The 122,050-nt window shown below is 35.7% G+C and overlaps 1 protein-coding gene across 1 annotated transcript; it reads left to right on the plus strand.

Annotated features, from left to right (window-relative positions):
* Window positions 1-19,829: 19,829 nt before the first annotated feature.
* Window positions 19,830-117,091, plus strand: LOC149805105 (uncharacterized). The gene is made up of 23 exons (XM_089947392.1): window positions 19,830-19,976; window positions 23,491-23,573; window positions 26,349-26,503; window positions 29,798-29,928; window positions 38,551-38,686; window positions 39,634-39,788; window positions 47,257-47,366; window positions 60,528-60,684; window positions 65,511-65,695; window positions 67,024-67,134; window positions 69,846-69,917; window positions 74,607-74,657; window positions 76,067-76,131; window positions 78,028-78,174; window positions 82,009-82,213; window positions 88,324-88,370; window positions 88,841-88,882; window positions 89,375-89,561; window positions 90,829-90,964; window positions 92,718-92,824; window positions 104,754-104,878; window positions 108,011-108,127; window positions 112,115-117,091. Exons 1-23 carry the CDS (start codon window positions 19,898-19,900, stop codon window positions 112,275-112,277), a joined length of 2,766 nt encoding a protein of 921 aa, XP_089803518.1. The 5' UTR covers window positions 19,830-19,897; the 3' UTR covers window positions 112,278-117,091.
* The last annotated feature ends 4,959 nt before the right edge of the window (window positions 117,092-122,050 follow it).

The following is a 122,050-nucleotide window of genomic DNA, read 5'->3' on the forward strand; positions in this document are numbered from 1 at the left end:
TCTTTAAACTTCACCGTGTATTTGTAAGCCGTGGTTCTAAATTTTCTAGAGGAACGCTTTTCCGTCTCTCGAATGGAATAGTATTTTTCAGGGCTGACTAAGGGTGGTGAACTTGGTTTAGAGGTTTCAAATTCTGGTTCAGTCATGTCCTCTTCAAAATCACTGGCATGAATTTGTGCCAAGATTTCAGCCCTGGTTCGAGGCGATAGATCACGTTTCTGCCTCTTACTTTCTTCTTCTTTCTTCTCGAATGAATTAGATCGTTTCATCTTGAAAGCAAAAAGTCAAATGACTCAAGTTCAAACACCATGAGCTTCTTTATAGTCATAGCAGACCAGCGTATATAAAAGGGTGTGTGTCTTGTCCTTTCACTATTCATTTCACTCTCAAGCCGAGCACAACGATGGAAGAGACTAACCAGATGGAACGTTTCGTCAGAGCTTTGCGAGGGGTCATTAGAAAATTCTCTTCAGACCAGCCTACGGACTACTCTCCTTCCTTTAGAGATAAAAGTCAAGATACTTGCTATATCTGTCAGAAGAAAGGGCATTGGTCTTCAGAGTGTCCAGACCGTCAAAAAAGAACAAAAACAGGGACTAAAAAAGACAAAAGTCAAGATACCTGTTATTATTGTAAAGAAAAAGGACATTGGTCTCCAGATTGCCCAAAAAAGAAACAAGAGGAGTCAGAAGAAAAAAAGGATTCTTCAGAAGAAGAGAGGGATTCTTCGGAAGAAGAGAGGGATTCTTCAGAGGAAAAAGAGGAAGAAAGAAGACAATTCTATTTACAAGAGGCAAAGAAACAGGAGAAGAAAAGAATAAGGGAAGAAAATGAGGAAAAGACGGTGAAGAAATTCAAAAAACAGAGAGACTAAACAAGGAGAAAGAAGAAGTCAATGAACTTTTTATTAAAGTGTTGTGTTGTGAATTGTGAATTGGATTGTAAAAAATGGATAAAAGAATAAATTGATGATATAAGGTAAGTGTCTTTGAGTTTTGATTTTAAAATAAGAACGTACACTCACGCACTCATACACAGACACGTACTATAAGGTAAAATGGGTGGGTTATTTTTTGAGTTATTGGCAAATTGAAATTGTATTTCTTTTCGAGAAATGTGGGTGGCCCTGAAAAGGGCCTTTTTTCTTCACGGTGAAGGGGTGAGTTTAAGCAATCAACTTTAACTGCCTTATGCCTTTGCCACGGCCAAGGCCTACTTCTGGACTGCGTAATGTTGATGATGATGATAATGATTGGGTTGAAATCACTAAGGGTGGTACGGTAGGCTTAGTCACAGGGTTGACGTGTTTAGCTCGGGAAGGTCGTATTCTCTTCGGTCGTGATAAAGAAGTCTGATACATTTGTTTCAGACTTCTTAACTCCGCTAAAATGTCCAACAGTACCGTGAAAGTTTGATTCTCACCCTCTTGTTTCTTTGCTGCTACTTCTTCTTGCTGTTGCTGCTGTTGTTTTTTTCTTACCTCTTCTTCTTGTTGCTGTTGCTGTAGGAGAAAAGCCTGTTCCGCTTCCTTTTGTCGTTGTATAAATTTCTCCAATTCTTCTTTCTGTCTCTGTCTAAAATTCTCCACTTGCGGTAATGAAGAAGGTAACGAAGGTTCCGGAACAAATTCTTGCGAGGTAAGAAAATCCACAAAATCCCAATTTACCTCTTCTGAAAGTAAGTCCGGGTTCCCTTGGGCGGTCTCCGCTGCTGGTGCACCCCATTGGATCGTTTTCTGAGTTTCCGTCATGTTGAATCACTGTCGCATAGATTGACTGCACACAAGCGCTAGCAGATCTATATTGACTACGTGACGTCACAGACTGCTCTCTTCGGATTGGATGCGGCTGGCTGAATTTTGTAACACGTGTTCGGATTGGTGAATGAACTCAATCCGTTTCAATCCTACCTGTACCTATAAATAAGCGCCGTTGACTGCATTGATTCACCTGTTCTCGTCGCTTCAAGATGTGGACCACAGTTGAGTCATCCACCCTTGTGTCTTACATGATGTTTCGGACAGACTTGCTCATGTATGTCCGATCGAAGTGGACCGTTGTCCACAGGACAAACACCAGCCTGTGGATACGTAGGATCTACGTTGAAAGACAAGGATGCCTAAAAAGAGTGCTGATTTACGGACCAACAGTGAGACGTAGCCTAAGGACAAGAAGAAGACCAATGCGGTGCCATTTATGTTAATGAATAGATTAACATAAAACCCAAAGGCCCTTTTCAGGGCCAGCCATATTTCTCGAAAAGAAATAGCCTTTCCATTGCCTACCCTTTTTTTATTTTATTTTTTTTATAAAAAAAATAGAGACCCTCCCTGTTTCAATTTTACATAGACCCTATATAGTCCCAGGGGTTTTTGACCATGTTAAATTTACATAGACCCTATATTGTCCCAGGGTTTATGGCCATGTTAATTCCCATAGACCCTATATTGTCCCACGATTTTTGTCCATGTTAATTCCCATAGACCCTATATTGTCCCACGATTTTTCTCCATGTTAATTTCCCTTGACGCTATATGTTCCCACGATTTTTCTCCATGTTAATTTCCCTTGACGCTATATGTTCCCACGATTTTTCTCCATGTTAAATTTCCCTTGACGCTATATGTTCCCAAGGGGGTCTGTAATGCTAATTCCCATTGACGCTATAATATCCCCCTTCACTACTACGATGAGCTCTTTAGACGATTAGGCCAGTCGGGGCCCCGAATTCAAAGTGAAAATAATTTATATTTTCGTTTTCGGACTAGAATTTACTGCAAAGATTTATAGAGGTTTAAAGAACTATATTTGGAAAATATGGTTTATTCAATTAACTAAAGCTACAAGAAATACGTGAGGCTGAATCATGGCAATCGTTTCGAGCTGACAAAGTGTGGTTCGTTGCTAACGTTAAAAGTCGGATATACAGTATTTTCATTAAACATCTGTACAATTATGTAGTAAATACAGTCTGCGATTTTCTATGCAGCACTAAGTTTTTTAGTTTTAATTCCTTTAAAATAATATATCGATGTGTAATTAACATTTTATGAAGGTATCATTGGTGCTACAAAAGGGTATTTGTGGGAGCATAAAATATTATCTTACAATGACCAACTATGTCATTTCTGCTACAATTACTCACTCAACAAAAGAAATGTTGTCAATGTATTGATCCCTTTGTATTGAAAAAAACTTATACCCAGCGGTATGAGGTAAATGGAAACGTGATATCAACTTTCATTTGTGTTTTGATGGGGGGGGGGGGGAAACACTTATTTTGTTGGTACATAAGTGTAAAAGTTACATCTCATAACTGCTTTTATTTTAAAGTCTTTGAGAAAACTATACCTGCAACTTTTCTTTTAGCCAAGATGTGAATTAGACAAGTCATGTTATGTAGTTTTTTATATATAGAAAAACAGAAGAATCCATTATTCATTATTGCACGATTGCTTTGTAGTTGCAAACTTTTGGCTACAATTGTTCAGGTGGCTGAACGATAAATGCTCACACCTTGTACATATTTACTTCAGGAAATATACTGTTAGGGAGATATAAATAAATAAATTATTAAACTATTAATGTTTATTTTAGCCTTTTGAAGAACTTTGTATTTAAATTATATATTCACACTAAATTAATTAATTTTGAAACGTTTGTAAACGAAATGTGTGTGTATCTTTATGTGTGTGTATGGATTATTAACGTAGCTTTAAAAAAAAATTCAGTCATGTCGCTACGATGTCTGCAGTATCACAGTTTACATTGATGTCTATAACTGGGGAATCATGCCGCAGACATGTAGCATCATGTCCCACTCAGTCACATTATCCTGACACCAGGCCGGCTAGTCCTAACACTAACCTCTTAATGTTAAGTGCCAAGCGAGGCAGGTGTTAGTACCATTTATGTAAGTCTTTGGTATAACTCGGCCGGGGTTCAAACCCGCGACCTCTCACATCCGAAGCAGACGCTCTAACCACTTTCGTCGCCGGAATGATCCAAAATAAACAGTAACTATCTGCAATAAAGAGTACTGAGAGTTGTTCGCTGGACCATCCAGTCACGTTATGTTGACACCAGTCTGACCAGTCCAAACACTAACCTCTTGCTTAGCGCCAAGCGATGCAGTTGTATATATACAATTTAGAAAAGCATACAACCTTTAAAAATTGTGTCATTTATAAATGTTAAGCTGATCAATATATAATTCATATATAAATTTTATGAATTATTTGTTAGCTACTTAAATGTGCAAAACATATCACAATAATGAGAGAATGCCGTCAGTGTTGAGTGATATCTTTCAGCGACTGCTGTATTTGACACACCCTCTCTTTGCTTAGCAGACTAGAATGGGCCTTGAATGCTGAAGGAACAACCTTATTATTCGAGTCTTTTTAAACACTGTTGAGTAAGGCTTCGAAATGATTTTTCCATATGTTGCACATGCTATCTTGGCCATTGTCCCCATCAACACAAATTGTAGCCTATTTGAAGCTGTAATAGTTTATATATATATATATATATATATATATATATATATATATATATATATATATATATATATATATATGTATATGTATATGTATATATATATATATATATATATATATATATATATATATATATATATATATATATATATATATATATATATAAGTCCTTCCAGAATTCACGCTGGTCTAAACTGCCAGTAGCTTCTCGTGGGTCGGTGGTTCTTTCCAGGATTTTCCCGGGTTCTTCCTCCACCATTTATATCCTGGCCGCCAAGAATAGCCAGCCTATATTGTGCTGAAAAATGGCGTTAAACGTATGGGGTCTGTCTTCCAATCCGAAGATATTTCCTGTGACGTCACATTCCCTATAAAGATCCGCTAGCGTCTGTGCACAGTGAATCAATGCGACAGAGTTTTCAAACATGACGGAAACTAAGAAGACGATGAATTGGAGTGTACCGGCCGTGGAGACGAGAAGTGATTTCAACATAGACCTACTTCCAGAGGAAGCCGATTTTAATTGGGATTTAGTGGATTTTCTCTCTTCTTCGCAAGAATTTGTTCCGGTACCAGTACCTTCGCCACCTTCTCCTTCTTTACCAAACGTCGTGGATTTTAAACAGAGACAGAAAGAAGAATTCGAGAAATTTTAACAACAGCAAAACGAAGCAGAACAAGCTTTTCTCCTTCAACAGCAACAGCGAGAAGTAGAAGAGGCAAGAAGGAAAGGACAGGAAGTAGAAGCAGCAGAGAAAAGAAACGTCTAAGAGAGAAAGAGGACAGTGAAAGTCAAACGGTGACGGTACTCTCAGACATTTTGGCAGAGTTAAGGAATCTCAAACAAATATATCAGACTTCTTTAATACAAACCAAGAGAAAAAGACCTTCCCAAACCAAACAGCCCAACCCTGTTACTACGCCTGCGATGCCACCACTAGTGATTTCAACCAAATCATTCACAGGAGCAAGTCCAGAAGTAGGCATTGGCCCTGACAAAGGCTTAAGGCAGCTAAAGCTGATTACGTCCCATTCCTGAGTTAGTTTTTTAAAACACGCAATGGTCCTTTTCAGGGACACTCACCTCTCTCGAAAAGAGATAGCGTTCATTTTGCCAAAATCAATTAAAACTCAAAATCCCTTTTGGCCCATGATGTACGTTTGTGAGTGAGTGAGTACGTGAGTGTAGGTTCTTATTATGATTATAAAAATCAAAACCAAGAGACACTTTTCTGTCTGGTCTATTCTGGTACAAATTTTACAATCCAATTGACAACACAACACTTTAAAAAGTTCATGGACTTCTTATGTGTCTTTGTTCACTCTGTTTTTTGAACTTTTTCACTTTCACAGGTTTTTCCTCGCCTTCTTCCTCACTTTCTTCCTTTGGGGAGGGTACCTCTTCTTCCTGTTCGGAACCCTTCTCTCTTCCTCTTTCTCTTGTTGACTTTTTAGGCATTCTGAAGACCAATGTCCGTTCTATTGACAATGATAACAGGTATCTTGACTTTTGTCTCTTCTGTCAGCTGTCTTGCTTTGTTGACGGTCTGGACACTCTGTAGCCCAATGCCCTTTCTTCTTACAGATATAGCAAGTATCTTGACTTTTATCTCGAAAGGAGGGGAGTAGTTCGTCGGCTTGTCTGAAGAAAACTTTTGTATGACACCTCGCAAAGCTCTGATCAGAAGTTCGATCTGTGTGGGCTCTTCCATCGTTCTGGTCGGTTTCAGAGTGAAATGAATACTAGGATGGACGACACTGGCCCTTTATATAGGGAAGACGCTGGTTTGACATGGATATAATGTAGTCATTTGACGTTCTGCAGCCAAGATGAAACGATCGCATCATTTCTTGGAGAAAGGGAAAAGAAAGTAAGAGGCAATAACGTGATTTATCGCCTCGCACATTAGCCGAAGTCTTGGCTCAAATTCATGCCAGCTATTTTGAAGATGACATGAGTGAGCCAGAATCCAGACCCAGAGAGTCTACACCCAACCAAAGTCCACCAGTAAACCCTGAACAGTACTATCACATTCGAGAGACGGAAAAACGCTCCTCTAGAAAATTTAGAACGACAGCCTATACGTATGCGGTGAAGTTAAAAGATTTCAAGTCCGACGTAACGCTGGAGAAAGCAGAGGGGTTCCTCACCGAGGTTTGGGATTCTTTGTTAACCACACTGAAACGACAATGTGAAGCCAAAGAAGACGATCACTTGAGACTTTACATTCATCACTACAGTCTGAAGTCTCCCCTTTGGATCGAGTTTAGCAACCCGGCAGAACTGTCACCTTCCAAAGTCATCAACAAGATTCAACACGTGCAACAATCCAAAGACAAGTTTCACATCACCGATGGAAAAACGACACTGTTCATGACGTTTCTCTTCCCAAAGGGACCGGACAACGCAGAAAAGTGTTATTGGTGGACGACCTTAGTAGCATCAAGCTTTGCCTCGTCCAAATTAACAACACTCAAGACCAGATGTTTTTCCAGTGCCATCGTGGTAGGACGAACGTATGGCGACAAGAACGACAAGGTAGAATGAAAAAAAGCCTAGCAAACTATTCAAAAATCGAACCGTGCCGAACAACGAAGAGAAGCAGAACTCCTGTTACAGCAAGCGGGTTATCCAATGACACGCCCTCAAGAAGTGCGCGGACCTTTGTTGTTTCGAGGCAAAGATTTCAAAGACGGAAAATGCATTCACGTCTATTATCGCGATGAACACTTTGATGCCATCATCAGTATCCCCGCATTCCTGGGATACGGTTATTACTGTGAGAAATGTGACTATGGGTATAACAATTGAGAGTAACACAAGCATTGCGGATCGAAAAGCGAGGAATGTTTGGCCTCTAAACCCTTTCTTGACGAAGGACAAAAACGAATGCATTGCCTGGCTGGTCAGCACATTTTTGTCAGCCCTGCCTGTTACCAACAGCATCTGAAGACGCAAGGTTCACAGCAGAAATGTGCTTGTCAACTCCTGAGATTGTGCCCTACTTGTGGACAAGGCATACATACCAATAGTGCCAAGTTACACGTTTGTCGATGAAAGAAACGATTTCACATTTGTCGCCAAACTGTAGACTTAGAGCACGAATGCTACATTTAAAAATACCATTCCAAACAAGAGGAAGAAGAAAGGCAATTTCATCTTTTTCGATTTCAAATGCATGCAAGAGACCGGCATTCACATTCCTAATTTCGGTGTGGCTCTATAAAGACCCTATAGCTAGTCATTGCCCTCACTGCAGCAATATTTCTGGGGGAGGTGAACAAATCTTTAGGAGACCTAACACGTTGTCGACGAGACATGGAGCCAAGAGGACATCGAACGTTACGGAGATTGTCATCACCATTCCAAGGTAATGGCTCACAGTTTCTCGGCATATGATGGACAGTTTCTTCTCAGATACTATACGGAGGAAAGTACCGAACGTGCTAGAGTCGCTTTGAACGGATCCAAAACCATTTCCATGCAAGTCGGACAAATGCAGTTTAAATATTCGATGAATTACTTGGCCATACCGTTGAGCTGAATGCCTAAAACGTTTGGAATGACAGAAATGGTCAGAGGCTTTTTTCTGCACTTTCTTAATACCGAAGATAATCAACACGTCGTTCTACCCCATTTGCCTGAGGCTCACTACTACGAGCCCGGCAATATGCAAACCGAACAACGAGAACCTTTCTACGCTTTGTATCATGCTCATGCCTCGGACCCCTTCGACTTTCAGGAAGAAATATTAAAGTATTTTCGTTCCGACGTGGATATGTTACGATGTTCCTGTGGAAAATTTTGATAACTGTTCATGGAGCACGAAGGGATCGATCATTTGAAAGAAACCTGCACCATTGCCAAAGCGTGTTCCTTTTGTACCGCCAACGATTCATGCCCGAAAACACACTAGCTGTCATCAGTCCTCAAACGACGAACTTCATCAAACGTCAATACTTGGTCAAAGACCTTCGTTGGCTACATTACTTGTGCGACAAGGAAGACAAATCAACCCGACATGGCCGCAAGGGGGGTGGGGATCGAAAGGACCATTGTATTCGGTGGGTGGCGGGGACTTAGAAAACCCCAAGATCGTATTCGAGTTTAACGGATGCTTATTTCACAGATGTACCATCTGCTACCCTCAACGTGGCACTAAAAATCAGTTTTTACAACGTATCATGGAAGATTTGTACCAGACCACTTGTCAGCGGCACTTGAAGTTAGAACAGCAAGGATACCAATTGGTGGAAATGTGGGAACACGAGTACGATCACCGTTTGAAAACCGATCCCGAGTTTAAATGCAACATGGAAAGTTACAAGATGGTGGACCCACTGAAACCGAGGAACAGTTTGCACGGAGGACGGACAAATGTCCCCGTTTGCTTTACAAAGCCGACGAGGAGACAGGAGAAGAAATCAAATACTTGGAAGTGTGTTCGCTGTAACCTTACGTGTGCAACTACTGTCGCTTTCCTACTCGGCACCAGCAATTGCCGACGAAACACATCGACCTTCACAGCATTCGACATTACGAAGGATTGATCAAGTGCAAAAGTCTTGCCTCCCACGGACTTTTACCATCTCGTTTTACCTCACCACTGCCAAGGAAAGCTGATGTTTCCCTTGTGCCGAACTTGTGCCGAAACGTGCAACTAATAACAACCTTGTCAGCACACCCAGGAAGGACGCGCCTTGACAGGAACGTGAGTCAACGTAGAATTGATTAAAGCTCTGGACCTGTGATACCTATTGTTTGAAGTGTACGAAATTGAACACTTTCCCAAGACAAAACAGTATCACAAGGGCGACCAAACTCAGAAAGGCATTTCCACAGACTACGTGAATGCCTTTTTAAAAGTGAAACAAGAAGTCAGCAGCTATTCTTCCTGGTGTCACACTCCCGAAAACCAAGATAAATTCAAAGAGAAATATTGGGAGCAGGAAGGCACCATTTTAGATCACACAGAGAAAAACGAAGAAAGGCGATCGTTTGACAAAGTGCTGTTGGATTGCTTATGGGGCAAAATGGCACAACGACCGTGTTTACCCAAGACGGAGTATTTGACAAAACCTTACCGCTACTTCCAGATGATTCACGATAAAACCAAATATATGAAACATGTGGACGTTCTTCGTGAGGATTTGATCCTGGTCAATTACGAAGAAGAACTGGACGTTGTAGAAGCCTATGAATTCGGAAATGTCATCATTGTGGCTTACGTGACAGCGCATGCTAACTTAAAATTGTAAGAAGTTTTAGAACTGGTAGGAGATAGTGTGCTGTATTTTTACACGGACAGATGCATCTACATCGATCGCCTGGGTCACTGTTCCCCTAAAATCGAAGGAGACCATTTAGGAGCCTAAAGATTACGGCTACGAATAAGGGGACAAACAAGGAGAAGTTCACATGGAGTGTAAAGTGAAAGGACTGACTCTCAATTATCGCACCAGTCTAGTGGTGAACTTTGGGGTCTTGAAAGAAGCCTTGCCGTCTGGATAGGATGGAAACTTTAATGTGACCACCTACGAACCACACAAGATTGTACGTTTACCAACACACCAAATCGTCAGTCGACGTTTGGAAAAAGTGTATCAAATCGTGTACCAGAAGCGAGTCAGGCTTCCCAACCACTTCATTTTGACGTACGGACACGTCGATATTGGTCAGCATAGAAAAAGGGACAACGTCCAAGACCGATGCTTCATTGTAACTTCCAAGACCAAGAGAGAAAGAAGAATACTTTTAAACAGACATCAGTCAAGTTCGGTGATTCTAAAGTGGAATGAGATGCTGTTCATGGGAACTTTGCTATGACTGTTACTACTACTACTACTATTACTACTACTACTACTAGCACTACACCAACCAAAGAAAGTGATGATAGGCGTTTCAAACCTGACGGATGCGACAGCGATGCCGCTCGTTACAGAATACTTTATCACTTTAATGATTTTCATTGTCAATGTCATCCTCCACGAGAAACCACGCAGCTACCACCGTACGGATGTCATGTAACCCTAAGTAAACTCCTGCGGATTTCACCGTGCCCTCATCGAAATGAACATGTGAAAGACGAATATTCGTTCCCTGTACGTTTGCCTGAATACTTCAACTTTGAAAGTCGATTCCAAACGTTCCAAGTTAAATGGCCAAAATATATGGGAGGGCCTACCCCCGAAGAACTGGTAGAGCCTGATTTATCTACTTTGGTTAAGGGGATAAAGTCAAGTGCTTCAGTTGCGGTGTGTCACTTCACGAGTGGGAGCAGAAAGATTCGGCTTACCTGGAACATGCTAGATGGTCTCAACATTGTCACTACCTACCTTAAGTGGGACCCTAGTCATTGAAGTGGCATGCCATGTCGTTTAATATACCAGCTATGAGTCAAACGTTGGACAACACAGAGACAAGTATTTAAACCCCATTTGAAGAGTGATATTCAAGGTTTACCAAATGAACTGCAAGCAAATATCCACAACAAAATCTCAATTGGTGACTGTAAAACATTTGTATCGAGAAATTCACAAAGGGAAAGTGAAAAAGTCAACAAACTCGTCAGATTTCTCTGGATCAAGTCTGCGTTCATCCGATTATTCCGCTTTAGACCGTTTACATTAGAAGATTTTATTGACATTTTGGACAGTTACCCTGAATGGCAGTGGTCAGAAAATATTCACTATGTCCATTACTTCCGGTCTTGGAGAAGATTTTAAATAAAATAATACTGACTGACATGATCATGGATGCTTTACAAGAGAACATTCGTGGTTTGCCTGTGGAGTTGAAAGAACGCATTTACCTGGAGGTAGCGGTTCTCTAGAAGGTGTCATCATTCGTATCCTCTTAAAATGGGATCCAAATGCCCCCCAAGTCCTCCCCAAGAAAAAAGCCATTCCCTAAAAAAGCCAAACGGACCCAGAAGAAGAAAAAGAGCAACGGTGTCAAGGCCAGGTCACAGCCCCAGAAAAAGAAAAGTCCCCAGAAAAAGAAACGCCCACAGAAAGCAGCTTCTACCAGCAAGAGAGACACTTCGGCCAGGACGCAACCTTACATTCGCAAACCACTACCGGCAACAAAGGTGACAGCGTCTCCATTAGCCTCAGGTTCTTCCACTTCTCCGTTATTAGTGATGCTGCCAAATCCAATTTGACACCCGTTCTTCCTCATTTGATGAAACAATGGAAGCCCGCATCTCCAAGAACTTCTCCTCCAGCGATGACACCTTCCTCCTCTTTAGCTGCAGTGGCAGCTGCTTAGAAAGTACCCGCTTCCAAAATCAAAGTCCAAGAGAGACCGGGTATGTTACAGTGAGTTTACGGGATTTGTCCAAGCAAGAACTGTCCCAGTTTAGTCCGTTGCGAACGCCTCACTACGTGTGATGCCTGTCATCAAGTTGATACAACGTAATCTTTGGCGACGTATTCCAGTATAAAAAGACCTACGGTAAAGAATGAGAATCAGTGTTTTTTATACTCCTGAATGTCCAAAGATGTCCCCTCAAAGAAGTGCACACCGTCACCATTGTCGTTCTTCTGTCCAAAAAAGGAAAAGAAAAAAGACAATGCCAGTCTCGTAATCTGAACAAACACTTAGACAAGCATCGACGTCAATCCCAGGAATGACACAGTCGTCCAAAGAAAAAGAGGAGCAACCAAAATGGAGGATTATTTGGCGATTTTGGAAAACACATCGTCACCTTTTTGACGAAGCGATAGTCAAACAAAAGATAAAAGTAAGTGTGCCAAGTCATCGACGTCAGTGTATTTGTGGTGTGTGCCCTGGAACTGACAAACAAATTAGTCACACAATCCAACCCAACCCCCAGAAAACATTTCTCTTCTGCCCCAAAAGGAAAGAAAAGGAAAGGACTTCCTCCTTGTTTAGCCAAACATTGGGACGTGTTATCCGTCCTGTCCAAAGCCTTTGAATCCATGCCAAAACCAATCACTCAAACTGCCTCCAAAGATGTAATCGATACCATGTGTGAATGTTGTTTGAATGTCTTGAAAGTCACGATATCTTTGTCTAAACATCAGAAAAAATGCTTAGCAAAGCATCTGCACGTTCTTCGCCAAACGGTCGAAAGGAAAATACCCATTCGTCAAAAGAAAAAGATGTTGATGCAACGCGGATGATTTTTTCCTTTGTTAGGACTTCTTACCGAAGCAATATTAGGACCTATGTTGGGACTCATGGGAAGAGTTTTACCCATGCTTCCAGGAAGAAAAAGGGACCTCTGGAGTCAAAAGATCTCAGGCGTGACCACTGAAATCCAATGGAAGGTCGAAAACTGATTTTAGTGCTTTACAAACGAGGATGGAATATCATCGTTGGCAAGAACAATGTACCCCACATTTGCCTCACAATCATCATTTTACCGAGATGTCCCAATTACAAAACGAACTGCAATCGTTGAAGGATCGCAAAGATTTGTCCGAAACAGAAAAATTACAAAGGTATGGTCAACTGCTGCAACGACGCAACTCTTTCACCAGAAAGCTGTAGACGAAACAGATCAGCCGACTCTGTAATATTTTAAGACTCTGATGAAGAGCTCACCACTACTACCTCCAGTGACCAAAACAGAAAAAGAAGAAGAAGAAGAATTTCAAACTCAGCCAGAAAAATTACTCAAGTTAACAATGCCACCAGAGAAAGTAAACCTAGATCCAGAATTTGATAGACTAAAAAGATGATGGCCAACCCTTCTTCATCAGAAGAGAAAAGGAAAGAAGTGAAGACCGAAGTGAAACAAGAACAAATTACCCCTATTCAGACATCCTCCTCCTCGACACCTATCGCTCGCCAGACATGCAAAGTATTACAAGCCAAGAAAATACCACACGAATAAAACAGTAGCATCAGTGAATAGTGGCTGACTTCTTTACAAAAATGGAGAAAGTGTTAGTCAACATTTACTACGATCCATCCCATCCTATGGGATACGGAGGAGTTCAGAAATTGAAGTGTGCTGCCAAAACTCGTCTGAAAAGTCTCCGTTTAACTCAAGTACAACGATGGTGACAAGAATTAAGCATGTACACTTTACACAAACCCATTCGACGAAAATTTTCCAGAAGTCGCACCTGAGTGGAGGGCATCGATTATCAATGGCAAGCCGATTTAGCCGATGTCTCTCATTTGGCCACCTACAATCGTGGCTACAGATATTTGTTTTGTATCATCGACGTCTTTTCCAAATTTTCCTCGGTCGTGCCATTGATTTTCAAATCGAGCAGTGAATTAGTGCAAGCCCTAAAACTGCTGTTGAAAATGAAAGTGTTCGTCGCCCTCTTCGATGGCAAACCGATAAAGACATCGAATTTCTGAACCAAGCTTTCCAAAAAGAATTAAAGAAAAATGACATCCATTTTTCTACCACCGAGAATCCCGAAACTAAAGGCAGCATCGTGGAACGTTTTCAACGCACCTTGAAAAAACGCATGTGGAAATATTTTACGCATCCACACACTCTTAAGTACATCGACGTCTTACCGCACTTGGCTCAAGCGTACAAGAAGTCTTACCATCGAAGCATCGGACGTACCCACCAAGAAGTGACTCCCGACAACGAAGTGACTGTTTTTGAACGCCTGTCTGGTACGTTCCCGACGGTGAAAGTCCTCAAGACAAGTAGAGTGTTGGTAACAGGAGGTTGGGTGCGCATTGGCAAAACCAAACGCACTTTCGACAAAGGTTACTTACCAAACTAGACCATTGAATTGTTTCGTGTCACTGGACGAGTGCGTGACCGTCATCCAGCTGTCTATAAAGTGTTAAAAGGAACGTTTTACTTGCCCGAGTTACAACGCGTAAGCAAAAACGAAGACGAAGTGTACGACATCGAAAGCATTCTCAAACGAAGAACCCGAAAAGTGGGAAAACGCCGTGTCAAGGAAGTCAAAGTGCGTTGGAAAGGATATCCTCCCAGTTTTGATTCTTGGATCGACCCTTCGCAAGCCATCGACTATAAAAAGAAATGACCATCATGCCCTTCCACACATCCTCAGCTACCACTATCACCGAAGTGACCACTCCTTCACCTTCTTCTTCTCTGCAAGATCTACAAAAGCAGCCTTTGTGGGTGTGGTGTGGAGAACGTGTGCCTAAAACTCAAATCGTCTTTTTCTGACAAATCTTTGTGGTGTATTGTGTCATCGGTGCAGCCATCGCCAATTTGGGTTTGCAACAAGGAGACAAACAATTAGGGACAATGTTACTGAGCAGTTGTATCGGTTACCTTCTTCCCAATCCTTAACTGAAATACTCCTCCAACAGGAACATTGGGGAACTTGTGTCCAACGTCAGTCACCTTTCCAACAATAACCACAATCACCACAATAATCCTCTTTTAGACACTCCTCTGACCTCCATTGACCCATCGGACAGCAGCAGAACTCTGGAATTATGACTAACAACAAACAATTTTACTTAACGTAACCTACTGACAGTTCCATGGAGGTGTTTCCCAGCAATACTTTGTGATGTTACACGGCCAAATTACCTCAGGCCATCCAATTAGATCACGAAGCCCATTGGGAAGTGGCTTTAGTGGAAATCATTCAGACTACACAAATCCTAAATGTTCTTCCAAACAAAATAAAATTTACGGCCGAAGTTCATAACGAGCAAGTACAAACGTACTTGAATATGAATGTAGATTATAAAATGAGAACACAGAAATCAAAGACTCAAAAGTGGACCTATAACTTGATAGTTCCGCCAGGCTATTATTTTAGCGGTCAACATTTGGTGAGCACGATTGCTACCAGGTTTAATGCACAGTTTCTTAAAACTTTGAAGAGTGACACAAAAAAGTGTCACCATTGAGTTCTATAAAGTGGCTTGTCGCCTACTGATGAAATTTTCGGAGGGTAGAGTGATGTCCATTTTATTTTGTACTGAATTGTTTGACATTTTGGGCGGGGAAATTGAGATAAGGGTGGCAATGATAAAGAACAAAGAATTACCAGTCATTTCCGACAACGATTCTTTTACCAAGTTATTTCGTTCCCCGGTAGAACAGAACCACGGACTGAACTTTATCTTTGTGTATTCCGATATAGTGGAGTACAACGTGGTGGGATACACCTTCGTACTGCGTGTCATTCCTTACAAAGTAGATTCTGCCACGAACGCTGACGAGGAAGGTAGAAACACCTATCACGTTCACCGCGAATTTGTACATCCTCACTATTTGCCGGTGAGGAGATTTGGGACAAAATATTTCATTCACCAAAAGGAAAGTCACGGTGAAACTCCATTTTCGAAAGCGATTCTCTAACGACTTGTAAGTCATGTGTACTGTGTACCGAGGCATCGCTCGACAGCGAGGACATGATTGAGGAGATATGCTGAAATCGGTCTTTCGTTCAGTGGCTCCTGTTTTGAAACCGATTTTGACACGAGGATTGCACGCCTTAAAAGATGCCGCATATCTGCAAGGCAAAGAATTTCACCAAAATGTCATCATCGACAAACAAAACCCCAAAGAAGCTTTCTTGAGAGCAGGCAAATATGTCTTGCTTCAAATAGGCAAAGATATTTTGAGCCGACGAGAAACTCCTATAAATTTATCGACGCTACTGAGTCAGGCATTCCTGCTTCCCTGACTCCACAGCAAGGACACAGCAAGGACAATGCAGAAAGAGACGACAAACATAGTCAGACGTCTTCACACTCATAGAGCTAGAAAGATAAAGAAAAGAAGAACCGTCCGAGTCTTTGACTTTTTTGATTATTAAATCATAGAGACAAAAACAACATGATGCACCGTGAGTCTTGTGCATGTTCCAAGTCGGAACTGGATCTGTTTGACATGCCACCCACCATGATGACGATGCAAGAATCCCAATGGGTAGAATTTCATCCCTCTCCTCTGTCAAGGACTCAGGATCAGCTCCCATCGAGTTTGAAATCAAAGGGCAGCCCGAAGATTACATTGATTTGAATAACAGTTACTTGTACATGAAAGTGAAGGTGATCGACACAACGACGGACGGTCCCGATCTAAAGGATAGGGAAATTGTAGCTCCCGTCAACAATTTCATGCATTCCTTGTTCAGTGGAGTGGATTTGTACTTGAACAACAAACTGGTCAGTGGACACTTACCCTTACCTATCTACCTTAAAAATCTCTTGACGCGTGGAAATGAAGCCAAGAACACCTATCTAGATGCTCTCGTGGTACGGAAACCTTACACGCCTGGCTTTGTAATATAAAAAACCGAAGTGGATTCAAAGAAAGATCACAATAAGGGATTTATAGAACGAAGAAACAAAATTGCACTAAGTCGAAATTTAGAATTGGTGGATCGCTTACAAAATTCTTGAACTCCAAATGCACCTGAAGTATGCCAGGCGCACTTTAGACTAGCTGGCTATGGATGCCATAGCTAAAAGTGAGAAGGTAGAGAAGGAGGAAGAGGAGAAAAATAAAGAAGAGGAGACGGAAAAGAAGTGAGGGATCCTAACTCACCTCATGCTGACACTTATGTGTGAGGTCAAGCCTGAGGTGAGGACGTCTCCACAGGTAATATCAGCACCACCACAACCACGTCAGTTACAGCCACTGCCACAACCACATATCTACCACCAGTAGCAAGAGTCGTGAACCCACAAATGGAAAACTGGGAGGAGGAGTTGCTAGAGCAACCACATCAACATCAACATCATCCCTGAGTCTGGTGTAGGAGAAAACAGAGTGAAGTCTTCAGGGTCCCGCAAAATGAAGCTTTGGAAGATGAGGCCACTCAAACTACATCCGCACTCCCAGAAGCTACATTCAGTTGGGACAATGACTGGAACCGGCGTTGTGTCTGTGGTGCTCGGCCTGGGAGGTGACACCATTAACCAGGTGCATCTTTAGTTTCAAAAAAGCTCAGGGTTACCCAAATCTCTAGAAAAGAGACTATTGAAGTTTCTAACTCGAGTGAGTGTTAAGTAGTGTGATTATAAGCACTCACTCCTTTACTGATGTGATTGTGTGTGTGTGTGTGTGTGTGTGTGTGTGTGTGTGTGTGCACTCGCGTACATTTCTGTGGATAATAGAGTGTGTGTTTGTATGAGTGCGCGTACGTTTGTGTGGAAAGTTGATCTGGAACATGAATGGAGGTATCCAGTTACCAAGGCTTTGTGACAAGTCAAGTTACCAGCCTAAAAGTAACCAGGGATCTAGTGAAAGGCATGATAGAGGAGGAAGTAGAAAAGTTAAGAGGCTTCATTCAGCCTATGTGAGAGTGGGAACATTGAAGCAGGCCATTGATATAGTAATCAGAATGAGGTGCTTTTTACAAGACATACCGAATTTCAGAGAGTAGTCTTTTGTAAAGAGGGGGCTAGGTCAATTAAAGAATGGAGAATAAATGATGAGAAAAGTGCTGAAAGAAAAGGTGAAAAAGATTAAAGATAACTGGGCTAAAGAGAGATTGGACAAAGAAAACAAAAAGAAAAAAGAGGACTTTGAAAAAATTAGCCAAAACTGGATGCAGGTGCAGGAAAATGTTAGATCGATGGGACATCCTGACTGGATACCAGAATATCAAAAGAAGAAGAAGAAAGGAATCATTGATAGTGTGAGGAGATGGTGGAAGAAGTGGAGAAAATAAAAGAAGAACCCAAAAGGCCCTTTTCAGGGCCACTCATATGCCTCGAAAAGATTTGCTTTCTTGCCTAAAACAAAATTTCTTAGTCGGTAGTATAGTTGTTTGTGTGATAGATTGATGTTCATCAATCTATGTCTGTATGTTGTATGTGTTATTTATGTCTATTTCCCGTCATTCCCGTTCCCGCCAAGCGTTCTAGGTGTTTAACCGCTGTTTGGTCCGATTTAGGTCAGCTTCTTGCTACATTGTTTCCAATCTCCAGTTCCGTGAGGTCACCTCATATGTTCCATTCATATTGTCCCTATACAACAACTCCACTTTCCCTTGTCCGTATACAGTCCCAATATTCACCATGTTCAATTCCCTTTGTCCGTATATCGTCCCGGGGGGGGGGGGGGGGGGGGGCTGAAAAATCTTGTCCGCATATTGTCCTACGACTTTTTGACTGTTATCGTTGAATTATTGTCTTTTGTGTAAAATCTCGAACCAGTAAACCAACTTATTTTCATTTTAACCTACTAAACATTTCCAAATATTTAATTTAAAACACATATTAAATCCATTAAATATTTATTTGTAAATTATTTATATTAATACATATAATAACACTTCCATATACCAATGATCTCAAAGTAATTTCAAGTGAGCATTATATTTTGTGTTCTAGAATGGGATTAAATTCAGGAAATTGGCAAATGACGTCAAAAGTGCTTTAATTATAGCGGCGTTGGTCAAACAGATTTGGCCAATTCATGGTCAGATGATCCCACTATTAGTGTTACAGTTAAATTAATTAAGGACGCAATGGTCATACTCATACAAAGTAATAAACAAACGGCGATAATTTAAGTTACGATGGTATATTTGGGTAAATTGAGATGTCAACTTCAACAGATGAGTAAGTGCCAGGGTTGTTTGATGGCTTCGAGCGCCAAGAAATGTATATCCACCAGTCACAGTCAGCTACCGAATTTATGTGCCAGCATTTATGGACCATGTTAATTTCTGCTGTATTATATATATATATATATATATATATATATATATATATATATATATATATATATATATATATATATATATATATACGTATTGTATCACTATTACGCGACTTATTTACGTTGTATGCATTGCTACTTGTGTTATTTGCTGATCATACCTAAGTTATTATTATTATTATTATTATTAAGATTCTAAATAAATATATAAAGAAAATTGCTCCACGCAGGTTCTAGGGTTACCCTTGAATTAGATTGTGTGATTACATTGTAATATATACTTGTATCTCATCCAATCGAAAAATGCAGTAATAGTAACAGTAGTGTCATCATGTATATCACTTCCGATGTATATGATGTTCTTTTGTTACGCACTAAAACGTTTTATTGTACCGCATGATCTATGGACATGATCATGGGCCAGCGGCCTATATATTACAAATAATCACTATTATTATTATGAGTAGTAGTAGTAGTAGTAGTATTGTTATCATCATCATAGTCATCTTCACTATTCTGCGTTTAAACTCTTTCACTAACTTCAAAGTGGTTTCTTAACTTTTCTTGTTTCTTTCTTCTTCTTGTTTGTTAATTACCTTTTTTTTTTTTTTATTTTTTTAATGTTTATATCTATTTTTCCCCCGGAATACATTGTCTGTTTTCGCGACTGCTTAGTGCGTGTGTTCATTTGGAACTACTTTTCTAGCAGACAGCCACATCCGTTTGGAAAATGTACACGTACGAAACGTAAAAAAGAAAGAGGGTGAAAGAAAAAAACATAACAATGCATGAAGAATTAAGAGCAGCTGTTGAAGGTGGAAGAACTGATATAGTGCGAAGTGTTTTATCAACACTGCAAGAAAGTAAGCATCCCGCTTAGTGGTCGTATTTAGAGCCTAGGTACATTGGCATACGTATCATAACCAGTGTCACTTGTTTTCGCTGTTTCTGAGAATACTTGCAATTACAGTACGGTCGCGGTCAAACAGTGATAGAACACGATATTCTTTGTTTTGATGATCGTAAGTGAAAATATAAAATCTCATGGTAAATTATCTTATTTTAAACTAGTAATTACCTTGTCTTACACAGTGTATCCCCTAGGGGTGCAAGACTGAGAGTCAAAAATCTCCTTGGTGTCAAAACTGGGGCTCAGACTGAGTAAAAAACAAACTTTGGTATCAAAACTGGGGGTCAGATTAAAAATTTGGGGGTTTCTGAAGCGCAAATGAGGGTAAAGGGAAACACTGCTTACAATGACCGAATTTAAGCATTGTTCCGTGTTTTATAAATTATAGACGGTAGTCTAGACCAACAAGTCGGTCTCCGCCTTTTTTTTTCCTGACAGCGGAGACCAGTGTTGTCGGTCCGTATTCCATGCTTACGTTTTGCGCTGTTTTAACCTCCCCATCAGTTCTGACTATCGGACGCTCCCGGTTACTTTATTTTGTAAAGGATATCAATACAAAGGTTATTTTATTGCAAAGCAAGCTGACATTGGAAGTTGACTATGGATTCTGTGAAGTGAGCCAATTATTTTTTTTTGAATATACAAAGATGGCTGAGATATGGAAGCATACTTGGGTTCCTTTTCAACTGTATTCGTGGGAATTTTGAAAATAAATTGAAACAATGGAACAAATTTTAAAGTGACACAATATAGTGCTTTGAGCACAGATGTCGATGACCCAGCATCACCCAGAGTATTTGGAGAAAATAAAATCATGTGATGAATTCGTTAAGGCCAGAAGAGAACTATACTGTATGCCAGTATCTCACAAATAAAAATCATTATTTTAAAACACATTCACTTGAGTGCAAGTGACAATCTTTTCGCCAGCACAGGTTACATAAGTATCATTAATATTTACCCGCAGACATCAGTGCACCTTTGTATTAATTATTACTAAAGATGCCAAGCACATATAAGCCCTGGTGGTAAATAAACTCAACTGGCAGCCAGCAGTAAACTTCTTTGAACTTGCCAACAGGACATCAAAGACAAAGGTTATTTTTATTACAAAGCAAGCAGACGTTGGAAGCCGACTTTGGACTCGGAAGCCGATTTTTTTTAAAAGGATATCAATACAAAGGTTATTTTATTGCAAAGCAAGCTGACCTCAGATGCCGACTACTGGATTCTTTTAAGTGTGCCGATTTATTTTTTTAGCTTTGAATATACAAAGACGGTCGAGATATGGAAGCTAACTTTGGTTCCTTTTCAACAGTATTCACAAAAAGTTTGACAATGAAGTAAAACAATGGAACAGTTTTTAAAGTTGCACAATATAGTGCTTCATGCGCGAACATCGATGACCCAGCATCATCCAGAAGATGTGGAGAAAATAAAATCACGTGATGAATTCGTGATGGCCAGAAGAGAAACAGATAATTTCGCCGACAATATGATCATTAACATGGATGAAACTCTAGTGTACTTTGATCGCATTCCTGGATGGACTGATGATAAGATGGGCATCAAAAGGGTGAGAATTAGCAAGACTAGTGCAGATTTGAAAAAAATCTTCCTTTTGTTCTTGCAGTTTCCACTTCAGGTGGTGTGTTGCCTCCAACAATTTTTCACGGTATGAGAAAGTTAAAAAAGTATTCATGTACCAAAATAATAGACCGTACATGTGCAGGAGAAGGGTTGTGTTGATGAGATGCTGCTGCAGTGGATTAAAGAGTTTTATCTCAAGTACAGTTTTATATTTAAAAAAAAAATTTCAGTTGGAGTGCAATTTCCGACATGAAATTTTCGAATGATTTAATGGGTGTCCCACAACTTACGACTCGAAAAAAATCATGTGTCCCAGAACATACAGTGCACAAAAAATTACTTTTAAAATTAATTTATGGTGTCCCAACATATGCGGTAAATACGGTATCACTCTGACAGTTTACAATAAACATTGCTACATTTTTAAATGATGTATATATTTCAATTAAGTAGTTAAAAAATATAGTAGGAGAGTGTTTGTCATCAAATTTTATTTCTTATTTAATTTTGTTCAGGTTAAGATTGTACAGATACAGCAACCAGTTATGATGTCATCACATCATTGATAATGTTTTTTTTTAATCTGTCAACAACACTAGTAAGGTGGAAAGAATTGTTTGCTGTTGCATAGATTCAGGATTATTATACAGTCCTACCCACTTATATCGACATCACTTATGTCGACAAGCCGCCTATTTTGACAAAAAACAAAGTACCGGTCCCTTGGTCTACTATTACTACCAAATTGTCATGCTTATGTCGACATCGAGATAAAACATAAATGTACATGTTGACAGAAGCCCTTGGTCCCAGCTTGAACAAATCCTTTGTTATCTTATCATTTATGTCGACAAGCTGCCAGTTCCAACCCATACTTTGTTCAACAATTAGTTGATCTTGCTGACAAGCTTCAATTTTCCCACCTAATCATTTATGTCGGCAAGCGGCCAGTTCGACCTGTGCTTTATTTAACAATTAATTGATCTTGACATCATCCTGTGTCAACAATATTTCCTCGGGCGATGTCAACATAAACGGGTAGGACTGTATACAGAAGGGCCATGTAAATTTAGTGACATCTGGAAGCATTTCATTCCAGTTTCATTTATCATTCTTCATTATGCTTTTGCAGTTGTGCTCCATTTTCTTTAAAATACAGCCATCATTTTCTTTGCATTCATTTTGCATTGTGTTCGCAGTCATTATAAATTTCATTTTTGTTTCACCAGTAAAATTTCTCATTTTAGGGTGTGTATTTAATACTATGACACAACCACCCATCTGCTTCATGAATCAAAATTGAAATGTGTGTTAAGTACAATCACGTGCTCTGTACTTTATTTGCGGTTTTCAAGGATGTTTTTAAGGATCTTGGGAGCTTATAATAGTTCCTTGTTGCAGTTTGAAATGTTTAAAACTTAACCATGTAGATTTTCTACTTTAGCACTTCACTCCAGAAAACTGGATTTCGTTTATTATTCCTAACATATCTGGCTCAGGCCCCATTCCCAGTTATTACAAAATTTGCAGATTCTTTACTTTAGATGCTGAGTTACATCTCCACTCACAGGTGATGCTCGATTTACACAAGTTTGCTTTCATTTTAATGCCATTTATGATGAAGAAATAACATTCAGATATGCGCCAATTTACTTGTTTTTACACCATTGCTGGCACCATTTACTATGACTTGCACACAGCTTGCTTATGTGCATTTACATTATTTTTTATTTACACCAGAACCTCAGGAACACATCTATGGTGCAAATTGAACATCACCTGTACTACTAACATAGCATACCTATTTTCTTGACCTGTGAAATCATCCTTACTCATAAATGTAATTCATAACTTATTTCATGCTTTCTTTCTTTTAGGTAATGAGAATGAGGCAGTTTTGAATCAGCTTCTTAAAGAAACCTCTAGTGATGGAGAGACATTATTGCATATGGCAACAAGGGTATAATTTTCTTAGCTAATATATGGCTAATTTTGAAAAGATTAGGCAGATAATTTTTATTGCACCTGACCTAAAGGCCAAGTGAGTTTATGATATGGCCCATCATCAGTCATATGTCACCCATCAGCAATTGCTATTTGCAACTTCTTCTCTAACATACCAATTTCAACCAAACTTGGTAAATGCAGCATTTCAAATTTTTATTGTTGATGCTGATCTGTCATTAACTATGGCAGTTCTTACTAGAATTTCAGTTTGTTTTGGTACAAATTATTCTGATCTACCATTAAGTATGGCCACTGTTACAGATGCTAAAGAATAGAAAAACAACTTTTCCAAAAGTACTAGATAGAAATTGACCAAACTTAACAGAAAGCATCCTGGCATGAAGCCCTTAAAAATCTGTGTATGTATAATGCCATTCTGTCATTGTATATGGCTTCTGTTACTAAAATTAGAAAAACCATTAACTGTAAAATAACTGCTTAACAGAATTTAACCAAATTTTAGTGAAAGTGTCCTAGCTTGAATGTCTTTCAGATTTATCAAAAAGATGCTGATCTTCGATCAGATATGATTGACATCACTAAAAGTCAAATAACATTTGGAAAACTTGATATTAAAAGAATGTTGTACAGAATTTGAGCAACTTTGGGGATCTTTTAGTATTGGACAAATGATGATCATGTGCAGTCTTATATTGATAAGATACAAAGACTATGAAAACGTTAAAAGTGTTTGTTTTAATAAAATTTGGAATCAGATGCAGTGGAGAAATTTCAGCAGAGAGCATACTGTTAACTGAGATTTCATGGGCAAATGCAATTCACTGTTAGGCGAATGTTAGTGGTTACTTACTCGAAACTTTTTATTGTTTATAGCAAGAATTAATAGCAAGAATTAACATTGATGAAGGAGATTGTTTGTTTCAACAAAACTAAGTTTATATTAAAGGAACGTTTCTTTCCTTAAACTTGTAGCAAGAAATGTATTTAGTACTGTATTAATTACAGTGTCATTTTAAGAGATTTTTGTCTGGTTACTGCGAACAGCATTATTTTCATAGCTGAGTCATTTGAATTAGATTTCAGATGACCTGCAGGTCCTGTAATCAGTCACCACACTTAACAGGTACTGTAATCAATCACCACAATGCACCTAAGACATTTTGCTCCTGGGAGTGAAGAATCTCACACCTTTGTTTGAGTAAAATCTCAATGGTACAAAGTCTGGCAAACATTATGATAAAGAAAAGCAGGTACAAATTAAAAAATTGAAAACATATTAGGATGTAAAAACTGTTTGAATTCAATGTTCAAAACATATAAAGCCTGACACACAGAGCCAGTATAATTTAAGATTGGGTCCCTCCTGTATTCTAAGTGCAATACCAATCAGGCTTGTGGGAAGAAAATATAATTTGCATGAGAAAACTTTGCACTAATGAAATGCCAGGTTTTATTCTGAAATTAATTTAAAGGCTAGTAAATTATTGATATTTATCCCCAAGTAGGCTCATTACCCCTATGAAGATCATCTGCTTATCTTACTTTGATTTGTAACCGTAAACTTTGTGCAAATCAAAGCCTGTAACATATAAGTGGGGAACACATTGCCTGGGTTACCTAGAATTAGTGCTCACTTGGTTTCATCATTTATGTGATTTCTACTGGCTGTTGGACAAACATACACTTTCTAAAGCCGCTTAGTGCAGATAGTGTTAATAGCTGAAATATACCAATTTTACAAATTAGAAGGTAAAGAAAATTGAGGGAAAAAATTGTACATTTACTTGTTCTGTCTGCGCATTAAAGGAACCAACAAGAACTAATCTACCGGGTCCAGGGTCCGGCAGTCATTACAACCAGTACAATGAATCATGATTGTCAGATCACATTAAAACTAACACGTGTGCACAACAAGCTATTAATTGATTGCCTTATTGTTGTAATCTGGCAAACTTTTGCCAAATGCAGGATGATTTTAGAAGGATTTTTTTGTATAAGCAATAAAGAGATCAAAGGTGGTCTGTCATGACTTTTGAGTTTTTCTAATTAAAACTCTTTCATCCTTTGGTGGAAGTGAGATAAAAATGTGAAACTGACAAAAAGATCTGATTTTGTTTGTTTCTTTTCGCATTTAAAGCATAGCAATTGCAACATCGTGTGACAACTAATAGTTTTAAAAAAATAGGGCCCTTTGGGCACATGAAATTGGAGTCAGGGCTTGCGTAATTTGAGTCAGGACTTGTCATTTTTTTAAGTCATCTGTCCTGGGCCTGTGTCTAAAACTTTTCTTTGAACACTGGAATTTGTCAGGAGTCCAGATTTTTCCTACATATGTTTTTATTTAAAATCCTTTCCATAAAATTGTTTCACACGGAGCAATTTTTACAGGTCTCAAGTTGCCAGACAAGGAAATTGTATAATATAACTGTTACCTCTTAGATAGTGCTAAAATGATTTTAAAAGAGTACTGAAGTCAATCTGGATAAGTTTTACAAGGCGAGAAACTCTATACCATTTGATAATTCACACTGATCAGTATTTTCCATAAGCAGATTGCAGTTACATTATGACCTCTTCTGTAAAAATGTTTGGTATATTTTGTTGGAGGGAAGGGGACCTCAATCAGAAACAGTCGTAAAAATTTTAATACACAGTACAGGTTATTCATGCTTGGATCAATATCTGTATTGTATAAATTGAATTCTGATGTGTCAGACAATGTTATAACATATATTCATGTATTAATTTGTAAAACAATTTGTTTTAGTTGGGTCAGAGGGACATAGTCAGGACACTTCTGGCTGCTGGAGCTGATCCAAGTGTCCTAAATAGTGATGGCCTGACAGCATTTGAGCTAGCTGAGCCTGCCCAGATCATTCAAGTGTACAAGGAAATGTTACTACAAGCTATAGCCCAGTCCAAGTAAATGTCAGAATATAGTAGCACCTACTGTAATGAATACCTTTATATAAAGGATATATGCTTTTTGAATGCTTTATTTAAAAGCTCATATGTTATGAACACTTTATATCATATCGTGAACACTGCTACATAGCAAACACATGCTATGAACACCTTTATAAGAGCACATTATGAATACATTCATATAAAAGACACATGGCATGAACACTATACAGAGGACGTATGTAATGAACACCTTTATATTAAGAACATGTAATAAACAATATAGAAAGAACAAGTCATGAACACTTTATATAAAAGACACCAGACATAAACACTTTATACAAAGGTCATATGTCATGAACACCTTTGTATAATGAGCACATGATAAACACCTTTATATAAGGATAGCATGACATGAACACTTTATAAAAGAAACTTGTCATGAACACCTTTATGTAAAGAACACAGTCTGTTAACACTTTATTTAAGGACAGTCGAACATCTTTCTATAAAGGACATGTAGCAAGAGCACATTATACAAAGGACATGTCATATTACATAAAGAAGATGCATACAAATGAAAGAACGTGATAAATCTATGAAAATCCTAATATTGTATACCAACATGTCCAATCTTAGTGCATATGACAACTGAGTCAGACATTGTCATAAGAAGATATCTAATAATATTTTCATAGATGATTTTAATTTGCACCTGTTGATTTGCTTACAGCCTTGGAAATTAAATTTGTACTCTTGCACTTTTGCAAATGTGATCATTATGTTGTATGTATGAACTTACCAAAAGTTTAGCGTATAAGAAAAAAAAACCAGTTGAATTATGTTAGACCTTATTTACTGAGTCAGTTTTTTAGTATTAGCCAGTGTACTACATAAAGTCAGTGTTTTTGGAAGGAGGATTGACAAGGATACTGAAAGTACCAAACCAATAGAATTTTATAAACTTTTACTTAGGTATGCATGTCATTCATATTTGTCCACTTAAAGGGAACTTTTTTGTCAGTAGTGACCAGCAGTTCATTGCTAATTTTCAAGACTGTATTTATTATAAACACTGTTTGATTTTTGACTGACTATTAGAAAGTTATCTCCATTCCAATAAACTCTGATTAGATAATTCATTTGTTATTCTTAAGAAAACTATCATTATGTATGGCAATCATGTAAAATTTCATAATAATCATGAGTTTTTGTTTACCATTTGATGATCAAATAATTATACATATTTTGTTGACATGATTTCTTGATGATACCTGGGCTGTTTTTCAAATAATCTGTTGTCTGAAAAAGAGAATGAATGGCAGAGAATTGAATTTTGATCAAGCTTGATAACAAAGATCAAAATCAATTAATTGGGCATTACGATGAAAGCATTGCTTAACCAAGGTAGTACTTAACAAAACTGATTAATGACAACAGCACTAAATATGAACATATGTGCACTTAAAAAATATTCAGTGAGCTGCATAAGATTCCTGCTAATACAAACACCTATCTTTTCAAAATAAAATTCTTCTATACCTTTATTGCTCTTTATAGACAGGTTTCATGTTACATATGTAATACTAAAACATATGGATTTATTAAGGTTAAGTTATGACTTCTTACGTAAGTAATTGATAAAATAATAATTAGCACACTTCAACATCACAACATTTACATATGGAAGATGAATGTTGAAAATATTGTCACAAATAGTTGCATGTGGCAAAATGCAAAAAAAATTATAAATTCTGGATTTTGTTAACTTTTATATCTGACATGACTTAATAAATATTGAAACTTAAGTGATTTAATAGCATATAGCAGATGAAAAGAAAAACTTGAATGTAGACTAACAAAAGGCTTTAATTCTATTACTGATTGGAATACTGTATTTGGCCTTAAATTTTTTTTTTATAATGCACATTAGATTTTATATAAGAAGTAATGTAACACTGAACATTTTTTTTAATGATTATCCACTTTATAGTGACACACATAACATGCATATCCCCGGATGTGGGAATAGCCCTCAACTAACAGTTTCCACAAAGAACTTCTGCTACAACAAAATTGGAGATATTTCTTATGTAAGTTGTCACAATTACATCTTTAGTAATCACCTTTATATATAGAATACAGGCCATGAATACCTTTGTAGAAAGAACACATTATGAACAGCTTTTCCAAATAATAATAATAATAATAGTTTATTTGAAGAGGGTAATATCAAGGACACATGCCAAGAACACCAATATATAAAGAACATGCCATGAACACCTTTATATGAAGAACACCTATCATGAACACCATATAAAGTAACCTGGCATGAACACTATATAAAATACGCGTCATGAACACCTTTATATAAAGGACAAATTGTCAATGCTTTATATAAAGGACACATTATGCACACCTCTATAGACAGAACACATGTCATGAAGACCTTCATATAAAAGACACATGAACAGTTTATACAAAGGACACATGTCATGAACACTGATATAAAGAATACCTTTATATGAAGGACACATGACATGTACACTCTATACAAAGGAATATGTCATGAACACCTTTATATAAAGAACACATTTTGTGAACATTTGATAAGGACACATGAACACCTTTATATAAGGGACACATGCCTATGAAGGGATGTCAGAGATCTCTGAATAATCTTGATACTGTAGTGCAACATTTTCAGTCTTATTGCATATGACATCTTATCTTGTCACAAGTTGTCGTCTGAGGATTTTTTCATAGATGATTTTATTCTGCACGTTTTGATCTGCTTACAGTTTTGGAAATTCACTTTGTATTCTTGCAGTCTGATTTGCAGTCCAATCACTCACTATGAAAATTCAGGTAAACACATTAAAACAGAACTTCGAAAAAATGAGCCACTGGTAATGTATATTTTATACCAAGCCTTAATCTTGAATTGTGGTAGCAAAACTGTGTTTATGCACTAGAATCATCCCCTTGTTGAAACAACATGAACTCGTGCATTCCTGACACCATAGTAAATAGCAAGATAGAAATGTGGCATTAAAGTATAGATGTCATTCTAATACAACAATTTACTCCATTGCCAATCATACAGATTTGTTTTGTGCTACCTACTGCCCAGGATGTTAAATATTTCCATTGTCTTGTTGACAAAGTAACAATACCATGTGTATACAATATTCACAAATATTAGAAAATTTATGAATAAGCATTATTTAACTATATATACTTAACATGTTTATGACAGGGTCGTTTTGTTTTGATTTTTTATTACTGAATTAAAAGTGAATGTTTTTTCAGCATACAGTATGTGCAGCTTATGTTGAATGCTGGAATGAGTGTGAACTTCGTAGATACAGCAGAGACAAACAATACTCCTCTACATTGGGCTGCCAGTTATGCCAATGCTGCCACCATCGATTGTTTGTGTGGTTGGTTTCCTCATTCTGTTTCTGTTTCATCTAAGTCAAAGTTACTCTTTCTCTTATTCTCTCTGACTCAGGGGACAACAATCCATATAGCCTTGATAACCAAATATTGTTGTGCAAGTAAAATTATGTATGTGAGTAGTTCAGATTTCACATAGGAAAAGAATAAACATTCAGATTTCAAGATCTTTTACCACACATCATGTTGTTGTGTTATGGAAGTCATGGTGCTCAATAGCAGAGTGCCAGACTCAAAATACAAAGGTTACTAGTCTGAATCCTACTTAAACCAACATGGGTCAGCTGCCATTGTATGGACAAGGCACTTTACTCCCATTGCCTCAGTACTAAATAGTCATTGATGTGCTGAAGTGCCATTAACCTCATATCAACCAACTTTGTCAGGTTGGTAGGTCAGAATTGGAGTTGTAGCCCCTCCTTTCTCTCCTCCCCTCTCTCTCATTCTTTATTATTACCCAGCAATATTTATGTTTCTGCCATACCAGTGAAGTGGGCATATAATGTTACCCATGTTTGCTTGTCAGGGTTCTCATGCTACAGCAGGGTTCATAGGGTCTTTGAAGGTCTTTAACAGTTTGGGAAAAATGAGGTAGCATTTTCAAGGCCTTGAAAGTTTGAGAAAATCAAGCAGATTACGCACCCTGAGGTATTTACAAGTCTTTGAAAATTGAAATAAACTCAAACATTTTAATTTCTTTCCATAATCACATATAAAATTGTCCAAGGTTGTTAGATTCGGATGTAGTTGAGTTTTCCTGGTTTCTTTCTTTTGATGACCCATTCAGTTTCATTTCATCATTAAACAATATTGTAGTATTTTGCATTCATTGTTTTCTCATATAACGTAACTTGTATAAAAAATGTTTGCGAAAATAGGTCTTGGAAATCTATGTTTGTGGTCTTTGAAAGTTTGGGAAATAATACCAGTAGATTTGTTCGGAACTTAGAAAGCCCTGGGTTTTGCTAATATTGATCAAATTCAGGGGAAAGCTGATATTTTTCAGCTACAACTTGAACACCAAAAATACATAAATTGAGTCATAACTGAACAGATTGGTAGTTAAATTTATTAAGTTTATACTGGAATATTTGGAGGTTGCAGAACTCTTCAATCATTGAGGTGCAGTGGCTGCCAGGGCACATGAATGCAGGAATTGCATACATTTTTTTTAATTAAGTTGTGTACTTGGAGAGCACTGATGCACAATAACTCTTGAAAAATTAGTTTAAAATTGCATGTATAAAAATGATTCTGTACAGTATGAATTTTTTTATTGACCTCTTAACTCTTAAAGTACTTGTTGTATCATAAGGTATTGTAGTACTTGTCATGACATCTGTCTCCTTAGGTGGATAACTATTTTCAAATATGGGTTCTTTGGCTTGACATGAATGGATGTTAAACTCAATGTGATTGGCATGTTGGGCCCTGGAAGAAGCATTTTGTCTTAGTCTGAACATTGCATCAAGGAAGTTTTACAAATGTGTGTTTAAAATATGGGATACTTTGATACATAGAACACCAAAGTTGCTGATTCCCAACACAGTTCATCATCAGATGATGATTTTGTTTGGCAGATAATGGCTGATGATATTGACAGTGACAATGATTTTTATCCGATGTATATACTGGACAGAAACAGGTGACATGCAGGTCACCCCTCTTTCAGTGTTTGTTTCAAAATTAAATATAGAAAAGGCAGAATACCTAGCATAATTAAAATGTGGACAATTGAAATGTTCAATTTCTTTTCTGTTCTCAAACAGTTTAGCCCAGTGGGATCTTGTGCTACAAAACTGTATTGCCCTGTAAGGTTTATGATAAAGAATCGAAAATGAAATTAAAAAGTGTGTGTGTGTGTGTGATTTAGATTTTACGTAGTTTTAACAATTTTTCAGTCATATCACTACGATGTCTGCAGTGTGGCAATTTATAGTGATGTCTAACACTGGGGCATCATGACGCAGACATGTAGCATGATGTCCCACCCAGTCATATTATCCTGACACCAGGCGACCATTCCTAACACTAACCTCTTAATGCTGAGCACCAAGCGAGGCAGCTGTTAGTACCATGTTTTGTAAGTCTTTGGTATGACTTGGCTGGGGCTCAAACCCATGACCTCCCGCATCCGAGGTGGACACTCTAACCACTAGGCCACCGGAGCGGTGTAATTAAAAAGTAAAGATCTTTATTTGGTCAAAATGTCTCTCTCTTGAAATGGACACTATGGCATTGATGGACTTGAAACACTAATATAGCATTATGGAGCAGATAAGAAATCTAACATAAATCTCAGCAAAGCAGAGATTCAGGAAAGTGAAACTTTGGTAGTGCTTGCTGCTAGTGAAATTTTATTTTGGAGCAAAAGTGTGCAAAAGACGATACCTATAAGCTAAGGTAAATTGTATGTGACAACCATAAATAACAGTTCCCAACCTGTGCATGCTTAATAAGCTAGCTCTCTTTATGCCCCTTCAGACAGCAGACTGTGGAGGAGGGCCCACAGCAAAGTACAATATTCATACACAGATATGGCACACATAAGGCTCAGAAACAATCAATTGATTAATGCCTATACAACTAGAGGTGACATATTTAAAAGGCTTTGATTTCAATAGAGCTGTAACAGAGTGGAGGTGGAAGAAAGATGGATATTGATATGTTGATAAATTCTTCTCTTTCCTTTTTTTTGACAAGAGGGTGCTCCTTGCTCTAGATAAAATCCTTGCATCACTCTCCTGTTTGGACCATTTGGGTGCTTGCCCTAAACATATTTGTATAGTCAATCAGAGCAATTGAATTGGTCAAATAAACTTGTTAATTGACTTAATAAGTTTTGACCACTCCAGTGGCCTAGTGGTTAGGGCATCCTCCTTGGATGCAGGAATCTGCTGGTTTGAACCCTGGCTGTATCATGCCAAAGAGTGTTTAAAAAAATGTTTCTAACAACTGCCTTGCTAGGCGCTCAGCATTAAGATTTTAGTATTAGGACGGGTCAACCTGGTGTCAGGATAATGTGACTGGGTGGGACATCATGATGCATGTCTGCGGCATGATGCCCCAGTGCTGGACATCACTATAAGCTGCCACACTGCAGACATTGTAGCATAATGACTGAGAAATTGTTAAAGCTACATTAAAAATCCAAATCACACACACACACACACACTCTTAATAAATTTCAGTGTTTTTCAAAACTGATCACTTCTATTTCAGCACTTTGGGATAGCAGACAGCATGCAAGATTTACTTACTTTCATCAAAAACTATGCACCTCTGAAACCAAAGATTTGACAATGTAGATACTTGTTTGCTTGAATTGTGAGTTCTTGCTCAACTTTTGTTCAAATAAATTTAGGAGTGAAATGTAATCCTGTGTATTTATAGCCAAATACGGTTTGGATCTGTTTTCCATTTTAATAGCACTTTTCTTTACTCAAAAATCCTCTGTTTCTGAATACAATAATTTTACTTTTATGTAAATTAATGCACATTCCACAATTTTCACAAAATGTCTCCACAGTTGTAATCTGCCTTTGCAAAGAACTAATTGTATTGGCAATGTTTGTGACATTGTCAGCATACAACGGTGCTATAATGTTAGATATTTCTTGTGTGATAAAGATATTATTTAGACAATTTTGTTGGAGGTCTAATGTTAAATTTTTTGTAAATAGATTGAAGAAGAGGTCTTTATATACAGTATTGTCTGGTGCCAGTATTACAGAGAAAAAATTCTGTTTATTGCCCTTTGCATCTCTATTTATTGCCCTTTCATCTGCACATATGAATGTAGATTTTTGTACACTAAGTCTAGAACTTTAAACAACTTACCATCAATTCCTTTGTTGACTAAGCAAAAAAAAGTCAGCAATTTTACATGATCAGTAGAATCAAGCTTTGGAAAAGGGTACAAAAAGACAATAAAAACAACCTCCATTTTCCCTCACATATTCAGAACCATTGCTTGAAGTGAAAAAATAGGTTGCTGAGTAGGTTTGCAGACTCCCACCTGAACTTCTTCGATTTTTTTAAAGCTTTGCGCCATTGAAGGAGGCATTGGTTTAAAATACTGGTAACAATTTTATTCAAGATATCAATGAGAGAGATACCCCTATAATTGTTACAGTAACCTGAATAACCTTTTTCTGTAGAGCAATGCCTGATGTCAGAAATTTAGTTGACTAATATGACCAAATAAGAACATATGTTTTTTTTATGATTTTGGCTATTATTCCATCCAGTTCACTAGACTTTTCTGATTTTAGAGTTTGGATTTTTTTTGAGAACTTTAGCTTAAGAGACTTTCAGAAATATCATCTGAAGTTTCAGTCATGTAATCAAATCTGTGATTAATTTCTGAGTGATTGCATTACAGCAACAATCTGAAGAATTCCTACCATTGATGACACAAGGTCATGCTGTTACTACATGCTTGCATGCATGTGTTTGTGGTGATCATTAGTAATGTCCCCTACTTGGAGCATAAATATCTTAAGAATTAAAACATTTTGGCAGTATCACACTGCTTTCATCAGTTACTGATGTTGATCATTTGACTCATAATGGTCATGTGATACGAGGAGACTGGTGTAAACTGTTGGTAATTTAAGTCCTTCATCCCTGTTTAATGTTGGCCTCCGCTGTTGTGTTTGAGTCGCCTCCCTTGCCTTCCTTTTCCATGTGCTGTCCCCAGAATGTAATGACCTTGGTCTTGTTGGGAATAATGGAATATCCCATGTTGCTGCAGTATTCATGTATTACAGATGAATCTCTACTAATGTGTTCCTTAGTCCTTGTTTCTAACACTCTGCTTGTTTCACCGATGTAATCATTATCACAATCACAACATTTGATATGATAAACCACACATTTTTTCAGATTTTCTGTTTTGTCCTTCACATACGTGAGTTGTTCCCTTATATATCACAAAGCATACAACTTTTGGTACATGGTCATATAATTATTTCTGATATTAATGGATCATATCAAAATATAAACATCTACTGTGTTTAAAAGAGCACGAGTTCAAAATAAAAACATTCTTGTATTTGGTAGGGGTCATAAGTCATCCTTCAAAAAGTGAATTTCACCCTAGATATAATTAAAAAACTGGAAAAAAAATGGAAATTTTGGTTTCATAGTGTGGGAGCCCTGGTCTTTCATGTCACATCATGTTGAATGGTAGCTTCATTTCCTCATTGATTTTTAAAAGACTGGTATAGGGTTTTATATTAAGAAGACTTAGGTCTATTTTTTACATAAAAAATTCAGCAATGGCTTCTCTTTGACTTTAAACTTTGCCCTTCTATTGCATCACATTAGTTGAGGCATCTGTGTCTGGTTGACACATATACAGCTGTTAGTGACAAAGTACATATAATTACCTTGATATCTTCATGGTCTTGAATAATGTTCATCTAAATACCTGTTAACACATCTATTAATACCCAGTATGTAACTAAGGCCCTGAGATATCATTATATCTGAGTCCTTGGTTACAGGTATTTTGCCTTGGAAAGGGGAGGAATAAAGATCCATGCGTCAAAGTCAAGGTTACTTATTCTAGTACAGTGAATTGGTTCTGCATTTTTTTCTTGGCAGATTTGATCTTCTGTTATTAGTTCTTAGTTACTCTCAACCTCTAGTCATACACACATGTAATTCAAAGAGAGTCCATGTAAGTCGAAGAGAGTGACAGTTTAAGTGAGATTTGCAATACTGGTGAATGAGCTGACATGGTATGTTTCCCCCCCCCCCAACTCAGATATGGTTGAACTTTATATATATATATATACACACCTCTCCCTCAATAACTCACGCACATTGGGGTCCAAAAACATCTACTGCACTATAAGTAAGGTGCAAGTTATCGAGGGACCTATAGAAAAAAGCCAAAACCAATAAAGGGATCAACGTAATGGCAAATGGGGGGGGGGTGTTGGCAGGATATAGTGTTGAATACTGAATTTATAATTGAGCTGAGATTAAATGTGAATAAATATCTCTTCATAACGGTGTACTTTGTTTATTTTTTCCTCACAGAGCAACATTAATTTCAGGATAAATTGCACTATATTGAGGAGATCATCGAATACATTATTCCACTTGGTTTCCGTTCACATTACATGTGTACCAATTCAAACATTGTGTACTACATCACTAATTTGTGTGTTGAATTGGATATATTCTAGTTTTATTGTTTGATCCAACTTAGATGGGGTTTTTTAATACAACAGATCAACACTTTTCGAGGAACATTGTCGATCAAACGAACAATCATTACCAACATGAATTGAATGGGTCTACAAATTTAAAACGACATAAATTTGAACACGATAGTACTTGCTGTTTGTGACTCGCTTGACAAATATAACTTCACATTTTTAAAAAAAATCAGTTAATTTTTTTTTTGGTGTTACTCCTTGATTTCTCTGCCACCAAGCAAATTCCCACAGATTTTTCAAATGTATGATCTTTACATAATCAACATTTTGGGTCTCCAACCACCATATGACAATATTAAAAGATTTGGTCTTCTGTGTATTGTTCACAAATGATTATCTCTCTGAGCTGGTTTGGATAATTACATATGGCTTCCTGATTTGCTGAGTGTATCTCTCCCGACAATGAATTTTGTTTAATTCCATGTCGGCGCTGGAATCTCCAAAGCCATCCTTGGCTTGCCCTAAAATGAGATTCATTGTCCATAATTTTTGCCATTTTCTCTGCTTGGGCCTTGAGAATTGTTCTAGAGATGGGAACACCATGTTCACATTGCTGTGTGTACCATGTGTTCACAGCATCATCTAATTTGGTATTTTGTGCAGTCCGTGCTTATTTTTGTTTGATCCCATCATCTGAATCAACATTATATAAGTAATCCCAAAGTTTCTGCTCACCATTAAGCCAACCTTGAAGTGTTGACTCAGCAATTTTTAGGTCACTGCAAACTTTGGCTCTCGCTTCACTATTATGAACCTTATCTATAATGCACAGCTTTTCAGTCACTGGGTACACCTGTCGTTTGATTCCTTCACTATCCATGGTCACATTTACAAATGATTAAGACACATTACTGATTGGTAATATATACTTTAATGATGCCAAGTACATAAAAATGTGAAACCATTTTTGATTGGTCAAATAAAATGAATTTTGATAACAGTAGTGACCACAAGAACTTATGCTCAGATTTACATGCCTTTGAATTTTTTTCTTTTTACCTCCCTTGCTTGAGTTAATACAAATGACATATTCAAAGTGATAAAACAACACTGGTCTCTTTTAATTGATTTTTTAATGCAACAAACACTTTCCCAAATTGTTGGTCAAAACAAAGCTGGCATATAATTAGGTTCTCACAGAAGTACTCACGGGTTTTGATGTGACGGTCGATTGACTCTTCATGTTTTCATAGAATGGAATATGTTGTGATTATAATGTTTACAATGAAATGGAATTAAAGGATTAGAATGTGACTTTCACATAGCATGACATTTAATTGTTGTTTATTTCATTCTCTGTTGCCACCTGTTAGCATTTACCAGAAGTTTTCATTGATCGATATTTCACCAGACTGTTTATTTACAGTGTATTGACAACTATTTATCATTAAAAAATACTTACATAATATATGATATCTTACTTAGAACTTGCAAATTTCACAATATGGATTGTATCTTTATGGGCATTAATCGCCATTTTCGATGATATAACAAGCGATGTATCAAGGTTTCATTTACCAATTCTTATCATAATTTTTTCACATTCAGTATATTTTAAAGATACATAAAATATATTTTCTTTGGAAATAAAATTGGGAGCCACATCAGACACCGCATTATAAGTGGGATCGTGAGTTATCCAGGGAGTGGTGTGTGTGTGTGTATATATATATATATATATATATATATATATATATATATATATATATATATATATATATATATACATACATACATACATACATATATATATATATATATATATATATATATATATATATATATATATATATATATATATATATACATTCAATATTGATAACATTGGCATGGAAATGTCTAAAAACATAAAATGAATTAGTAAATCAATATTTATTATTGACTCGGTTCCTTAAAAAGTTTAAAAAATTGCATTAAACAAATTATTCAGTATTCTCTTGTTTTCAAAACCATGTTAATTGTGTAAATACTCACAAGATCCTTTGTGTAAATGGTCCAGATTCCATTTACTGTCTAATTAAGCTTATTCCCTTTCATCCTCTGAGGTATATTTTGTTGTATTACATATATAAAATTGAGATACTTCTATCTTTTATGTGATCAAGACATCATTTACATCAGTTACACAAGTTAGTGATTGTATTTTCAAATAATTATTAAGACATGACAACAATTTGATATTTCAGACTTGCCTTACCTACATGTTGCCACAACATCTTAAATATATTTTTTTATCTATCAGACCAAACTTTTGTCAGTTAATTACATCAGAAATCTGTCAGATAATTATACTTGACAAGATATAATTACCTGGAATCATCACATTCATGCTAAAAAATTAGATTTCTAATTTCTATTTTCTAATCTCTGCAGCCCATGGTTCAGTCGTGAATGTAGCCAACGCTGCTGGCCACATGCCACTGCATGATGCTGTGCGGGCAGGCAATGCAGAGGGAGTGTCTATTCTGGTTAAATATGGTGCAGATGTCATGCGGCCAATTGATCAGGGGTCAGTATTTTTGTGTCTGAATTGAACCTGATGTGTGAATAATGTCTCAGGAATTCAGTGTAGGTAAAATTAATTTTTTTAATTGCATTGGTAAAATATTTTGTAAAGTATAATTAAATGAATTACGCATATAATGTTTTATATATAAGTAAATTAATTTCAGATATCATCAGAACAAGTTACCATCATTATATACATATTTTTACTTGCCTTGGTGAGAGAAAGTTTAGAAAAAAAATTATTGCTATTGTCTATGCAGTTTTCTTCTTACATACTTTTGTGAATATTCAGGAAATGTAGTAATAAATAAGGACACATAACCTACAAGAAACAAAAGAGACATAATTTTGTATGCTCATAGACAACCTGTTTTGTTATTATGGAAGGTGACAGATGGATACAGCAGTTATTATATTGTCAGAGAAAAGCCTATTATACAGTTGCTCTTCATTATTACATTGTCCATGTACTATATTGCTTTGTTTAGTAGTACAACCACCTTATAATGAAGTATCTTATACATATAATTTTACTAACGCATAATAAAATGGGATCCAGAACTATACCCACCTTTTAAATGGAACCTGGTTAAAATCAAGGGTCCTATTTTGAGAGGGTACAGTACTTGCACATAAATATCATTTCTAGAGACCATTAAGTACTGCCTCAGTATGATATTCAAGCTTTTATCTGTATCTGATAATAGAACACAATACATTGTACACATTGCTTTATTAGACAGTTGTTTTACAGTTTATATTTATCTGATAATGTACCACTCTAAACTATCCCCCAGAATTAATTATGATTTTGTGAAATTTTGTCAGCTGAATTCAGGGGAATATTTAGTTAATAATTTTGTAATAATTCTGCAAAATCCGGAGTGGTTGCCATCACTGAGTATGGGAAATAAGAATGAAAACATGTTGATTTGAACTTGTTTGCAGGAATGATACTGGCAGTACAGCTCTTGATTTGGCAGGAGACAATAAGGAAGTCATCGCAGTATTGAATAATACACAAAACACAGACACTGGCCAGCAGCAGCATTCAGAAAATGCAGATGGGGTCACAGAAAAGAAACCAAAGAGTCCACTTTTAGGTATATCTACAAATCATATAATTTACAAAGTATAACATTTTGTTCAAGCTCATAGCAAAATAAAGGTAAAATATGCATATTTTTCAATGGGACATCATGAAAATTTGATGCCATTATGTAGAATTGGCAGAATTAATAAAATATAAGTAAATCAAAATATTATGATTTATATTGTGTAATGGTGTAATTGTTTAGGAAGTCTTTGATATAAATCCATTTTGATGTGGAATGAAACATGATTTGCAAATGCATCTCAAAAGTAGTTTGACATTTAGATGAAAATGATTTCCTGACAGATGAATCACGTGCTAAGAAAACTTAACTTTGAAAGGTCTTTTGTTGTGTCTATCTTGTTTATGTTGTAATCAGATTTAATGATGTTACAGTTTGGTCAGGACATAAATGCATTCTTTCTGGCAGGGTATGATGTGGTGTTAAGTCCTTAAGGAGTTATGGTATATGCAGTATTGACTTGTCACCCTCCTTTTCTTTAAATAGTCATATTTATATCTTTTTGAATCCATCTTCAAATAATGGTTAAAGAAATGTCATCAGTAATACAGATATTCTCGATTTTGCTAAATTATTATATTTTTTTGTGTGAAAATTCTGTTTTCTAAATTATATTGTTGAAATTCCAGGAAAAAATAAATGGGATTGAATTTTAAGCAGGAATAAGGTACTAAAGTTCTAATGTGATAGACTGATACAAAGAATATAATTTCTTCTTTGAATACATTCTCTGATTACATTAAGATTCGGAATATAAGCCTGTTACCGCCTAATTCCAGCCCTACTAAAATACAAAAACAAATGTTCTTGTCTGTGTATATCATGTAATCAGAGGACAGTAACTCGTGTCCATTACCTCCCCTTGCCACCACTAGTTGTTGCCAGTTTTTAAGATTCATTTCTGTACAAAACAATGTACAGAATAGGACTCCTGTTAAGTCAAAGTGTTTGTGAAATTCCAACAACCAGTGCAACCATTCTCCTGGCTAAACAGCCATCTGCCCAGATGCAACAGAATCACCTGGCTGAGTTTGCATTTCCTATTTTTACTGCCTACCTGCAGGATATTAGCAGTGGTTTATTTAGGGATGACGGCATTGCATTATTATTGCCTCAGGGCATGGTTTATTTAGGGATGATGGCATTGCATTATTATTGCCTCAGGGCATGGTTTATTTAGGGATGATGGCATTGCATTATTATTGCCTCAGGGCATGGTTTATCTAAGGATGATAGCATTGCATTATCATTACCTCAGAGCATGGTTTATTTAGAGATGATGACATTACATTATCATTGCCTCAGGGCATGGTTTATTTAGGGATGATGGCATTGCATTATCATTGCCTTAGGGCATGGTTTATCTAGGGATGATAGCATTGCATTATTCTTGCCTCAGGGCATGGTTTATCTAGGGATGATAGCATTGCATTATCATTACCTCAGGACATGGTTAATTTCCAGATGGAAGCAGATGAGTGAGTGTGAAGATACTTCTGAGCAACAGCCCTTCTCTGATCTGACTATCAAGAGGACAGAGTTTAGTAAAGCTGCCATCAAGGAAATATACTCAGTATTGCCATCTTTAAAATGCCATCCACACCCTACCACCAAACATCACTGTAAAGTCAGTGTTGGTTGAAATTAATGATAAGGAAGAGTCTCCTACCTTCTGTCTGTTTCCTTAGTCAACAAAACTCAAGAAGATTGACAGTCAGCTGTCCAAATGTATCTGTGACATGGGAATGCTAAAGCTTTCTTTTCGGAAAACCAGATACCAGCCATGTTTTTGTTGTACTGGTACTGGACACATTACACCACCTACCATACAGAACTCAATGCAATGAATATGAATGTAACGGCATTAGTAATATGGTGGATAAGACTGTGTTTCCTGCCACATTAAACCTGGTTCAGAACATTTCTGCCACATCTTTGATGCTGGATTAGGCCTCATTGCAGATTTTCTGGCTGGCAGAAATGACTGCCAACGTACAAGCCCAGGAGTCAACAGCCTGAATTGCTCAGGTCATTAAAAGGGCAGCTCACCCTACAATAGCTAATGTGGCTGAGCAATTCAGGCTGTTGACATTGACTTTCTGGTGGAGTGAACTATAAAAGGGGAGCATTGAGACAGCACAGTCACTCATAAAAGCTGCATATCAAGGTGGCCCAGCAGAACCAGATCTGCTGCTGCATTTAGAAATCCAATGATGATGAATTACAAGAACTCTTGCACTGAAATGCTCAGGTTTGATGATCTGTAGCATGTGAACATGAGGGCAGTGTACAAGATTGAGCCTAGTTAGAAACTCCTCTTTTATAGTTCACTCCACCAGAAAGTCAATGTCACAAATGAGGTACATTCATTCCTGTGTCAGTGGAACCATCACAGTTGGCATACAATAGGAATTCCTTTGGAGAAACCCCAGCCAGAAATGATATGTACAGATTCCAGAACATATGGTTGGGGAGCACACTTGCTGTTGGGCTTCAGTATGGTCAGCAGCAGATAGGAACCAAGAGAACAGCCTCATTGCATCAACCTTCTCGAAATCTGTCCACCTTTGTCTCACTTGTCCCGGATTCTTGGGCTGTAGATACACTGTCAGTCAATTGTTTGGGATTATTGGCCTTTGCTTACCCATCACCCCATTAATACAGAAAATACAGTGGTCAGTATTGCAAGATAATTCTGATAACTCCTCTCAGATGTGACAAGTGCTGGGTCCATGATCTAATTGTGCTAGCAACTGATTTACTGAGGAACATTATGGTCAAACTCAATCTTTTTAAATAAACTAGATTGCAGTTGTTTCTCCCCTGCCCAGACTGTCTTCTCCTTCATGCTTGGCACTTCTCAGGACAGCCTTGCAAAAGAAAGAACTTGGACCCTCGATTGTGGAAGGCTTATGTGGAAAGTGGCATATTTTCAGGTTCAAGGTCTGGTGTATAGTGTATAGCCAATAATATCGTCCCTTTGAGTGCTTTGATCCCTCAACTGGTAGACTTTTTCTCTGGCTCTGCACTGAGAAAATGTTGGTTCCAATTACCATCAAAAACTACCACTCTCTGATATCTAATTCATTCAGGCACCACACCAGGAAATGTCGGTCATGATAAAAATCTACCAGACCTATTTGCCAATTTGATTTGAATAGACCAGAATCCTTTACCATGTTTTCAAACTGCAGTCTGCTCAGGATTTCACCTCATAGAAGTCAGAGTCATTTGCTGGCATTTTGCTGAAGATCAAATCATAGAAAACCTGCTTCCTGATAGCATTAGCTTTAGCTTGCAGAGTGAGTTATATGCACTCTGAATCAAACTGAACTATCTTCAGTTCAGATTGGATGGTTTGGTCATACTCGTGATACAAGCCAGCTTCATGGTCAAAATCTGGTTACTGTCAGAGGGAAATCAGAGATTCATCATATGCTCACTTAAGTCAGTAGATGAGTCTAGGGCAGCGGCCATGCAAATACACCCCATGAAGGTGGGCAAGCAGGATATCATCTCTAAAGTCCTGTTTTTGTGGCTTTAGTGTATTGTTCACTTGGCACGCTCTGAATTCTTAATAGATCAAAGTTACCTCTTGAGGATTTCAGCTTATGAAATTAGAGCAATCCCTGTGAGCCTCACATTCAAACACGATGTTTTGACTCAGGACATCACAGAAATTGTTTTTGGGCACGAAGAGTCAACCATCTTGAGTTTTTGTCTCAGGGAGATAGCTGTGCAAGACAAAATAAGAATCTGGTGGGTCTATGCCTGAAGCACAAATGACCACAAGACCTAATTAAACCAACATAGCTTTGTAGTTTCCTGACCAACTCACTATGTTAGCATCCTCACTGGTAGTTCACTCAGTTTATAACTGGCAGCACCAGGTAATGGCAAGAGGAGATAATGGGCAAGAGTTACTTCTCCTGGTCTGTGATATACACAGAAAAGGCAAATTTTCATCTTTTAGAAGGGCTAGATTCAAGAAGTAACAGACTTATATTCTTAATGTTAATGTGATCAGAGAAACAATTTTCTATAATATTTGCTATCACAATATAAACAGCAGAATGTACATGACAAGAAACACATTTTAATGTGATCAGGGAAACAATTTTCTATAATATTTGCTATCACAATATAAACAACAGAATGTACATGACAAGAAACACATTGATTACACTGTAAATAAGTGAAAAATGACTTTTCTCATATAAAAAATGGCTTTTATCTTGTACTGTATACACATCCTGAAACAAGTCTTCATTCCATTTGCATTATGATGGCATTTTATTTTTATTCCATGTGCTCATTTCATCAGTGATCTCATCTAATTTTTGTTTATGGTCCCACCAGTGCTTTCAGAATTTGTTTTGAACACTTTCATCCATTGTTTCCTTTTTGTTTTCACTTGTATGAATTTGATATAAATTTACTGAAGTTGGCTTTTCCATTTTAAAGATAGCGATTTTAAGGGTAGAGAACAATAGCTTTTGTAGTTTGTTTTATTAAAAGTGTGATTTTATGAAATTGCAAATGTATAAAGAGTGAAAGATGGCTTTGAATTTACAACCAAATAAAACCATCAACAATCAGGGAAATATATAGTTATAGGGTGTTTGTCATCAGATTTTATTTCTTAGTCCATTTCATTCTGATAAAGATTATAGAGACACAGTCACCTGTGTTGATGTCCTTACATCATTGGCAGTAGTATTATGTCTATTTCGACAATAGCAATGTCATGGCTTTTAAGTTGTAACAAATTGTCAAAGTAAATAATCAAAGTCATGAATTATCATGCCATGGAAGTTTATTGATAGCTTGAAAAAAAAATTGTCTTTTTCAAACCCATTCATGAAATGCATTGACATTTAATTCATTGTTCATTTATCATTCATTGTGCGTTTTTATATTAGTACTTGGTTGTTTTCAAAATGTGTTTGTCATTTTGTATGTATTTGTTCCACATTTCCTTTAATTTGTCTTCATTCTGCATTTGTTTTAATTCATTCTGCATTCCATTTCCTGATTTGCATGACATTTGCATTTCAATGAAAGTTTGCTAAAGAAAAATGATGGGAGATTCAGATCATCCATTAAATAAAAAATTCAGTAATGTGCATTAGCAGCATCTTGATTTTCACTATTTCTTATCAATATCCATGTTCATGTGTCCATCCCAAGCTAGACTGTTAAAACAGTTGCACTAAAATCATTTAGTGTATACAAATGAAATTTAGCATGGATGTTTCCATATAAAAGTAGATTACTGTAACCTTAAATTCAGACTTCAGTTATTTTTATGAAGTTTTGTGTTTGGCTTTGTCTTAGGCATTATTGGTCAGAATAGTCACATAGTTTTGTGTATGAATTCTACATTCTTTATGAATTGATGAGTTCTACATTCTTAGCAGAAGTATATCAGTGGAACCTAAATTTCATGCCGCAGTGAGATTGGTTAAGATTTATATAGAGGTAAGTTTCTCTTAGACATTTGACTGTAAAGCCATGCAGAAATGGGGGTTGCAGGGCATTCTTGTTCAGTGAACACATTTGTGATTTGGTTAATTTGTTATTTTGCAAAATTATTCCTTGACTATAGCAAATGAAATTTTATATGCATGCTTACTTTCATATGTAGTGTTCCAATATGATATTTCAGTAAATTTGCAGTATATGTTGGTGCCATTTGAATACTTTTGCAAGTTTTGTCATATTTATGTACACATTTTGTTGATAAAACTGTTCTTGCTGTACTGGAAAAATGTGTCCTACAAACAGTTGATTCAGTAAAATTATCTTTATTTCAGATAAAAATGTAGTAGCAAATTATATTGGATGATCACACATACAAATTTTTCTTGATTAAAATAGCAGAATAATTACTACATAGAATAATTACTACGTAGCATGCATCTTAATCTTATTATATAATTCTTCCAGGGATTAGTTTCAGACAATTTTTGTATTGATTCCTCTTAGGTTTCAAATTCAACTTATAAATTTTGGTGCCTTATTTATTTATTTATTTATTTATTTATTTATTTATTTATTATTTTTTCACTTTAGCAAAGAGTAGAGATACTGTATCAGTATCCATGGCAAAGCTTGCTATTGTTTCTACTCTTCCACTTATTGGAGGATTAAATTTGTAGGCTGGATATGTCATTGGTGTCAATGTGTGTAAAGTCCTGCTTTTATCCACTGGCCAAATTTTGAATACATTTTTTGGAAAATTTTCCAGAAAGGAGTATTTGGGGAATTGAGTTTTCAATTGCTTTTCCTCTTACACTACTTTGAGTATTTTAATGAAACTTTGTAGGCGTAATATGGATGCTTAATACTGTCTAACTTCTCTCTCAGATTGGAGTTGCAATAGCTTGGTTGATAGAGCAATATACTCAATCCAAGGGTCATGGAGTTGATACCCATTCAGGCCAGCATGGAGTTGATACCCATTCAGGCTAGCCTGAGCAGGCTCTGACCTTGGGAAGGACTCCTTGTTCCCAATTTCTCAGCATGATATGGCCAGTAATATGTTACAAGTGTCATTAAAACCAACATTTTGGGGAAATTTCATGAACAATTTTCAAATAATGGGGGTGTTAGGAGAATACGGGTGTAGGAAGAATCTTGTCATCATTTCTTTTCCAATGCTGCTTGAAGGATTTCATTCAAACTTTATAGAGTAAGTAAGTATTTTGTATAGAAATGCAATAAAGTTTTCAGTATTTTCTTACACTCCTTTATCAGTACTTTTCATTTTAAAAACAATTTGTAATATATATTTTGAGAAGTAAAGTTTATAAAGACAGTTGTCATTGCATTGTCCATGCTAACTAGAAGGGTTTTATTGGCTTATTTTAGGTAAGAAAAGTAGTGTAGATCATATTAACTTTTATTTTTCTTCATTTCCTTTTTGGGCTGTCTTCATGAAAATGTGTCACAAATGAATGTTCTTTGAGGTCTAGTTTTAGTAAAATTCTAGTCATCACATTAAAAAAGAATGATTTTATTGAAACTCTTTTGGCATTAAAAAAATTGTTTATATGTGTGTGTAGTAAAGTTTTATTTTTTCTCTACATTTTGTGATTAATTTTTTGAAAATGTGTCCATTTAAATATGGAAATTTTGCGATGTTAAATTTAAGTGTTTTAAAAATTATAATTCAGGTGGAAAATTGTCATTAATTCTACTCAACTATATAAAAGAGTTTTTACTATCACCTTGTATGTTATATGAGTGGTTGTTATAGATGTCCAATTATGAACAGTTAAAATGCAAGCAGTGCAACACTTATACATGTCTGTGAATACATCTTTATCTATTTTTTAATTTATTTATTTATTAACTGGTTACTTACTCTTAGAATTTCCCCATTCTGCAAAATATAATTAATTGTTTTATGTCACTTGCTATTAAACTATAAACTTTGTAAATTATGTTTTAGGTTCGAAACTACAGATTTCTAATGGAGTTGCAGTAAATCAGAATCGTGAGATTGATTCAAGTATGGTCAATGGCCCCACTGTCCCACAACTCTCTTCACCTGTTTTCAAGGTAAAAATTAACTCAAGCATCTAAAATAAAGTGTTTGTATAGGGCAAGTTCAAAATTTCTTCTAACAGCTCCAAAATTATAGCTATATTGTACACCTCCCAAAACTCCTTTTGAGAGAGAACAATCTAAGATTATATCAGCTTGACAAAGTGACATGAGTGGATCTTTTTCATTACATTTGTGTTATGTATTTATCAGCAATTATACAAATACCCCAAAGATTTAATTTTCTACAGCTGCATTTTTTCTTAAATTTGCAGTTTTTAAATATAGGTCAATCTTGTCATATCAAATGTAGTATATTATGGAAATAGAACCACAGAGTGAAGGTTGAAAATTTTATAGTACTGCTGGCCCATACAGTGAAACTTCAGAAACTGTATGTACTGCTGGCCTACATAACTTCAAAAACTCATAGTACTTCTGGCCCATATAGTGAAATTTCACAAACTTGTAGTGCTGTTGGCCAATACACTGAAAATTTAGAAAATCATCATACTGCTGGCCCATATAGCGGAACTTTAAAAACTCACAGTACCTTTGGCCCACATAGTGAAACTTTAAAAACTCATAGTACTGCTGGCCTACATAGTGAAACTTTTAAAACTCATTATACTCATGGCCAATACAGTGAAAGTTAAAAAAACTCAACACTGGTGGTTGAAAGTTAGAATTTTCTGTTTGTTCACTTTTTCCAAGTCTCAGCAAGGGATGGTTATGTGTCATAACTGAGCAAGTCCTTTGGGTGATCTTTGTTTACTGAGGGATTGATGTTAGAGTTATCAAACTTTATACAATTTAGAACACTATTTGTTCCTCTTAAATTTACATAATTGCTGTTTAAATACAGTGGAATTTTTCACAAGAATAAACATTGCCTGCAATTCCTGGATATAACAAACTGCCATCTCAGAGCTAAAACAGATGCAAAGAGAGAAAATGCCTGGTCTGTATCAAGAGTACCTGTCTGTGCGTGACAGGTTGGGTTCTTTTTTACCCAGAGTCATTAGTTTACTCTATTAGCTTATGGTTTGATTCTGCATTTGGCTTGTGTAGTCCATTGATCATCAGTTATCCACAATTGCCTTTTTGAACTTTTCAAAAGCAATAGGACCTATTTCAGCTGAGCTCAGCAGAGAGCATCCTGGTGTAAAGACCTTTCAGATTTGTACCAACAGTCAATTTTATTAGTACAAATCAAATATGGCCACTATTAATAGAGATAATTAAACCTTTAAACAACTTCTTGGAAACCCCAGAACAGAATCTGACCAAAATTTGACAGAAAGCATCCTACAATTTGTGAAAATTATGCAGGGCTGCTATCAAATATGGCCATCGTTACCAACAAAGAAAAACTTTTACACAGTTTCTCTCAAAAACAGCTGTCAAATTCAGAATTTCACCAAATTTGACACAAAGTGTCCCAACATGTGGTCCTTTAAACTTGTACAATTAATGCCAGTCCTCTCTCAGATATGGCTGCTGTTAACATACAAAACTGGACCTTTCTCAAAAAAGACATTGAACAAACTTTGACCAAATTTGACAGAATTCATCCATGTATTAGAGGCTGTTGTACAAATCCTGCTAGTATGCTTAGAAGTTAAACAGCTGTTACTAAAAGAATAAAACAACTTTTAATAACATTTTTTTATTTAAAAAAAAAGAATTTAAGTAAAGGACTTGTTGAATAAGGGCTTTTTTCTATCCTCTTCCCCCACCCCCAAGCCTGATCCATAGCTCTACTGGTCATAGACCAAAAGAGATTTTGGGATGGATTGTTATCCATCATCTGTTGTCCATCATGTGATGTCCATCAGTCAGTTGCCCTAAGTTTGTTATATGCTACTCCTCCTAAACTACTTGGAGGATTGCCATGAAACTTCACAAACACACACACACAGACACACACACACATACATATCTTGATGTCTAGCTGGTCCCAGATGAAAATAGTGCATCTCAAAATCCAATATGGCTACCACAGCATCCATCTTAACAATCTTGTTATTGTCACTACTCCTCAGTGGAAAGTCATAACATGGGGTTTTCACCAAAAGACTTCTTATGATGTATAGTTGGTCCTAAATTCAAATGGTCCTGCTCAGATATTAAATGTCTTCAAAATCTTGTTATCACCATTACTCAATCGACGGTCATATCAACATGGAATTTTCAGTGAAAGGCTTCATGTGATATCTGGTTTGTCCTATAAAAAAAAAGGTGCCAATCGTACATCTAATTCAACTGCCATAGAAGCAAATTTGAAAATCTTATAACTTACGAATATAAGAGATTTTGAATTGAAAAAGAAGAATTGGTCTTGAATTCCTTTTCTAATTTTCATATTACCTGTGGAAGGGTGTTGTTATTTGATTCTTCTGTCAAATACATTATCTAGGGGTGAGACGATTCATTGATATGTCAATGTATCAATACTTTTGCTAAAATGATACATATATTGATACAAGAGGCAGAGAATCGATACAAAATGATACTTACCGTATGCATGTTATGTTTAGTCTTCAGCAGTGATGAATAACTTGTATTAGTTGCCTTGTTATTCTATCAAATTATAATCCATCTAGAACAGCATTTGCAGTCACATGGATTCATGTTCATTAGTAAAAAATGAAAAAGATTCCTTGAGAATACCCCCTTGCCGTCAACAAGTTAACACAAAGTGAACATGGTTCGTAATCTGCCCCTCCCCCATTTCATGCTAATTATCTTAACCCAGAAGTATGGTCAGCATATACAATACATTCCAAAAGTATTCCACGTATATAATGAAGTACTTTACTCATCATTTAATAACCACTTTCACGTGAAGTTTATACTTTGAATTGTATCTTGACTCCTTTGGTTGATGTGAAAGCCACACTTTCAGTGTGTTGCACGTTGAATATGTTACATTGAATTCTCATTTATGGTTATTGCTTGTTCTTTGCTCAAGGTTAAACAATAACCACCAATCAGAAATCACTGTAGCTTGATCTCTGCATGACAAACAGAACATATTGGCAGAGCAAAAGAGAGACTTCACAGGGAAAGTCATTAGATATGTCAGGTACCTAAGTGGAGATGCTGTCATGGTGTGCCATTGCGTGAATCATGCAAAATTTGTATGAATTGTACGCTTGGAGAACAGCGAAACATGGAAACTCCTGCAAATTCATTGAAAGTCCCACATATGAAAATGTGCTCAGCAAAGTATAAAGTTTTTATTTAACCATTCTTCTCAAGACATCTGTTTTTCGGGTAGCAGCTGTTTCATGTCTGGGTTTTTCAAGCATGACATAAATGGTTCTGAAACTAAATTTGATTAGAACAACATGCCCAGGAATAAAAGTTATGGCGTAATTTGAACAATTCTTGAAGAAAGTTTTGCAAATAAATGCTTCCTAGAAAACCCAAAATGTCTGATTCCCAACATGGTTCATTACGATTTCATTCAGCAAATACTTGTTGATGATAGTGATGATGACAATAATTTTTAAAGTTAGGGCTGGGGCCCCGAGTGGCCGAGTGGTCTGAAGCGCTCACCGTTCCAGATCACTGCCATCTCACCTCTGTCATCGTATGTTCAAGTCCAAGGCTTGGCTAGCGTGGGTACATGGGAAAGCCTGCCAGTAGCTTCTCGTGGGTCGGTGGTTCTTTCCTGGGTTATCCAGGGTTCTTCCTCCACCAGTTATACTGGCCGCCATATATGGCCTATCTTGTGCTGAAAAATGGCGTTAAACCCTAGAACAACAATAAAGTTAGGGCTAGTTTAGATATTAATTAAGCTGATAAACAAACTCTTGTACATTCACAGGGATGTGTTTTGATAGCTGATTGACCATTTACCCTTGCCTGAGTAAGTTCGCAGCAGTATCACTGCCCTATTCCCGCATGTTATCCCTCGATGATAAAACATACAAACTGTTTCAAAGTTTTAACAATAGTATGTAAATAGCAATTAGTGTTTTAAGATCAGAATCAGTGATTTGGATATTTTAACTGCCTCTTGTACACTACTTCATCATAAAATTAGTTTGAAACTGTAAGTGAACAAGTAACAGGTAAATAATGTTTTTGCTTTCGCTGTGTTTGGGAAGTACCAGTGTATTAGATTGTCTGTTTTCACAAATCATTGGGCAGATGCATTCAGAAAAATATACGATTCCGAGCAAGCAAAGTCTAGGTATTATGTTAATTAAGATTTAACTTTAAAATGCATATACGTAGGTCAGAAATGTATGGAACAATGCTATGTTGTGGAATTCTTGAGAACAGAGAACTTTTGTACAGTCAAAGTTGTTTTCTGACTTCAATCGTATTTGTGAAAATATGGGGAAAAAACAGCGAAGCAGATACTATTTAACTAATGCCTAAAATTACTACAAGTACATAGACAAATGAATAAACCATAAATTTGCAATCCTATCAATGGACCATTGTAAGGAAGCAAAGTGAGTGATTACACATTACAGAAACCACTCCTACTGAAAATAGATGCACTCAGAGACTCACGTTTGTGTTGGTTCAGTTGGAAAGAAGGGTCTAGTTCATAAACCAACTATAAATGAGCCATGTCTGTAATTTTATGCATTTTATTGTGTTATGTATGAATAGTTACAGTAAAGTTTTATCCACAACAAAGAAAAGAGGAAAAACGGTATGATTTGCAGACAGGTGTGCTTTATCCCTCATGTACATGGTACAGGGATTTTTTACAAATTGATAAAGGTTGGTTAATTAAGCATTTTTATTAACTTGCATTTACAATAATATAATCTGGGTACTCAGTTAAAATTTGTTACAGTGTAGTTTCTATTCTCTTTTATCACATGACCAAAATAACTCAGATAATTTTCAACTTCAAAATAAAGTATTGCTTGAATCCAGTGTTAAATGCAAATATGCATACTGATAAATAGAGGGCATAATTCAGATAAGAGAACACACTATATATATATATATATGTTGTTGTGGGGTTTAACGCCATTTTTCAGCACACGATAGGCCATATATGGCGGCCAGTATTAATGGTGGAGGAAGAACCTGGGAAAACCCCAGAAAGAACCACCGACCCACGAGAAGCTACTGGCATGCTTTCTCACATATCTACATTGGCTGAATCTGAGACTCAAACCGCGCAGACAGAGGTGAGATGGCAGTGATCCGTATCGGCAAACACTTTAGACCACTCGGGGGCCCCCTATATATATATATATATATATATATATATATATATATATATATATATATATATATATATATATATATATATATATATATTGCGTCTGTTGCTTCGCTCTCACTTCTCCCTGTTATGTCCAAAAGGAGAAGTCACTTCTCCCTAAAATTCAAGTCTAGCTTGACTCCTGAAGTATATCAGATTATTGGGGCTGGGAAAGTGTTAATGGAGACACCAGTGGGTCATTTTGAGCCTGAAATGGTGTTAAATATGAGAAAGGTGTACATGCTGGATACACAAAAAATACACAAAAAATAGCATGACTGTTTCAGTGGTATTTCAAAATTAAATGTACAAAATACAAAATACTGAGCCTAATTAAATTACAGACAATTAAAAAATATAATGCACTTTTCATTTTTTTTAGTAATCACATTTGCCCTGCGGATCATATGCTACAAAACCATATAAATGTATCAATATCAGGGTTAAGATAAATTGAATTAAATAAGGGTTAAACAATGCAGTTAAGAAGTAAATGTATTTATTTTAATACCTCTGTCTGCACAGGCATTGATGGACTAAATACATGTACCCTTATACAACATTATGGAACAGATAAGAAATTAGGTGTAGTAGTCAGCAAACTACTGACTTAACAAAGGAAGTTTATCTTGGTGAAAAATCCTATTTTGCAGCAGACGTATCCAAAAGATAATATATGTGATCTCTGGAATATTGTAAATAACAGTCACAAAAATCAGTTTCCTAAAAGATTCAAGCTGACAAATTTAGCTATGTATATGCCCCTTCTGAAAGAACAATATTGATACGATGAAAAGGGGCATAGTATGCTCAGAAATAATTAACAGATTATTGCTTATAACACTAGAGGTAACATCTGTCAAAGATGTTGATTTCTGTAGAGCTATAAGAAAATAGAGCAGGAAGAAAGAGAGACAAATATTGAGCCCCTATTAAATGGTCTAAAATGTTGGATAGAACTCACTCCAACCAGCAGGCAGTCTGTTTGAAAGTATTGTTGATATCTGCTCATCTATGAGAATTTCATATAAATATATGATGACTTTATGCCTGTCTGTAGTCTGCATACTGGAAATACATTCAAGAATGTCAACATATGTGAAAAGGCACCACCTACCTTCCAAAGATGGAAAGACCATCAAGTTCATATGTGCATTGATATGTATCACATTGCAGGCTGAGTATCATGAATCGTATCAATATGAGACACACATGTATCATTTCACCCCTAACATTATCCAGTCACATTAACACGGGATAAAATTCTTCTACCACACAAATCCAGTCATCTTGACAAGATGCAAAAGTTGGGTTTCACATGATGTATCATATAAAGGGAAGTAACTGTTTAAATTACCTTCCTTTGCAGCCCCTCCCCCATTTTGTCACCATTATATTACATGTTTTCTTGAAGCATGCATTCATTACTCTAGCTCAGTTAAGTGTGCTTCCTGAATCTGTTGCTATTACCCAGTGTTTCAAGTCATCCAGTTATAGACTTTGATGATTTGGCCAGTTTTAGTGATGATATACTGTGTATATGCATAATTTTTGCAAATTAAGGGTATATTGATTCACATTTTTTCTAGTTATTGTGGTCAGCCAATGTGGTGATGCAAATAAGCTGTCCAGTAACTTCCCTTAGGGTTTTCCTAGGCTATTCCTCTTTAAGATCTACCGGCCACCATGTATTGTCTATCATGTGAATTAAAGAATATAGGGGAAGGGTTTTTTCCCATTTCAAAGCTCATTAAACACAAGTCCTTCCACCTGCCTGCGCATGTTGCATGGGGTTACGATCTGACTTTATCAGCCGTTACAACTGCAAGACCCACACCAGTTTATTATATGCCATCCTAACTGAGAAATAGCCTGTCCAGCCAACTGGCTAACACAGTTATTAGTATATTGATCAGAGTTGAATGATTTCAGATTATCAAACTGCAGTGCAGTTCCTGATTAGAGCTGAATGATTTCAGACTCCGACCGCTGTATGGTTCCATCCACTATGGCCATGTATGTTTTTCAGTCTCCCTGGTCTGGCTGGCCTTCCATCCAGCTTGGCATTTTAGCATGACATATTTTGCCAGCCTTCCATTACATACTTCCATCCAGCCATTCATTCCAACACAGGTAGCCACCTCAGCACAATATTCACCATCAGAATATCATTCTATTTTAGATATGGCAAGGCTGTTTAACAGGCCTATCCAGTAACCAAGTTTGACAACACCCATGGTGAGTATTTTATTATTGGCACTGCCTTGTGGCATGATGTATCTAAACATTGAAGGCACACAGAACAATGATAACATCTCCATTAGGGAGGGAACAGCCTTAGTGCATCAGTGCGGCAATTGTAGAAATTTACCACATTGTTGCCTTCATGCTGCTGTCCTCCACCTGTGGCAAATCAGACATATATATATATATATATATATATATATATATATATATATATATATATATATATATATATATATAGAGTCAAGGCTTCTGTCAACACCAATCAGGAATATGTACACCCAACATTAAGAAATTTTCCACATTTGGAAGATCACAAAAATTACCTTTTTGACAAAATCTGAGACCCCAGTAATGTCAGTCTTTCCTTAGAGAGACAGCTGCCAACATTCTCACTGCATTTGCGTGACTCTTGGACATGTCATGAAAGAGAATGATAAAAGAGGTTGAGGCTGGACAAACAAAACGACATTCCTATAACCTACCTTTGGGTACCAGACTCCATCTGTTTCAGTGGACATGGATTGACCTGTTTCCAAACAATGTCTAGGGTATCCAAGTCATTTAAGAGGTCTGCAGATTTTTTTTGATCAGCCCCTGCCTCTTTCATCATTCCCTTTCATGTCCAGACCGATGGATGCAACTCAGTAATTGAACTTCCCAGGCTTTTGCTCCTGATTCTGTCTAGTTCAAAAAGCCAATGGGAAATTGAAACTAGCTATAGACTTGAGCTGACAGAACCATTTTATTGCCACTCCAGAGATGAAAATTGAGATGACAAGGTCAGTACAACTGTCAGTTTGGCACTATGAGTCTAGTTCAGGACTTGAACCTACTCATATCTTGCCTCTTCTCAGCATCTTGTTCATCTCTGTATTTAGTTACTACTTCTTCCCAAGTGTTATGATTGGATTGTTGACATGCTGGAGTCAATTTATGCCAACACTTCTGTTTTGATGTGAGAGATTCTTCAGCATCTTATCCTTTTTGATGCAGAGACAGACTTGCTTTGTCATGTCCATCCCTTTTGCCTCCATATAAGTTGGTACAGTGGCACTTTATCTCAGGTAATTTCAATCATCTAATTATGATCTCAACCAAAATCTTCTATATTTTGCTCCATTGGCAAGATTGGCAGTGGGAACATCCTGAAAGTTCCCAAACCAGGAGTCACAATCAGCACAGATGTCAGTTTGTGAGGTTGGGGGACCCTTCTTATGTCCTACTTGGTGACAGTCAGCAATGATTAGATTGTACAGGAGAAGACATTTTATCTTAGAATCTTGGAAATGAAGGCTGTTCTACATGTTTTTCAATCTTTAAAAGATTGGATAAACAAAAAGATGGTCCCAGTAATGTCAGAAACTCTTGTGTTGAATTAACCACCCAAAACAAGGGATGTAGAAATTACTAGATCTTGGTGTTATGATATGGAAGTTCCTATTATGGTGCACCAGATGGCATATTTTTGTACAAGTCTGGCACATTCTGGGCTGGCTCAGCATTCTAGTTGATTCATTATCTAGGAGAGATCTAGTGCTTTTTCCATTCCTCTGTCATTCATATAGTTTGCACCAAGTGAGATTACCTGATAATAGGCCTCTTTGCACTAAGGTGGAACTGCATATGGCCTGCTTCATCTCTCTGTTCTGGGCCTTAGCCTTTAGTCCCCTGTTGATAGTCAGGGGAGATTTGTAATGCCTTTTCCTGCAGAAGTCCTGATCTCTGAGGTAGTTCAAAAAGCAAGAGGCAAGACATGTGGGCTAGTCCTGATTGTTCATCTCCTATGTCAGTAATCACCCTGATCTTTCTGTAGATGATTCCATGAAGATTGTGGCAACCCTATGTTGTTCAAGCAGCCACAGTCACTGGTAATTCAATCCATGTTCAGTTAAACCCCTTCATATGCCTGGCTCTTGTCAGAGGAGCCTTGCATGAAAAAAAGCTCAACACTTAAGTGTGCAACTAGAAGGTCCTTAACTTTGCATGTGTACGAGTGGAAATTGTGTTTTCATTGGCTGGTATTGAAACAATGACATCAGAAACACACAGTGATTTTGTCAATTTTTGACCTGCCCATGCCCATCCCACTTACCTTGTTTCCAAATGGAACCTCTCCTATGTTGTGTTTTCATTGACTGGCATTGAAACAATGACATCAGAAACACACAGAGATTTTGTCCATTTTTGACCTGTCCATGCCCATTCCACTTACCTTGTTTCCAAATGGAACCTCTCCTTTGTTGTGATCTGGCTCAGTTTAGAAAAGTTTCTACCCCTGTATTTGGATTCACTGAAACCATTATTTTATAAGACTTCCCTTCTGATAGCTGTAGCTTCATTATGCAGGGTGAATGAGCTGCATGCCCTGTCTGTGAATCCAAATTATGTCCAGTTCTAATCTGAGAGTTCAGTCACACTGATAACACAAACAGGTTTTGTCTTTGAAAACATGATGCGATCTATGGGCAATCATAAAATAATCATTCTTTTTTTCAATCATTCTATCAGGAGAGGTGAAGCTCCAGTATCCGGTATTTATTTTAATATATGCTATCAGAGGCACACAGATAGCATCTGTAGTGTCCATCATTGGCTCTTTCTCTCTGTTCAGGTGGGAAAATTAGATATAACCTTTTGAGAACTGGCCTCATGGCTTGTATTTGATCAGATTCTGAGCTTGTTTAGGATGAGGTACACCATGAAGCTCTTGACTTATAAAATTCAAGTAATTTTGACAAGACTTGCATTCAAACCTAATGTTTCTATTTGAGACATCATGTATTCAGTTGATTGGCATGTTCTGTCTACTTTCTCAGCTTCTGTTTATGTGATAATGGCATTATGTAAGAGTAATACCTCATTGGGCCTCTAGTGGCTGCACAGATGGATACTAGGTCCTTTTTGTGACAGCACAAGCTTCATTCCAGGCACTGGGTGTATAGCTTTCACTGGATTCATGCAGGATACATATATTTTAGTACGGCAGTACCCATGTGTAATTCCCCAATGGTTTGGCTTTCACATTAATTAAATTCCTACTTTTCCAGTTTTGCTGCCTTCATGTTACAAGCAAAATTCATCCTTTTCCAAAGGCACAGTTATGCTGCCCCTGAAAACGATGTTCGTGGTAAAGGTTAGATACTCCTGTATTTCGTCCTCCTCATACCTATTCTCCCAGTGTCAATGGAATCAGGTAAGTATCAAGAGGAAAAAGGAAAGTTTAATAAATTACATTTCTCCAATAATACTTACCAGGTCACATTACAATCAATCCCTCCCATCCAAACCTGCCAACGAGAGCATCCAGTTGTTGATTTTCCTTGGGTTTTAACTGATAAACATTTGGTATAATGGTGATCACGGGGGGGAGGGGGGTGATTTGAATTTGCAAGAGTTACATCCCTTAGTGTGTACGTACATACATACATACATACATACATACATACATACATACATACATATATGAGAAAGACAATTTTGGATATATTTTATCGGGCTGGATTAGAGAAGTAGCTGAGTTTTTTCTAATAATAATTTTACCAGGTAAGCAGCCTTAGAGAAATATAATTTACAAGATACAAATCTTTTCTGACACAAGCGTTGTGTTCATGTGCTGGTTGCCATAGGAACAGCTTGTTGATAGTGATTCAAGGAGACATTAAAAACCTTAGAACTCTTCCATGTATTCTTAATTGATGGGCCTATCCATAACAAATATTCAGTGAATGATGTTAGAAGTATTTTTCTTCTTCTCATTTTTATGCCATGAAGCTGTATATCATGATTTAATGAACAAAGGGACACAGATCTACACAACAAAAAAAAATGAGAGAATGATATGAGATAAAATTTATTTAATTAAAAATTTTAATGTCAGCAGTTTGCATAACACATTTAAACACTAGCTCTCTGCAAGCTGTTTACCATGAAGGGGCCATGTTCAATTCCTAATGCTTTTTATTCTACAACTTTTATGATGTCACCACATTTCATATCAACACCTTTGTTTATAATTTGTATATAGTGCATTATTATTTTGCATAACTGGCCAAAGCTTTTTCATCACTTGTTTGTGTCATTTCCATCTGGTAGTTAATGTCAAGGTCAGTCTCGCATTTTCTTGCACAGGTGTGAATATTTACTATTTAAAGCAAGTTTTGACAAATAAGGACTACATATTTATATTTTAGCTTATCAGTCACATGTTACTTGTAATATGCATCTGGATTTCACTGACTTTCAGGTCCTAAGTTAGCCTCTGATAGTTTGTCAGGTTGCCGGCTCAAAATTCTAACTATCTACTTTTCAAAGATTGTTTTGATGCATATTGCCGATTTTATGGCGGATAGGTGTTAATTGTTAATGATAACATGAGTTTCTTTAATAGGCATGTTTGGAAATAAAAGGCACTCATCTCAGATGATTAACCAACAGGAAGATTTAATTCAGTATGTAACTGACGTTATGAACATGTAACACCCACATGCTGTTTACTTGCTAATTACAGGAGACTGAAAAACATACTTGCTACTTAACAATTAATTTTAAAAAAAAACAAAAATAAGCATTCTCAGATCATTCTTAATAGTTGGATTGTCAACTGTTGTGATGGATATTGCCAGTTTCAAGGTGACTATATGATAATTGTTAAGTAGATGGATTAAAAATAAGTGTTCACAAATTCTTCAGTTGTGAGTATAAATAAATAATTATGAACAGTGTACCTTTCATTCTCTCTCATTCTTACTTTAAAAAAATATATATACATGTATTTACAAACCCTTTTCTGGGGCCTTGAGTGGCCAAATGGTCTAAACCACTTGCCTCTACTGATCACTGCCATCTCACCTATGTCCATGTGGGTTCAAGTCTTGGGCTTGGCCAGTGTAGGTATATGAGAAAGCTACCAGTTGCTTTCATTAGGTCATTGGTTCTTACCAGGGTTTCTAGGTTCTTCGTTCACCAGTTATACTTGCCATCATATATAGCCTATCTTGTGCTGAGAAATAGTGTTCAACCCCAAGACAGCAAATCAGCCAACCAAGCAAACTTTTTTAACCTATCCATCACCTGTTTATATACATGTACATATTTGCTTTTGCTCATCTAACTACACTATATCTGCATTCTAGCTCTTTTTACTCTACATATCTCTCTACATGTATTATTTACATATTTATATTTTTTATACTTTAATTATTGGCTCATGGTTTCAAGATGCCAGCAAAGATGAAGAGAAAACAAAAGTTTTAAAATATTTAATGATTTCTTTCAAATATACCATATTTTATGTTTTGTTTTATTCATCTTAGGATATTATGTTTGGGGCATGCTCAGATTTTCCAAATGCAAGCTCAATTTTCCAATCAGCTTGTATCCTATTATATATATTTAACTCACCTATTTTGACTGCAAGAACAAAGTTAAAGACCTAATAATGTTTCCTACCTGAAATATTCTCAGCATGTTTTTTATTTTTTAATGTTTTTCTAATTTCATGGTGTTTGTTTTTGTAATAATATTATATGTTTTTTTTATCTTATAGGTGTTGTCTAATGTTGTAAAGCGCTTAGAGCTTCTAAAGATTAGGTGCTATATAAAGTCCTCCTTATTATTATTATTATTATTATTATATATATATATATATATATATATATATATATATATATATATATTACACTCAGTCTTATGAAGAGGTGATGAAGCCCCCACGTCCTGTGATCACAGAGGAAAAACTAAGTTTTCTTTGGCCACAGCCACAGAGCATTTTGCAGAAGGAGGGTAAATGGTTCCATCCTCAGACACATCTGTCTGTCTACATAGCTGCTGGAACTGCCATTAGTGAGTATTTCATACTGAATCCAGAAGGGAATGCATGTTAGTTCATTTGGTAGGTTAAGACTTGTAGCTGAAGGGTCATGGGTTTGTTACCTATTCTGGCCAGCCTGGGTCAGCTGCCTCTGTCTTTGAGAATGGCATGTAGCTGTCATTTCCTAGGCGTGGTATATAGCCAGATGATGTGTTGAAAGCACCATTAAAAACAAACTAACCTGAGTCCTCTCTTCTCTTCATTCTCAACTATTCTCATTAATAATTTGTTTTATACTTCTGGCCCAGAACTGTTTAAAGATGTATGTATGCTTGAACTATGCAGATGACATAGTTTACACTGTTTTGTTTACATGTGAATGACTCAGATTTATTTTATTATGAGTAAGTTCTTTTATTGTTCTGCCCATTATACAACATAAATTTTGTCCCATGGGGGACATAGTATCCATGCTTCGATGCTTCTATCCATCCATCTGCTCAAAAGTCCATGCATCACATTTTCCCTTCCACTCATTAACATTAAAGCTGTTTGAGGGATGGAACTTGGTATATGTATACATAATGACTACAAGTTGTCTTGTCATACCAGATTGGAGCTGCTGTCTTATAGGTCAAGGCCAAGGTCACAGCTTAGTATTTTTTAATTTCCATCACTCTTTGTAACTTTAAAGCTATTCAAGATTACCGTATTTTCCCGCATATATCCCGCAGACGCAGATAATCCGCACCCTCATATAGCCCGCGGGTTTTGGGGTTTTGTGTAAAAAATCGTTGGCATAACCCTCACCTTTGTATAACCCGCAACCATAGATTGATGAACTTTTTTGTGTATGTTCACATTGTCTACCATTACTGTTTTTAGAAGGACCGAATTCGTCAGTGCTCACACATGGATGACGAACGATACTACAACTACTACATTTTCACTCACCCGCCCAACATGCAAATTTGTATTTACGCTATCAAGTCAGTCGGCCCCGGTCCATATTCATCCCTCTGCATCAGTTCAAGTTAGTCACCCTGCCTCCACTATATTCCGGCTGGCAACTGGCAGATTTGAATTTTGAAGCCAGGTACTTGTGAGCCGGATATGCAATGGTGTGAGGTCCTGAGGCTGAATGCCACAATTGTCAATTTCGAATGTAGCTCGCATGATGTCAATTAACTACCGGTATTCAGGCTCAGTACACAGTGCTTGTGCACGTAGGCTGTCTATAGGAGCTGTGCCTCAACTACAGGCTACATAAACGCGGACATTTCTAAATAATCTTGTATTGTCTTTAATTGTAGATTCGAGTTTAAATAATTTCTTTCTGTTTAATTTAAAAAATGCCGAAACGAAAGTCTTACACAGCCGACTTCAAGCTAACTGCCATTGCGTATGCTGAAGTGCATGGCAATAGAGCCACAGGCAGAAAATTTGATATTGATGAGAGTGTAATCCGAGGTTGGAGAAAAGAAAAAGGAACGTTGGAGAAGATGAATCCATGAAAACGTGCTCATCGCGGACCTAAAGCAAAATGGCCTCACCTTGAAGCTGACCTGAAGCAGTGGATCGTGGCCCAGCGGGAAAACAACCGACCAGTCTCGACAGTTGCCATCAAACTGAAGGCCAAACTCATGGCGGCAGAGAAGCACATTGATGATTTTAAAGGAGGAGTGCATTGGGTATATAAATTTATGAAGAGGAACGAATTGTCAGTCAGAACACGAACGACCGTCGGCCAACGTCTACCCAAGAATTGGGAGAAGAAGATGGATGATTTTCGTGAATTCGTCGCCAGGGAAATTCAGAAGCTTGACCTTCCCCATTCTGCCATTATTAATATGGACGAAGTACCGATGTGTTTCGACATTCCGGCAACAAGGTCAGTGGACGAAGTCGGCGTTAAAACCGTTAAAGTGGCAACAACCGGGCACAAGCGAACCTCTTTCACGGTTGTACTGGCTTGTGCTGCAAATGGAGTGAAAATTAAACCTATGGTGATTTTCAAGCGGGTGACAATGCCTCGTGAGAAACTACCTTCAGGCATTGTTGTCCATTGCAACAAAAAAGGATGGATGAACTGTGATGTAATGAAAATCTGGATCGATAAATGTTATTGAGCCAGGCCTGGGGGATTTTTCTTCCCAAGATCTCTGTTGATTTTTGATTCGATGGCGGCACACAAAGAAACAGAAGTTCAAGCAGTTATAAACTCTTGTGGTGCGCATATTGCCATAATCCCTGGAGGTCTAACGTGCAAGTTGCAGCCCCTGGATATTGCTGTCAACCATCCCTTCAAAACTTACGTGCACGCGGAATGGGAAAATTGGATGGCGAATGGGGAACATTCGTTCACCCCAGCAGGCAGACAACGCAGGGCAACATATGTAGAAGTGTGCAAGTGGATTGTGACAGCTTGGAACAAAATAAAACCGGAAACGATGCGAAATGGATTCGTCAAAGCTGGACTGATCCCTCCTCCTGTTGAAGCTCCAGCAAGTTCCGACGATACTGACGAAGAAGAAGAGGATCAACATGTCACTGAGCTGCGCCTTCAGAATGCTCTTGACATTCTGGACAACAACAGTGACATTAATGAGGATTTTGAGGGTTTCAGTGATGCCGCCAGTGATGAAGGTGAACCAGATAATTAATTATGATATTATTAGTTTTAAATTTTATTATCAAGATTCAAGTTATTACTCATTAGTCTACCCATAGTTTATAGTAAAATAATATCAACCAAAGCAAATAAAGTTTGATTCTTTGTCTTCATCTTTGCTATTTATAATGTCTTTGTTTTCAATCATCGGAAACGGTCTTTTTGAGACGAGTCGACAAGATAAACAACAAAACACGTGTTTTTAATTTTTTTCATTAAAATATGTAAAATTAGGTAGTTATTTCAATTGAAAACAGAAAATATTGATTATGAAAACATGACGGATACGAAATTTTATGTTTTTATCCCGAAATGTTGATTTGGTCCCGATAACGTAAGTTGTTGTGAAGTCACCGTAGTAGCCATAATATCCAACCCTAGCAAAACAAAACTAGAACAATATATAAGTTATGTAGTTATGTTTTTCAAACAATATATTGAAATATTATTACGTGTAAAAAATGTGTGATATAGCCCGCACCCTTATATAACCCGCACCCCCCCTGCGGGGTTTGTAAAATCTGGTATAACCCACGGGATATATGCGGGAAAATACGGTATTGGATGAAATTTGGTATGCATCATCACTAAAAGTTGTGTCATCATACTAGATTGGAGCTGCTGTCTTAATGCTAAAGGGATGAAACTTAGTATTATTTTACATCATTCCTAGAATGTGTTTCACATGGTACATATAGGGTCCTATCTTTAGGGTCAAGGTCATGGCTGAGTATGTAATATTTTCATCAGAGTTTTTCTTCTGCATTGTAAATTTTATGCCATTTGAGATTAGGGCATGAAACTTGGTATACTTGTGCATCATCACTAGAAGTTGTGTGGTATACCTCATTGGAGATATATCTTCAAAGTCCAAGTTATAGATCAGTATGTTTTCATCACAATTTCCCTTCTGGTCTGTAACTTGGAAGCCTTTTAAAATTATGGGATGAAACATGGTATGCATGTACATCATTGTTGGAAGGTGTGCTGTATACTATATTTGGTGTCCTGTCTTCAAGGTCAATGTCAGACCTTAATATGTCATTTTCTTCATGTCACTTTTCCACTATTTGAATCTATAGCTGTTTGAGATTGCAGCTAAGTAAATTAGTAAACATAAATCATTTTTAGCAGGTTTGTTGTTTACCATATATGACAGTGTTATATTCAGGGTCAGTGTCATGGTTTTTTATTTAGAAATTTTATATTATACTTTCCTTTCCACTTTATAATTTTAGAGCCATTTGAGCTGAAGGAATGTAAATTATCATCACTAAAAGGCATGTAGCATACCACATTGGGGTTCCTATCTTCAGGGGCAAGGTCACAGGTCAAATAGTTTAGGTTTCAGTCACATTAGCTTGTCTGCTCTCTAACATAAGAGCTGTTTAAACTTAATAGATGAAGCTTGATATACTAAAAGATTTTTTGCATGACATGTTTGAGGTTTTATCCTCAAGGTCAAGGTCACATTTCAGCATTTTAAGGTTTCCTTTGTTTCCAGTTGGTGGTCTAAGGTGCTAACCTTTACACATTTCATCTCAGTCTGCATGAGTTCAAGTCTCGGCTTGACCAGTGTGGGTACATGTGTAAGTTTCCTGGTAGCTTCCTGTGGGTTGGTGGTTCTTCCCAGGTTCTTCCTACACCATATACTCTCTGCCATGTATAGCCAGCCATCCTGTGTTAAAACCAAACTGAGGTACAGGGTTAACCATGGTAAACTTATCCTTTTTGATTTCATGGCATCTTCTGTATCACTCCAAGGTATAAACTCCAAGGTTAAGGTCATCACTTATCACTTTTCTAATACCCCTTTTCTTCATCCATTAATGTTCTTCAAGCTATGACAAAGAAACTTAGTTACTTTCCATGTAACTTTACAGCTGTGTTTTAAAGGTCAAAGTTAGAGTTGCTGATTATGAACTTGTATGACGTCACCAAGGTATAGATGTTTGACTTTCTTTTTGTTTTATGATGTCAAGAAACAGGTCAGAGGAAACAGCCTTCTTAATTTTCATTTTTTTAATTGTGTTTCTTTAAAATCACTGTTACACTTGAGCATAAAGTTGCAGCAAAACATAAACTCCATATTGTGATTGGAGCTGCTTGTTTGGGAGTTGCCAAGAGTGGGGGCATTTTTTTTTTTAAATTACCCAATGAACAAAGGCATATTTTTTGTGCTTGCAGATGTACAAGATGTATTACAACCATGGGAAGTAAAAAGCCCCTTATTTAAGGCAATTGGTATTGAATTAGATCTGGACATATTGACTAACCAAACAGATCTGGACCAAACTCACATCATGTGTCATGTTAACAGGAGACTTTGTCCAGGGCCTGGAGCCTACAAGATAACAATCATGCATAAACAGGTAAATATCTATCACTTTTGTATATTCAGTGCTGAGCAAGCATGCACATATTGGTTGTCTTTTTTAAGTCTTTGGTGCTTTATTTCTATTAGTATATTTGAAAGCACTACCACTAAAAATCTCTTTAGTGTATAAAACATTTTTATTGCATACTAGTGTTGTAAACATGTTAACCCATGCTGAGTACAATCATTTCATAATATTTTTGGCCATTTGTTTAGTTTTATCTGCCATTAAATGTGTTTGAATATATAACATTGTGTTGTAGTTAGCAATGTTACGTCAAAGTATAGCTTTTTAAAGTTAATTCCTTTTTCAAGTTTATGCATTTCAACCAATAGGCATATCTTGCTTTGTTGCCAGTTAATTAGTTTCACACACACACACACATGCATATATATATATACATATATATATATATATATATATATATATATATATATATATATATATATATATATATATATATATATATATATATATATATATATATATACATACATATACATATATATATATATATATGTATATATATATGTATATATATATATATATATATATATATATATATATATATATATATATATATATATATATATATATATATATATATATATATATATATTGTGTTGAGTTGTCAGTATCAGAAGATCTTGATCCTTATGAGAATTTAGGCATGAATATTGCAGTTTATGAGTGAAATACATGAAACGTTAGTTACTCATTTTCACCATGATCAATGTTTGTAACAAGAATTCTTAGATGCATTGGGGCAGCAGACCTATATACATGTGACTTAAGGTTTTATGCAGTTCTCAGATTTTGCATCATGAAGATTTCAACAGCTGAACGACACTAAAATTTCTCTCTGAAGTCAGGCTATTAGCGGATTTTTGGTGACTTGGTATGAGAATGATTACATTGCTTTGACAGTTTTTTCACTTATTTATAATGGGATTGGATAAATTGTTAGAACTTAATGAATCAGATTTTTACAGAGAATGTCTCAATGTCAAGTAAGGTTACAACATAGTTGTTCACACCTGTTCTTTTATAATGGGGTAACCTTGAGGAGAAGTAGTTCTAGCTTCATTTGAGAGGGTAGTGATACCGAATCAGATTGTTTTCCTACTTCTAGGTTATGTTGAAAAACATTCTGGCTAATTATTGAGTAAGAAATTGATATAGCTGTATGAAAATAAATATTATGTGCATGGTAAGGCATAGTGTTAGTTTGATCCAGCATTCACTCTGAACTAGTTTTAATTGTGATTTTAATAATCATTGTATTTACCTCTCCTCTCTTCACTGTTTTCATTTATTTGCAGCTTAAAATTGTTTGCAATGACTGTGATAGTTTACACTATGCAATCTCCACATTGGTACAGCTGTTCAGAAGCTATTTACACGAGGGCAAAATCTTTATTCCACAATTACTTGTAAGTATGAGAAGAGCTGTCTTAATCAGTTTATTTTAACCAGAGATCAGTCTGTGTGAATTTTGAGAACATTAATAAGAAAATGCAAAATGCAATCATGTACTGTTTCTGCTTCATATCTCAATTTTAAACTCTCAGTTTTTTAATTATCCTCTAACAGTATCTTTACCAGAGTGTATAATTTTGATGTACATGTTTATAGGTAAATTACAATATACCTGTGATAAATAAATATATGACAAAAGGTATTTTCTTCTGAATTTGCAGACATTTTCTTTGGTATTCTAATACCTTTTTCTCATGCTGATGGTATTTTGTTGGATTTTAATCCCTGATATGTAGTTGGAAGAGATATTGCTATGTCAGTTTTTGTGTTTGTATGTATGGTCAGTCAGTCTGCATAGGTTTGAATCTTTGCTTGACCAATGTAGGTACGTGAGAAAATTTGCCAGTAGCTTCCCATGTTTTAGTGGTTCTTCCCATGGTTTTACATGATTCTTCCTTTGCCAGATACACCAGTCACACCATATGCAGAAAAATGGCATTAAGCCCACAAGAACAACAACAGATTGAGAGTGCCAGACCATGGGGTGCTTTCACTTGGAGTCTTACATAAATGGGGACTTGGGGAATGTGTTATATCTAGAGAGATAGTTTTAATTACCCTTGTTAATGCCTGTTAGATTGAATAATTCATAGCACTAATCAAAATGCATCTTCCTTAAACCCTTTCCCTCACAGCACCTACCAGTGAACTACAGCTCACTATACATGTCTGTTGCTACATTATACAGTGTATTACATATAGAACAGAATGCCACCTGATGACATTGTCTCAGTATTTGTTGTTGTTGTTGTAGGGTTTAATGCCATTTTTCAGCACAAGATAGGCTATACATGGCAGCCAGTATTAATGTGGAGGAAGAACCCGGGAAAACCTCTGGAAAGAACCACCGACCCACGAGAAGCTGCTGGCAAACTTTCTCACATACCCACATTGGCTGAATCTGAGACTCGAATCCATGCAGACAGTGGTAAGATGGCAGTGATCCATAACGGAGAGCGCTTTAGACCACTCGGCCACTCGGGGCCCCCTTGTCCCAGTATATTTGGACAGGATAAACTGCATATTGATTTATGCATATTTAAGACATTCAGATTCAATATTTAAAGCCTCCTGCTTTTTTTAAAGTATAAAATTATAAATATCGACATTTCTGCTTACTTGCGCATCAGGCAGTGAATTCCAGGATAAATTCCACACAATATTGGGTTTCCAAAATTAGTGATCATTGTTATTGCTGTGTAGGCAATTTGGTCATAGTTTGTTCATTTTTGTTTATAAAAAGATTCTTTTGGTCTTGAGATCAATTATATCCTCAAAAACATACCTGCTATATTCACAGACAATGTTGGGATAATTTTTTGTACTCAAAATGTGTGTTGTGCCATTACAATGAAACAACCAAATACTCCAAGCAATCCAAATACAGTAAATCTTCAGTAATTAAAAGATAAATATTCAGCATTGGTTTGATGACTCACTTAGCCCATAAAGCATTCTCTCGTCTTTCATTGCCAAAAACATGACACAAAACTATGAGCTCAATTCAAAATTTTGGTCATGTAGCACTTACACTCCTTCTGTATTGTTATTTATGTCTAATGAAAACTCACTTCTTTTATTCCAGTGTGTTACAAATCTATGGTCTTAAACTAAGTAATAGAAAAGAGCAAGAACCAAAATGTTTTGTCAGATTCAACAAATACTTTATTTGCCTAGCATACAAAGTGAATATTTAAAAGAACTTACACTATTGTAAATTAAATCCCAAACAGTCCTAAAAGTTTTATCACAAGTTCACATGTATAAAGTTCTAACTGAATTCCACTGGTATTCCCAATAAGTTCCAATATTAAATATGTTAATGAGCTTATGGTCTTGAATGTGGTAATGTGCCAATGGCCTTGAGTGTGATGATGTACTAAGTCTTTTGATGTATCACAATAATATAATCCAAAAATATCTTTGTCTGAGTTCACTATATTTCCAAATTAATGTTTCTGTCCAAGAATATTATTGATGAGAATAATAATTTGAATAAATGATTCCGCCCAAAACGAAAATCTGAACACAACAACAAGGCTGATTTTGCAGCACGATGTTAAGGCAAGAATAAGTAATTTCCCAAGCAAATAACATTATATAAGACCTAAGACACAATAATAGAGCCCAGATGCAGGTCATCCTCCTCTAAAACATTCAGAGTTGTCAACAAGTTTAGGTATTTCCAACGGGAAATCTAATGTCCTAGACCCAGACTGAAATAAACATGTTTTCCTCAGTTGACAATGATCTGAAGATTTATTCCACACTCATTGAGAAAATTGTAGCTATATATTCTGTTGTTTACAAAATAAATGACTCTGGTCAGGTAAAATGAACTCATACAAATACAAATGTATATAACATATAATCATTAAGAAAAGCTAACATATAATACAAATTAAATATACATAACACTGTTTTTGTGGATTTTATCGCATGTACTGGCCATAAATTTGAAATTGCACAGAGAACATCATTATATGCTATTGAATGCCATTTCAGTTAGACCTATATTTAGTTAAAATACTAAATTTTACATTAACATGATAAATTATTCCCACAACAAAATTAGCAAAAATTGTAATTCTATTTTCTGATGCAGATTGATGACTGGCCAGAGCTACCATATAGGGGAGTACTACTTGATATATCAGTAGGAAGAATACCAAATATGGTGAGAATTGAAACATTAGTTTCTCTTTAGTGACTTTTTTTTCTTTCTATCAAAACAGTACATTTTTTTACCTTTCTGAGCCTTAATGCCAAGTAAGTTTATGGTATAGTCCTGCATCCATCATGCATCATTAGTTGTTTGTTAGTAATTGCTGGTTTCAACTTCTAAAAAATCACTGAAGTGACTTCAGCCAAAGTTGGCAGAGAGCATCCAGGTTTATACAAAGGACTTTTAATTTTTATTAATGATGCCAGTGCCCAGTCAAGTGTGACTGCTGTAAAAATAGAATTTTTTTAAAACAGCTTCTCTGTTGCCACTGACTAAATTGGTATAAAAGTTTATCACATTCTGGGATCAAGGCCTTTTCATTTTTTAATTTTGCACACATGATACTGATCCACTATTACATATGGTGCTATTATGATAAACAAAAACAGATCTAAACAGCTTCTTTTAAAACAGAAATATATCAGAATTGACAGAAAACATTCTGGCATGACTCTTTTATACAAATGATCACCATTACTAAAATTATAGAAACATTTAAACAATTTCTTCTCAATATAGAAATAGATCATTTTTGACATAAAACATTCGGGCATGAAGGTTTTTCAAATATGGTTGCCATTACAAAATATAGAGAGACCTTTAACCAGCACCATCTCAAGAATCCCTGAAAATTAGACAAAACTTGACAGACAGCATTTGGACATGAAGTCCTTTCAAATTTGTACATATGATGCATATCTGCTTTCATATATGGCAATCATTACTGAGAAAAACCTACAAATACTTTCTTCTAAAAAGCCCTGAACCTAAATTGACCAGAAAGTATTTTCTTTGCAGAATCTGCTTAACACATTAACCCCTAGCGACAACTTAACAGGGCAGGAGGTAGTAGCCTACTGCCGAGCTCTGTAGCGTCATGGTCATGCATGATACACTACAATGGGTGGTATAATAGAAAGGTAGACAGATGTAGCTCTACAATGATACTAAATAATCTGGAATATCTAGTTGCACTACAAAATACAGATTTAAAAAACTCATTTTTTGGAACAACTTTTTTCTACCCAAAATTCGCATGTGGTCGGAATCCGATTTTGTGTCCGGATTTTAGACTTTTTGGTCTCAGATCTAAGGCAAACCGGTATGAACTGCAAACAGACAGATGAGCCTTTGCAAAACGTAGAATAAGATGGGCATTTGGAATAAAGAGTGGCCTCCATACAAAACTAATGGCTCCGTTTAGCAACAAAAAAAAACTCCAACTTTTATCCTTCTGCACACGCATGAGTCAAATAGCCAATGAAAAACGATGTTTCTAACAAAACTAGGCAGTATGTTATTGAAAGATCACTGGGAATTTAGTGTTTTCGGATATATATTTTTTGAAAAATGCTTTCAAAATGTGTTTCCTACTCGATTTTTAGGCGAAAATGATAAAAACTTCCAGGGGTTAATGTGTTAACATAATTAGACCAGATTTGACAGAAAGCATCCTGGCATAGCAGCCACTGTCATAAAACATGGCTGCTATTACTTAAAATAGAACCGCTCCGGTGGCCTGGTGGTTAGAGCGTCTGCCTCGGAAGCGGGAGTTCTTGGGTTCAATCCCTGGCCGAGTCATGTCAAAGACTTACACAAATGGTACTAACAGCTGCCTCGCTTGGCGCTCAGCATTAAGAGGTTAGTGTTAGGACTGGTCAGCCCAGCGTCAGGATAATGTGACTGGGTGGGACATCATGCCACATGTCTGCGGAATGATGCCCCAGTGCTAGACGTCACTATAAACTGCCACACTGAAGACATCATAGCAATATGACTGAACAAAATTTAAAAGCTATGTTAAAAATCCAAATCACACACACACACTTAAAATAGAAAAATCTTTAAGTATGAGCAGACTAACATAGATGTTTTAATCAACTGTCTTTGCAAAGATGTCTTTCTGAAGATGACCAATGACCAATCATGTTGATGTTTCTTGGGGTTTTTTTTGCAATAGTGCTGTGCTACATCAATATAATGTTTTTTTATGAAAGTCTTAAAAGCAATCCATGTTATAAGTGAGTGAGCCTTATATGTAGGAATGTTCAAACAAGACTACATGTATGTCCTGCCAGTGCATGAAAACACAAAAGCAGTAGCCTGTGCTGTAATTGTGTGTGTGTGTGTCATTTTGATTTTTAACGTAGCTTTAAAAACAATTCAGTCTTATCGCTATGATGTCAGCAGTGTAACTGTTTATAGTGTTGTCCAGCACAGGGGCATCATGCCACAGACATGTGTCATCATGTCCCCCACCCATTCACATGATACTGACACCAGGCCAACCAATCCTAGCACCTACCTGTTAATGCTGAGTACCAAGCAAGGCAGCTGCTAGTACCATTTTTATACATCTTTGGTATGAACTCGTGACCTCCCACATCATAGGTAGACGCTCTAACCTCTAGGCCACCAAAGAGGTCTCCTGTGATGTAAAATCAAAATATAGTCAGTTTTAAGAGCTAAGAACTGAAATGTAATAATTAAGAAGTTGTGATACAAATTTTCCTTTTAACATGTGATCATAGTGAAAAACAATTATCACTTTTCTGGCAACAGCAGTGGTGTCACTGTTAAAGTTTTCAGAAATAAGTGGAATGCATCAGTGCATATATTGTGGTGAAACACCAGTTTCCGTGAAACACTTTTTTAATTTGTTGTCTAATTGGTTATGGTTCATTTGTGTATTTAGTGACATACAATTTAAACTGTTTCTTCACACTGTGATCTTTAGAAACATTGAAGCATAAATGATTATTAGGGTTCACTTTTCTTGTACTTTCTTGTCAAATTAGATAACCAAGTCTCATTTTTAGCCCACCTTATTGTGAAGCCCAGTATGCTTATGGGCATGGTCCTGGTTCAGACAAGCATTTTTCAGCATGCATCATCTTCTGTCAGCATTTGTTATTTTCATTTTGTCAAAAACCAATGGACCCATTTCAACCAAATCTGACGGAAGGATGTAAAGGTTTTTTCAGTTGTGAACACATGATGCTAATCTGTTGTAAAATATGTTACAACAAATAGAAAAACCTTTCATGACTTCTTCTCCAGAAACCACTCAGTATAATTTAATAAAATTTGACATATAGCAATTAGGCTTTAAGGTTTTTTCAAATGAACAATTCCTGCTGATATTCCAATAAATACAACATCAAAAATAGTTTTTTTTATTAAAAAAATACAAAATTATTGTCAAAACAGATTTTGACCATGCTTGTCAGGGCTGTAACTACTGCTGATACCAAGTTGCAATCAAATATGGGCAGTTTTGCTAAAAATAAGAAAACCTTTAAAGATTTCTCTAAACATTGCACAACAGAATAATACCACATTTGACAAAACACTCTTTCATAGAGGCCTTGCAGTTGTTAATAAATAATTATGATCTGCCATTAAGTATGTACAAAGTTATAAAAATGGAAATCCTTGGAATGACTTTTTCATTAAAAAAACTTGTAACTTAACAGAATTAGACCTAATTGGATTAAACATCCAGGCATGAATTCCTTTTGAATTGATACAAATGATGATGATCTGTCATCAGACATGACTGCCAATAATAAAATTAGGCAAGGCTATAAATGACTTTTGCCCAAAAGAACTTTGCCAAATTTGACAGAAAGTATCATGTATGAAATCTGTGTAATTTGTTTACATTATGCCAGTCCACTTTTAAGTATGGCTGCTGTTACTAAAAAGTTAATTAAAATAACTTTTCTCTTAAAACGGCTAAATAAAATTTGATGGAAAATTCATACAGTTAAGGCTGATCTACCATCAAGTTTGGCCACCATTACTAAAAATGTAAAAATCTTTAAATGATGTTTTTGGAAAAACTGCTTATTATTAATTACCAAATTTGACAGAAAGCTTTCTGGCATGAATACTATTCAGGTTATTTATACAAATCATGCCAATCTGACATTAGAATTAGCTGCTTCTTTTTTTTTTAAAGCAAATTTTAAATGGTTTCTTTTTTTAAACTAGCCAAACAGAAATATACAGTTTCTTGGCATCAAGGTCTTTCATTTTTGCACAAGTGATGCTCATCATCAATTCAATATGTGCATTATTATTTAAGACAGATAAAACCTTTGAACTAATTATAAGTTTTAAAAAAGTTGATCAAAGTTGACAGAAAGCATACTGATAAAAGACCTTTTAAGTTTGAATAAATAATACTATTATGCCATCCAGTATGGTAGCCATTACTAAAAATAGAAAAACCTTGAAATGTCAAAAGCATTATACTGTTCCAAACTTTTGGGCCCACTGTTCTTATAATGGCCTCTTAGATGGATGTCAGTTGAGTGATCACAGACTTGCTTGTGCCGTGATATGAAATTTTCTAAATGATAACCAGCATTCAATAGCAAGGTCCCTTGTGCACATAAATATTTGTCAAGCTTCAAAAACGTTTCTGATTTTCAGATATTTTTTAACATCTTAATAAGCACAATTTTGTTAATGTCTGAATGCATGATTTTATTAGAAAACAGCATTAACATTGAGTGTAGCTATCTTGCTTTAGAAAGCAATAAGGTTGTAACATACAGATCAGTTATTAACATGACTAAGGAATTACAGTGGTATCATTTTTCATTGCTTTAATCATTCTTTTGATGATTGCAGGACACTATTAAAGAACTTATCAGCATTCTTTCAAGCCTAAAGATCAATCAGGTAACTTTTTCATTTTGATAGTGTAGAAAATGTTACATTTTAAATATGCAATATTGGCAAAAGTTTAATCAGCAATATCTCTCTATCTCTCTCATAGGACGATATTCCTCATTCGACTGGCAAAGTCTTAGAACTCTTGACTTTTTTATGTCCCAGGCATATCTTTGGAGCAGACATGTTGCCTAAGTTTTCAATCACATCATTTCATTTTATATCTGTCACAAATTTTATTTCTGACTCATTAATGTTTGAAGGATTTCATGGATTCAGATCGAATTTGAAATGAAGCTTTTCATTACAAAGACCTAGGTCATGTTTGAGTGAACCATTTTCTGGCAGAAACTTTGCTGAGTTATGGCTCCTGTTTTCAGTCTGTGCTCTTTAATTTTGATTCTGGTCAGTAACTTTTGAGGGACTTCCTGGACTGAAATCAAATTTGGTATGAGGCTTTGTATAATGAAAACCTTGGTCAAGTTCAATTTTGTTTTTCTTTTGGAAAAGTTTTACAGAGTTATGGTCCTTCTTTGACTTGGCACTCCGCCCATTTGTGACCTCTCATTGTTGATTCCAGTGAAGGTTGGTTTGAGGCTTTATATTAAGAAGACCTATTTAAAGTTGATTTTCTCTGTTTTCTGGCAAATTTAGGGCCTTTATTTGAATTAGATCTTTCTCCTTCAGTTTTGCTCCTGCTCATGTGGGGTGGGTGCATGACATATGGGCGCATTGCTATTAAAAATTACAAAATCATTTAATAGGTAGTAATGATGCATAATTAACATGAAATAGCGAAAATATAAACTTGTTCAGAGTGTAAACAAGCACACTTTTTTTAAGATATATAATTAGCAATGATGTTTTATGTGAACATATTCCATATATTTTGTGTATCCCCACTGCATAGCAGAAGTGGGCTTATTGCTTTGCCACTGTCTATTCATATATCAGCTTTTCCATACATTTGTACATCCATCCTGAAGCCATTTTTAGCACAACAGGATAACAGTTGTTTAATGTAGACAAATTACATTTTGTAGGCATAGTATTTTTATGCATTTCTTAACTTTTGGACTCTTATTTTTCTAATTAAAACAAAACTTACCATATGTATCTTGAGAAGTTTTGGTATGCATGTTTGTACACATAAATCTTATTATCACATTTGATTTTCATGCCATTATAATAGCATTTTCCAATAATTGTACAGTTTTTAGTTTTTTAATGGAACTTGGACTTTCGGTCTGCATGGGGGGTAGGGAGGAGCATGCTTGTTGTATAAACACTATTCTAGTGTTTGTTGTCTCAACTGTAAAGTAAAATAGTGATACATATAAAGCATGTTAGATTTTGAGAAGATACCACTAAATGAGGAAACATTGAAATGAAACCTTTGAAATGCCTATGTTTTGCAGATCCATGTTTACAAAAGATTTAAGGCACTTGAGCATCCAGAATGGCAGGTGTGCTACACAAAACAGTGAGTTTAAAAGTTTTATAATCTTTTGATACAAGATAGATACATAACCAGCTCATAAAATGTAAAGATATAATGCCTAATATTTTAATTTTACAAGTCGTTACACATAAGGTCTGAACTTAAGTTTTTCCCAGCCATTTGTTCAGGATATGACCCAGTAAAAGTTACTTGTCTTACCAATGTTTTACTTGTCCCATAATTTTCATCTTTTAGTGTTTGATGTCATCTTAGGGCAGCATTATATTTTGTGATCATGTTGGTATGACCGTCCTGTACTCTTTATTAAGAGGTAATATGCAATGTTGTGTTTGATGTTTTATGGTAATATATGTGTTGTGTTTTTTGGCAATATGATGTGTTTTGGTGTTTTATGGTACAGCAGTACAAGTAGGTTATTTATTGCCAAGGGAAGCATTAGGCCCACTTGCTTTGGCACACACCATGTTAGCTGACCTGGGTAATCTTATAGAAGAATTGGTCACAGGTCCAGCGCACTAACAATGTAGCCACCATGGTTCCTGCCTCAATTAGTCACTTCTTGTGACATGCAGGAGGGTACAGTGGGCCTCCAGGGGCACTGTACTGTGTACAGCAGTGTATTGTAATTATGTCTTTGAAGTGTTATGTGCTGTCATATGTATATGGAATTTTTAATATGACCAACCTGTTCATTGTCAGCTTTTGTTGCATGTTTGTCAGAATAATTGCTAATGTTTATTTTTCTGATTTGTCAAATCTAAAATAAGTGAAAGGTTTTTTTCTCATTAATTTTCAGTCCCATTTGCACCCCAGACAACACATGAACTTGAAAAAGACATTTTAATTTCACCTCAGTAAACAGGAAAGAGTTGTGCATATCTAGCCATTAATAAATGTCAATTTTGTTATAATTATGTAATCAAGCAGTTGCTACTATACTTCTCAGATCTAGCTAAATTAATTGTAAAACATATAAGCCTTAGTCATTTATCCCAATCTAAATTTTTGAGTACCTTTTGTGTATGTGATGTCGTGATTAAGCAATGGTTCACACTCCTCAGGTCTTTGAACTTTCTAGGAAACAAAATTGCTCAAATACAAGACTAGTGCTGAATATATTGTATAATTGAAACAAATTTAAATAGATGAGACTATTCATAATAAAAATGTTTGATGAAGTCTCTCATTTAATCTTAACTTCCTGGTAGGAAGACCATCACAATAATATCAACATGCAACACTGGCCAAGAAATGAATCAATATTGAACCTGATTTGAGAACATATCATCAGACATCTACTGAAACTTGCATCGAACAAATAAAAAAAATGATTATATTTAAATACAATTAAATTGAATGTAATATAGACAATAAAAAATCCCCTTTAAAATATTGATTATCTATAGACCCTAAACCACAAGAAAAATTTCATACATTGAGGATTTTTCCTTCAAAAAATAACATGATTTCAAATTATTTTCTGATAACGCTAAAAAATTAAATACACTGTAACTTCATTAAATGGAATGAGTTCTGTTCTCTTCTCACTCAGCCTAAAAATAACAACAGAGGAGAACTCAGTTCTCATCAGTTTTGCTGATTACACAAGGTATGATAGAAATTTAATAATAATTAATCGATTATCTATAGCTATTAAACATGTTTTTATGACTTGGATATTGATGACACCCTTGTTCAAAATTGTTTAAGCTCAAGTTTCTTACAACCTAATTATGCAGGAAATTCACTTGTGCTTAAAGTCACCTATTTTGTGAAATCACCACTCCCTGAAAGTTGCTAAATTTTATTTTATTTGTTACAAAGATGCATAAAAACTGTCTTGTTATTCTCCAGATATACTTGAAGCATAGTACCAGCTATAATATGGTAATATTTCTAATGTATTTAAATTTTCAGGCAACTTCGAGCCATAGATTCCTATTGTAAAAGTCATGCAATACAGATGATTCCAGTCCTTGATGTGACACCAGCAGTTCAATTTGAGGACATTGAATCACTGTATAGTACATTTGAAGAATACCTATCCTGTTTTAATTACAATGAGTAGGTTTATTTTCTTAATATTTACCTAAACAGTTTGCATTTCCTGAAAATAATTTAAAAATGAGATGATTTTCAATCTGCTATATATTTTGCAAATTTGTTAACTTTCATTGAATGTCATTGATTGAAAAGGCTATTATGATTTATGCCATTGGGTGAAAAGGATATTATGATTTATGCCATATGGTGAAAAGGATATGATTTATGCCATTGGGTGAAAAAGCTATTAGTATGATTTATGCCATTGGGCGAAAAAGCTATTATAAGTTATGCTATAGGGTGAAATGGCTTTTATGATTTATGCCATTGGGTGAAAAGGATATTATGATTTATGCAATGGGGTGAAAAGGCTATTATGATTTATGTCATTGGGTGAAAAGGCTATTATGATTTATGTCATTGGGTGAAAAGGCTGCTATGATTTATGTCATTGGGTGAAAAGGCTATTATGATTTATGCAATGGGGTGAAAAGGCTATTATGATTTATGCAATGGGGTGAAAAGGCTATTATGATTTATGCAATGTGGTGAAAAGGGCTATTATGATTTATGTCATTGGGTGAAAAGGCTATTATGATTTATGCAATGTGGTGAAAAGGCTATTATGATTTATGTCATTGGGTGAAAAGGCTATTATGATTTATGTCATTGGGTGAAAAGGCTATTATGATTTATACTATAGGTTGAAATGGTTATTATGCATGCTGAGCATTTTATTCTGTGTTGTTTGAAGGTAATAAATTTTGCAGTTTGTGTTGTCAATATGAGAAAAATATACCATCAACCTCCAAAGAACAGTCATAGGTTTAAGTCAGTCACATTTTTAAAGGCCTTGTAAAATTAATATCGCTATAACTTTCATCTCTATATTACAGCAAATTATGGCCAGTCTGATAGGTTGCTTCTTTGATTCCAATATACCATGTATACTCACTTTTAAGTCTTATAAGTCAAATCCAACTTCACATTATGTGCTAGTAGATCTGGGTCTGTGCAGTTTTTAGGAGTAATCAGTAGAACAACATAGACCTTGATCTATCAACTCATCTGATAACAGATCGGGTTCTATGTTTTTTTGTAGTTGAACTCAACTTATAAGCTAGTATATATGATACTCAATTTAATCTACATCAGCGGACAAAAAAATGTCACTGGGTTACACTGGATGATCTGAGTTGATAAATGGTTTTCGCAGAGAAAATACAGTTTATGAGGATGATTGCTTTTGAAATGTTGAGTATTTAACTTGTTTAAAAATTGATAATTTTACATTTTTAAGGCTCAAGCAAGCCATAATCACCAAGTTTTTATATAGATTAGTGTGCATTTTCTTGTGTTGTTTTTACTTGAATATATATTTCCATGCAAGAGTAATTGCATAGAAAAGAATGGGGGAAAATATACTACAGTAAAAACTGTTATGAGTGACCACCTGTCATTTCTGACCACAATCGTAATGCATGGATCGATTTTATTATATAAACACTCTTTTATGAGAGACCACCTGCTGTATGTGACCAGTGACCGTGATGTCTTGGCAAAATATGCATTTTGATACTGCTGTGAACAACCACATCGCAAAAGCAACAGATCGACACCACTGACCTTGACTTAATCCTTTGTAAACACGAGAGCTCAGGATACATGTAGTATGCAAACAAAGTGCACATTAAATAACACTACAGTTGAACAACCATATGGTGAGATAAACACCACTAGCCATTATTTAATCCTTTGTAACAAAGACCGCATAAATAGTATAGATTGTTCTTATAAGGTTGTTGTTTTTTTAATTGGCTAGCTACCAGTTTTGTGAAATTTACAAGTCCAGCATATGGTGTCATATGTAAACTTCAGTAAACCAGACTAAAGTACATGTCACTAACCACCATTGTAGTGCTAAAGTCATGTGAATGGCCAGTAAGATTAACCATTTTTTCATCAAAGGGAGTAACGATGGACGTATGCAGTAAATTTAGAGGTTGTACTTTTTCTTTATCTTCATGAAAACCCACACGATGCTGGTAGTCATAATTTCCCAGTGAGAAATCTTTTGAAAGGGCTTCAGTGTAGTGTTGAGTACATCGTTTGTCATTCCAGTTATTCTTTAAGCCCTGAGGGTGAATGAGCTCTTTGTCTTTTATGCTAGTAAGTGAGAATCATTTCCAGATTCTTTTTTTGTTTCTTTTGTTACAGTGTTTCACCAAGCCATCATCTGTTTACCCAGGTGCAGATTGTCACAACCTTTGTTTATCGAGATATAACGCTGATGATTTAAACTTCATCTCAAAATAAATGTTTTGTTTCTTGAAAAGTTAATTATGTCTTTTGGTTTCATTCATTGGTATATAATATATATTTATTCCACATTTCCCCAAAACCTGATCAAAACCAAAATACATCTAGTCGTTATTACATCAACACTAATAATCTTGAAAGACCGCTTTTGGTTGGTAGAAGGGCGGTCTCACATAACAGGTTTTACTGTATCACAAATTGCCCTAAAATAAGAGCTGAATTATTATTTAAAAATTTTCACAGGTTGAATATTGTATGCTTCTTTATTACATGCACATAAAAATGGGTATACTGGTGAGTGAACTTTGTGAGGATGAAATGATATTGAGATATTGTTAGTTTTCTACAACAGAGAACCATCTGTGCCAATTTATGATGTTGTCTTTCTGTAGCCAGCTTACTTCTGCACAAAGACTCAAGTTGTGCACCATTTACAATTACTAAATTTTGTGAATACCTTGCACTTGGGACAGTGAAGAACCCATTTTATTTTGGAATCAAAAGCCAGAGTCACTGACTGAAAGAAGTAAAATGGTTTCTGCAAAATAACTTGAGTTGTCCACCATCTGCAGTTACCAAAATTTGTGGATTGCTTGCACTTAGATGAGGATCAAAGTCTCTAACTGAATGAAGAAAAAGAGTTTCTGTACAAAACTTAGTTCTACACCACATACCTGGACCAGACATTGTAACTGGCTTGCAGTTGTGATAAAGATGAAGCCCTATTGATTTTGGTTGAAAGGTAAATGGTCAAGGTCACAGTGACTGAAGAAAGAATAATGATTTATGCACAATAACATTAGTTCTTCATCACAGATATTGACCTATCTGTATGGATGGCTTGTATGGGAACAAGGAAGAAGTCTGTAAATTTGTAGGTCAAAAATCAAGGTCACCAATTATGGTTTCTGCAAAAGAATTTCAGTTATCAACCATGTACTTTCACTATCGTGGATGATCCATATGTTATTTCTATGTCAATGGTTATGGTCATCTTGAAGAAAAAATGTTCTTGCCTAAAAACTTGAGTTTTAATTATGTACTTTGCCCAATGTTTGTGGAGGACTTGCACTTAAGATATGGAAGAGACCAATTAATTGAAGGCTCATAAAAATCAAAATTTGGGGTAAAATTGGGCTGAACAGAAAAGGATTTTACACAATGACTTTTGTTCTAGAGTAAGTTACATGACCAAGCTTTGTGGGTTACTTTCACTTTGGGTCATGAAGAAACCTATATATTTCGTACTCAAAAGGCCAGAGGTCATAGTCATGGTAAGTAAAGAAGATAATGATTTCTGAACATTATATTTAGTGTGTTAAGTTCATGCACAGAGTAACATGGGGCAAGTGCCATTCACAGCACTCATTTTTGTTTTGAGTTTTATCTGTTTTGGGTTTTAGAGGGATTCGTGCCAAGAATGAATAAGGTATTTGAGAGATGTTGAGTGTTGAGTAATTGATGTTTGAGTTAGTGAAGTTGTACATGTATTTTGTCTAATTGCAAAATAAGAGGTACTTGTACTTGTTATTACAGATTTGTTAGTATTGGTCCGAGGCTGAGCAGTTTCATGCTGGACATGTCAGATGACAATGGAATCAACATGAATGACATGTTTCAACTGCTGCCCCTTCAGAGGAACCAGACCTTGCTGCTGTGTGGATACCCACTGCACGATCTAGACAGAAATTTCCTCTACCAGTTACCCCCTAGCCTGGTTTTTAATGAGTATGGTGTGCAGGTAAATGGCATCTTGATACAGGCTAACCTATTTTTCCTTTACCAGTTAAACTTCCTTTTGTATTAAAATAAATATATATATTTTTCAAAGTATTAAAAATTATTTTTTTTATAAATATTCTAATATTTGGTTATGACCATGTGCAAAAAGAATCATCCCAGAATAAGATCTATGTGTTCTTTTGATACTTGCCTTCCAACCTGTACTAACATAAAAATATGGTACAATTGTTATCTTTTATTGGTAATATGTGCCACACTTTTGATAATATGTATTCCTACAGCTGCATTAACCTCATTAATCTAATTACTGTGAAAATAATATGAAATCTTTCTTCTCTTGTTCAAATAAAAGAGCATGATGGAAGAAATATTAATCAGTACATAAGATTATGTGTTTTTAGTTAATATATTGTGTTGTGTTGCCAATAGAGGAGCTACATAGCTATTTCGATTTTTCAGTTACATCATGGTTGTGATATTCTTTGTGTACAGGTTATATTCCATTGTCAATTATTACTTAAGGAAAAACATTGATTTCTGTTCTAAAATGGACCCAGTGTCACAGTGTGCCAAAAATCTTATGGTTATGCTGAGCTATTACATGCTATTTGAATATGCTTTAAGACTTGGTTGAAACCGGATTTACTCTCTGGGTAATTCTAGTCAGCTTGGAATGTATTGAGATGACCAGCCTGCTACTATATACATTCAGTTGACAGGAAAAGGCCAGTCTATATGTTTTACTGACATTGAACCCTGGTTCTATCCTTACCCAAGCCTGTCTCATTCAGTAACTTGAAGCTATTGATAATTTTGTGTGTGTGTGTATATATATATATATATATATATATATACACACACACACACACACAGACACACATATATACACACACTTACTGGCATGAGTTAATGAATTTATACATGTAACTGAGCTTAGCCACAGGGTTCATATATATCCTCTCTTTCACTCCTTCCAAGGAATTTCGTCCCAGGGTCATACCATGAAAACTTTGAGATCCTTACTCAGTAACCATGTATATACTGAACTTAAAAAGTTGCACATGATATTTCCCTACCTAACCAGATGCTTGAACATAAAAGTAAAATGTTGAAGCTTAATGAAGTTTCTCCATCAAATACATTGTCTAGTCACATTAATGTTAGGAATTACTTCTGCTTTCTCCAGAATCTAGGCATGCAATACACCTGAAAAACCTCTCCGTCTATACATTGTTTTGTTTTTTCCAAAGTGAAGTAACTTATGCAGATTACCTCCCCTTACCACACTAGAGTGCTTCATATATTGGATAGTGTCAGTTTTAAATATTGCTGCAAACTGTCAACAGGCCTCAGAAAATCCATGAGTTTTAATTTTTTCTATTAGCCAATCAACAGTCAACAGTCTTTTTTGGGTTGATCAGTCAGTCAAAGAATAATAGTGTGTATTGTACACTACATTTTTGTGTATTTTGCTGAAATTTCAGATATTTTGTGTGAATTTTCTACTGCTTCATTTGACATGTTTGCATTGATACTGCCATATTACATTTGTGTAGAACCACTGTAGATTTATATTAGTTTCTTTCTGTAATCAACAAAACAAACACAAAGATTCAGTGTTATGTATTCATGAAAGATTTTTACTGCACAGCCATGAGATTCTTATCTACAGTTGACAGTCTGTGTCTGTATTTAAATTAAATGTCAGACCAATCGTCTGGTTTATTATATTGCTCACTACAGTTGAATTTAATGTTTCAAATTTGCATGCAGTTTGTTTGTTATAAGAATCTGGTATATAAGTTTTGTTTTTTGTCCTTATTAAATCAATGTTTTCTTTATCTCAGTATACTTTTTATTTCCTCTACATTTTATTTATTGTGAAGGGATTTGTCATTTTTGGAATCGGTTGCTGAGCTATAGCACAGTACTTGATGAAATTTGACTTAAACTTTTCATAATATTACAGGTTCTATTTTTTATTGTTACAGCCTCTGTTGGTACTTGTGTTTGACCATATATTAGTACTTTTGATCATGTTACAGCTTCTATTGTACCTTTCATTATGTTGCAGCATTTCTTGGTACTTTTCATAATGTTAATGCATCTACTGGTACTTACCATCATGTTTGACTATCTATTGGTACTTTTCATCATGTTTGATTGTTTTTTGGTACATTGCATCATGTTATAGCATATTTAGGTACTTTTCTTTATGTTATAGTCTATATTGGTACTTTACATCATGTTACAGCATCCATTGTTACTTTCCATCATGTTTTAGCATCTTTTGGTACTTCTCAGCATGTTATTGTATCTATTGGTACTACACTTCTTCAACAACATGGGAATTTGAGGACTTTTTTTATTTTAAGTTTGCATGAATGTCGTCAGTCTTTTTGTAGTTTACTTGCATAACAAATATTTATGTGTGAATGTGATCATTGTATCTTGTAAATTATTATATAAATCAGATAAAAGTATCAATTTGTTATTATTGCAATTGTGCAATTTTCTAAGCACAGGCATTTAGTACAGTGAATCAGCATGAGCTCAAAGTTTTTGAATCTTTACATTTTCCAGAGTATAGTTGTTGTTGTAGGGTTTAATGCCATTTTTCAGCACACTATAGGCTATACATGGCAGTCAGTATTAATGGTTTAGGAAGAACCTGGGAAAATCCCACAAAGAACCACCGACCCAAAAGAAGCTACTGGCAAGCTTTCTCACATACCCACATTAGCCGAATCCGAGACTCGAACCCACGCAGACAGAGGTGAGATGGCAATGATCCGTAATGGAGAGCGCTTTAGATCACTCAGCCCCCGCCAGAGTATAATAGAAGTGTGAGCTCAAGAGTTCAGAGTCTTTACATTTGCCAAAGTGTAATAAAATAATGTGAGTCCCAAAGGTTCAAAGTCTTTACCCATCACTATGGGAAAAGTATGAACTTATTAAACTGCTTTTAAATTGAAACCTCACCAAATGTAAATTTCATCATCTTTTCATATTCCTTTTCTAAACTAAAAGCGTTTCAAAACCTTCAGTATGGCAGCTCTTTAATATCCCAAATCTGGCAGAAAAATATTTGCTCATACAAAATGACAAAAGCTTCAGAACATCAGACCCATCATGGAGAGTGGCATCTCTAACAAAGAACAAATCAGAAATGATATGATATTGTGCCAGTCACATATAGGACACACATACTCAGTACCTGGTTCATTTATACCTCACCCCATCAGGCAAACCTTGACTAGAGTGGGTACCCTGCCAATGTCCACTGACTGAAATACATTTATGTTAAGGGTATTGACTTCAGTGCTGAGACATAATTTGTTTTCTTAATACACAATGAAGAAACTTTATGATGATACACTTCCAAAGAAAATCTTGGACTTTTTGAGGGAATGCTCTTTATATATAAAATTTGATCTGACATTTCACTTGTTTGGTGGCAGATGGATTAAATGATGTACAGAGGAAAACATGAACTTGAACATGATTTCTGACAATATACTTTGTAAATTAGATTAGGTTGACAAACCCATTTCATTTTATCGACCATATATATGTTAAGAAACGTAAAGCAATAACTGATATAAAAGGTGCTATTTCCCAGCTGTTTGCATTTTTTTAGCATGTTATTCTTGATCATTGATCTTATATTTACCTTTCCTGTGAATTTATTCCATGTGACTATAATAACAACATATATGCATGTTTTGCTCAACTCATTCCATTTCTAGGAAAATTTTCTACCAGTTTACCAATGTGCTTACTTTCATACACACATACATACTCTGAATGCTTATATATATATACATATATATATATATATATATATATATATATATATATATATATATATATATATATATATATATATATGTATGTGTGTGTGTGTGTGTGTGTGTGTGTGTGTGTGTGTGTGTGTGTGTGTGTGTGTGTGTGTGTGTGTGTATGCTTTATATCTGTTTCGTGTATAGAGTAGCTTTATGTTTAACATATGTTACTAGCTTATCAAGATTCTATTGCAAATCAGATATATGTTAATCTGTGTATATTATTTATATTGTTTGCCACATACTTATATCTAAATTGTTACACATGTACTTGCTTTTTTTGTTGTCCTTTCCATATTGGGTATCATATTAATGAAATTGAGGCAGGAGATATAATCCTAATGCAGCATTCTCATGACAATCATTGTACTTTTTATAAATATATTTACATGTTTAGTGTGTTGTGTATTCATTAATGTCACTAATGTTTATATTGCTATTACTGAATGTAATCTCATTTAGAGAGAAAATATAGTCATACATACATACATACATACTTGCACACACACACTCACACGTACACACACATGCAAACATACAGATGTTTGTAAGAGTCAGATATAAAAAATTCTTAAATTGCAAAAGCAATACCAGTGTTTAAGTATGAAGCTGATATTGCATGCACCATCTAAAATGGTGATCATGTAACAACTAGTTTAGAGTTTCTCAAATGATACTTCTGTGTCTACCACATAGGACTGATCTACAGTGCTAGTCAGTCTTGCACTAGGCACAGGTACATCAACATTCAGGTATATGAGACAGAGTGATCCAGTGGTATCATTCTGTGCGATTTGCCTGGGATAAAAAAAATTCACTGATACTGTGACTTCAGTTAACTTAATCTTCTTAGAATATTCAGTTTTCATGGATTTCATGGCCTCAAAAAACTAAGAATTTAAAAACCTAACAAACATGGATGGAAACTATAGGACTCCATCCCCAAATTCATGAGATTGACTATGAATGAAAATGTTATTTAAAAATTCAACAAGACATTGATGGAAACTATAGGACTCCTTCCTCAAATCCAAGAGTCAAATTTTATAGTAAAGTAACCATTCATTGTATGATAAATAGTCCATTCATAATATGGTAAAATAACCCATTCATTGTATATTAAATAGCCCAATGATTATACAATAAATAGTCCATTCTTAGCATGGTAAAATAGCTCATTCAGCTTATATACAAACACCCATATTTGTGAGTTTTTTTCAGTGTCCTGGATGCCATACTAGAGGTCATAAATTTGAAGCTCGTGGCAGAATCCCATTTTTTATATTTATTTAATACCCTTTTTTTGTATTGTTATGTTCAAGCTTTCTTTTAAACTTGCTCATCCCAATTTTTTATTTCTTGGGGGTATTTAGCACAGTCATACTATGATAAAACAGTCTATTCATAGTATGGAAAATAGCCTATTCATAGTGTGGAAAATAGCCTATTCATAGTTTGGAAAATAGCCTATTCATAGTATGGAAAATAGCCTAATCATAGTATGGAAAATAGCCTATTCATAGTATGGAAAATAGCCTATTCATTGTATGGAAAATAGCCTAATCATAGTACAGTAAATAGCATATTCATAGTATGGAAAATAGCCTAATCATAGTACAGTAAATAGCCTGTTTATAGTTTGGAAAATAGCCTATTCATAGTGTAGTATATTACACATTCATAGTACAGACTCAGTCACTACATTTACAACAAGTACCTGTCATTGCCTTCTTTTCTCCATTTTGACCTGGAACATAAACTTTCTGATGTAGTACCCAAAAGTTTATATGTGGGTTGTCAGTTATGTACATTCTGTCAGCAGCATATTTGCTTTAATACATACATGTATTTATAAATATATATAGTTTCAATAATACCAACACAAGTTTGCATTTTTATGGTGCAGATTTTAAAGTATGGATGCTGCCAGACTTATTCATACCTGTAGCACCTTGTATTTACTGCCAGATTGACTTATTCATACTTGTAGCACCTTGTGTTTACTGCCAGATTGACTTATTCATGCTTGTAGCACATTGTGTTTACTACCAGATTGACTTATTCATACTTGTAGCACATTGTGTTTACTGCCAGATTGACTTATTCATGCTTGTAGCACCTTGTTTACTGCCAGATGGACTTATTTATACTTGTAGCACATTGTGTTTACTGCCAGACTGACTTATTCATGCTTGTAGCAAATTGTGTTTACTGCAAGATAATGATAATTGACATAACTGGTCAATTTCTTTTTATTTTCTAGGCAAATCACGACTTCAGCAAGTTTTGTAGGCCCTTATCAAAACATGGGTAAGTGACCTTTACTTATGCAAGCATACTTAAATTGTATAAAATATGAAAGTAAACTTTTTTTATTAGATTTTATCAATCAAAACACAATATAATATTGAAGGACAGTTTTTCATTTCCATTTTGCTAGAATTTTGAGTGCATTTTAACTGATTATAATATAGGCCATGATACAAACCTTGTGTAAAATATCGTGAATGTCCATATTTTTATCAGACTTTATCAGTCTAAACATAATCGAGTGCACAAAATATGAAAGTCAACATTTTTTATTAGATTTTATCAATGTAAACATAATTTAATACTGTTGGATGGTTAAGTAGATTAAGAGCTCTAATCCCTTTTCCATATCCATGCAAATAGGTCCTGCAAATATCTCTGCAGTAAGTATACCCTTCCATACTGCATTTTACAAATTCCAAGACAGGTTGGAAAATGCATTTAAGATATGCTTTCTTTATTCTTTCTAGAGTGAATTTCTTTGTTTGCCCAGGGACAGCTGTATGGAATAGGTGAGTTTTCTAATTCTATCTCTCCCAGCCAAAATCTCAGTCCACCATATGTAATAGTCTCTTTTTCATCACTTATTGTCAGTCTCTTTATCACAAGACATATTATTACACCTTGTGGTGCAAGAATAACCACCCACAAAATAAGGAATCTTGGATCAGACATTCTATAAACCACATAGAAAAAAAAGTAACATAGTGAAATTAAATTCTTCTGAGTGAAATTAACTTCTTCTGCACATTTGTCTTCAGAAACCTCATCTTCACAGGTGTTTAACTATATGTAAATATATGTATTGCATATCAGAATGTGTTTTCTATTGAAATTATCTATAATATATTGACTAATATATTAATGTTTTTGCTATTGGTGTGACTAGTTTGTGAAGTGGATTTATAAATGTTTGTTAAGTATGCTGATTTTATCTGCACTTCTCCCACTACTCTTTAAGCTGACATAAATTAGATGATTAGGAAATGTTCATCTCTTTTCAGCATTGGAGGGTGCCCTGAAGCTGCAGTTACCAACATCTACACTGCGGTGAAGTGTGCCACCACTGATGGTGGCCTGGGTGTGGTGGTTTCTAACTGGTCAGGAAAGAGTCATCTTAATCATCAGCCATTTTGCTGGCCAGGGTTCCTTGTAGGGGCTGGGATGGGATGGAATTCAGACTGCCACTGGGTGAGTTGATAGCAAATACATAGTTTCTGTTTGTGAGCATAATAAATTGAGAATATCCTTAGGAGTCATCAATTATATTAGTGTTTTATAATCTGATTTAAAAATTATACAGTAAACATTCTAAAAATTTCCAAAGTAAAATTGAATGTAATGTGCTGATTGAATGTCAAAATTTACAGCAGTATGAAGAATTATATACATTCAGTATATTTGACACATTTTGGTTTGGTTTGGTTTGGTGTTTATAACACAGCAACACAAGATTTTGCCAAGGCAATAGGAGCAAAGTCTTTGCCTAAGGACACACCATGGAACCAGCCCAGGCTTTTCTAGGGTTTTAACCTGCACTCTTTGGGTTACAAGTTTGGCACATTAGCCAGTGAACTATTTTCTCTTCTAATGCCATTTTGATCTTATTATTATTCTTGATACATTTTGGTGCTATGGACAGTTACATTTTCATCTAATTTTCTACAATATTTTCCAAAATTTTCTGTCATAGAAATAACTATATTGTGTTTCCAGGTTTGCTGATGTATATTGGTGTTTTTTTTCTTGAAGATTCTATATTGTATCAGCTGAACTCACATGCTGCAGATAAAACTGCATTTGAAATAATATAACTACTGATAATTGTTAGCAAAATCTGCAGAATTTAAAGCATTGGTTAGTTCATATAATTGAGTATCTGGCTATTATATATTTGCAATTAATTAAGCAAAACTATTGTTTTTATAAATTTATTTTTAATTCATTAATAAACATTTCTTTCCATTTTTTCCCTTTCTCTACTTCAAATACAGATAAAATCTGGATATGTTTATAGATGTCATTGTCTAGTTACCGAGTGTTATCCCTTGTAAAATATGCAGTTGAAGACTCTCCTCTTTAAAGTGCACTAGTTGCCCTGATCCTGCACACAGTTGCCCAGATAGTAAAACTGCCTATTTGCATGTTCAAGCGCAAAACTTGAATTTGACTTTCTTTAAATAAATCAATATTTAATTAATATCAGCTGCTTCCTACATGCATTTTGGCTGGTAAAAAAATGGATGGAATTTTCACATGTGTAATTTCTATGGTGAAAATATAAGAAATACTAACAGTAGTGCAGCTGCAATTACTGCTCAACCTCTGAACAGTTTTACACTCAAAAATTTTCCAGCTTCTTGTGTCCACTTTGTGAAGCTACATACTGCTGTATTTGATGATCAGTAGAAAACATGTGCTTGTTGTATTATATTTGTTCCATTTTACATTATGACAGGAGTACCTCCTGGGGAACCTGGGAGAGTTGATGAATAAGCATGTTTTCCAAGACAAACAGAGTATAGTAGGCCATGTGGTGGTGGAACTAGGTCGGGCAGAGACTTATCTTCTTAGATGTGCTAGGCTTCAGTCAGGTAAATACATGGTCTAGAGGTGGTATCATCCACTAACACCTTGTTTTCATGGTAGATATTGAAAACTGCTTCTGTAAAATGAAGAAAATATCTTAAGTATCTTCAGGCTGCCACATTACTTTTTGTGGGGACAGTTTTGACAAAGTTTATGTCATCAATACATTCAAAAGTAGTATTTATTTACAAAACTCCATAAAAGAAACATGATCCTGTGGATAGAAATCCAGGGTGAAGATATTATTATGCCAGTAGAATTCCTGTACATAAAGAGGATGAGGAAACAAAACTCGTCTAGAGTAACTCGAAAATAAAATCAGCAGGATCTCGAAGTCATATACTGAAGTGCAACATACATGCACTTGGATATTAGTCTATTGTAATAACACATTTGTTGAAGGGCAAAATGCAGTTTCCCCATAGTTACTTTATATTTCATCATTCCCATAGCATTGATTATTTGTTTTACTAATTTGTTTGTAATTGAACATGTGTTACATAAAGAATAGTTATGTCAGTTCAGCTTAAGATAGTATGATTAACAAGCAGTACAATATAAATGTAACCATTGCATTAGGTTCTGGTCTTGAACACATATGCAGAGTAGCTCAGTAACACAACTTCATCCAAACTGAATATCCAAGTTTACAAGTCTGCCAGTGTTCATGAGATTTGACTGGAAATGCAGCCTCTGTAATGATATCTGTTGAAACTGAAGCGCTTTTGCACTAGTTTCTTCATTTTGTAGTTGTTTATAGCATCAATTTACTTCATTGTAAGTTTGGTTTTTAATGAAATTATAGCTGTTGGTAGATGGTATAGGGGTATGTGTGTGTGTGTGTCTGTGTGTTATTTGGAATTTTAAGGTAGCTTTTAAAAAGTTTTAGTCATATCGCTATGATGTCTGCAGTGTGACAGTTTATAGTGATGTCTAGCACTGGGGCATCATGCCACAGACATGTAGCATGATGTCCCACCCAGTCATATTATCCTGACACTAGGCTGACTAGTCCTAACACTAACCTCTTAATGCTGAGCGCCAAGCAAGGCAGCTGTTGGTACCTTTTTGGAAGTCTTTGGTATGACTCAGCTGGGGATCGAACCCACGACCTTCCACATCCAAGGCGGATGCTCTAACCGCTAGGCTACAGGAGTGGTAAGATGGTATTGGTACCTCATATTTATGGACAAGTATGTAAGAAATAAATTAATAGCTGATATTATTGGATGTTGTCACTGTAACCAAATGGTACATTTAATGGTCTCTGGACATTATTAGTGACCACTTGGCAGAAGAGAGGCCCTGACAAACGAATGAATTGTGATGTAAGGTAATAAATGACACGAATTAATGAACTCTCTCTCTCCCTCTCTTTTTCTCTCTCTCTCTCAATACAACATTTTTATCATAAATTTTTAAAGCATAAGCATGTGTCTAAATGAGATCTGTCCTGATTTTGTCAACTATTGCCATTTGGCTGGTGTAAGTCTGGTCAGGGTGAACTGAAGTGCCAACAGTTATTGATTTAATATCCTGTATGAATCAGTTGGATGACTTTGCCTGCATTTCCATACTGGGTATTTCAGAATAACTGCATCAGGGATAGAGAAATTCCAAAGTCAATTGAAAAACACAGTATTGCTAAGGTTTCCTTTTCTTCCATCATATTATGAACATAGCCACCTCAACCAAGGCAATTTATCTACCAACCAGACTCTGTTAAATCTATCTTGAATTTCATATTACCATTTTCAGGAGATGACTGTTCTCAACTGCCAGCTGACCAGGGGTCAATGCTGTACCAGTTTCTGATAAATCCAGATTCTTCAGACCTGGAGAATCTCACACCAGAAATACTTCAGGTGAGTTTTTCAATATCTGTGTTTTCATATTTTGAATATTAAGTTTTATGAACCATAAAATTCTTCATATTTACCTCTGCTTCACAATGGTCAGTATGAGGTTTACTGGTTCATCAAACTTGATATTCACACCAATAAAGGTCAATAATTATTCCCTCTTCAAAGAAGTTGTGAGAGGATATAGCCATTTGCCTATTTGTTTGTGTGTTCATTTATCTGTTTTCATTTGTTTTTTCATTACCATCTGAACATTTTATTGCCTTCACAATATTTAAGGCCCTGTTTCACGTACACTTATAAAACTTAGTATGTGAATGCATCGCATGAATAGAGTACTCAACCATACAAAACTAGGTCACTTTGACCTATTTGCATGTTTTAGTGGCATTTGTTTTTTCAGGTGTTCATTTGTTATACCTTAAATATCTTGTAAAAACTTGTACATAAAAGCATCAAGATACAACTAACTCGTTTGTTCCAAAGCTAGGTCAGAATTACCATAATTTGCACACTGTAGTGACCTTTGTATTGCTGTTTATTCAGTATTTTTGACCCTATTTCACTAGCACTCATCAAAATTGGTATGTGGATAAATTGTAATGAAAGTAACTCATCCATACCCAGGGATGGTCCTGGCTTTTAAAAAGCTGTCGCCAAAAAAATTGCCAACCTCAATATTTTGTCGCCAATTTTCAAAAAGTGTTGCCAGAACAAGTAGTGTACATTTTTTCAAGTGTTAATTTAGTCTATTAATGTAACAGGCAATGAAAATTACAAAAGATGGGTTAGTTAATACAACAAGCATTAACAAAATGTTACCAGGTGTTACATGAAGATCCGTAGCGATTTTAGGGCTGCCCACTTGTTGAATGCAGTTTCAAAGTCTAATTTTTCACATCTGTACATGCTGATTCTCATTAAATTCTCGAGAGATGAGATGCAGAGTTTATTTCTGATGTCAGTTTTTATGAGGTTCATCTTACTGAATCCACATTCACAGTCTACAGTGCTGACAGGTGACACCAGTAGTCTCTCAGCAGCCGCCCCCCCCCCCCATGGCTAGCTTCACAAAGCTTGTAGTGAATTGCTTCCTAAATCCTAAGAATGATCACTGAATGCTGTATAAATTTTCTCGACAAGCAAAATAGGATCTCCATTCCCACAAATGAAACTTACATGAGTCAACACCTGGCAATATTGGACCGTATATATAAGCATAAATTCACACCCAATTTAGGGATTCTTTCACTCCTGTATTTTGAGAAATAAATAATTATTATTAATTATGCAAAACTGGGTTTTTTGCTATTTTTTGTTGCGGAGTTTAAGTCTCTGCAGCTGTAACTTGGATTGATGGCAAAAGGAAAAGATCAATGAGTAAAATGCTGCACTGGTGACAGATATAATTGTGACTGAGATTTTTTCCATTTGCTTTGTATTTATACGCAGTAGTCGGTACTTCAAAGGTTATCAGTTTTCTGTGAAGGTTCAACAAAACTATTGTATTGGTATATGTAAAAAAAAAAAAAACAACAGAAGGATTAGCCATTCAATTAATTGTATCTGTTCTATTCGCGTCTTCGGAAGTCGGTCAGTTGTAGGTATAGTTCGGTAGCATGATTGACTGTATCACAGCATACAGTACTCAGCCCAGATGTCAGCATAAGCAGATTATGATGTAACAATGCACTGTAAAGATGGGGTTGTCAATACGAACAAAGGATCGTTTGTGTAACAGATTGATTCCAATGCATTGCTTAGTCAAGTTTGTGGCTTCCTTTCATTCTCCCTTTTAATTTATACAAATTAAATAACCAAAAAGTCTGTTGCCAAAAAAATCGCCAGATGGGATATTTTTGTCGCCAATAAGGAAAAAAAATCGCAATTTGCAACATTGGCGAAGCCCAGGACGATCCCTGCATACCAAAATTATGTCAGTATAATCCAGTGTCATCTGTTTCATTTGCAATGTCTTGTTCCCTGTTTTATTCACACGTGGTAATTTACAGGAAAATACATCTCAATGAAAATAACTCAACCACACCAAAACTTTGTGAATTTTCATGCTTGAATTATTTATGTGTCTTCATCAAATATGTTTATTGATCATAATACCTAGGAGAACTTCTACTTCCTTGCAGATCCAGCCCTTCCAGGCTAAAACATTTTAGTTTAAAAGCTAACAGTTATCTGCCCACCTGGTTGGCAGTTAGAGTGATCTCCCCTTGAAGCAAATATAGAGAATATTTCATTTGCTACTTGTGCCAAATAGCATTCTCTTCACAAACAGAGTCCTCACAATCCACTTACAAGCATTTTGGGAGTTTTCTACCTTAAGTTGAGGACTGTTCTTTTCGAAGGAAATTATACTCCATCATTAAATTTCCAACTTTTCTATTCTTTCTTTCATTGATGAAAAAGCTTAAGACTCTTCAGTGTCATAACTCTTCTGTCCTCACTTGGTACATACCTGCATGGGTTTCGATGGCATCGCTTTGGTTGTATTTAAATAAATGCAGATCTGGTCTGTGATGTAGAAAACACATTTAATATTGCTGTATAATTTCCGCCACTGTCAGATACCTGTAAGTTTTCTGTAATAATCTAGTCTTAGCATCCACTTGATAGCTATATATATGTGATGTTGTATTGATTTTACCTGTATAGGCCATCATTTTGCTTTTTCGACTGATAACATTATCTTACAATTGATATTGTAGCTTGCACTTCATAAGTATCAATAAAGACACTTCATTTCATTTTTATGTGCATGTATGGTGTGTACTATAAAAAAACTATGCATAGGTAACTTTCCTATGTGGGGCCCCGAGTGGCCGAGTGGTCTAAAGCACTCACCGTTCCGGATCACTGCCATCTTACTTCTGTCTGCGTGGGTTTGAGTCTCAGGCTCGGCTAATGTGGGTACGTGAGAAAGCTGACCAGTAGCTTCTCATGGGTCAATGATTCTTCCCAGGGTTCTTCCTCCACCATTAATACTGGCCGCCATGTACAGCCTATCTTGTGCTGAAAAATGGTGTTAAACCCTAAAACAACAACAACAACTTTCCTATGCATAGTTTAGTCATAGCATCCACTTTATAGTTACTATAAGCAATGCTTCTGTGATACACCTCTCCCTCGATAACTCGCGCACAACGGGGTCCACAAACATAGACCACACTATAGGCGAGGCGTGAGTTACCAAGGTACCTCCAAAAATTGGGGGGGGAAAATGGCTTTGACGTCAAGAAAACCGTGGGGGGGGGGGACAGCATTAGTGAATTGGGCTGTTTATTGACTAAACCCTCATTTTATAGTCACATCGATAATAATTTTTAATAACGCACTTTTTCTAATGAAGTTGTCCGCTATTCTGTTTAAATAACATTTATTTTCAAAATGTCCAACATATGAAAGATCATTCCAACTGGTTTCAACAACCTTCACATGTACACGAAAACAATCTGTGTATTACATCACTGCTTTTTGTTTTCTTGATGAGTCTGGTTCCCATAATGGTGTTTAATATTATCCTGCCAAATCAGGAGTCAATAGAGCAGGGAACTAGACTAATTGTTGCTACACCTTCAAACAAGATTCTTTTTTCAAAAACAAGCAACATTTATTTCATGAGACAATCGTCTACGTTGAAACTCAATTTTTGTATTGCTCATTTAGCACAACATTGATGTCATGATTTCATTGGAATTAATAATGGAGCTTCTTATCATCCTTGAGGATATCTCTAAGTGCCAGTTCAAGAATTCTCTGAAACTCGCTTGCCCACATTGGTCCATATCTGTGAAAGCAAACTCTTTATTTTATGGAGTATTCATTTCTCTTGGCTGCCTTCTTATCTTTGATCACATTTATGAAAGAGTCGGTTAATTTAAGGTAGTTTATGTTACATACACAATAATATTTACAAGTCTTTGATTGATCAAATGAAGTGAGTTCAACATATGGCCAGGACCGCTAGATTTTAAGTTTGTAGGATTTTTGTGCCCTTTAACTTTTATTTTCACCTCATTTGTTTGATTCAAAAGACATAATTAACATGTTAATACAAAGGAGGCCAGCTTTTAGTTCAGTGCAACAATACAATAAATACTTCCGGAAGTCAGTTTTCAAAACATGGTTGGCACTTAACTAGGTTCTCAGAGAAACGCTGGTGGACATGGCTGTTACGGTAGATGGATGCATTTATGATGATTACACTTAAAAGAAACTAAAAGACAGAACTAGAACACAAATTTAGTAAAAAAATTATTTAATTTGTATTTATTTATTAAATTACTGCCTCCACTTGGCGTAAGTGACATTTTCATTGATTGAAATTTCCTTACATATCATTAATTGCGGTTTACTAGGAATGTTGTTTGAAAAGAAAATGTAAAAAATTGTATGACCTATTTTTAAATTTGATATTTGATAGTGTTGATTAAAATTTACAGGTTCTCTCTGCCGTTTTCGATGATAAAATGAAAGATACATCAGAGTTTCCGTTATCGATTTTGATCGCGATTTTCTTCAAGTTCAACAAATAGGATCAATTTTTGGGGTATTTTCTGGTTTTAAAAATGGGATCCACGCCTTACCCCACATTATAAGTGGGTTCGTGAGTTATCAGGGCATTAGTTATTGAGGGAGTGGTGTATTATGGTTTTCTTATATAGGCAGTCAATTCACCGTTTTTACAGGTAATTTTTATTAGAATTAATATTTTAGTATCTACCTCATAAGCATTAATATAGACACTTCAGTACTCTACCTGTATGGGCGGACAGGTGCACCCTTTTAAAGGTAATTTTCAGAGTGTGTAGCTCTGCATGTACACTCTAAAGTAAAAAAAAAGCAAGATTCATGCCACAATACACCTGTATATATTGTGTACTGTGTTTTGTCTTCCAGATTTAGACCATGGGTAAAACCTGACTGATAACCAGTCTACATTTGTAGTTTACTCCAGTTGTCAGTCTGCAGATACATGTCAATCTTGCATATTATGGACAAAAATCAAAGGGAGCAGTACTAGGGGTACTCAAGAATGGACAGCATCATGCCAACTAAGATGGCCCTGTTCTGTCCTGACTGGACTCTGCTGTATACCTCTGATTGTAATGGGTCAAGACCACAATCGATAATACAGTACCAGCCACCAGAATAATATGCACTCTCATACATCATTCTAACCAGCATAGTCTGATAGGCACTCCCCACGTACAATGCCCAGAGATGTCGTTTAACTTTGTTCTCAAGCCTTTGCCACTCAAGGGAACCTGTACTTAGCAACAGCTATCTAACTCAGGATGTTCTGCGAGTTTAGTGAGTCACCATTCTTGACATTTCTTTCCCGCTACTTTGCAGGTAGAACAGGAGATGTTGGCTTCAACACCTTGTCCAAAGATGATGAAACTTGATTGCAAGTAAACTCATCATCATTAGATATTAATTGATGTACAAGACTCAGACTTATGGGTTTTGACTAAAGAAGTTTTCTGCCTTCTGAGTTCTGTCATCTTCCTCCCACTACAACAACTGCCTGGTCTAAAGTTGGACCTAAGCACATTCAGTCAATTCATTCACACCCCTTGGTTCACTATGGAAACACCACAACAGGTTCTAAATGCCATCCATGAGGGAGACTACACAATCAATGCGTATTTTCATGTCCCTATTTGCATGGCTTCCAGGAAGTACCTGTGATTCACCTACAAAGACACAGTTTGTCTGTTTAAGGCACTCCCATTTGGACTCGGCATCTATCCCTAGGTTTTAATTCGATTGATGGACTGGGAAATGGACCATGTCTGGACAAGCTCCATGGCAGCAACAGCAGCTACCTGGATTACATTCTACACAAACATCAGTTGTTATATCTTGGAGCAAGACACAGATCTGCCAACTCTTTTGATTTTGCCATAAGTCTTACAAAAATTACCCTTAAAATATGGACTTGCAACATAAAAGCAAAAACTACAAAAAAAAATGATCATTGCCGAAAAATCCGGCAAATTTGTGTTTGATTTGGATCCGGGTATCATATTAGAAGTAGTGAAATTGGTCAGGGAACCAGATTAACTTTACAGCAGCACATCAGATGATTTACACTGCACCTATTTGTTCATGCAAAGTGTCTTCATGATCAAGCTGTTGATCATAGAATTTTTTTTAAAATGGTGTCATGCAAGCAATGCATGTTTAAGACAAAAGGGAAAATAAGCCTCTTGAAAAGTGTTAATAATCAACACAGGAAAAATAAACAGGAATATTCAGATTCTTGTGAATAAGAGCTGGAAGGCACATAATTATGTTTATTAGACATTACATGCCAATTTGAGTACAACTCTTGGCAGGAAATATGATTGCCATCGTCATGTGAAATGGAAAAAGAATTTCCAGGAATTACGTCAAGTTGAGAGACAGCAACAAGCCGTTGAGCTGCATAGGGTTTGGAACTAAAATTTGTGCATTGTACTTGTGGTAAATAAAGTCTATGCGTACTTTACAAACTTTTCAGTTGAACATAATGTTTATCATCCCTGCACGTTCCAAATACCGAACTTTTAATTACATTTTTTTCCAACTTTACAATAGCAGTTTATGATACTTTGTTACATCTTACTGAAAACTGGTCAGACTTACAGAAAAAATCAACTGCCTTACTGAGATGGACTTGTCAGGGTTGGCAGGTCTGAAGACATGATATCCTTCTCAACCTTTGTTTCCTTGTCAACAAGGACAAATCATACATAATACCATCTCAACATTTTGTTCATCTAGGTATGGAGTTGAGTACTCAGTAAACAGAGTATGTCTCCCTCATGAACAAGCATTGAAAATCAGTAAAATTTTGGCTGCCTTGCTTATATGGGATTATTTATCCACATGAAATTTTCTTCACCTGCTGTGTTTGCTCAATGTGGTACCAGACTTCTTACTCCTAGTTCCATTTATGCATCCAGTACCAATGATTATGTTGCCCAGATGAAGGCAGAGACATTGCCCATCGGACCAACTTCTCATTGACTTGTTGTCCAGGAAGAATCAACTATTACAAACAGAAAGGTCTCAGTGGTGGACCTATCTGAGACAAGGTGGAATTCCAACTCCGAACCTTAGTCTCAACAGTCCTGGATCCGAAGGCCTGGGCAGTCTATGCTCTATCCACAGATTGGAACAGTCTGCCTACACATACCCTCCAGCACCTGATTCCAAAGGTGGCACAGAAAGCAAGAGAATCAGAGTGTCTCCTCATCCTGATTATTCCATTCATATGGGAAATTCTTGCATCAACAACTTCATCAATCTCATGCCAGAAATCTCCAGGAAATCAAGATGTTGCCTCGTCTGATCAAGCCACCACAATGGCAGGTGTTTCATCCCAACCCAGAGTTGCTGAACTTGCTTGTCTGGATCATATTAAACAAGCCCTCAGGAACAAACAGTACTCATAACCAGTGGTGGAGAAATAACTCAAGCCAGATGGCCATCCACTTTATAAGCATAATGAAGACAAATGGAATGGAAAATCTATACACATAGTGTTCTAAAGAACGTATTATACCACTACAAGCATCAGTACCTCAGAAAGCTAACTTCTTACTGTGGCTCTTTGATGAGAAATAGATAGCACCAATCAAAGTCAAAGGCAATAATTCCAGGATTGCTGACACCCTGCATCATCACGGAAGAGAGGATATCAGACAAACCTAAGACCTGCCTGATCTTCTGTCCAATTTGTATTACAAACACCACAAAGACATTTGCTTTGTGTCCGAAGTGGGTACTAACCTGTCTGAACAAAACACCATTCTGCACTGCTCTCAAGAGCTTGATTGCTTCAACTCTCATTTAAGAGAATGTTACTTGGCACAAGTAGCAAATGAAGTATTCACTGTGAATGGTAAGCAGAATCAGTAAAATACATGCTCTAACAGTGGACCCAGACTACACCCATTTTTGACAAGACGGGTTAGTATGCCTCGTGACAGCTCCCACATTCATTGTCAAGAACAGGCTCCCATTCACGGGGAATCAGACGTTTGAAATATCTACTCTGGATGCTTCATCTCTAGGTCATCTACAGGAACCAGTCCAAGTTCCAAATTGGTACTTAAGATGGACCAAACCATTACACCAAGGAAGATCTTGCCTCTTCTTATGCCTCACAGGGGGTAAGGATTTGTCCTGGATAAAACAGGTCATATTCATTCCACATATAAAAAAAAACCTAGACCAAAGAATTTGCTTGGCATCACAGATCACAGAATTAAAACACTTGCCATAAACATTTCATTTGAGCAAAACTTGTCATTATTCATGCCATGGAATGGAGAACCAAGTCCGCTTCTCCAGATTTTATCTCAGAGATCTTTCGTGTTATCCTAAAAGATTTGATCTGGTGGGACCGAATGCCTTGGTGTAGCAGGTTACCTCCTAGGTCTTTTGACAGCTTCATATAGGCACAACCTCAACTTTTACTGGATTTGTGGGAGGGAAAAAATTTCACTCTTGAATCTACTCCCAAACAAACATATGGAGTCTATTCTTCAGTGGGACTATCTAGAAACTTTCTCACATACCTTAGGGAACCAGAGATGGTCTCTCCCTTGTAAGGGGATGTATTTCCTCCACCTTTTACCTGTTCTTGGGTTTTAGATAAAGTTCTTTATTAGATGAAGAAACCAATTGTTAATAATAAAATATGTTTCTTCAATAATACTTTCCTCGATTATTATACCGGTACACCTTCCCAGCCTCGCAGTTATATCTGTATAGAGAGTGTACCATCTGCTCCAGTAGTAACTAAAGTTTTTATGGGATTTGGTGCCAATCCTGTTATCAAAAGAGTTTTAGAGTGGGAGGGTTGGATTTGTGATACAGTAGTAGTGTTTTTCCGAAGATATTATGATTGGGTAAGTATTATTGAAGAAACATTTTTTACTAGTAACAATTAGTATTTTCAGTGATTAATTTTTTTTATACCCTCAATACCTTGGACTCTATTTGATACTCATGAAAATTTTTATGTAAGTATTTCTTGATAATGAAACTTAACCATAACCAATGAGGTCAGTTTGAATCAAATTTGCATGTTTGACTTATCTATTTTAATATGTTCATTTGTTACACTCCAATCTCAAGAACTCAATTTATAATAATAATGATAATAATAATAATAATAATAATAATAATAATAATAATAATGTTGATATTAGTATTATTATTATTATTATTATTATTCCAATATTGCAGATCCTATTTCGAAAACAACTATCAAAATTGTGTCATGGATACATCTTTATATAAGGAAATCAAGCATACCAAAACTAGGCAATTGTAATTCAGTTTTCATGTTTAAGTAACTTTTGTATTTTTAAACTTCTTGAACACTCATGAAAATTAGTTTCTGATTGTAACTCTTAGAGAATGACTTAACCATATCCAAAACTAGATCAGTGTTACCTAATTTTCACCAGTTTATTCATTATATTCTCCATATCTTGGACCCTCTTTTACCAACACTGATGAAAATTTTTATGTCTTTGCCTCTTGAGAGAAACTAAACCATATAAGCAACTGGTCATTGTGACCATTTTATTCATGCTTGAATGAATTTGTTATTTATGCAATCAGTTTGTTACCTCTTTAGTATCTTAGACTCAGTTGTATGAAAATGAAATGTGGATGCATATCAGGGTGCATAATCCTATCATATAAAAACTAGGGTATTATAACTTAATCTTCACACTTAATCTTCACACTTGACAGACATGTTTTTATCAGGTCAAACACAGTATCTAGGTATCTTGTAATAACATCCCCATTTTTATATTCCCCAGTTTAGGAGACTCTTATTTTTCAGTGTTATTTACTTGCAAAATCTTTGCTCACCAGCACATAAGGCCAAGACAGCTTATAGCATAGCCCTGCATCATTCATGCATCATGCATTGTGTGTCCAATCAACAAATGTTTGTTAGCAAGCGGGATGCTTTATTTCTAATCCAGTTTTGATCAAACTTGGAGTTGTATAGTGAGTGAAATCCATACATGTTAATCAGCTGTGTCTGATTGGCTGAGTATGCTACCTCACTGGAGGCCATATTTTAGATTTGATCATGATCAGTCTTTGTATCATCTGGATCTCAGACAGTTTGGTTAATGAATCAGATTTATGCATGAGGTGATCTTGCATTTTTTGGGGCTGAACTTGTTACCACTGCAAAAGCCATATTTATGATTCCTCATCCAGTTTTTTTTTTTAAATTTGAAATACGAGTTTATGTCATGAAGCTCTTAGATAAATTTGATAATTGGCAAGATCAGTGCATATTAATGATATGATCTTGCATCTGATTTGCTGAGATTGTTATCACTCTGGAGACACTATTTTTAATCCAGTTATGATAAAATTTAGAATGTGGGCATATATCATTGGGATGAGTGAGATTCATGCCTATTAATAAGGGGTGAACTTGGATCTGACCAGCTGAGCTTCTTACTGATTTAGAGGCCATATTTCTGAGCCAATTTTGATTAAACTTGGAATATAGTCATGAGTTTGGTAAGAAATAAGATTGATGCATAATAAACAGGTGCTGTTTCATCTAATTGAGTTTGCTACACTCGAGAGACTCTATTTCTGATATAAATTTGATTAAAACTTGGTTGACATTAATCATCAAGTTCTCAAATGAGTACATATTCAATTATGAGTGAGAACAGTGCATATTAAGTAGGTGATCTTGATTCTGATTAACTGAGATTTTCATCACTTTAGCCACTGTGATGTGTTTTAATAGGAGTAAGATCTATGTATATTAAAGAGACCAAACTTCTTACCACTCAGGAGATGATATTTCTGACATAACTTTAATCAAACTTGGTGATAGACTTATATCAAGACATTGGATGAGTTTTATTATGATCAAGGCATATGCATATTTATGAGGTCATCTTACATCAGATTGGACGAGTTGTTTGTTGCTATAGAGACTATTATTTTTAGGATTTGATCAGACTTGGTAAATGGGTTTATGTCATTAAGATTTTGGGTGATCATGAGTGAGGTCCTTGCTTATTTATAACATGGTCTTATGTCTGATTGACTTAGAATGTCACCACTCCAGAAACCTTTTCAAATCAGATTTTGATCAATGTTATTAAATAGTCTTAAAATATCAAGAAGTTGGAGTAGTTATGTATGAGCAAGATCTTTATATATTTACAAGATGTGATAACATGTCTGATTGGCCAGGCTTGTTGCCACTCTGAAGACTGAAATTGTGTCAGAATTTACTCCAGGTTGGTAAAAATGTTTATATGTATATCATCACTGCCTTAGAGGGGTTCCAGAATAAGTCAGTTCTGTGTATATTAAATGTTTCATCTATTAGGCTCAACTTATTATTGTTCTAAATGTGTTGACTATATTTCTCCTTCAGTTTGCCAGGTATTTAAAACATGGTAAACAGATTTATATTATTAAGATCCTGGATGGCATTAATTAAAGCAAGAGATTATGCATATTAAGTATTTACCTTTATGATGCTATAGTAAAATAGGTAAAATTAACATGATATAAATTTTGGAAGATAGATTACATTATGTTCTTACAACACTACATAAACCTGCCTAGTAAAATGGTTATCAGCTATGTAAGACAGGTGACCAATCAGACCCCTATGAGCCTCTTCTCTACGAGTTAAATTTTTCAGACATGGCCATGTGTAAAAAGGTGAAACTAATACATTACATTTGGATGTTTCTTAATTTTTTAATCATGGATGTTTTACAAAATGGGTTCATCAGATAATAGACATTGTATAACACTGATGCCCTATTTAAATGACAAGCGATAAGATAGTGCATAATAATTATGATATTTTTAGTTAATAATTCCATCTTATACATCATTAATATAGAAATCCATTCGTCACATGAAGAAATGCCAGACAGAGTTAAAGGATTCAGATATGAAATGTGCACAGCACAAAGAAATTCTGGCTGAGTTGAACTTTACCTGTGATCTGATGATGCTGTCAGCCAGGTAAGTTCACATCTAGTGAAACCTGTACTTGAAAGTCGCCTCTGTGACTGGCTAAAACCGGCTGTAATACAAGTAAACCCCATTCAAATTTGTATTTTGTTTTAGGCACAATGCTTCATGTAAGGGTTTTTTAGGAAACAATCCTTCGTACTTATGCTGCACAGAAGATATTAGACTAACTGAAAAACAGTTATTTTCATCGTTAGTGATCCAGAACAGTACAAATTGATGGTGCACATGGTCAGAAAGGGAGAACCACTTCCAGTCAGAATTGCATGTGAGATGCAGATCGTGACTAAAACTTATGTAGCTTCTTGCATTCAGGTTCATAGAAAAATTGAATAGTTCTGTCTAGTTTTCTGAATGTCAAAGTTCCAAGAATCTAGGTTAACTGATTGAACAATTCACGAGTCTGTGACATGTTCTTGGAAACCCATGTTGTATTTTCTGTTTTGCGTTAAAAATATGATTGAACTTTGAGAATACAAATACTCTACCATAATAAAATTTTATATCAGGACCTTTAATTTTCTGAACATGATATTTTCAGTTGTTAATTATTTTCCAAACTACATAAAATTTCTGGGCTCAAAATTGCATTGTTTATGCCTTAATAAACTGACAACCATACTATAATTCATTACTGAATTTGTTTAAGTTATTAATCTTTATTAATTAATGATCATTATGAGTGCTTAATGCTGGATCTGTATCAGGATTGTGTTGTGTTGAATTCTCTCTACATGCTGTTTGAATGCCAAAAAATCAAAGTCAGGTTTCAGACACTGCTCATTCCTGATGGACTGGGACATTATAATTAGTAATAGGTAAAGAAAATGCCAAAAATACATAAAAGTTTTCAGTGGTGTTAAAAGAACAAAAGACAAGACTCTAAAATTCATATGTATATAGGCATTATGGGCTGTGGATAGATAGCATCAAAATGATTATTTGCAGTCATAATGGAACATACCAAATCTTTATAAAATATCCAGTTGTTTGATACGATGTTTATAATCACCTTCATTTGATCTGTAAGCTAGTAATTTTAATCAAAAAGTTCATGGACTAACACAGTAGTGACCATTTCATTTTAATGTATTTTTCATACAAATGCCAAATGTTCTGGGGAAAACTTTAAAGTTTTCAGGATGAAAACACATGCACATCTGTTAGCAATGACATGATGGGAAAAGTGTTTGAAATCTACTGAACTGAGAAGGCATCACAAGACTTTGAACTATGGGGAACTTTAAATCTTTGATTAACACTTTCTATATTTGGCTTAGATCCTTCACTTCAAGGAGTGCACCTACAATATGTAAGTAATGGATCTGCTGTCCATAAAAAAAAACCCACACACACACAGTTCATACTACTTATATAATTGACAGGGAAAACTTGAAGAAATTTACAAATAGAAACAAATTTTTCAGTGATGTATTAATATTTAAATAGGAAGTCTTGCAAGTTGCTGCACAATTTTTAAATGAGGATAGGCGGGTGCATAGACACCAGAACATTATCGTGTAAGTGATCTTTATTTTCAAGCAAGATTATTAGCCTAGTTTACCTTGACCTCTTCTGACTGGTCTGAACTTGCTAGATGCATTAGTATGCAATAGAGATAGTAATATTCTGGATAACATATTCAGGAAAAATAATATTTTTTTTAGCACAAACATTTAACTTAAAAACAAAAGTTACTAATTTTCAGTATTAGGAATTTGATAAATGATAAGTCGTTTACTTTTTTCCCAACAAATAATTTCATGGTGAACTTGAGATGTTTACAACTCAGAATCGTTTCTAAAATTTACTGAAAGCAGATGTCTTTTTGTGGGGTCTTAATCAACCTAATACTCATGACTTATCTCCTGCCTCAAAGTTATTAATACATGTATGCAAGTTCATATATGTACAAACATTCTTAACCTTAGGATTGCACATCATTATTGCCCAACGGAAAATTGTTTTTTTTAAAAATAATTTAATGTTCATTTCGATAGAAAGTAAATTATATTCCAAAAACCTTTAAATTTCCTTTCAGTGTTAGTAAAGATTATTCAGTATATAGTTTACGATCTGTTTGGCATTAAAAAATGTACACAGAAACAGAGCCATTGTTTACTCAAAGCCACAATGCTAATTCTGCTACTTGCCAAATTATATAACAATCAAGATATGGTACTTTTTATGACATATAACACTGTCCATGGGAGCCATAGAGTATCCCACCTTACAGTGAGACAACCTTATAATGAGTTCATTATGCATGTAATTTTACTACCTCATAATGAAACGGAATCTATGACTATACTTGCATTATAATGGAAACCATGTTATAATGAAGGGCCTTACAGTGAGGGAGTGAAGTAGTCCTAAGTTCATTGAAAATTAATCATTGCTGTGAAAGAACGTTAATTACAATCTCATACTTTATTGAATTATTTTTATTTATCAGCATATCTGATGTTTTTACTAAATCGTAAATTGTGTCGATCTAAATTAATAATATAATGAAGCACATTATATTACGTTTCACTGAAAAAGGAAGTGGTTGTTATATGGAGGTTAATTTTATCTGCAATTTTAATATTGAGTCTTTAAACATGTAGCTATCTTGTAAAGAGGACTGTTTATAGAATGGCTTTTAAGCAAGTCTGTGAGTTCTAGAATGATATTTCCAAACAAAATTCCACTGCAAAGTAATATGTTGATGTTTCTGTCTTTGCCTTTTCATCTTTTGATTACGTAATTTCATAGAATACTTAAGTAAGTCTTGTCAAAGAGATGTGGGTACGTGGGAAAGCCTGCCAGTAGCTTCTCGTGGGTCGGTGGTTCTTCCCTGGGTTTTCCAGGGTTCTTCCTCCACCAGTTATACTGGCCGCCATGTATAGCCAATCTTGTGCTGAAAAATGGCGTTAAACCCTAGAACAACAAAAAAAAAATTGTCAAAGAGATAAAAATGAACCATCAATTTAGTTTACACATAAAAGTGATTCTTTATAAAACTTTTAGATATTGACTTTCATTTTGAGGTGGGGTTTTCTTTCTCTTTATGTGTGTGATGGTGAGGGGATGGGGCAGAGTGCATAGCACTGAGTTTAAATGTATGAGTTTTGTTTACAGAATAGGTCGTTTACTTGCCATCTCCGGTCGAAATCCAGGTGGGCAGGCTGGCCTTAATGTTGTGAACTTAGGTATTGCCAACCTACCAGCTACAGTGAAGACAGATGTAGCAAACAAGTAAGTTTATTAATAAATGTCTCACCTTTTCCTTTGCTTATATGTATTTAGGTGTATATAATGTGTTGTAGGATTTTAATACAACTCCTATATTTATGTATAATAAAACTTAACACTAATCTGGCCCTGTATTTTCTCAAACTTGTTTTGGTATGAAACTTTAATGCTTAAGTCTTTTTACAATACAAGCACAGCATTAGATATGAATTTCTCCAGCTAAGATTGAGTTTGGATCTATGTCCAGAATTAATTAGTCTGATTGGCTGAAATTGAGTTTTACTTAAAACTGACTGACTTGTGCTGCCAACTCACACAGCTTACTTTATGCTCAATGACGAATCTGGGTCCCAAACTGTTTTTGATAAATGAATAAAATATTTAGATAACCAGGATTATAATGATGAAGAATTTAACTCTTGCAAGGTGTTTGAAAAACGCTAATTTTAAAGTTGCATTTTGGGGTTTATTTTTACACAGTGACACATTTTTCTCAGAGACTTGATTGGTTCCTCAAAATATCATGTGTGCAAAGTCACTTCTTTTATGGTCTTTATAATGTAGTAAGTAGATTAATTATGATTTTGGTTTAGATAATACTTTTCTTTTTTTACAATCATGTCATATTAATAACGGGCATGCTTGTTTTGCACATTTCCATTATCATTCAACTTTCTACACAAACTATTTTTTTGTCAGATATAATTTATTAAAGACTGGACAGTGTTGTAATGTTTTGCTTTTTTGTTAGTTTTCTTTTTTTTTCTTTTAATTTTTTGGAAAGGGGTGCAGAGTATGATATTTGTATCAGTATCGTATTTCATGGATCAGCATATTGGGAAAGAGGGTCCTATTTTCTTGAGACTGATCATTTTATTTGTTTGGCCTTTGCATTGTTGCTTGTGGCAACCAGGAAATCCCCACCAAACAGATACTCTACAAATTAAAAGGCATTTACAGTAAATTTCTGTTTCTCTTTAAATATTATCATAGATGCCCCAAAACATGCTTAAAATATTTATTTGTCTCCTAATCAAGTGACTTCCAAGTTTGAGCCATGTTATTTGTATGAGCCATATATGTGAATTTCCAGGCCAAGAGGGTATCTCCCACCCGTTACTGTTGTCATTCATTTAAATCTCCTGCATACTCAAAAGTATTTTTTTTTTAAGTCAAGAATAGAATTGTATGCATCTTTTGTTTTTCGTCTTGTTTTCAATGTTGTATATTTACAGTGTAGACTTCATGAATGTGAACTGGCCAGCATGAGATTTTAGTTGACAATTCAAATTTAAGTAACCTATATGTGATCAGTAGTAATCTGGAAAGGATTAAAGATTTTAATGGATTATGGTTGGATTACAGAAGAGCTCAAGCAGCATAAAACAATTAACGTTTTGTATTCTTTTGGCTGGGTCGGTTTCACTGAGGTGTTTAAAGTTTGTCATGATGTCTAAGCATGTGTTGTCTCCCAGTGATAAAATGCCAAAATGTAAACCAAAGTATCACAAACAAATTCAGTAATGGATAGAGACAGGAACATCAGCAGTTTGAATTAAGTTCAAACTGATATATATTGAATCATTCCTGTGAAGTCCATTTTAATAAATACAGCACAAATTAGACCTAGATAGCACCAGTCTTGGGCAATTCTGGCAAGCTGTCAGCAACCTGATTATACCCTCAGGCAGAAAACAACTTAAACTTCTTGGTGTACTCAGTAGGGTTGTACTAACACTGCTCCATGCCAATACAAACATTGTAAGGACATTTTCTATTCTGAGTATTCATGCCGGCTCAAGCAGAAACCTTGATCTAGTAACAACACATCATCACTCAAGTGTTTAGATCAATAATAACAAGGACTACCACAAATATAATTCAGGCAATGATTTACTAAGAAATGTTAAAAATCATTGTGCAACAGATAAGGGTAAAATGAAAGGTAAAAAGTTGCTGTGAATGGACTAATGTGATGAGATGACACCTTTTAATATAGAAAAAGGAAATTTGATTTATAGTTGTCATTTTTGTCCATTTTTTATGCCTAAAGTCTGGATGATGAGAATCTCCTGATTTTGCAAATCTTTTCAGCTGACCTCTTTTTTCCTTTTGTCACCCGTTATTACCCAATTAACATCCCTTTTCAAGTCAGTGTCTGATGAGCAGTAGATGATATAAAGGCTGCATTCAATAAGGCTTTTTAATTTCTGTTCAGGCTGCCAGTGGATGGTGCTTGGTGGAAAAAGCAAACAGTTGAGAGAGGTAGCATGTCATGAGCAATATATGCAGGGTTATTTAAGGTCACTGATAGTCACTGATAAATAAGCACCTATTTCATGGCCTTGACATCTTTGCTAGCCAAGTTTCTGATGTGATACACCTTGGTGGATTGAACAGATATAATGGTGCTTTGTCCTAGCAACATCTATTGGATTCCATGAGTTGCCTCACTTAGTATGTACTGCCAGCTAACTAATAGCATCGTGCATTGTACATCGGCCAAATATGGTGGGGGGAATTGACCTAAAACGGATACTTTGGAAGTTTAGCATCAAAAGTATGACTATGTACCAGAGGGAAGCCATTACTGGTGTATTTAAGTAAAAGGTATTTGTGCACAGACCAGCGCTAGAAAATTGCTTTTTTTTTGGTCCATTCAAGTTGTGTGCTCCCCTTGTCTCAGTCATGTAGGAACAGTGTTCAGATTTGAACAACTTAATTTTGATTGGATGCGGTGGCCACCACATCTAGTGAAATTCAGACCTGAAGCACAGAAATATCTGCTCGATATGCCAAAGTGTAGATGAGGTTATTATATGGGAACCATGGCAAACAAAGAGGGGTCCCCAAGTGGCCAAGTGGTCTAAAGCGCTCACCGTTCCGGATCACTGCCATCTCACCTCTGTCTGCGTGGGTTTGAGTCCAAGGCTCGGCTAACGTGGGTACGTGAGAAAACCTGCCAGTAGCTTCTCATGGGTCAGTGGATCTTCTCTGGGTTTTCCTGGGTTCTTCCTCCTCCTGTTATACTGGCCGCCATGTATAGCCTATCTTGTGCTGAAAAATGGCATTAAACCCGAGAACATCAACATCATCAAACAAAGATGTGGCCTTGAAAGCCATTGATTTTTCATTTAGGTCATTGAAAGACCTTGTATTTAAGAGATTTTAGATTAAAATATGGCAAATTTTGCTTAATGCACGTGCATACATTGATGTCACCATGTGTTTTACTTAGCAGCAATTGCTCTTTAGCAACAGTCTTCTTAATGAACAATCATTTCAAAATGTCTGGAAAGTGCACGATCAGCAGTAGTTGGCTGCGATACAAAGACATTTTTTAGGTGACTGAGAAAAGAAGAGACCTTGAAATATAGAGTGATTTGTTTATTGTGAAAGAAAAACATCAGTATTGCAGAAATGAGCATTGCTGCCTTAAGTTGGCATCAATGGAAACACAAGCCTCTTATTTTAATGTCAGCGTTCATAGGGTCAGCACAAATATCACTTATTCTGCTGCCATAAACATCAGGAAGTTATACATTTCCACTTACCTGTCATGATTTTCATAAATCTGGTTACTAATATCTATATTTTTTATTAATTTATAATGAAAATCTGAATCTTCTTCTGCAGATGTTTTACTTGAATTTGAGTGCCTTACATGGGATTTTTCCTAACATTAACATCCTATGATCAAGTAGGAAAAGTGGCTGGGTCTCCTCACTTCTCTACAGAGGAAAAATAATGAGAATAAAAAATAAGCCCACCATCATTTTTATTTTATTTTAAAGGCATGCATTGTGTATGCCTTCAATGTTTACATTAGTTACTTTGCACATGACTGTATTTATAGGAGTTGGTATGAAGTAGTACTCCATATATGTGCAGCTTGGCCTGATCACATGCTTATGTTCTAACGAGTTGAAATCTTTGCTTCAGTTTCCAACTAATGCAATTGCAGTTATGTGGCATTTTTTTACATTGCAGACTGCTGGAGCTGTTGAATGTGTATCAGTTATTGTGGAGCCAGAGATATTTGAAACATCAAGATCTTCAGTCTTCTGTTGGCCTTCTGCATGGTCTTCTAAAACAACTAATTCCAGGAGAGGACCCAAAAAGTCTGTCTGAGACACATGCAAACCATACTTGATATGCAGAGAAACTGGATATGATGTCTTTGTGAAGAATCAGTTTAACATTACAAAACTTAGTATGCAAGATTAAGTAAACATGTAAATGTTAATACTCTATTGTACAAGAGCATATTTGTGTATTTTTATGCAAACCAAATTAACTAAAAAATGCATAAAGAAAATTCTGAATGGGATCAAGTAAAACAATTTTAAGCATTTTGTACAAAGTTGTCAGTGTCAGGCATGGCCACTGTGTGTACGTGAGAAAGCTGCCAGTAGCTTTCTATGGGTCAGTGGTTCTTGCCGGAGTTTTCCTGCTAGCTGCCTTATATAGCCTATCATGCACTGAGAAATTGTGTTAAGCTCCAAAACAACAATGACAACAAAGTCATGTGAATTTCTCCTACTTAAGGACAGCCCATGCTTTAGGATGGCATATTTGATCATGACGAGTTCCAGGTGTTCCCAAAACATTTGAAATAATAGTATTTCATCACTGAGAGTACCAAATCAGTTAAGAGCCATGTAAATAAACTTGCATCTGAATATGTCTTGGTCACTAAGGCACTTTACACATTAAAGGCATGATAAGCATCTTGATGATCAAGATTTAGTCTGGTATTGTTGTGTTTAAACACCCCATGGAATTGAGGGTGAAAAATATGTAATTAGTTCCAAACTAAGGAATGAAGTACCTAATGTATTCAGGGTTTTTTCTGTAACTCTGGTTCTTCCTAGAATAATGATCAATTAAGGTATAATTATTGTTGCATTAACTTATGCATGAAACACATCCAACTGCAAAATGTCATCATAAATTGTTGACACATAAATTTAACCTAGATCCTCTAAATTTGGTTTAATTTCATGAAGTCTTTCAAAAGTTATAGAGTAAAAATCCAGTTTTTCAACAAATGTGCTGTTATGTCATCTGGCTGATCATGAGAAGTAATGACTGTTTTCATATGACTTCACAATTATTCTGCATAAAATCAGTCTCTGTCATCTTTTGGTTGCTGATTCATCTATCCATGATGGATGTATAGGAGAAATTGATTTCCTGATAAAAATATTTACTTTAGATAGTCTGCTTGTCTTGTAAAAATAAGAATAATTATGATCTCTTTGTAACTACAGTGGTCACCCTCTTACATAGACCTCTCGCCAGCGGCCACTTCCTCTACATGACCAGTTTTCTCGGCAATGACAAGTTTGTTTACAAAAAACATCTTGTGGGTGGTCACCCCACTGATCTGACATGCAGTCAGCATTTAAGGCCTAAAATGTCAAATTTATCCCTCACTAGTAGCCATATTTTTTTTTGTGTCCAGAACCAACATTTAATATATATGGTAAGGTAAGGAATCCCATTATTTATACCGATGTCTGTTTCCCAATGTCAGGTTTTCACTACTGAAAGAAGTGTTGGCTAAAGTATATTATAACATGTACCACTATGGTTATTTTTATATTATAATGCCAATCTTTACAGGAAAAGGGCTCAACAATGTTGTGTGAGAGTTTTGGGCTTCAGACAGCTGTTCATTTCTTCTCTTTTATGATTATGACCAGATGTAGTTGTCAAGATCAACATATTCTAACATGGTCAATATATACTAAATATAGCTTTTGTGCATTAACAGTAAAAAAGAAGTTAACCTTTAACAAAACAAGGTTCCAGATGAAGACCGAAAAATCATATGACAGTATGTGTATCACTTCCTTTAAAAACAAAGTAATTTGTCTACTCTACACATTTTGTCTGCATGATTAAATTGTAGTACTGTACAATTAGCAACATAGGAATAAGTCGTCAAAAAACCTTAATATGTCATGATGTAAACAGATATTACTTTAGAAGAAAAAGTAAAAGTAGTTTGCCTCGACAACAGTGTGAATGTCCTTTATATGGAAGGTATGAAAACCAGTCTAGCATCAGAAGAGGCCAACATGGTGGTATTAAAGCATAGCTGCTTAATGGATGGGCTAGCAAACTTAAAAGTTGTTAAATCGAGTTTTACCTGCATGAAAATGATATGAAAATTATTTATTTTCTCAAAAATTGCGAGTATTTAAATCGTTTTATCTTTACTAGTGATTTTGATTGCTAGTCACATGAGCACACAGAATCTCATAACCATCATTTTCAAATATTGTAGATAAAAATATGAAATTAAAGTTGTATACTGATTGTAATAAAAAAAATTCTCTTTATTCCGAGATCCAAAGTCAGGAGTTTTGTTGTATTATGTGACTACCACGTTGACATGTGCTCTTTCATGCAGGGAGAATATGAAGCAGGGAACCAGACTACTCTGCTTGAAGAATCAGACTCGCCAAGTTTCTTGTAGTTGTTCTCGAAATAAACATGCTGAGAATTATATCTTTTTTCTGGTTTTTACAAAAGGTATCAAACTTTCATTTAATTGAAATTTTGTACAACGACATTAGTTTGTTGTTGATATCACATGACTATTGGACTTCCGATGTCATCATTTGAGAGTTGTAAAGTCATGTGACTATTAATGCAGATGGCAAGTACTGGGTCAGGTTTCATCCATGCTGAGTTTCGTCAAGTCTGTCAGCGGATTAAAGACATAACAATTAGAATACTTGCCATTTTGAGAAAATAAATCATTTTCATATTGATTTCATGCAGGTATAAGTCGATATAAGAGCTTAAATTTGCTAGGCTCACTTGTAAGCTAACTTACAGTGGTAGCAGATTCCAAATTTTTTATATGTAATTGCTCTGAACTCACAGTCCATCCTAAATGTCCAAATGTGAAAAATGGGGCTGGAATATTCGGAGGAAACCCAGATTATAAAAATTTTGAATCTCTGAGCTGAACTTTGGTGCGAAACTATTACACAGTGACATGTAGCTTGAAGCATTGGTTTCAGATCTTTAATAGAATGCAGGAGAAATGGGAAGTTGTCATCCCTTTTATTATATATTAAGAAACGATAAGAGCCCATGTATCAATACAGGTTTTGGGACTGGTTTATTGAACTACAAGAAGACAAGTTGATTTTACAGATAATTCAGTCCTTATTTATACAGCAATATATAATTTTGAAGGTCTTTTGTCAAAATTTAAATCAACCCTTTTGTAAATGCCTGTAAATGATGGAATTTTTAACCAAGTTGTCTTAAGGAGTTTAGGTTGGCTGAAAAATCCTGTTTGAGACTTTATTGGCACCCATAAATTCAGGATTAAACTTTTTTATTACAAGATAAGATTCTAATACTTTGCATCGTTTTTTTTCTTCATACTGTGATAGGAAGTGTTTACCTTGTATGTATAACATGCACATATACTGCTCTAGAATTCTTTAGAATTAAAGGTTTGAAAGGAAACAATATTGTATGCTTATTATGTTGTTTCATGGGCAAAATAATGTAGGTCAGCAAAGTAAAGTTAGAATTTGTATTCTGTACAATGAAATGGCATTAAAGGCCAATTTATAGAAATATAGTCAGATTTGTTTCATGTGACTCATTTTGTGGTTTTGTACATGATCATCTTTTCTGACATACATGTTTTGGAGAGTCTTGAAAGAGAAACATCTTCAGATTTGGAAAATGCATGTTTTATAATCCAAACTGTTCTTTAATTCCATTCAGTAATGGTCATGTGTTAACCTTGAAAAAATTAATTTCATCCTGGGAAAAAACCTGCAAAAGACCTGGAAATTTATATTTAGAAAAGTGTGGGAACTATGAATGTTACTTTTAAATGAAGATATTAAATGCTTTTAAGTTACATATAGCTTTCTTACTACATATGCTCATATATACTTCTAACAAATATAGTCCTTCTCTGGAAAGGCCATGTCATTTATGGTTACTTTCCCTGTGCAGAAGAGGTGGCCATATAAGAGAGGGACCTCTGTAATATTAGATGTGATAAGAATTGTATTTCTTTGACCCTGTTTTATAGTGTGTAATAAATTACAATTGCTGTCATTAATAATGTTAAGGAGTGATTCAAGTTGTGGGAGACATCCATTAGAGATAAATCTGACTTGGACCAAAATGTATCTACTTCATGTATGGTGAATTTCAAAAGTATTTACACATGTATATTGAAGCTTCTTTTATTATATTTACTGCACATTTGTTTGGAGATAGCTTTACTTGTTTACTTGGTTTGCATTGATTGAGAAGGGTTTATGGTACTTTAAAGTACTCGGTTGATTCATTTATGGGTTGGGGGGCAAATATGCTGTTGATAACAGTTTTATTTTCATAGTTTATTATGATTTGACATGTATCATTTTGACTATATGATGAGATCATATTTTTAATACATTTTGGTTCCTTTTTTTCTTCATATGTTTCTAATATATTGAAAAATGCTCTTCAGCTAAATGACACTTTTAAGTTAATGTGAAAATAAAGTCTTATTGCAGTGCTTTATACCAGTTGATTATTTGTCATGCATGAGACATTGAGTCCAGGTTGATGTCAAGCATGAAATTATAATCAGTACTTAATTACAGTGAAATATTGAGTTCAAACTAGAACATTAAATGGTCAGTCCCTTAAATGTAAAAATGTGTGTATCCTAATAGTAAGAGAACACAATACTGTATTGAAAATCACAGAGTTGACAATTAAAACGGACCCTGAGGAGGGGTGTTTGTAGATTATCTAATGGATTGTCAAGCCTATTAAGTGATTTTTAGTTCTGAATATATTGCTTTGGGGTCAGATGGCCTAAGTCATTGGCCCTGTTGTATAGTAACATGTTGCTTAGACGAAGGAACATTTTGTAAGCATATTTCTCTGCATATATGGATGATCCAATTAAATTTTTAAACTATTTCCTTTCTTTCATAATTTTTCATAACTGTCTTTTATAAGTTAAACATTTTATTAGCATTGTTGTGCAGAAACCATTTGATCTTGATGACTGAGATATGGTAGCATTTGTGTATGCATATTTAGGCGACTTGTTCAGAATTTTGTGTTATTATTATACATTAGGCCAAGTGAGTTTATGGCAGAGTTCTACATCTTTAGTGTGCATTGTCTAATGTGCATACATCTCGATCATTGCTATCATCTCAAAAACCACTGAACCAATTTTGACCAAATTAGGCATAGAGAATCATGGCATGAACAGCTTTCAAATTTTACAGATGATGCTGATCTGCCATGAAAATGAGAAAAAAGAACTTACAGTATTGTGAATTAAATCCCAAAATGATACAAGAATTACAGCACAAGTCCTAGTAATTTAATGTCATGAATAAAACTCAGTACAAATCCTGAAGAAATCCAAAACCTGAACGCAATGACATGTTTGTTATAGCTTATAGAGTATTGATGCATCAACAGTCTTTTGTAATATAATTGCAGGTTTGAATTCAGTATAAATTTTCGAGTGAATGTCTCTATCCAAGAATTTTATCAGAGCACTTTTTGTATTTCCAGAGAAAATAATACATGAATTCAATAATTTATAAAAAAAAGATTCCAGCCCGAAATTTAAAAAAATACTGGACACAACATACAACTTGATTCTGCTAAAACTTAAAGCACAAATGACCAAGTGCTTACAGTTGCAAGACTACATGTATATAGTTCTCTCTTTGATCTTAGGTCACAATTAGCATTTTCTAAAAACATTATCTAATGGAAATTAACCTTCTAGAATGATCCCGATGTTTACAAAACAATAACCTAGATTATGATATTCACTTAGGAAATTCCAAAACTTTGACCCAAATAAACATATTTACTTCTTCTATTAATAATAATACTGATTTTAAACCCATACATGTAGAAAATAATTTAGATATGTATTAGTTGTTTACAATGAATAAAATAAAAAAAGTCCATTTGAGTCAAGCAGAAATGAACTCAATTCTGGACAAGGTCAAGTCCAACATACAATATTACATAGCAGGTAATAAAGAAAATTAAAATATAACTAACAAACAAACAATTAAGTTAAATATACTTAACACAATGAAGCCTGGAGTGCTTGACTCGACCCTCAAAGCTAGCAGAACTAAGAAGCCTGCTAGCAGAGGATAATTAGCATGCCTGTTGCCTGAGAAATTCTTCTGGCAGCAGAAGGTAACTGGCCTGAGAGACTCTGCCAGCAAGGGTAACTTGATTGCAAAATGATTGAACATTTAGGAAAAGTTGGAGACATTGACTACAGTTACCAGTTTCTGAAATTCGCAGGAAAAATTTGCTGCAGTAGGTAGCTGGCCCAAGAGATTCTCCTGGCAATAGTATCAATTGGTGACCCTTACTGCTGGCTAGAAGAGATCTGCTTCTTCACAGTGAAGAATTTCTTTTTAAGAATGTATACTGTGTAGATAATGTTGTGTACATGGAATTGATTTTGCATTTGCCTTGAATCACTTTTGGGTAATAAAGTGTCTGTCCACATCCTGTCCTTTAAACATTAACATGTGAGAACTTTTTTTTTTTATTGAATTATTTAAATTTCGTAACTTTTCTGCCAACACCATGACAATAGTACCTTATGATAACTTGCTGCCTACATGACCTTTGGGTATTGCACCCCACCCCATAGTAAATTAGATGTTTTTCTTTGCTTTCTGCTTTAAAATGTTTGTTTTTTAAAATTTAAATCCATTTAACAAGCATACCATTGTAGTACTATTTGTTTTGTGAAGTAAAATGGCTACAAATATTTTTGTGTTAAAATTATGTGTTAGGTAAATATTAAGGGTCATTATGTATTATATACTCTTGAAATTGGTAAAAAGATCCTGGAAAAGTCATGTCGTTTCATTTTTTAAAGATTGCCATCTGTATATCTGACATCCATACTGGCCAGTTTTTATTTTGAGAGCTTCATCATGCAGATAAGACTAACTGTTATGTATCTTTAATTTGCTTTCCTATTTTATTTATTCATTATATGCTATGGACAATTGTATTTTCCTATCTGAATCATTGATTTTGGTTTTGTAAACATGTTTATATCAATCCAAGTCCTTAACATTGTAAATTCCCCATGAAAGGCCAGGTCTACCACATTTTATATTACAATTTTAGTAACAGACCTTATAACTTAGAGTTTATCTTGTAAACATCTGGAACTTTCCAGAATCAAATTTTCCATTAGGTAATAGTTTAGTTTTTGTTTGGTGGGGGATGCTACTTCTGACCAGAGGTCAAGTAGAGGACTGTATAATTTTGTTTATCTAGAAATTATTCATTCATGGGTAAGATCTGAGCAGAATCAGTTGTATTATTGTTGTGTCCAGTGTTTAATTTGGTCTGGAATTTATTTATTCAAAGTATTTAATTCAAGTGATTCTACTCTGGAAACCAAAAGTGCTCAAACATAACATTCTTGAAAATAGAGACTTGGATTTATAGTGAAATACAAATAAGGATTTATTCTTGGATTGTATTATTGTGATTCAGCAAAAGACTGTTGGCATATCACTATGACACAGACCACCAAAGGCATATCAACCATTCCAGTGTTGGATTTATTTTTTAATACCATAAAAGTTTATTCAAAACTTTAATTTTAATAATTCTATAATTATTTGCAATTTAATTCACAAAACATTAAGTTCTGTTTACATTTTTCACTTTGTTTTCTAGGAATTTTAATTCTTTGTTGAATTTGACAAAACTTGTGGGTTTTTCACTGTTTTATATTACTTAGTTTAAAACCTAGAGTTGTAATATAACTTTTTACTCACAGCTTACCCTCATGGATGGTATCTTGACAGTTTTAGAGATGACAGCCATGCCTCATCTATGCATCAACCTGATGAAGATTCATACTCAGATCCTACCATGGAGCAAAGTATAGCTTTAAAGCAGCAATAGAGGAATTTATGGGGTATTGCCAAACTCAAAATGTCCACCACCCTCTTCTACACTGGCTTACAGGGTCAAGGCCTCAGTTAATTTTGAGAATGAGGAAGTCAGCCCTTCCTTCCACTCACCCCGCCCCCCGTCAGAAAAAAAAACAAGGACAATGATGAGTCTCTCTGCCAAAATCAGTGACCCAGACAATTCCAAAGCCTTTTTCTCTGAGTGTCTACTACTATTGTCTTTTGCATCTCACTGGTAAAAGATCCATTCCAAGGCCTTCTTTAAAGATCTCCCAGCATTAGACAGGAACTACAACTGACTTCAAATGCATACTATATAGTGGATAGAGGCATTCAGCACACCACTTCCCTCATTCACAATATAGTGACCACATCTTTGCTATTGTATTTGGTGTCGCTGGTGATTTTCAGGCTTGCAGACAAGGTCTGCAATGCACAAGCCTGGAAGTCAAGTCACATCACACACTGACCCTGCAAACCATTCTCTTAAGATCACCAGTGCTGTTCAGCGGCAAGATCATGACAGTGTGGACACAGGTAGCCCATGACCTGCTACTCCATCTCTGCGCTGCACCACTTATACATCATCTTCGACTCACCCTCAAAGACATGATGAAAAGAGACAAGATATATGGGACTGTTTGCTGCACAACCCAAAATCCAGCTGCAATTCCAATCTTATGCATGGAAACAAACTGCTAATCAGTCTCTGAGGCAGTCATATCGAGGGCATAAGTAACAAATTTTTGCTATCCCCACACTTCCACTCCTGTAGTTGACTTGTGTCCCCAAGTGCCCAAAAACAACTATCCAGTGCCTGACTCGTCTTTTCGAACAGCACTGGATCAGTCTGTTTGTGTCAGGCAAGTGGATGATCTAGATTGTCTCAGGGGGCTTCAGTTCTTGTTATGCCAACCCCCTCTCCTTTTGTCATCTCCATGATGTACCTCCTCAAACTGGGCAATACCAATACAAAACCATCTGCCTGATAACATTCATCTCTGCATACAGAGTCCATGAATTACATGTCCTCTCTGTTGACCCAGTCTACCTTCAGTTTCGATCAGATGGCTCAGCAGTCTCCCCAGTGCAACCCAGTTTCATCGCCATAATTTGGTTGCTATCAGTGGGCAATTAAAAAGTCATCATACAGACTCTCTCTTCTACTGACACAATCAAACAGGCTTTCAGACAGGACCTGGTATGTGTGCTCGGACTTTATGTGAAGCAGACTGAGCTCAAAATAGGCCTCCTCTCCCTGTTAACCCTGGGAAAGGGTACATGTCCCCTCAAAGCCCTCTCATCACGTTTTAAGTAGGTAATAAACATGACATACTCTGACATATCTCTAGAACAGAGTTTGCCTCATGATAATCTCTGCTTACAAAATAAAAGCAATCTGTGCAGGCCATGCCTTTGACCACCACGTCTGAATCAGTGATATCAAGGCCATCAGTTGGAATACACAATTAACCTTCTACAGTTTAATTTATTCTGACAGATCAAAACAGAGTTGCTTCATGACAATCTCTGCTCATGAAATAAGAACAATCTCTGCAAACCTTGCCTTTGACTGTCATGTCTCTATCAATATCTTTGAGGCCAACAGTTGGCACGCACAGTCAACCTTCTATAGGTTAATCTTCCCCTTGGTATTATGCAAAATTAGGAATGGGGAGTATACATTTATGGTTATAAAATATATGGACACATTTCTAGCCATGAGTTTATGTAAAATAGGGTGTAAGATATTGTTGGTGTAACAAATGAATTGCTTGAAATACCAAATCACTCAACCTTAAAAACGGGGTTTCAGTGTGCTACTTTTACAGAGTTATTCACCCCAAAATGTATCCACATACAGGAAAGTGTGTCCAAGACTTTTAGGGCACAAGGAACTCGTCACAGAAAAATCAAAAGCTGCAAGTGTAACAAATGGGTC

Source organism: Sinohyriopsis cumingii, chromosome 2, assembly GCF_028554795.1.
Source record: "Sinohyriopsis cumingii isolate HCF-2022 chromosome 2, ASM2855479v2, whole genome shotgun sequence".
Classification (NCBI taxonomy): Eukaryota; Metazoa; Mollusca; class Bivalvia; order Unionida; family Unionidae; genus Sinohyriopsis; species Sinohyriopsis cumingii.

Excerpts from the sequence above, each read along its gene's own strand:
- LOC149805105 (XM_089947392.1), top strand. The coding sequence starts at position 19,898 with ATGCATGAAGAATTAAGAGCAGCTGTTGAAGGTGGAAGAACTGATATA. Across the intron at positions 23,574-26,348 it reads TATTGCATATGGCAACAAGG|TTGGGTCAGAGGGACATAGT; the intron begins GTATAATTTTCT and ends AATTTGTTTTAG. Across the intron at positions 108,128-112,114 it reads AAGACAGATGTAGCAAACAA|ACTGCTGGAGCTGTTGAATG; the intron begins GTAAGTTTATTA and ends TTTACATTGCAG.